Source organism: Myotis nattereri (assembly GCF_964212035.1).
Source record: "Myotis nattereri genome assembly, chromosome: 3".
Classification (NCBI taxonomy): Eukaryota; Metazoa; Chordata; class Mammalia; order Chiroptera; family Vespertilionidae; genus Myotis; species Myotis nattereri.
In genome coordinates, this window is record NC_138077.1 from 158,958,386 (window position 1) to 159,102,564 (window position 144,179).

Sequence of the window (144,179 nt, forward strand, 5' to 3'; positions counted from 1 at the left end):
TAAATAAAACTACAATAAAACTGTGCAAATGTGGCATGAAACGTGAGGAAAGGAATTCTGTGCATTCCATACAGATTGTTCTCTTGAACTTAAATCTATCTTCAAACAGACACAATCTGTGCTGCAGTTGTCTTGGGAATATGATTCTATAACAACTTTTTCCAAAAATAATAAACATTCTAAGCAGAATTGCAATGACTTTATGTATGTTTTCTAACAGGAAATAAAATGTAAAGCATAGGATAAAAATTTGGGTGATATAGTACCCAAGCATACTATAAAGAATACACGTTTAAATGTTTTAAAAACATTCAAGGAAAATATCAAAGACCATATTTTCCTTGCTAAACATAAGGAATTCCCATGGAAGTCAATGGGGTTTTACATAAAAATCAATGGCAAATTATGCTCCTTAATGAAAGAGGAAATTATAATTATAGCACCGCTGGTAGCATCACTATAGTTAAGGCTGAGCAGTCTTTTCCATTATCACTTATCAGGATTTAATAGCTCAGCTGTTTTGAGTCATTCCTTGCTGAAAAGCGATATTCAACTCATCAGCCTGGATTGTAATTAGTTATTATTATTGTTATTACATAAACAACTATTTTAATCAGTAAAGCATTTTTAATTATGAACTTAAAGGGGCTATATTTTCCTAGTGACAGGTGCAGGGGTGGGGAAGGAGAGAGTAGACATGCTTCAAAGAAGGAAAATTGAATGCGGCAGCTCTCACAATTGGAATGGCTCCCTTTTCTTGGATGGTGGGCACCAGGGTGGCCAGCGATGACACAGAAGCTCCCGGGGGGACAGCACTGTAGGACACACAGGGAAGGCCAGTCACTGGCTTCTCACAACCCCGTTTTCCTGTTATGGACGTAAGTGCATATGCAAAGCAAATACGAACACACCACAGGGCTTCTAGAACTTCTCAGAACCTCCTTGACAATGCCAATTGTACTTCTCTGGGTGAAAGTGCGTCATGCTTGCCTTATGTATGTTTTACTGTCACTCACAGTCTGTAGGGTTGTACACCTTAGAGAAGGATGGACCTGAGATCATAGATCCCAAGGGGAGTTTTCAAGATATGTTGCAAATATCCTTTTCTTACCTGTGTAAGTGGCCTCCAGAGACCAAGATATAGGTTTTTATGCTTACTGCTCATGGTTCATAGATGAAGAAACTAAAACAGCAAAGTCTCTCTCTCTCTCTCTCTCTCTCTCTCTCTCTCTCTCTCTCTCTTTTTTTTTTTTTTTTAGCAATTTTTATACTCAGAACACCAGTTTCCTAGCCCTTGGACAGGCCACCTGTAGCTCTTTACATTGAAAATATTCATTAGCAGGAGGAGGGGGTGTATTGTTTAAAAAGAATGTGAAAGGAAACAGTAAATGATACTTGTAAAGTGTCCATGATGTTCCTGATGCACTTTATCTACATTATTTTATTTAATTCTCCTAACAACCCTTATGAGTGGTATTTTATCCTCAATTTACAGAGAAGCAAAATGAGGTTCAAAGAAATTAAGTGATTTTTCCCAGATGGTTCAGTTTGTAAGTGGCAGAGACCAACTTCAGTCTCAGGTCTTAATGAGACAAGTTCAGTGCTCATCCAATTTTCCTTCTTAACCTCCAAATTCATACCCTCATTCTCTTCTCAACACTGTTCATAGGAGTTTCCATCCAAAACTGCTCTTGTCAGGTCCACCACAACCTCCATGGCCAACTCTGTTAGTCATGGCTCCATTTCCACCCTTCACAACTCTCAGCAATTGCCCTGAGATACCTCCCTGGTGTCCTTTGATTCCTCCTCCTCCTCCTCTTCCTCCTCCTCCTCTTCCTCCTCCTCCTCCTCCTCCTCCTCCTCCTCCTCCTCCTCCTCCTTCTCCTCCTCCTCCTCCTCCTCCTCCTCCTCCTCCTCCTCCTCCTCCTCCTCCCCTTTCTCCACTCAGCCTCTAAAAGTCCCAAGGCTCAATCTTGGGCTCTCTTCTTTTCACGCATCTGCTCCCTCCTGCGCTGGGAGCTCCCATTCAGTCCCATGGCTTTTTCTTCCCATCTCTGTGCTGAGGACCAGACACCAACCCACATTCTCTACTGAGATGTGGACCTATACATATAACTACCTAATCAATAATGCCATGGATTTCTAATAAACATCGTATATGCAACATTCCACAAATAAACACTTGCTTCCCTGTCCTCAGAAAAACACTTTATTCTTTCCCTGTTTTCCCATCTTAGTGAATTGTACTATCCCTCTTATAGTCGTTGAAAACCAAAAATGATGTGTTATCCCAGTCTTCCTCTTGCCTTCCATTTACAATTTATCAATAAATCCTGGTGATTCTGAACCTAAATAATGTCTGAAATCTACCCATTCTTTTCAACATCACTGTTCTAGGTTTACAATTGCCTCCTGCCTGGGCTCCCAGTTTTTACTCTACTTGGTAACTAAAGTGATTTTTTTTTAAAACCAAAGGACTTGCATGGATGCATATAAGCATAAGCAATGGACGCAAGACACTGCGGAGCGGGAGGGGTGGTAAGGGCATGTGCAAGGGTTGGGGGGGCAGGTAGGGGAGGCTGGGAATAGGGTCAGTGGGGGGAAAAAAGAAGACATATGTACTACTATTTGTAGTACTTTAAACAATAAAAAAATAAAGTGATGAATTATAAAAAAAATAAAAATAAAAAGACCCCCCCCCGAGGAACCCCCTACATAAATCAGATCGATTTACTTCCATGATTCAAAGTACTCCATGAAAATAAAAAGTTACATACACACACTTTCAAAAATCTTTCCCATAATCTTTAGTATAAAATCAAAATTCCTTTTTATATCCTCACCTTAACCTCTCCTTTCTTAGTCCCCTTCCTTATGTCTCATCCTCACACTAAGCTAGACACATTGGTCCTATTGTCCTGAGCATCTCCCCTTTCCGCCTGCCGCCATAAGCTGGAAGCCTCACCACTTAAGGCTTTGAGCTTACTGTTCACTCTGCCAACAACACCTTGAGCTTTGCATAAGTGGATCTGACCTGTGCTTGATTTCTCAGCCAACCGTCACCTTCTTAGGAAGACTTTCCAGAATAAGCCTGTTAATGCTGGTCCTGAACTATTTATTCTCGAGGCCTTTGCATTAGTCAGCTCAGGCTGCCATAACAAAATATCATGGACTGCATGGCTTAAACAACAGCAATTTATTTTCTCACAGTTCAGGAGGCTGTAAGTCTGACATCAGGGTGCAAGCACAGTTAGGTCTGGTAAGAGCTCTCTCCGGGGCTCGTGTCCTCACATAATAGAGAGCACGGGTGTCTCTTCCTCTTCTAGTGCCACCAGTTCCATGGAATCAGATAATGATCCACATAACCTCATTATCTTTGATCACCTCATTAAATGCCCTGTTTCCCATACAGTCACAAGGGGAGTTAGGTCTTCTACATGAATTTTGAAGAGGCACATTTTAGTCTATAGCAGCCTTTATAGAAAAAAGTTCACCACTCCTGATTTATACCAAAGAATATAGTATTTCTATTCTACCATACTGTCCGTCTATCTGGCACAGATATTTTACTGGTGTTTAATGTTCATTTTTCATAAAAATTATTATGTATATGGAGAGGATTCAGATGAGAGATAACCATGATTTTGGTTATAAAACAGCACCCAGGCCCAGCTGGTGTTGCTCAGTGGTTGAGTTGACCTATGAACCAGGAGGTCATGCCCAGGTTTCAGGATCAATTCCCAATAGGGGGCATGCAGGAGGCAGCTGATCAATTATTCTCTCTCATCATTGATCTTTCGATCTCTCTTCCTCTCTGAAATCAATAAAAATATATTTTTTAAAAAAACAGCACCCAGTTATCTTAATTTTATAATGTTTGTACATTTGTTCTCCCTTCAAAATACATTGTTAGAACAGAGAAAAAAATTTAAGAGTAGGATGATTTTCATGCTTATGCATGGTAAACTGTAAAGATAGGGAACAATGAGAATCAGAAAGCCCTTCCAGAGGTCTGAAGGGAAGACAGCAGCTCTGTAGTGAGGGACTAAGAATACTCTTCCCAATACACACATACCTTGTTTTCTCAGTCTTATTCACTGTTTGTTACATTTTTAGAAGCCATTTTACAAAATTCGTTTGTTTTCTAAAGTCTGACCAGGCCCTAAAAAAGAAAGAAAAAAGTAGAAGATTAGCCCCAAATAATCCGGGTCTAGTTTTGTCCATCAGTAAAGAAATAGCCAAGTAAAATGTAGTAGGTTCATACTATGGAATAATAATAGCAGTTAGGAGTCACAACAACTTGAATATTTCTTAGAAACCTGGTGTTGAGTGAAAAAAATCAGAAACCAGAAATTAATAATATAATACTATATGAAAATTAAAAATATGTCCATGCACAAAACACTACATATTTTACAAATGTACAGACAATATTAAGAAGAGCTATCAAGTACATGTGCATGAATGCCTAAGGGGGAGATTGATTTGGAAGTTCAGGAAAAGAGGAAAAAAAATTTTTTTAATTAAATCTTTATGGTTCAGATTATTACAGTTGTTCCTCTTTTTTCCCCCCATAGTTCCCCTCCACCCGGTTCCCACCCCACCCTCTGCCCTTACTTCCCCACCACACTGTCCTCATCCATAGGTGTACGATTTTTTCCAAGTCTCTTCCCACACCCCCACACTCCTTTACCCCCCAAGAATAGTCAGTCCATTCCCTTTCTATGCCCCTGATTCTATTATATTCACCAGTTTATTCTGTTCATCAGATTATTTATTCACTTGATTCTTAGATTCTCTTGTTGATAGATGCGTATTTGTTGTTCATAATTTGTATCTTTAACTTTTTCTTCTTCTTCCTCTTCTTAAAGAATACCTTTCAGCATTTCATATATTACTGGTTTGGTGGTGATGAACTCCTTTAGCTTTTCCTTATCTGTGAAGCTCTTTATCTGACCTTCAATTCTGAATGATAGCTTTGCTGGGTAATGTAATCTTCATTGTAGGTTCTTGCTATTCATCATTTTGAATATTTCTTGCCGCTCCCTTCTGGCCTGCATAGTTTCTGTTGAGAAATCAGCTTACAGTTGTATGGGTACTCCCTTGTAGGTAACTGACTGTTTTTCTCTTGCTGCTTTTAAGATTCTCTCTTTGTCTTTTGCTCTTGGCATTTTAATTATGATGTGTCTTGGTGTGGTCCTCTTTGGATTCCTTTTGTTTGGGGTTCTCTGCACTTCCTGGACTTGTAAGTCTATTTCTTTCACCAGGTAAGGGAAGTTTTCTGTCATGATTTCTTCAAATAGGTTTTCAATATCTTGCTCTCTCTCTTCTTCTGGCACCCCCATAATTCAGATGTTGGTACATTTGAAGTTGTCCCAGAGGCTCCTTACACTATCTTCATATTTTTGGATTCTTTTTGTTTTTCCATTTTGGTGTTTTTTGCTTCTTCATATTTCAAATTTTTGACTTGATTCTTGCGATCCTCTAGTCTGCTGTTGGAACTCTGTATAATATTCTTTATTTCAGTCAGTGTATGCTTAATTTCTAGTTGGTCCTTGTTCATAACTTTGAGGGTCTCACTAGATTTCTTGAGGGTCTCACTAAATTTATCGGCGGTTTCTAGAAAAGTCTTGAAAAATCTTAAAAGTGTGGTTTGAACTCTATATCCAGTAGTTTGCTTTCCTCCATTTCTGTCATTTGTGATCTGTTTCTTTGTCTCCACATTTTTTATGTTTCCCTGTGTTGATAGAGTAGCTTTCTGTGCTAGGTGTCCTATAGGGCCCAGTGGCTCAGCCTCCCCAATTACCTGAGCTGGACACTCTTGGTGCACCCCTTTGTGGGCTTTGTGCACAGTCTTGTTGTAGTTAAGCCTTGATTGTTGTAGGTATCACTGGGAGGAACTGACCTCCAGGCCAATTGACTATGAGAATCAGCTGTGTCTGCAGTGGGAGAACTTCTGTGCTGGAGACACCCTTCTGGGCCAGACTTGCTTCAGTGGGGCTTTGGTGCTCACTGAATCTGCCCTCTGAGTGTGTCCCTTATGGATCTGAGGAGTTGTAATCTGGATGGTCCCACTCTGACCACTGGGTACACTGGCTCTTGGATCTCTAAGGAGGTGCTAATTTAGCCTATACCTGAGGCTACCCAGCAGGAGCCCAGCTGTGAAGCAATGCAAGCTGCTTTGGGGCCTTGGGCCTTCTTTTGGAAGTTCTGGGTTTCTCTGACCCAGCTGCAGTTTGTTAGGTAATTTTCAGATTGCAAAGGGTCAGGCTTTTCATATGCAAAAGCCTCTGTGCACAGCTTGGGTGGGGCGGGGTCTCAGGGGATCAACAGGGCGGAGCAAGCAGCTATGGCTGCTCCTCAGTCCTACCCTAAGAGTCCCAGTAATCCCTGCAAGTACCTCTGAGAGAAAGCCGCCCTTGAGTTCCGACCAATGCCAGACAGTCCAGTTTCTCCCCGCATGCGTCCAGGTCTCCAGAGACTCATCCAGAACTGGAGTTCAGAGCAGTTGGGAGCTTGAGACTCCCTCCCTATTGAAAAAGACAACCGCGTCCTTTGTTGCCAGCCCTTTCCACATGCGCCTCCGTACCTCTGCATTTTACTTTTGCACCTCCTCTGAGTCTCAGTGTGCTTTTCTCTTTCCTTCTAGTTGTAGAATTTCTACTAAGCCAGCCTTCCTGTGGTTCTGGATGATGTCTGTTTTGTCTTTTAGTTGTATTTTTGAAGTGATTGTGCGAGGCAGCAATTTCCGGTGTTTACCTATGCTGCCATCTTGGTTTTTGTCCGGAAAAAATTTTTTAAATAAGAGAAGGGTTTGCAACCAGTGATGATGATAAGCAGAGTATAAGTGGTACAGATATTGTGCCTGAGTTTTTGTGTATAAACTGAAAGGGAAAGAGGGAGGGAGGGAAAGGAGCATGGAGATGGAAGTAGTAATACAATGATGGTAAATACAACTCTCTTCTAATCTCATCATTTCATTGAGAGTTTGGTCCTAAGTCCCTCAGGATGTGCTCAGAGGATCCTTCTTGAGTGTGGACTAACGTTGCAGTAGTAGCTCAGAGTGCTAGGATCAGAGAGGCAAATAGTACAAGCTCTGACAGAAGGAGCAGACATAAATGTAAGGAGCTGCCAAATTGTCCTTTTTCTTTCCTTGAGCCTCTGAGTCTATGCTGACTTATTTATGCCATCTACTGGCCTTTTCAATTAACTGCCTTTGCAAAACGAGCTTGTTGCTTGACTGGGACAGCATTAGACTTATTTGGGAGCCAGTACTGAGTCTCTTCACTCAAATACTACATTTCTTCCTAAAGAGATCTTCTCTGAAGCAACCTCTTGCCCCCATACTGGCAAGTTCTTTTTTAAGCTTTTTCTTTGTTAGTTAAACTCTGCAGAATTAACTCCTTTGTTTAGAGACACTCTTTCAGGGAAAAACTGGATGCAGTTTCTGACACAAGCAAATTTGCTATATACACCAGCTTTGAAGTTTCCTTTTCCAAAGCTGAAAACTTGCTTTGGAAGGAGGTGTCCTTATATCTATCTAAAATGCATTTATAACACTTTCTCATTTGAATTTTTAAAATTTGCATAAACTGATTATAATCTTGAGGATAAATTTCTAGGGTTTCTTTTTTTTACTTTTAATGTAAATTTCTATACTATAACAATCTTTTGTTTGTTTGTTTGTTTTTTGTTATTGTTGTTAATCCTCACTCCAGAATATTTGTTTTGTGGGGTTTTTTTGACTTTTAATTTCTTTATTGATTAAGGTATTACATATGTGTCCTTATCCCCCCCATTACCCCCAATCCCCCCACTCATGCCCTCACCCCCCTGGTGTCTGTGTCCATTGGTTAGGCTTATATGCATGCATACAAGTCCTTTGGTTGATCCCTCCCCCTTACCCACACCCTCCCCTACCTTCCCTCTGAGGTTTGACGTTCTGATCGCTGCTTCTCTGTCTCTGGATCTGTTTTTGTTCATCAGTTTATGTTGTTCATTATATTACACAAATGAGTGAGATCACATGATACGGATCTTTCTCTGACTGACTTATTTCACTTAGCATAATTCTCTCCAGTTCCATCCATTCTGTTGCAAATGGTAAGAACTCTTTCTTTTTCACTGCAGGGTAGTATTCCATTGTGTAGATGTACCACAGTTTTTTAATCCACTCATCTGTTATGGGCACTTAGGCTGTTTCCAAATATTAGCTATGGTGAATTGTGCTGCTATGAACATAGGGGTGCATATATCCTTTCTGATTGGTGATTCTGGTTTCTTGGGATATATTCCGAGAAGTGGGATCACTGGGTCAAATGGGAGTTCCATTTTTAGTTTTTTGAGGAAACTCCATACTATTCTCCACAGTGGCTGCACCAGTCAGCATTCCCACCAGCACTGCATGAGGGTTCCTTTTTCTCCACATCCTCGCCAGCACTTGTTATTTGATTTGTTGATGACAGCCATTCTGACAGGTGTGAGATGGTACTGCATTGTTGTTTTGATTTGCATCTCTTGGATGATTAGTGACTTTGAGCATGTTTTCAAATGTCTCTTGGCCTTCCTTCTGTCGTCTTTCAAAAAGTATAACAATCTTATTCACAATTGGATGTGTATTATCATATGCCCTTATTATCTTATTGCCATTTCCCCTGTCTTTCTTGTTTAATTTCCTCACTTATCAGACTATATTCTCTGGCTCAACTCATCAAGAGAAGATAAATGTCAATATTTTTAATGCTGTTTCAGCCAGATAGCCAGTCACTTACTTCATTACTGATGTTCCCCTTGGACATGTGCAAAATCTAGTCAAATCTTCTAACTGTTCATAAACAAAAGTCATTCATTAACCAATGTAAAATTTCAACAACAAAAATCCTGTCTCATTCCACATTCCCTTCTTGACAGAACAGTGTGTCATATTGAATCATTTCTTATTCATGTTTAGTGTCTGCTACTCGAAAAGCCTTAAAAAAAATCAAGCAAATTACTTCTGGAGCAAACAGGGAGAATAACCACTAAACTGACAAACCACCTTCTCTTCCTTGATGATGTGGCTACTAAGCATCTGAAGTTGGTTCTCAGGAACAGATTGTCCTCAGAATATTTCCCCCAAATCCAATATGACCACAGTGCTGTTGCTACATGGAAAGAGAATTAAATCAGGGAGAACTTGAGCTCCTAAGACAGGGATCTTACAACTATATGGTACAATTTTAGGACAAATTCACCCGCCACCTGTTTTTGTACAGTCTGTGAACAAAGAATGCTTTTTTATATTTTTAATAATTGATGAGGAAAATAAAATCAAAAGAATGAAATTTTGTAATGCATGAAAATTTAGAAAATTTAAATGTTAGTGGCCATAAAGAAAAATTAATTGGAACATAGCCATTTCCATTTATTTGCATTTTGTCTCTGAGTGCTGTCATATTGCAGCAGCAGAGTAATCACAATAGAGACTATGTGGCCCAAAAAAGTAGGAAATATTTGCTAACTGGCCTCTTCAGAAAACATTTGCTGACGCCTGCCCTAAGGTCAAAACTGGTTAAAGACAGGTGAAGTGCTATGAAGTCATGGATAGAGTCTAGAGCCTGACACATCAATGAATGGGTTTCCAGGGAAAACATGAGAACCAATGCATTCAACCCCTCACCTCTCAAAATTCATTGCTCTTTCCTCTTCATACATATAATCCTTTCATCACCAGATGCTGGTTTCAAGAATCTTGAGGTCCCCTTACTGTGTGAAACTACATCAGACTAAAAAGCATCTGCACCACAAAGAAAACCATCAACAAAATGAAAAGGCAACCAACTAAATGGGAGAAAATACTTGCAAATCATTTATCTGATAAGGGTCTAATATACAAAATGTATATAGAACTCAATAGCCAAAAAAAAAATCTAATTTAAAAAATGGGCAGAAGATCTGAATAGACTTTTTTTCTGAAGAAGACATGCAGATGGCCAACAAGTACATGAAAAGATGCTGTACATCATTAATCATCTGGGAAATGCAAATCAAAACCACTCAAACCTGTTAGAATGACAATTATCAAAAAGACTAGAGATAACAAGTATTAGAAAAAATATAGAGAAAGGGGAAAGCTTATGTATTGTCAGTGGAAATGTAAATTGGTGCAACCACTAGAGAGGTTCCTCAAAAAAAGAAAATAGAACTACAAGCATATTCATTTTATTGGACTTAGCTTTATTGCATTGCGTTTTTTTGTTTTTACAAATTAAAGATTTCTGACAATCCTACATCCAGTAAGTCTATGGATGCCACTTTTCCAACAGGTTAGCTTTTTTTGGGAAAAAGGTATGTTTTAATTTAATTTTTTAGACATTATTGCATACTTAATAATTAAAGTATAGTGTAAACATCACTTTTATATGCACTGGGAAGCCAAAAAAATTGTGTGACTTGCTTTATTGCAACATTTACTATATTGTGGTAGTCTGGAATCAAGCCTGCAATATCTCTAAGTTATGCCTATACTATATGATCTAGTATTTTAACTTCTGGTTATTTATCTGAAGAAAACAGAAACACTAATTCAAAAAGGCAATGCCCCATGTTCATTGCAGCATTATTTAAAATATTTAAGACATGGAAACATTCTAAGTGTCCATTGATAGATGAATGGGTATAGAAATTGTGACTATATATATATATATATATACATATATATATATATATTAGAATATTACTCAGCAATAAAATAGAATGTAATCTTGCCATTTGCGACAGCATGGATGGACCTCGAGACATTTGCTAAGTGAAATAAGTCAGACAGAGAAAGACAAATACCATATGATCTAGCTTATATCTGGACTCTTTAAGTGCAAGTCATTTATATGCTCTGGATGAGGTTTTTGTTTATTTTTCTGAATTCCAGTTCTTTATTGATATAGGTATTCCAAAACAGAAAACAGTTTTTTAATTTTATCTAATCCATTTTTATTTTTTTAAAAATTTTACGTGACTTTTGTGTCCTGTTTAAGAAGTCTTTGTCTGATCCAATATCATAAAAGTTTTCTTTAAGCTTTCTTCTAGATATTTAATAAATTCAGCATTTATATTTAATTTTATGAACCATTTTGGGTTAATTTTTTATATAAAGTAAGGTAAGGGTTCAACTTTCTTTATCCCCACATGTATTTATTTGTTCCAGCTTTGTTTTGAAAGACTGTCTTTTCCCATTGAATGACTCTGGAACTTTGAAAAATCCATTGAACATTTAAGTGCCTTTTCTGATGCATTTTTACGGCTCCAGCAAGAAAGTGCCACATTAGAACAGCAGGTCACCTATTTGAGCTTAGACCAGTGGTTCTCAACCTTCCTAATGCCACGACCCTTTAATATAGTTCCTCATGTTGTGGTGACCCCCAACCATAAAATTATTTTCGTTGCTACTTCATAACTGTAATTTTGCTACTGTTATGAATTATAATGTAAATATCTGATATGCAGGATGTATTTTCATTGTTACAAATTGAACATAATTAACGCATACTGATTAATCAGAAAAGCAATATCCTTTCTAATAATAGACAAACATGGTAATTAACCGTACCTCCGACACGCTTCCCATTGGCTAATCAGAGTGATATGCAAATTAACTGCCAACCAAGATGGCAGCCGGCAGCCAGGCAGCTGAAGCGAACAGCAGGCTTGCTTGCTCCAGTGATGGAGGAAGCCAAGGTTCCCCGCCTGCTGCTGTCGGCCTCTGAGCTGCACTCTAAGAAACAATGTTGCAATTATAGAAGCTAAACAAACCCCAGAAACCTGCTTTCAGCCAGCTGGGTCTCAGAGCTGGAGCTGCAACATTGTTTCAATTACAGAAGACAAACAAACCCAGATACCTGCTTTCAGCAGCCGAGGTCTCAGAGCTGGAGCCGAGACTCAGAGCTAAAGCCGGGTCTCAGTTCCAGTGACAGCCATAGAAGGTAAATAAATCCCAGAATAATAATAATTAAAAAAAGAACAAAAGGAGAGGCTGGGAGCTTCAGTTGCCCGCCAGCATGAAAACGGCCCTCAGCCCCTCACCCAGACTGGCCAGGCACCCCAGTGGGGACCCCCACCCTGAAGGGGGTATGACCACCTGCAAACAGCCATCATCCCATCATCCAGGCTGGCCAGGCACCCAAGCGGGACCCCCACCCGGATCTGGGATTCAGGGCAAACCAGCCGGCCCTCACCCATGCACCAGGCCTCTGTCCTATATAGTAAAAGGGTAATATGAAAACTGACCCTAACAGCAGAATGACTGGGAATGACTGGTCACTATGACACACACTGACCACCAGGGGGCAGACGCTCAATGCAGGAGCTGCCCTCTGGTGGTCAGGGCACTCTCACATGAAAGGAGCTCTGCTCAGCCACAAGCCAGGCTGATGGCTGCCAGTACAGCGGTGGTGGTGGGAGCCTCTCCTGCCTCCTCAGCAGTGCTAAGGATGTCCGACTGCAGTTTAGGCCTGCTCCCCGCTGGCAAGTGGACATCCCCTGAGGGCTGCCCGGCTGCCAGAGGAATTTCTGATTGCCATCTTAGGCCCAATCCCCCAGGGAGCCGGCCTAAGCCAGAAGGTGTTCATCCCCTGAGGGGTCCCAGACTGAGAGAGGACAGAGGCCGGGCTGAGGGACCCTCCCCTCCCCGCCAGTGCACAAATTTTTGTGCACCGGTCCTCTAGTGTAATTATATATGTGTTTTCTGATGGTCTTAGGAGACCCCTGTGAAAGGGTAGTTCGACCCCCAAAGGGGTCACGACCCACAGGTTGAGAACTGCTGGCTTAGACGCAACCTCTCTTAATGACTCATTTTTAGGAAAGTCCCTCAGAGATGGAGGCAGTTTTTTTGGTGACTTGGCAAAGCTGAGAGTATACCTGATTCTCCACCTGTTTGCATATCTAAGTACTTTTTGGTAGGCATCTGGGAAAAATAAAGTAAACAACATATTTTTAAATATATTTTTATTGATTTCAGAGAGGAAGGGAGAGGGAGAGAGAGAGATAGAAACATCAGTGATGAGAGAGAATCATTGATTGGCTGCCTCCTACATGTCCCACACTGGGAATCCAGCCCACAACCCAGGCATATGCCCTGACCTGGAATCCAACTGTGACCTCCTGGTTCATAGATCCATGCTCAATCACTGAGCTATACCTGCTGGGCACAACATAGTTTTTAAAGATATTTTAAACTTAGTTTTACTGTGCATTTATGTCTTTCCTCATCTTTGATCTTGGTGAGGAGATTTGATTACCCAGATGTGTCATATAAATTCATAACTGATTATGTAAAAGAGTGTGTGGTTTACAGTTAGCCCTTGTGAGTCATTGTCTTATAATCCTGTATATTATTCTAAATTTCTGCAACATATTTATAATAACTGGAATTAAGGGAAAACAGCAATAATAGATGTTGTTCAGCATAACTAATGTATTGTGGTTTTATGACTTCATACTAGCTCTTAATGCAAACAATTCATTTTGTGACTAACAGCAGAAAAAGAGGAAACGTGAAATTAGCAGCTGAACAGAGCCACTTAGCCATCATTCTGATCAATGTTGAAGCTCACAGGCCTGCATGGAGATGACTCCCTCTCAGTGCAGTCATTTTCCCAGATCTCCAGTCCCCTCTCCCATGGTCCTTCCTGTGTCTTACCACCTGCTTGGTCTGTCATTCTCCTCCCCCACCCAGGTCTCATTGCCGATTATGATCGTGTCTCTTCTTGGTTGCGCAGACTTAACCTGGTTGAAGTAATGAAATATTCTCACTTCTCTGGACATACAGTCTTGTCATTTGAGCCCACAAATGACAAACTGGAACCAATTGCAGATATTTGGTACACCATTTGGTAATTTCAAATGATATAGGAAAACAGAATTGGGCTGGATGTTATATCCCACTTTGATTCTACTCAACTGCAAATGGTGACAAAAATTGTTTTGAATAGAAAACGAGGGAAAGGTGAGGTAAAAGTCACAGAAAGACAGTTTGTAACTTACAGGTGCCAATGTCTTTATGTCAGTACTTTTCCCACCACTTGCTCATCAAAGATGCTTTTAAAATCAATTGATATCACTTAAAACCTCATGTGTATGAGATACATATCTTATGGAATTTCAACTTCCTGCCCTATATATGCAAATGTGTACATTGAGGGTTTTGTAGATATATTATCATAGAACTTTAGACCTGGGAAGGAGCTCGGAATTAATCTTGTGAACTTCAAGCTCCCAATTTTACTAACATAAATATTTAAATGTTACAGAAGAAATTAACTTCAGATCACAAAGCTATTTAAAAATCCTGCAAAATGCTGACTCTGTGCCTCCAGAGTCCCATTGTAATGCTACCCGTTCAGTTTCTGGAATCGGGCACAATACCCTGCGCAGTGGGGATTCACATGGAGAATGATCATGAAGGATGAAAGGGGTTGAGTCTGTTGAATACAAGCAGAAGTCCATTCTTGTAACTTGCAATTCACATGGTGTTCAGGGTAAACATATTTTCCATGCATACTGAATGCATAGAAAATGTAGCCCAGATGAGTGCAAATGTTTTAAAAATAAAATATGCTTGGGAAGGGAGCAAAATTAAGACAATAAAGGAGTGAATCTCAAAAACTCACCGTCTGAGACTCTTGAAGAATATCCCAACTTGTGGAGGTCCCAGAAAGAATAGTTGCAAGTCTCTAGCTACTGAGACCTGGGAATGACTGAGGCATGTATGTTGAAATGCCTGTCCTTGACATTGTTATGGTGTGGTTAGACTGTTTCACTTTAATCCAAGCTGGGCCCTCAATAACCCCAATCCACATCCCTGAAAGGAACTGCCTCACCAACCAGCAATCACTAGGACCAAACTTTGTGCAAACTTGACCTTCCTAAGGCACTTGAACAGTTCCTGGCACATGAATGCTCAATAAGGAATGTTGTTGAACAGGTGATGTATCTTTTCCAAAGATACTGGCACTCATCTGGGCTACATTTTCTATGCACTCAATCTGCCATTTGATACTCGGGGAAATACGTAGTCTGAAGCTATAGATACTGCAGATAATGACCAACATGACCATTTGTATTCATGAATCATCTTCCATACCAGCTGTAAAGGAAAAGCATACTAGTCATAACTTTCTCACCTCCTGTAGCCTTGTCTTGAAAAGGAGATGGAAACCTTCTCTGAATTTGGAAGAAGAAAAGTATCGTTTTTAAAAAAAATTCAATGCACTTTATTTTTAAATTAAATTACACCCACGCCAGCAGTGGTGGGTTCTCCAACAAGAGTAAAATCCTGACATCCATTAGCAGCTCCAAGCTGCCGGTGCCTCCGGAAGGACGTTCTTTTCATACCATATCTCTGAGTTAATAGAAGTGCCCTCTGGTGTCCAGACAGAGAATGTATGTCTTCTTGGGCTCTGGGCTGCGAGTGGAGGCAGAACACCTCAGGTAATGCCCTATGGAAGCAATTTACAGTCCACACATTTTGGCACTAAAACAAGTGTTGAATCGTTGGGGATTTTTAGTCAAGCAACAGCTGAAAATGCTTTTTATTCTTAGGAGAGGACATATATATACATGATCATACTGTAAAGCAAAAATAATATTTTATATGTCTCATATACTACTATGAGACATAAAATATTATAAAGTGTTGATGGAATTTTTCATTTAACTGACAGTGTGAGGAAAGTTACATAATGGTGCGGTATTCAAATTGCGCTTTGAACAATTTATTGAATTCTAATAGGAAAGAAAAACAACAACATATAGAGATTGTGTCCTGTGCTTCAGGAGTAGTAGAAGCATGAACATTTATCCTGTGTTTAGGAATGGAAAGAAGACCAGACATTGGAATACACATTTGGGGGAAGAAAAAAGGGTTATAGTACGGTCAGCTGAACTTTTGCCTCCAGATCTCTTCTTCAGAGAGGCACGCAATTCCATTCCATATTACAGAGCAGCCCTATCCTCCAGTGGTCGGCAAACTGCGGCTCGGCAAACCACGTCTCACGAGCCACATGCGGCTCTTTGGCCCCTTCAGTGTGGCTCTTCCACAAAATACTGACTTCTGCGCATGGGCCACGAAGTTTCAATCGCACTGTACGTGCGCGCCCGCATGTGGTATTTTGTGGAAGAGCCACACTGAAGGGGTCAAAGAGCCACATGTGGCTCGCAAGCCAAGGTTTGCCGACCGCGGCTGTAGACTGCTTTGCCCAGGCTCGCACCTCAGCTGCTTTAAGTTGTCCAGCAGGAGATGCCAGCCTGGGACTGCAGGGCAGGAGTGCGGCGATCCCGGGGCATCAGCTCCTCTCTCACTCTTGAGCATGACCTCTAGCAGCAACAGGGTCTTCCTCGTGGCTCCCGCTTCCACGGACGCCCCACCTGTGCAGTTTCACTTCTCACTGGGAGGCCCCCACTATGGTTAGAGTTTCATCCAAAGAGCTTTGGCTTCTTGGTACTGATAACACCGTCTCTTCATGTTGTCTCTGTCCTACCGGTGGTAGTGGCCTCCCGTTTTAGTTGAAGGAAATCAGAATATGTCACCCACAATTCTGTATGCCTCTTTGACATAGAAATTATTGTGAGCTAAAGGTAACGAAGAAGCAGGAAAAGCTTTCCCTACCCTCTCCTTTGCTGCCTAAAGGCAGGATATAAATTCTCCCTTTACCGGAGACAGATTCTTAGCCCAGAGACAGCACCAGAGTAATCCACAAACAAACCTACTCCATTAGTTCCCTTCCGCACATTTACCTTCCCACAGTTTGCCATCCTTGGAAGCCTAAAACTGCTCTCCTCTGTGCCAACATTTCTCTACAAATTCATTGCTCTTTGTTGAAGATGCTATTCAGCGGTTCTCAACCTGTGGGTAGTGACACCTTTGGGGCTCGAACGACCCTTTCACAGGGATCGCCTAAGACCATCGAAAAACACATATATAATTACATATTGTTTTTGTGATTAATCACTCTGCTTTAATTATGTTCAATTTGTAACAATGAAATTGGGGGTCACCACAACATGAGGAACTGTATTAAAGGGTCACTGCATTAGGAAGGTTGAGAACCACTGTGCTATATGAACTAGAGTTCTAAGCCACAGCTTCCAGTTACTTTTTGCAGAGGTGTTGCCCCCACATGACCTGTGCTATATATTTAATAAACCATTTTTCTTTTGTTAATCTTTCTTTTGGTTAAAGAGCCACAGGTGAAAGTTTAGGATTGGCAGAGGTAAAGTTTTGCCTCCCCTCCATGGCTAACATTGGGCTTGCTTCTCTATCCTTCATTTGACTTCTCAGTTTTCCCATAACTTGTGTAGCTAAATTTCTACATTAAATTGCTTGCTTAAAAGACCTGGATTTGCTTGTTTCCTGCCTGTACTCTGATGGGTGCAGGTGGCCATTAAAACAGACTAATAAGAGGAGTAATGCTCCTGCTTCACCTTTCTTTGCCTTTTCCTCCTCTATCCTCTACATATAAAAATAGCTGTTTTTGTTGCTCTCAATTGGTTTTTAATGACTCAGGTTGACATCCTATCAGCCTTCATATGTTTTCCAATCACTTCATTTAATTTTCCAAAACATTACTGAACATATATTATGTGCAGAAACTATACCAATTGAACTCCTGCTCACAAAAAGCAGTGTGCCATACAGCTAAATAATTGACATACACTATGATAATGCTTGACAGGTATCTACAGGGAGTCAACAGAATGCAAACACCAGAGAAAGCAATTCTTGATTGGCAGGTAGTAAAGGGATGTAGGGGGAGAAATATTATAGAAGGAAGATCTGGGAAAGATGAATAATGATAATAGGCATTTATTTAGTGCTTACAGTGTTTCCCACAATTTTTAAAAAGTGCATTACAGCCCTAACCAGTTTGGCTCAGTGGATAGAGCATCGGCCTTCGGACTCAAGGGTCCCGGGTTCGATTCCGGTCAAGGGCATGTACCTTTGTTGCAGGCACATCCCCAGTGGGGAGTGTGCAGGAGGCAGCTGATCAATGTTTCTCTCTCATCGATGTTTCTAACTCTCTATCCCTCTCCTTTCCTCTCTGTAAAAAATCAACAAAATATTTAAAAAAAGTGCATTACATGTACTCTCTCATTTAATCCTCGAAACAACTCTCTGAGGCAGGTACTATAATTATCCCCATTATCCAGATGAGAAAACGAGGTAAATAGAAAGTAAGTAACTGCCTCAAAGTATGAGAAAACGTATGAAGACGGGAGGATGCATAAAATAGTCAGGAAGAGTAAGTCACACAGTAGAGTTCTTGTTTTATTGTTTGAGATCAACTATATTCCAGATTAGGAAAACCATCCTAAGAAATTTTGACTTAACACTGTGTAGCTGAAAGGAATCCATTTTAAATCTCTGTGAAGGAAACACCGGGTCATGATTTTATATCAATTTACTATAGTAATTAATTTGCAAACCCTTGGCTCTTAAAGAATAATCCTAAATCAAATATAAATGAAAATAGAACAATCATGACACTGGAAGCAAAATGTATCTCTTATTCCACAGGTTGTCATTTTGGTTATACAAATTAATTTATGTATAAGTACGTTCAAAATTTCATTATTCAGAAGTAAATGTAATTGGGGATCACATTTATAAAAAGCAAAAGGCAAAAGTATTCATTTTATGTGTTCATTGATCACGATACACCTTGGTTATAATACAGTCAAATGCTTATTCTGCAAGTTGGCAAACATGCTACAATGACATTAACACGTGTTATCTTGAAATATAATTCCAGAAATAAGATTTTAAAAAATTAACACAGAATACAGCATTTCCAAATACTATCACATAATTAGCACAAAGAGCAAATTACTTACCATTTAAATATGGCATACCTTTTACAAAATTATGCATTTTTAAAGTTTTTTGTTGTGATTACTCTTTTAAGAATTAGAAGCCTTAGCAGCTTTTACTCCAGCTTCCAAGTTTTAACCTTCAGCATTCTCTCCATATAGTAGAGCATTGGCCACTAGGGGGCAGACGTGACCACGCCATTTAATACACCTCAATTTAAATTTTGAATTTGAGTTACAGTATGATCTTGAAGCCAACGGAGTATTTTCTTTAAAAGTGAATATCACAACAAGCAAATTTAAACTTTGATACTTTAACTTTCAGCTTATTTCGTTTTCTTATGAGCTACCAAGTCCAAGCCTCATCTTTGTTTTCAACTACAATAAAATTAAATTCACAAAGATTTAGTAAGTTTTCAGTTTGCTGTTATATAGGATTAACAATGTTTATCAGCATGTATCTAAGTGTTTACACTGATAATATAGTTATGCATACTATCTAATTTAATTCTTACAACATATCTATGAATTGAGAGCTATCATCCTCATCCATAAAATGAAGAAGTTAGAAATTTCACAAATTATGAGACAGAGTAGAGATTCAGACCCATTTTTTATAGCTCCAAAGTTTTTTGTATGATATGACTCTCATTTTTTTCTGTTTTAATTATGAACTATAAAACACACGCAGAGAAGTCCATAATATACAAATGTACAACTTAAATATAATTGTGTAGCAAATATCCACTTCACCACCACCCTGTTCAAAAAAAGGGGACATTTTTAGCTCCTTCAGAAGCACCAGGTGAGCTGCTCACTCTTCACAATCCCTTCTCCTTGGAAAGTAATTACCATCTTCATCTGTATAGTCATCATTCCTTTCTTTTATTTAGAACTCTGTGAGATTCACATAAATCTATTCAAAGACTGTCTTCTTTTGTCATTATTATATTTGTAATGTTTATCTATAATTTTTATACAGTTATAACTCTTAAATTTGTATTGCTACATGAAATGAAATACTCTATGTATTATACCACAATTTATTATCTATTCTACTATTTATGGGCATGTGGATTGATTTCAATTTTGGATTATTATGAACAAGGCTACTACAAAAATTTTTATACATGTATTTTGATGTAGATATAAAAAGCATCCATGGGGTCTATCTGCATATCTTCAGCTTTTTAAAAAAAATAAATCTTTATTGGTGAAAGGATTACATATGTTTCTTTTTTCCCCCATTGACCTCTCCTCCCCTCCCCCTCAAGCCTTCACCATCCACTGTTTGTGTCCTTGGATTATGCATATATGCATATGAGTTCATTGATTGGTGTCTTCCTCCCCTCCATCCTCCCCTGCCTTCCCTCTGAGGTTTGACAGTCTGAAAGATATTTCTATGTCTCTGGATCTGAAAGATATACGCAAGTGGAAGAATATACCATGTTCATGGATTGGTAGAATCAACATCATTAAAATGTCCATACCACCCAAGGCAATCTATAGATTCAATGCAATCCCTATTAAAATACCAACAGCATATTTCACAGAGCTAGGACAAATTCTGTAAAAAATTGTATGGAATTAAAGGAGATCCTAAATAGCTGCAGCAATCTTGAGAAGGAAAAACAAAGTTGGATGAATCACAATACCAGATTTCAAGTTATACTACAAAGCCACTGTTCTCAAAACAACCTGGTACTGGAACAAGAGCAGGCATATAGACCAATGGAACAGAACAGAGAACCCAGAAATTGACCCAAGTCATTATACTCATTTCATATTTGACAAAGGAGGGAAGAGCATACAATGGAGTCAAACAATCTCTTCAACAAATGGTGTTGGGAAAATTGGACAGATACATGCAAAAAAATGAAACTGGACCACCAACTTACACCATAGACAAAAATAAACTCAAGAAGGATAAAAGACTTAAATGTAAGTCATGAAACCATAAAAATCTTAGAAGAAAACATTGGCAGCAAAATCTCATACATCTCTCGTAGCAATATGTTTATGGATACATATCCTAGGACAATGGAAATTAAGGAGAAAAAAACCAAAAGGAACCACATAAAAATAAAAAGTTTCTGCACAGCAAAAGAAACCATCAATAAAATAACAAGAGTGCCCACTCCATGGGAGGACATATTTGCCAATGATACATCTGATAAGGGTTAACCTCCAAAATCTGCAGGGAACTCATACAACTTAACAAAAGGAAAATAAACAATCCAATTAAAAAATGGGCAAAGGGCCTCATTAGAACTTCTCCAAAATGGAAATACAGAAGGCCAAAGGCATATGAAAACGTGCCCAAAGTCACTGACCATCTGAGAGATGCAAATCAAAACAGCAATGAGGCACCACCTCACACCTGTCAGAATGGCTATCATCAACAAATCAACAAATGACAAGTGCTGGAGAGGATGTGGAGAAAAAGGAACCCTAGTTCACTGCTGGTGGGAATGCAGACTGGTGCAGTCACTGTGGAAAACAGTATGGAGTTCCTCAAAAAATTAAAAATGGAGCTCCCATTTGACCCAATAATCCCACTTCTAGGAATATATCCCAAGAAACCAGAAACACCAATCAGAAAGGACGTATGCACCCCTATGTTCATAGCAGCACAATTTACAATAGCTAAGATTTGGAAACAGCCTAAGTGCCCATAACAGATGAGTGGATTAAAAAACTGTGGTACATCTACACAATGGAATACTAGGCTGCTGTAAAAAAAAAAAAAAAGAAAAGAAAGAAAGAACTCCTACCATGTACAACAGCATGGATGGATATAGACAGCATTATGCTAAGCGAAATAAGCCAGTCAGAGAAAGATCCGTATCACGTGATCTCACTCATATGTGGAATCTAATGAACAACATAAACTGACGAACAACAACAAAAAACATATTTAGCTTTATTGAAAACAATCCAAAAGTCTATTGACAGGTGATTGGGGAAAAACAGTGGTATATCCTCCACACAATGGAGTACTGCTCAGCAATAAAAAGAAGGAACTATTCATATAGGCAACAACATGGATGACTGTCCAAATCTTTATGCTGAGGAAAACAAAACCAACATTAAAAAGAGTACATTCTCTATGATTCAATTTCTATAAATACTAAAAATGCAAACTAACTTAGAGTGACAGAATGCAGACCAATGGTCGTCAGAGCAGGAGGCAAAATAATGATAATGGGTTACAGGGGCACTTTGAAACTTAAGGGAGAGATGAAAATGTTTGTCACCTTGACTGCCAAGATGATTTTACAGATGTGTTCATATGTCAGAACTCATCCAATATTTCCAAAATAACGTATTCATCAACATTATATGGCTTTGATTTTACTACGTGAGCTATAGCTCTTCTTTTGTAAATCTCTCAAAGCCTCTTTTGTTCCAGATCCCTCTCAAATTCAGATTTTTTATTTTTGGCCACTTGGTATATAAAGGTTAATAATATCTTGAGTGTAGCATATGTACCCACCAAAATCCAAATAGTCCTACAAGCTATTGAACCGCTTTCAAATCAGTAAGGCCTGTCGAAAATACTGTATGTATGTACAAATACATTACATATATTCTGTGATATCTCTGGAAATTGTCCTATAATCTCAGCCCAGGTTTTCCCCTCAAAATTGAACTAAATGAGTTATCACAGTTCTCATTTAGTCCTTGGCTTTATTTTTTATAGATAAGTTATCACAATAGCATAATTGTAATAAATCAACTTACTTTTGATAATGATAAAATAAAAATCTTGCCTTATAAAATTATGATAATGTACTAGGATATATAAGCACCTTTGAAGGAGAATGGAAAATATATACTGTTGTTGTTCCCATGTGAAAGTAAACTAAGCCTGACTTTCTTTTGACATAGAATGGAAAACAAATCAGAAGGCAATTGTATAACTTGTTACCATAGATAGATAGATTAGATATAGATATAGATATAGATATAGATATAGATATAGATATAGATATAGATATAGATATAGATATATAGATATAGATGTAATAGACATATACATACATTATTGGTCCCAATTCTTCACTCCTTTCTGCATTCACAAACTAGCCACGACCTCATTGTGGGTGGTGGAATTCTTTAGCTCCTTGATTTTGGTTTGCCCATATGACTTGCTTTGGCCAGTGGCAGGTGGGCAGAAGTGATGATGTGTTAGTCAAAAGCCTAGGCTTTAAGGGCGCTTGCATGGTTTCCCTTGTCTTCTTGCAGTTCTGCCACACAACAAGAAACCCCACCCCCACCCCACCCCCCGCACCAGGTGACTGTTCCTTCAATCTGGGCCTCAGAATGCACACCTGTAGAGTGGAACAGCCACTACCAACTAATTCCAACAGCAGTGGTTCTGCTTCAACCCCTTAGCTAAGCCCATCCTGGGATCACCAACCTGCAGCCAACCCTCAGACACAGATAATGAGAAATAATTCTCGTTTAGGACATAATATTTTGGAGTAGTTGCGTAGGTAGTAAGAGTCAACAAAATATAAGGTCCCTTCTTTTTATTGCTGAAAGATCAAATTTCTTATATCTCTCCTTTAAAATATCTAATTGAGTAATTAATTTGAACTTGTGGATTTAAGTTAAAATCTTATTAAAATCATGTTATAGATTTTGAAATTTAGAATAACTTTAAGTTTATTGGGATTTTGGAGTAAAGATATTAGATCTGTAAAAGTCATTTAGTACTCAAGGTTTAGTAAAGCAATTGAACCACTAAAATAGAAAATTAAATATGTTAATTTCTGGATAGTTTTTAAAATTTGAAAAAGTCTATTTCTTTAAATTTTTAAATGGTACAAAATATGTTTCAAATGCCCTTTAAAACATTCTTAATATTTATTATTTATTATTATTATTGTTTATTTATTAAATTAAATTTATTGGGGTCATATTGGTCAACATGAACATATAGGTTTCAGTTGTGGGTTTCTATGTTATGATATTTGTATATTGTACTATGTGCCCACCACACTCTCAATATATATTAAAGCTAAACATGTACATTCTATATGACACAACCATTTGGTCCTAGATATATACCCAACAGAAATGTTTCTATATGTCTTCCAAAGAAACGTGTATTGGAATGTTTATAGTAGCATTATTTGTAATAGCCCCAAGCTGAAACTATACAAATGCCCATCAATGCTAGTTTAGATGAGAATAAATGATCTTTATCTATGTGCAAAAATATGAATCAAGTAAATACACTATCACATGAAAATCAGACTCCAAAAACTAAATAGTGAATAATTTGTATAAGAGATAAAAACAGTCAAGAGTAATCTATGCAATTAAAAGTCAGAATAGTGAATATCCTAGGCAATAACTAGACTGTGGCATAAAAGGGACTTTCGGGAAGTGACAATGTTCTGCTTCTTATTTGAGTTCTAGTTTTATTGATTTGGCAGAATGGGAGACCATGTTCACTCCAGATTTATCAATCTAGCAAACCAACTTGTCTGTACCTCAGATGATTAAAAACAAACAAGCAAACAAACAAAACAAAACAAAAAAACCACTAAGGTTCCTAATCTTCAGCTTTGGAGCCCCTACACAAAACCTACTTGCCTCTCTCATTACTATAAAAATAAAACAGTCCATTGGCAAATGGACTGTTATAAACTTCAGTGCTCCAGACATCTCTCTTCCCCTAATCAATCTTCCCAATGCTACTAGTTGGCGAACCAACCACATCATCAAAACTCAATTGGCAAAATTTATGGAAACCCTCCAAATGCCTTGGCCATTGGCATTGCCGTTAGTCCTTCTAAATCTTAGATCCACCCCCTCTGGAGTTCATAAATTCTCAAACTTTGAAATAACTATTGGGCTCCCCATGCATCTAATGCCTGCCTCTTTTGATCCACAACTAATAAAAGCAAGCATCCACTGAAAAGAACCAGGCTTTAGTAGAGCAATCTTTTCATAGTGAAAACCTCAAACAACACACTTTGCAACCTGGAGATTTTGTTTATTGTAAAAGATACGTCCCAAAAGACTTCCTTTCATGTTCCAAGGAATCGATTTTTGGGTTCATGTATCACCCAGCAAGGAAGCTCCAACACCTGAATAGACTTGCATACTGACCAATGATCTAAAACTAAAGTTTCCTAACCTTTAAGCAAACATCATCAGAGTTCTCCCAAAATCACTGGATGGAGCCTGCATATCTTTTTTTTCTCCTTTGCTTATCTCATTCCTAATGCTACTGCTAATTTCACCCAATTTCCCCTTGATTGTTACTTCAAAAGTAAGGCTCCTACACACATAGTCCCCCACACCCTGCTTTGATGAATCCATAGCAGTAGTCTTATGGGCACTACCTGGTTTGTCTGTGACAAATGACACTCTCAATGGGCCTATGAATGCCTAGCTAGCTGGCAGATCAGAGGCCAATGCTCACTGGGAACTTGATTATTCATAATGGCATCCATAATAAATCTGAGGTCTCCCATTCATCCTCCCATTGGTCCTCTGCACCAGACCTTCACAGCCACCTCAAGTGGAAACTTTCAAGAGGTATTCAGACTTGTCTCCACAGGGAGAGTACTCTTCCCTCTTGCTGGTGTACATGTCAGTGAATCTATGATCATAAGTCTCTCTCTGAGACTGGGAAAACTTGTCAGTTCCACCACCAAGAAAATAGCTGCTGATTATTTAATCAAACTAGTTTTACACCATAAAATAGCTTTGATTATTTACTTAGGAGGTGTATGTGCAATAGCAAAAACTACCTGTTGCACTTGGATAAATTCCTCTGGGAAAGTAGAAACTTAACTGCATAAAATTAGACAATAAGCCAATTGGTTGCAACAATCTTTACCTGATGAATCCTGGTCTTTCAATCTATTTAGCTGGTTACCTTTAGGTTTGGGCTTTTGGTTTAGGGATTTAGGACCATTTTACAAATGGGATTTATTATTCTGTTCCTCATTGTATGTGTGTATACATACCATATATATATATGAGGGGGGAAAGCATATCAATATATATTATTGATTTGAGAAATGGAGAGAGAGATAAATATAGAAACATCAATGATGAGAGAGAGTCATTGATTGGTTGCCTCCTGCATGCCCCACATCATCAGGGATCAAGTCCGAATGTGCCCCAACCAGGAATCAAACCATGACTTCCTGGTTCATAGGTCGATGATCAACCATTGAGGAATGCCGGCTGGGCTGTGTGTAATCATTTTTAAACTCTGTGCCTGTTTGCTAATCCAATCTCTGTAGAAGCAATACACTGAATAGGATGATGTTAGCCCAACACTTCAAGATGATCTCTGATACTTGCAAGATATAAACATTGAGTGGGAAATGCCTAAGAGTTCCCTTTCTACCTTCCTTGTTATTGAAATGTGGCCTTAAATGGTTTCCAATCACTATGTACTTTTCTTCTGACATGGGACATGACAACCAGGAAAGGTTCTTCCTAGCACCAATGAACAAAACCACTAAATACAGACAAACCTGACTCTTGATCCCAATGCTTTCTAAGAAAGATCTTGATCAGAAGGGAGGAAATGTGAAGATGGAACCCTCATGAAAAATGGATTCAGGAAGCCATGAAGGGAGAGCACTCACGCACTCACCCCTCACCATTATGTAACCAACACCTGCAGCTTATACAAGCATGAGGAAGAAGGAAGATCCCCTTCCTGTTTGCCTCCTTAGTGACCAGCTGCCTAGCCTCCTTCCTGAGCACCAGCAGGCAGCTGACTACCAGCCAGCAATAAGACACCACCACAACCTCTCCCTAATTTTCTCCTTAAACTCAATAAAAGCTGACCTCTTTTTTGTCTCCTCAGACTTGCCTATGGTTTGCCACATGTATATCCTCTGATATCTCGAACTCAATTGCTGCTTGAATAATCTTTGCTGTTTAATTTTGAGAGAGAGAGAGAGAGAGAGAGAGAGGAAAGAGAGAGTAGCTTTTGAATCCCTAGATTCAACCATCTCTGAGGCACGTTCAGTTCAATCCCAGCCTTTTCTATGGTTTGGTTCCTTAATCCAATACTATACTCCTCTTTTTTAATTGTTTTATTCATGTAGTTCGGGTTGAGGTTTGTCACGTAACTAAAATAGTTGTAATTTCAGAGCAATCAAATTATAGTTTCTTTCAGCTGTGGTCTTACGGAATTCATTAATATTAATAGCCACATCCTGCAAGAAAGTCTTGGATATTAAACAAAGCATGGCTTTGGGTTAAAGAATAAAGCATTAATTGAGGACCCAATGAGATACTTTAGAAATAAAATAAGAAGGCAAAAATAGGATGACATGGGTAAAGATCCAAAGATGCTGATAAGTCATCCTATCAAATAAAAGAGAAACATGCAAATTGACTGTACCTCCACTATGCTGACAAGCCATGCCCACCAGCCAATCAGGAGTGAGTATGCAAATTAACCCAACAAAGATGATGGGTTAATTTGCATATGCAGGCACCCAGCGGCCTAGGTCCCGGGAACATCCTAGGGACCCAGGCAGCTCAGAGCCTGCAGGCCCCAGCGTAGGCCCTGAGTGGCCTTGGTCATAGAACAACCTGGCTACTCCTGGCCTACGGGCCTTGGCACCATGGGGGGAAGAGGCAACAGAGGCTTGAGCAGGGCCAGAGAGGAGCGGGGACCCCTGCCCAAGCCATGGCAGATGCTTCATCAGAGCCAGGGGGCCCTGCCCAAGCCCCAGAAGAGTCTTGATCGGAGCTGGGGGACCCTGCCCAAGCCCTGGCAGAGTCTTGATCGGAGCTGTAGGACCCTGCCCAAGACGTGGATAATGCTTCATCGGAGCCGGGGGGCCTTGCCCAAGCCAGGGCAGAGGCTTGATAGGAGCGAGGGGTGTGGGGGGTGGCTTGCCTAAGCAGTGGCAAAGGCTTGAGCAGGGCCTGAGCAGGGGTGAGGGGTGGCCTTGGGCAGAGGCTTGAGCAGAGCTAGGGGGCCATGCCCAAGCCGCACTGGAGAATTGAGCAGGTCCAGAGACAGGGGGTGTGCCAGCCTAGGCTTGCCAGCAATCCTGCCTCTACAGGTGAGCTGCAGGGGAAACACCTTTTGTGACAGCTCACTGGCTAAGCTCCCTGTATGCCACGTAATGTTCTTAGTAACGTGGGTAACAAGAATTCAAAAAGGTGATCTACGGTTTTTCCACCTCACTCCTGAAGGGAAAAATGAAGGTCTGCTGCTGGAGGGGCTAAGAAATGTCATATCCTGCCCTAGCCAGTTTGGCTCAGTGGATAGAGCATCGGCCTACCCACCACAGGGTCTGGGTTGATTCTGATCAAGGGCATGTACCTAGGTTGCAGGCTCCTCCCTGGCCAGGGCCCAGGTCAGGGCTCATGCAGGAGGCAACCAATCAAAGTGTCCCTCTCACATTGATGTTTCTCTGTCTTTTCCTCTCTCTTCCATATTCTCTAAAAATAAATAGAAACATATCCTCAGGTAAGGATAAAAAAGAAAGAAAGAAATGTCATATCCTATGAAAGACACATCTTGAAAATGCCTAAAGAAAGTTGCCATTTTTTCATGGTGAAGGGACTGGAGTCCGTGTTGATGAAAACACCTTGGTGGCTGCGGTAGCTGGCAGTGGCTGGCAGTGGCTGCAGCAGCGGGGTGATGGGGCTGGCGCCTTCCCCTGATCAGCCAGGTCACCTCCCACAGAAGGAGGCCAGACCGCAGCTTAGGCCTGCTTCCAGCGGGCCTAAGCTGTCAGTAGGACATCACCTGAGGGCTCCCAGTCTGTGAGAGGGGGCAGGCTCGGCTGAGGGACCCCCCTCCCAATGCACAAATTTTGTGCACCGGGCCCCTAGTCCTATCTAATAATAGACAAACATGGTAATTGACCGTACCTACAACACGCTTCCCATTGGCTAATCAGGGCGATATGCAAATTAACTGCCAACCAAGATGGCGGCCAGGAGCCAGGCAGCTGAAGCGAACAGGAGGCTTGCTTGCTCCAGTGATGGAGGAAGCCAAGGTTCCCCGCCTGCTGCTGCCGGCCTCTGAGCTGCACTCTAAGAAACAATGTTGCAATTATAGAAGCTAAACAAACCCCAGAAACCTGCTTTCAGCCAGCCAGCCTGGGAGCTGGAGCTGCAACAGTGTTTCAATTATAGAAGCCAAACAAACCCAGATACCTGCTCTCAGAGCTGGAGCCAAGCCTCAGAGCTAAAGCCAGCTCTCAGTTCCAGTGACAGCCATAGAAGGTAAATAAGTCCCAGAATTTAAAAAAAAAGAAAGAAAAGAACAAAAGGAGAGGCTGGGAGCTTCAGTCACCCGCCAGCCTGAAAATGGCCTTCAGCCCCTCACCCAGACTGGCCAGGCACCCCAGTGGGGACCCCCACCCTGAAGGGGGTGTGACCAGCTGCAAACAGCCATCAGCCACTCATCCAGGCTGGCCAGGCACCCAAGCGGGACCCCCACCCTGATCCGGGAGACCCTTCAGGGCAAACCAGCCGGCCCCCACCCGTGCACCAGGCCTCTATCCTATATAGTAAAAGGGTAATATGCAAACTGACCCTAACAGCAGAAGGACTGGGAATGACTGGTCACTATGACACACACTGACGACCAGAGAGCAGATGCTCAATGCAGGAGCTGCCCTCTGGTGGTCAAGGAGCTCTCACATGGGAGGAGCTCTGCTCAGCCACGAGCCAGGCTGATGGCTGCCAATACAGTGGTGGTGGTGGGAGCCTCTCCTGCCTCCTCAGCAGTGCTAAGGATGTCCAACTGCAGCTTAGGCCTGCTCCCTGCTGGCAAGTGGACATCCCCCGAGGGCTGCCGGGCTTCCAGAGGGTTGTCTGATTGCCATCTTAAGCCCAATGCCCCGGGGAGCGGGCCTAAGCCAGCAGGTGGTCATCCCCTGAGGGGTCCCAGACTGCGAGAGGGCACAGGCCGGGCTGAGGGACCCCCCTTCCCCCCCGAGTGCACAAATTTTTGTGAACCGGGCCTCTAGTTTATATATAAAAGACTAATATGCCAAGTGTCCCTCCCTCCATCCAACCGGTCACTATGATGCTCACTGACCACCAAAGGGCAGACATTCAACACGGGAGCTGCCAAGCTGCATTGACTTGGCAGTGGTGGTTCTTGAGTAATGCACCTCGAAACCAGAGAGAAGGGAGCCTGATTTCTCACAGGGCTGCACGATTCTGCCTTTGGCCATGGGTTATGTTGTTGCTGGGGCACTGTTGGCCCTGAACCTGATTCACTGCACACTTGTATTTGTGTTCCACACCCTGTATGACAGAAATTTTGCAGAGTGCCCTCTCACATCCGGGACCCCTCAGGGGATATTGGAGACTCAGTTTCGGCCCAATCCCCATAGGCCAGGCCGAGGGACCCCACCTGCTGGAGGGACCTCACTCAGTCTATCTCGCCCAGTCCCACCCCACTGGCCACCTTCTAATTAATTTCCTTTCAGTGTGCACAAATCCATGCACCAGGTCACTAGTATCAAAATAAACTTTTGCCAAAATCTCACACACACACACACACACACACACACACACACACACACGTTTTATAAGAAGAAACTTTAATTTTTCACAGGTATAGAACATATACCCAACAAGATTATGATTGTTTTTTACAACTTTAAATTCAGCTGTTCCAAGTTATTTATATGTATTATAATTTTTTTGTGCATCTTCATCCAAGCCATAAGTAAAATACACCCCTTCAGCTTCATCTACTTGTCTTTTTCCTGGTTTCTCACTTCTCTATGTTTTCTCTTCTCTGATAAGTTTTAATATGTGACGGATACACAAATTTATTTTTTCTGTTTCACACTTAGTAATTGTTTCTCTGATAGCTGAGAAAAGAAAAACAAAATATTCTTAATACATTATTTAGGAAATGCAACTAGAAGGAAGAGGAACATTGGCCTACTAGGGTCTAAGCTTATCCTGACTTTGGAAGTGCATGCACCATGAGGAAAGAAGAAATGGAGAAACCAAGATGGCACAGTCAGGACAGCGAAGTTAGTAGTTTGAGGGTTTCCCATTAGTCTGTGAATGAGAGAACTAGAAAGGATATGATATTCTAATTTGATTTCCCAGAACTAAAATAATATTTGAGAATAAACTGAAACTCTATCTCAGCTTTGATTGGAACATTGCAGTGTGTATTGTGCACAGATTGGTAACAGAAAATACACATAATGCTCAAATCTGAGGCATGCATATGAAAGGCACCTACCTCTACCTAGCACCAGCCACACTGCATTGAGAGGACTCAAAGGAGGGAGAGTTTTCAAAAGTCAAGTCAAAGAGACAGAAACATAAGGTCTCAAGGAAAAGCCAAATAAGCAAAGATCACATCTGATGAGGAACAATGCTGATCCAATCCAAATCTAGGTCCCAAGCAAAGAAGTACGTTTTGATAGATGAGTGCAAGGATACAGCTTGGGATGTTCAGACAGTGGGCATGATGAGCTGCATCACTTCAAAAATTTCATTTTAAAACAAGACCAGGGGAGGAAAAGTAGTGCAAATCCTCTAGGTTGTACCATGGGTGGGGGTAGAAGGATCAAGAAATATGAGAGGGAAAAACATACCCCACCAATGGGTTAAAGGGAAGGATTACTCACAGGGCAGCAACTCACAGAGACACCGAATTGTCAGGTACCCAATAGATCCAAGCAGGAAGTAGCCACAATAAGGACATCTTCAAGTTTCTTTACCACCAAATGCATTTACCTGTTTCCTCAAGAGGCAGGTCCTCTAAGAAGTCATCTGCTGCCCACAGCATCTGTCTCAGTGCAGAGAGGTTCAGGACGTCCTTTATAGGGTCCAGATTCCACTCTGAGGTATAATTACTGACCACCAAGATGTCAGAAAGAGCAAATCCAAGTTTTTTGTGGACTTCCTCTTGCTGAAATACAGAAATTAAAACCCAGAAATCTCAAAACAGTGAAAAACACTACTTAATGTCAATATAAATTATGAAAGCAATAACAAAGGTAGGCACTTGACAATATTTTTCCTACTGTGAGAAACAGAGATAGAGATCTGGTCCATAAAGTACTTTTTCTAAATAACTTCACAAGTCAAGCTCTAACATCACTGCTAATTTTCACTTAGAATACATAGAACATAGAACATATTCAATATGAATTAAAATCTAAAGATAACATGGTTCTATATAAACTACTTTGAAATTGAAGCATTTTTAATATACTTACATTAAAGTCCATAATTTCCCTGTTTTCTTTTAAAAGTTATTCCTAGGATAAGGTGATTTTATTTGTTTAATGCTGATATTCAATTTATTGTTTGACATTTCATTTTTCAATTAAAACTGACAGTCGATAATTTTATATTAGTTTCAAGTGTATAGTACTGATGTTTAATTAGACTAGTTTATCTATGCAACCAGATTGCATGGGTTCAATATAGGGCTCTGTCACCTCTTAGCACTGTCAATAAGCATTGGCAAATGCTTTTCTCTGTGCACTTGTGTTTTCTCATCTACCAAATATGGTAATGACAAAACCCACCTCATCAGTTTATTTTAAGTAATGAATAAGAAAACCGATCACTTAATCAGTACTTAACAAATACTAGCTATCATTATATTCTCCCAACTGGTGTTCCCACCTTCATGCTCCTTTTGACTCTAATCTATGCTTCACATATGTGTCAGATTAAACTTTGTGAAGCTGACTTTGTTCACATCACTACTCCTTTAAAAAGTTGCTATGCTTCCCCATAATGCACCTAATTAAGTAAAATCACCTCATGCAAATGTTTCTTTCTCACTTTATCTTTCCCTACAGTGATCCAGCCCTCCACTAAACTGAACACTCCAAGCCTCCTGAAAGGCTACTTTTTCCTGCATTGATGAATTCACTTATGCTGTCCCCTTGGCCCGAGTTTTTCCCCCTAAAACACTCCTCCACCTTAAAAGCCATATCCTAGTGCCACCCCAGTAACAAAATCCCCCCGCCCCCGACCTTGAGCTCAATATTTTCCTCATCTAAACTTTCACCGCATTTTATTTTTCATAATTTCAAGGTATTTATTATACTCAATCATATCATGTCATATTCTTTGTCAACTTTTTCTCCTCTAATTCCCCTATCCCCTCACCTCCACCTATAAAGCTGCAAGCTTTTAGCACAGGGAAATTATTTCAATTATCTGTGTATCTGATTAGAGACTATCACACTGGCTCAATCATTGCAGGTAATCAACAAACATTTGTTGAATTGAACCTAATTGAATTAAATTGTAATAAATATAAGTTATCTGTCAGCAGAAAGATAAATACTTAATATTTAAAACTTAGAAAATGAGTCTGAATTATCTAAGCAATTGTTTCAAATATTCTTAAACTTCACAAGTATCTATTTTTATTTTTATACAAAGTAATATCATGTGATTATAGGGATATACCAGAAAATGTGTTTACAAATGACGGCGTTCATTACCTTGAGTTTCACAGGCATACATTTGTATATGTCTATAAGGTCTCCTTTCGTAATCAGATCCATGCTATCCACACAAGTGAGTAAAACCACATGTACCACACCTATGCCAGATAGATAGATATTGTTTTTATTATTATAGGCAGCATCAGTATTTTTTTCAGTTAATCAGCTATCAATTATGCAATAGACTAACTATGGAACAATTTCAGAAATTTGGGGAGGTTCCCTAACCCCCGACACACAAAAACATCCCTCTGAACTACTTACTGGTACCTGGGATTTTCCTGACATAGGAAGTCCCTTCATTGCCTCCCATGGTAAGGAGTCAGGCTTCAAATGAGACCACCCTTTGGAAGAGGTAACTAAAATTTATGCTACAGTATTGATGACTGATTATATGTCTTATCCAACAGTTGTGTTTTTATGAAAACTATAGAAAGGCCAAAGAGCTCTAAGAAACAAGATGACGAAGAGGCCTCAAGGAAACAGAATATGTTGAAATATTGCAAATAAACTCCTATATCACAATGGTAGCAGGCACATCTCTGCACACCACCATTTCAAGGTTTTAAATTTCAGTGAGCAAATAAGTCAATCACTCCCTGCTTCTAACTTCATCAAATCTGTGATAAACTGACTCTTTCCAAAACAGAATGAATAATAAGGCCAAGAAAAACCACCGTGGCCCAGCCGGAATGGCTCAGTGGTTGAGCGTCTATCTATGAACCAGAAGGTCATGGTTTGATTCCCAGTCAAGGCACATGTCCAGGTTGCAGGCTCCATCCCCAGTAGGGTACATGCAAGAGGAACCAATCAGTGATTCTCTCATTATTGATGTTTCTATCTCTTGCTCTCTCTCCCCCTTCCTCTCGAAATCATTAAAAATATATGAAAAGAAAAGAGACAAAGGAAAGAAAAGGAAAGAAGAAAAGAAAAGAAGAGAAGAGAAGAGAAGAGAAGAGAAGAGAAGAGAAGAGAAGAGAAGAGGAAAGAAAAGAAAAGAAAAGAAAAGAAAAGAAAAGAAAAGAAAAGAAAAGAAAAGAAAAGAAAAGAGAAGAGAAGAGAAGAAAAGAAAGACAGTGTGGGGCACTTTAATTCCCTAATCCTGCTTACCTTCTCCGAAGCCTTTATGCTACCTCTCCTTATCAAGCATCTTATTTTCCTCTCTTTTCTTACTAAAATGTGTTTTCCTCTTTCTAATCCTTTAAGGCCCAAGGGGAAGTCTAGGACTGTTGGTAAATAAATGCATGCTAGGATGCAGTGAGGACTGTACTAAACTCTACATATAAATTAATTTGTTTAATCCTTACATTAAAACCTCCATTGTTATACTAATTTTATAGATTAAGACACTGTGGCATAGAAAGTTTAAATCACTGGCACAAAGACATACAGCTAGTGAGTGCTCGGTTTGAATGAACCACACCAATGGGCCAGGGAATATTTAAATACGCATTTTCATAAGTTCTTCATCCTGTTCAAATACATTCCACAATATAGTCTAATCAGTTAGCATTAGAAGTACAGTGAAATAAGACTCACCACACTTTATCACCTCCCTTCGAGCTTTCTTGATCTTTGCTACCATCTCATCAGAGAGTTTCCCAATAGAGTTGGCATCAAACACAAATGCCACACAGTGGATTCTGTCCTCCAACAATAAGGAGTCAATATCGTTACTATGACCTGGTGTAATTGGTTCCATGAAATTAAACTGTATGGTAAACATAAAGGAACATATTAATTCAACAAATATTTATAAGCACATACTACGTATCAGGCACTGTGCAAGTCAATAAAACAGTGAACATAACAAACAAGTCTTTAATAGTATGAAGATAACAATCTGGTAGAGAAGACAGTCATTATGCAAGTCCTCTCATAGAAAAAGCTTCTGAGAAGAAGGGACATGTCGTAGGAAGGCAAAAAACAAAAATAAAAATAACACAAGTGAGTTCATCTGAATAAGAGATTAAGAATATGACAAAAAGTATTCTAGATAGAAGAAGCAATGTGGGCATAGGTGGAATTGATATCATCAGGCAGAATATAAGGGGGGAAGTGGTACAAAATGAGATGCATTTACTCTGAAACTAGAAATCCTCTGCTGGAGATCTGTCCCACAAATATATGTACACGGCTATTAACTTCAGGACTATTTGTAGCAGCAAAATAACGTTACATCAATGACATATAGTGTTCTATCACTTCTCTGGAAAAGAGGAAACCACAATCTGTATTTTCTAATATATTAAAAAATGAAGTAAATCATAACTTCTTATATGGATACTTATAGGAAGCAGGGAGAAATGCTTTGAAGTAACAGAGAAGGAAGGTGGATTCTTCGAATATACCTTATTTTGTAGATTTGACTTTAGAACCATATAAATTATAAACATATATAAATATAAAACAAAATTAAATTTAAAAATCAATCACTAAATTGAATTAAATGTCTGAACTTTTGCATCCAACTGGGGTCATATCTACACAAAAGAAGCTCTGTCTGATTGACTTTAAAACACAGTAATTTGTGTACTCCTACTACATGATATGTGCTAAACACGATATAAAAAATCTGCTAAGAATTTAGAATTGTTTCCAATGTTTATTGGTTATTTTTATTATATTGATATTAAATATAATTATGATTAGATCATTCACGGTAGTGTTAGATAATTCTTTCTGAGATTACAGTGAATATTATGTGATATAAAGCAAATGAGTTGTGACATATTTTGTCATCTCTAGTATCCTTGAGACTAGAGATTTTCTGTTCAGATAAAGCAGATACTGATGCAAGATAAAAGAGATTAAGTAAAAACTACATAGTCCTGTATCTATATTTAGATTTGTCCACTAAAAAAAGCAAGAGCCAACAATCCACTAAATAGCAATGAACAGTTCTAATGACCCAAACTAAACCAAACCAATACGTCTTAGAGAAATAACTGACTCAAAATCTGGACTGTAAATATACAAAAATGGTTAATATTTATAGTCATACAACAATTCAAGGAATATAGCAGATTTTTATGTCAACAGAACTCAGAATCTAAATTGTAGCAGCTCCTAGTGGTCAAAGATGTTACATTTGACATCTTTATGTAGATAAACTATAGTGCATTGAAACACATCAAATATGTTCAATTCATGAGTTCATAATGAAAATAAAATAATCACTGATCAGTGTTGGCAGATGTAAAGAAACCAACTTATTATTTCAAAAGCTTATTAAAAAATCAAGCAGATATTCTGACCATCCTATATTAACAGTATTAACTGTACCACTAAGTAAATAAATAGTGGATGAGGGGAAGTTATCTTTCACACATGTGAAATGAAGAAGCAATGATAGAGATAGAATATCACTATTTTCGTACCCTAATAAATAAAGGTATCTAAGTGTTGAATGTTCATGAAACCTATATTACAAAAGTGAGAAAGTTCAAAATTGGGTGGCTTTCATGGAAGAGCACAACACCATCTTATGAAGCCGACCTGAATCTGCATGTGTGTCTATATTCATCTACCAATTTTCAGGATACATAAAAAATAAAACTACACCAAGTGATGAAAACAGCAAATTTCAGACTATGGGAAAGTATATGTCTATAGAATGACCAAACAGATTTCTTAAAAATCATATTGCAAGTAAAAATGCCAAAAGAGATAGAGGCAAAATTTGCAACTAAAAGAGGCTGAATAAGTTTTTGAATCATTATTTAAATTTTTTTTTTAAAGATGCATAATATGGTACTTATATAACAATTAGAAATTTGTCCAATTTGGGTGATATTTGATAATTATTTAAAGAAAAATTAAGAAATAATCCAGATGTGATAAGGATTTTACAGTTATGTTTAATAATGTGTATGGACTTTAGTAATAAAAATCTGTGCTTTGTATGTCCTGAAAAAAAGATATACATGTCCATATATATATATTTGTATGTGTGTGTATACATATATATATATTCATTTAGCTCTATCCTAAATTATAAAAGAATATAAAATAAAATGAATATATAAATTAATATAAAATCTACTGTGTTTCTGGATAGGAACACTGGATATGTGAAGATGTGAAACAATTTTGAGTATAAAATTTTAATGCAACTTCACTCAGAGCACTAACAAATAAAACACAAACAATCAAATAAAATACAAACAAGCTCACTTGGAAAAGGATATATGTGAAAATGGTCAAGGAAAACAAATGTGAGAAATAAATATTGAGTACTACTTATCCAGTGAGTTATTAAGATATATTGGGTTGCTACAGTAATTAAAACAATTAAACAATATGGTAATGAACATAATAAAGAAATGTATAAATACATTAATAAAACAAACTACAGGATACAAAAACCAATCCTTATTTTTGTTAGGAAAAAGATGCAAAAGTGTTCAATGAAAGATATTGCCACAATTGACTACTCATTTGGAATAAGGTAAATTAATAACTCAAGATCTAAATATTTACAAAAAGAATTGGAAAGTTTTTTTTAAAATACAGACTACCTCTCCTCTTTAATTTCCCCTTTCCTCTTGCCTGGAACACTAGCAGTGCTCAGTGTAAACATCTTGAGAGCAGGAGGATAAAAGTCACATGTCAGTGTCCAGCTGGTGTGGCTCAGTGATTGAGCATTGGCCTGTGAACCAAGAGGTCACCAATTCCCTGGTTGTGGGCTCAGTCTCCAGTAGAGGGCGTGCAGGAGGCAGCTAATTGATGTTTCTATTTCACTATCCCTCTCTCTAAAATCACTAAAAACATATTTTTAAAGAAAAAAAAGTCACATGTTTTAGCCATCTTGGGCTGCTATAAGAAATTATGATATTGTGTGGTTTAAACAACAAATACTCATTTTTCATAGTTCTGGAGATCAAGGTTTTGCTGACAGTTTTGTGTCTAATTAGAGCTCCCTTCCTAGTTGGTAGACAGCCACCTTCTTGCTGTGTCCTCATGTGGCTGAGAGAGAGAGACCATCTCTCTTTTGGGTCTTCTTATAATTTATGACACTAATTCCACTCATGCGGGCTTTACTCTATGATTTTATCATCTTCCAAAGGCCCAACTCCAAATATCATCGCATTGTGGAGTAGGGCTTTAACATATGAATTTTGAAGGAACACATTCAATCCATAACACTCTATGCTGAGGATATCAGAACAGAAAGTCAAAAGGACCTTGAAAATAATAACCTCGAAGAGCTGACACACTGGCCCAAAGCTACCTACCTTCAGACTTCTTGCTACATAACAAAGATTACCTATGTGAGTAAGTTGAATAGCCAAAAACAATTGAGTGTGTAACAGCATTCAGAATTGTTATGACAGCTATGATAGAAGAGACTTTTGGATGTTTTAATTCCTTGTAAAATGAAATATCAAAAGAAACAAAGGATCTTGAACCACTATAGTTTAAGAAAATAAATGCTGATGCACTAACTAGACCAGAGTCTTATGTCCTAATAGTGGACAAAAAGAAACATTTTAAATATCAATTATAACTCAATAATTCGCCAAATTATACCTGGTATCTGTCAGGAACGTGGCCTTTTAAGATGTAGGGTATGTCATCCATGCACAGCCCTTTTCCCTCACTCAGTCCCACTGAGTCACACAGAATAAATGGCAAGGACTTGCCATCCTCCCCATCCTTAATGGAATATGTCCTGTACTGCAAAGGAGGGAGAAAGGAACTTTAGGAGTTCATTTTATTTATAGATAGTTGAAGTGTATTTACATGTAATGAAGTTGATCAGGAAAAAAAACACATTTCAAATCTAACTTGAACAAAGTAGCAAAGGCTGAGTGACCTAGAATGGACTCACCTGCTGAGATATCCCAGTTTTGTCAGAGCCGACCAAAGCCTGGTGGGTTACATGGCCTCGGAAAACAGACTTTATTGAGTTGATAAAGCTAGACTTCCCTGCTCCAATCGGACCCAGGAGCAGAATTCGTATTTGGTGAACCAGGTCCCTAGGTGGTTTGTAATTTCTTATGGCAGACAGTAAGCTATCCCGGAGCCTGTTTAGACAAGACCATTTTAACAGTTGACTGAGGTTAGATCACAAGGCCTTAGCATAAATTTTCCTGGAATTTCTTTTCTTTTCTATCACATTATTATTTATTTTTGATGATCAATTTGCTTTCTTATATAAGAATACATAAAATTATCCTACCTTAAATCCTATTGTAAAAGAAGAAAAAGCAAAAATTACACTTTTAAGGCCGTTCAGATATAAAATCTTTCAGATTTAAGCAAGCAGACCATGTAAACTTAGAATTCAATATCAACTATGTTAAACATGAAAATAAATTATCTATCTATAAAAACATAATATGCAAATCGAGTGGAACAACCAGTTGGCTATGATGCACACTGACCACCAGGGGGAAGATGCTCAATGCAGGAGCTACCTCCAGCCCACAGGCCCCATCGCCTGATAAGGGCCTGCCTGCCAACCTCTCTGTCTCTGCCACCGGCTGGCAGGCTCCAATTGCCCTATGGGAAACCGAAACCGGGAGTGGGTGGAGGTGGGCGTAGGCAGCCTCGGGGCCCCAATCACCCCACCAGTTTTCCCACACACAGAGGGCAACTGGTGGCAGCAGGAGGTGGGGACAGCAAGCGGGTGGGAACAGCCAACCTCTCAGTCCCTTTCCCCAGCCACCAGGGTCTTATCGCCCGATGGGGAACCAGGAATTGGGTGCAGTGGCAGCAGACATGGGAGACACCTGGGCCCCAATCACCCCACTGGTCACCCCACACACAAAGGACAACCAGCAGTGGTGCCAGGAGGCGGGGCCAGCTGCTAGCTGCCGGTAGCAGGAAAGATTGGCCCTGATCTCAGGCCAGGCCTAGGGACCCTGCCCATGCACGAAGTTTGTGTGCTGAGCCTCTAGTATATATATGAAGGCTAATATGCAGTGTCCCCTTGGGAGTTCGACCAGGAGACCAGGAGTTTGATCACTCACTGTGATGTACACTGACCACCAGGGGGCAGCGTGAAACAAAGGGAGGCCCCCATAGGCAGCTGGCAGCTGGGGAAGGGAGGCCCCAATCAGCAGCTGGAAGGCCCCAATTGGCCCTGATCACCAGCCAGGCCTAGGGACCTTACCTGTGCATGAATTTTGTGCACCGGGCCTCTAGTGAATAATAAAACTCAAAACCACAACATAATACGTGACTTTTGAAGTTTATGGAAGGAAACCATTCCTACCATGTTCTTGAAATTCAAATTAGGTTATTTCCCCATCTACCAACCACCCCTTCCATAGAAAGTACCTAAAAAAGTTGAAAATGCAACTGCAAGAATTCTTAGCAAAAAAAAAAAAAATGTATACATACAGCCAAATGATTATTTTCCTTCAAGTATATCAAAAATTAGAAATGTCTTCCCTCTGTGGTGTTCTTTTGGTTTTAACACTAGTATTATCAAATAGCTTTATAATTATATAGTTTATTCTTGTGAATAGTGATCCACAAATTATCTGTTATAATTTGTGCTACCAATTTTATTAACAGAACATATAATATAATAAGTTTAAGATAATGAACAGAATAATAGAACTTTAAAAACACTGACTTACTCAGCAACCCCATTCATATTCCTTGTGTCCAATAAATCTGAGGAAATAATTAAAGAATAATGAAGGTTACAAGTTGTTGACTGGTTGGCTGAGTGAATGAATGTCAATGAAAAAAAATACCAAAACAGCCTTTTTGTGAGAACAGTGCGCTATAGTGAAAAGCACTTGAAGAAAATTATGGCAAATATCCTGAACATCTCCTCATTTGAAGAGGCGAAAGGCAAGGTGAGCACTGCAAGACTATCATGTCTGCAGATGGTTTCTTACCCAATTACTCAGCAATAGTGTGTGGCCCACTCCCACATGGGAGGTGAGGGCGGGGATTCTTTCTGAATCAGAGAAGCAAGGCCTAGAAGCATGGACAGGCAAGGAAAGACTGGGATTGCTCTAATTTCTCCTCCATAGCCCTATGTCTGAAAGGGATAATGTACAGACACGCACATGAAAAAAAACAAAAACAAAGCACAAGCACAAGATTTTTTTCCAAAAGTTACTGTCAATAACGGAGCTTCTGGAATTTATAATTTTATTCCCGACTTAAGAAGAGCATGTGGGACTCATGCCTATTCAAGCAGAGCACAGTGAGAGGTTCAGGGGTGGGCTGAGGACTTCATTTGTACCAATGAGACTCAGGCCCAGATTTCTTTTGATGCTTAAAAGGGAGACTCTTTTATGGTGGATTTAAAATTGAAATAATTAGGTGTCATGATGCAATCCTCTAAAAAATAAGCATACTGTATGGGACATTTATAAATATAGCTATATGTATGGTTACAAAGAAAACCTCTTTATGTTACAAGAAGTGGAAATAGTAAATACTGCATTCAATGACTATAATATAGTAAAACTAAAAAAGAATGGGTTAAACAAACAAAAAAGCAAACTCTTGGAAATTTAAAAAGCATTCTCTCAAATAATTTTAACATCCAAAAGGTAACAATACACACAGACTTGTTAGTGATGAAGGTTAAGGGGAGAGAGAGAAATACTATCTTTTGACCATCAAATTGGCAAATTTCCTGAAGTTTGGCAAAGGATGCAGGAAAATAGGCATTTCTTAACACTCTTGGGGGTAGTATAGACAACTGAAGCTTTTGAAAAGTCTATCAAAATTTAAATGTAAATAACTCTTAAACAACAATTCCAGTTCCAGAAAGTTACCCTAAAGCAGCAGTTCTCAACCTGTGGGTCGCAACCCCTTTGGGGGTCGAACGACCCTTTCACAGGGATCGCCTAAGACCATCGGAAAACACAAATATAATTACATATTGTTTTGTTATTAATCACTATGCTTTAATTATGTTCAATTTGTAACAATGAAATTGGGGGTCACCACAACATGAGGAACTGTATTAAAGGGTCGGGGCATTAGGAGGGTTGAGAACCACTGCCCTAAAGTGATTTTTTTGTCCACAGCTTTATGCATAAAGATATCACAGGAGCATTGTTTACAGCAGCAAATGTTGGAAACAATTTAACTGTTCTTAAGTAGAAAAAAGGTAAATGAATTTTGGTCTTTGGATATAATGGGAACCTGCATCAGAAAGGATCAGGTACCAATCAACAGAAGCTCAGCCTCTGGGTTTTGGTTTTTTTGTGTTTTTTTTTTCCAAGAGAATCTCACAATCTTTATATTTGCTTCTCTCTCTCTCTCTCCTTCTTTCACATTTCCTCCTCCTCCTCACAAACACATTTCAAAAAACTCTGCATATGCTACTTTGGACTATGGTTGTGTCTTAGCCATCAATTTGTGACCAGGTTTCAGTCTGAGTCGCCTAGAAATAAGGACAAGTGAAAGGTCATTTTTCCTTAAAGAAATAGGTCAGCATGCAGAAGATACCTCTAAGATTATGTAGTCAAACTTACCTTCACATCGAAAAACTTCACATTCTTCAAAGTACATTGTCTGAGATAGTTTTAATTTTTTAATTATATCTAAGTGCATAGTCACTTTTTTTTCTGATAGATCGATCAGGAATGCCCCTTTATCACTATAGTGACCAACAAAATCGTTCAAATTGTGTGGTCGTATTTCACATTCTAAAATGTTAGGCCCTTCAAAGGCAAAAAGGAGGCAGGAAACTCTGGTTTCATTTTTGTCATTCTGGGGTATATATGACCCAAAAACATGATTAGAACTGTAAATCACTAGTAGAGTAGGTCCTTGATACTTGCATCTGCAAATCAAACTGCTCTTAGCAAATCCATGGGCACTAGCCTTATAAAGAAGGCTAAGCTTCCCTTTCACAAGGTTTTGCAGTTTCTTTTCTTGTTTCCACGTCAAATGAGTTTCCATATTTCTCAACCTAGTGGAAAATCAAACATATTTTCCATAAATATTTAAAAACAGATAATATGTACTGTCACAAACCTTGAATTTATGCCTCTTATTTACTCTACATTTCATGTGGAATGTGTAAACGAGGGTGGCCAGATAGCAAGAAAAAAACATTCTAAATTATTATTTTTAGAAAGATTTTTTTTAAGGCTATTGTTTACTAGTGGCTAAGAAAAGTGGAAAGCAGCAGGTCTTTTACCTGTTTGTAGAATCCATTCAGGGGCTGAGGCTGAGAGTAGTTGCTCTGTCTGGACAGCAAGGCAGGCATAAAACAATAGGAGAGGCTAGAGGCTTCAGAGATTCAGAGAAAAGGAAACTGAAAGTCAATCGGGCCCAGCCCAGTTGGCAGTGTGCCAACTTCCCTCTGGGAGGTAGCATAAACTAATCCAGCTCATTTTAGATAAGACTTTCATATAAAAACATAACTGGGAGAATCAAAGAATCAATGTCAAATAAAAAAAATCACTACCTTTTTAAGTGACTTTATAAAAACTTTTAAGAAAATTCAATTTTTAATGTGGACATACAAAGAAATGTCTATTCTAACTTCAGAACACATCTCAAATTCATCCACATCTCTCAATCTATGCTATTCATTTATTCTAAACCAACCTATTTCCTTATGTAAATTGTTGTTGTTATAATAGCTTCCTAATTGGTTCCGTTGCTTTTCTGCTTGCCCCCTTCCCATCTATTCTTCTTCAAACAGCCAGAATCAATTTTGTCTGTAAAACATAAACTAAATCATGTCAATCTCTAACTGAAGCTCCTTCCCTAACTTCACAATGTCAGGGTAAAAAACTTATGTTCTGTGGCTAAATACATCCTGTGGATTTGTTTTGCAGGGCCATCATAATGCCTTTTCTTCTTTTCTTAAATTTTAAATTTGAAAGCTTTTACATCAATGAGCATCTACTCTCTAGTTGCCCATTGTCTTCACAAATCCCCTATTCCTGCTTCTGACAAATTTAAATTCCCCACCTAGCCCAGAAAAATATATAAGTTATGAGTTTATTAAAAAGCAACATCAATTTAAAATATTTTAAGCAGCTTTTGGGTATTATATACTTAGGTAAAAATAAAAGCACTAGAAGTTATAACATGCTTATTATTTGCCAAACGCTAAATGTATCTTAATATTAATATTATCACCAGTTTTCAGATAAACAAACAGAATTTTGGAGTTAAATTATTTTCCAAAGATCATCTGCTATTGAACTGCAGAGCCAAGACTGAACTATAATCTCAGTGAAAACAGAGGAGTGATGGATTTTTATTTATATACACTTGTTAAAACTGATAAAATTACACACTTTCAACATGTGCAATTCAGTATTTCAATGATCTCAATTATACCTTACTATAGTTGTTTTTTAAAATATTCCAAACTTTCCAAATGTATTGTAAGGAAGTTTATAATAACATTAAACTGTCTGACCACAGTTTTAGGGAAATAGCATTCATAAATATATTTAAGTAGTGTATTCCATTAATATGAAAATAATAGCTAAGATCACTGAACTTCCACCTGAATAGACGCTCCTTCCCAAAAGTCATTAATTATCTGTTAACTCCAATGTCTCCATTTGGTGTTGTGAGCTATGGTTCTTTCATTCATTTCTTTTTTCAATAAAAAATGAATACCTACTATGTGCCTCCACTGTTTTGGGAGGCCGGCAATATAGCAATAAACAAGACAGATTTAGTTCCTGTCCTCATGATGATATATACTTCTCTGGAAGGCAGGCAGTCAACACAAATCATCTAGAAAGAAGTGCTATGAGGAAAATAAATGAGAATAAGAGTAAAATGAAGTGATAAGGAAAAGTGTCTGCCGCTTTAGATCATAAGATCATGGAAGGTCTCTCAAATGACATGACATTGGAAGGAAGACCTGAATGGAATGAGGGAGAGTGTCATGGAAATAACTAGGGGAAGAGTGTCATAGGCAGAGAGAGAGATAAGTACCAACAACCTTGGGTGGCAGTTCGTTGCAATAGCTGGAGTAGGTTGCGAGGAGAATTAAATCAGTGATCACTCTGGTAAAGAAAAGAGTATAGAACAACTAAAAGGCTATTACAATATCAAGTGGGAGATTAACGTCCTGCAGACTAGAGCGACAGTGGTGGAAGCAGTTCAAAAGTGGTCAGATTCAGGATGTCTTTAAGGATAAAAGAAAGTCAAGAGAAGTTATTTCTGGACTTGGGTTGGGGTTCAAGGATAAAAGAAAAGAGAAAATTTAGTGTGATCTCAATAATTTTTGGCTTGAGCCTTGGTGGAGCTATTTATTGAAATAAGTATACTGAAGGAAGATTTCTTGAAAGGAAACTAAGTATTCTGTCTTCCTTGAAATCTGTAATTTCATATATAATACAGGGAATTGGGTAGATGAGACCAAAAACCAGGAAAAGGGTCAGGCTTGGGGATTAAAGTTGAGAATCATCAACATATAGATATACTTAAAGCTAAGAGTGAATTTAAATTAATAAGAACAGTCCTATGGACCACTCCTAACCCTTCCCCAAAACATTTGGAAGTCATAATTATTAAAATTGTCTATCCAAGATGACTGCTGTAAATAATGCTGCAATGAACATTATTGTGAATTTGGAATACATGTATATTTTTGAATTTGTATTTTAATTTATTTTTAGATTAAATACCCAAAAGTGGAATTCCTGGTTTATATAATAATATAATATAATATAATATAATATAATATAATATAATATAATATAATATAATATAATTAATATAATATAATATAATTAATATAATATAATATAATTAATATAATTAATATAATTAGATTTTTTTTATTTTTGAGGAACCACCATATTGTTATCCATTGTGGATATAGCAATGTGTATTCCCACCAACAGTAGACAAGGGTTCCCTTTTCTCTTAATCCTCGTCAACACTTAGTTTTTGGCTTTTTGATATTAGCCATTCTAACAGGTATGGGATGGTATCTCATCACGGTTTTGATTTGCATTTTCCTTATGATTAATGATGTAAAGCACATTTTCATATATTTGTTGCTCATTTTTATGCCTTCCTTAGAAAAATATCTGTTCAGATCTCCTGATCATTTTTTAACATATATTTTTATTGAATTTAGTGGTGTGACATTGGTTAATAAAATTATGTAAGTTTCAGGTATACAATTCTATAATACATCATCTGTATTTTGTATTGTCCAAAACTCAAGTCTCCTTCCATCCCCATTTATCTCTCCTTTCCCCCCTTCTACCTGCCCCTATCACTTTTCCTTCTGATAATCAGCAGAATACCTATAAATTTTTTTCTTAATCCTTTCACTTACTTTACCCAACCCCCAACCACATCCCCCTCAGCTGTCAATCTGTTCTCTTTTTCTATTAGTCTATTTCTATTTTGTTTGTTTTGTTCATTAGATTCCACATATTAGTGAAATCATGTGATATAGTGTTTCTCTTAAGATCAGGAACAATATAGAAAGTCTGTTTTCACTACTCTTATTCAACACAGTATTAAAAGTTCTAGCCATAGCAATCAGACAAGAAGAAATAAAAGACATCCAAATTGGGAAGGAAGAAATAAAACTGTCATTATTTGCAGATGACGTGCTACCATGTATAGAAAACCCTAAAGAACCCACCAAAAATCTACTGGAACCGATAAATGAATTCAATGAAGTAGCAGGATACAAAATTAGTATTCATAAATCGGTGACATTTTTATACATCAATAATGAGCTGTCCCGCTCATTTTCAAATCAGATTGTTTCTTTTTCTGCTATTGAGATGCATGAGTTCTTTATATATTTTGTATATTAGTCTATCAGATACTAGAGGCCCGGTGCACAAAATTCATGCATGGGGGCAGGGGGAGTCCCTCAGCCCGGCTGCACCCTCTCCAATCCAGGACCCCTCAGGGTATGTCCGACTGCCGGTTTAGGCCCCATCCCGGGGATCAGGCCTAAACTGGCAGTCGGACATCCCTCATGTGATCCAAGACCACTGGCTCTTAACCACTCACCTGCCTGCCTGCCTTATCACCCCTAACCACCTCTGCCTGCCTGCTGGGTCGCCCCTAATGGCCCTCACCTGCCAGCCTGGTCGCCCCCAATGTGAACATGGCTGGGGTCCCTCAGCCTGGCCTGTGCCCTCTTGCAGTCCAGGAGCCCTCAGGGGATTTCCTAAGGGGAGTTAGCCTAAACCAGCAGTCAGACATCCTTAGCTCTGCCTTGGAGGTGGGAGAGGCTCCCGCCACCACTGATGCACTTGCCAGCCGTGAGCCCAGCTCAGGGCTTCTGGCTGAGTGGCACTCCCCCTGTGGGAGCACACTGACCACCAGGGGGCAGCTCCTGTATTGAGTGTCTGCCCCCTGGTGACCAATGTGCATCATAACAACTGGTTGTTCCACTGTTTAGTCGATTTGTATGTTAGCCTTTTATTACATAGGATAGGAGGGACTGACAGAGGTCAGAGGGCAGGGGGATGGACATAGACAAAAGTGTGGTGATGGCCAGAGGTGGGGGGGCTGGGTGGAGGAGGGTAAAGGGAGGGAAATGGGAGACATCTATAATAGTGTCAACAGTAGAATAAAAACAACAATCCTATACCACTACACAACTATTAGGAAAAAAAGGATACATTATGTATTATGTATTTACTACTTGGATAAAATTTAAAAATTTAAAAAGAAATAATTTTGTCCAGAAAGCGGTGTTGTTGAAATGTTATTTTATTTTATTTTTTATTTTTATGGTAAAGTTAAGAAAGCTTCAGAGCCCCTGTGAGGGCTGGATTTGTTTTTGGGGAGAGAGCAAGCAAGTTGCAACCAGCAGCATTTTGGATAACCTGTCTGAATGATTTAAGAGAGAAAGGGACAGATTCCCCAGGCCTACAGTTATTTGTAGTTTATTTTCTTATTCTAAATAAAGTCATTTTGAACCTTATTAAAAAAAATATGCCCCCCACTCCCCCCTAAAATTAGTTCTTTAGGTTCACTAAACTTTAGGCCTCACAAAACCTGTGTTAGTCCCTGCGGGATGGGATCCCCAAAGGAGTTAAGATTCATTCATTATATTTATTTGCTCCTTTTAATTCTTGTTAGAGGGAGAGTGAGGACAGTTTTTTACTCGGTAATTTTTATAATAATAACTGTATTGGAACCTGCTCCTTCTTTGGCTGTTTACGGGTTTATCTTACCGGAAATTCACAGAGACTTTAAGCCCTTTGAAGACAGGGACAGAGCTGTATTGTGCTTCTATAAAACAGGCACAAAGTTAATACAACTTTTATAAATATTTATTGAAGGAACTGATAAATTTCAGTGCCATGAGGCATTACTTTACCTTCTGCTCCATCTCTTTATTGAGACTTTTGTGCAAAGCATAAGGCTGAGGGGATGAGCAGGTAGAGCGGAGTAAAATTGCTTTTTCCAAACCCTAGATCCCATAATTTGATTTTACACCGTAGATGCATTTCTGAATGACATTTTGAATTGGGTATATTAGATTTTGCTAATCAACTCCCTTTACTCATAGAGATTATGTTTAATGATGTTTAAACGTTTTGTACTATGAGGTGCAAGATATTTTGCTTATTTCAATAATCCTTGTGCATCCTTTCTGTAGTAAAGTGAATTATCAACATGGTAAGTCTATTTGGGGGATCTGCTTAAAATGGGGCACACCAGTACTAAATTCGGTTCTAACAATGACTAATTCGCACACCATGTGTGGAGTTAGATGGCTGTTGGATATAACCATTTCTTTTGGTCCCTTTGCTCCCACAGCACCTGCTTCAACCAGAGGCAGGGTCTTGACCCTCCATGACCTCTTTGTCTTGGTGACCGCGAGGCGTCTACTGCCTGAGGCCTTGGCAGGCAGCTGGGCGTTGACCTTCCCAAGTTGGCGGGAACCCTGATGAACACTCATCAGGGCCTGGGTCCCGTTGGCAGAGACAGGGCAGGGAGGAACACTGGGAGAGCTTTCAGGCAGGCCGGTTTAACCAGACAGAGTCGCACCTACAGCTTCCCTCCTCCTCTCCTCTCCTCCCATGCCAGTGGGCTGATGGCTGAGGGGAGTGGCAGCCACTGGCAAGGCCAGGTGCAAGCTCAAGAGGGTGGGGAGCCTGAGCCACTTGTCCAGGCTGGTTGGGCAGGCAATTCTTCCCAGGGTTTGGAAGGGTGTGGAGGGCGGGCAGAGACATGCCCCAGCCTCTGCGCTGTGATGGAGCTGGAAAGGAGGGAGGATTACCCCTCCCCAATGCTGGGTGGGACATTGCAGAGGAGAGGCTGTGGATCCCCAGCCCAGACTCACCCTCCCAGGGGCAGGTCGCAGCCTCAGGTGGGCTCAGGAGCTACGAAGGCCATTGGACCCTTGGGGGTGGGAAGGATCATCTGGGCTCGCCAGCTGAGAGTCCCTGGGTCTGGTGTCTGAGTGTGTGCAGGCAGCAGGTTGATAGAGTAGACAGAGAAACTGGCCTGGGCCAGATAGGTGAGGCACACAAAACTTTTGCCTGGGCAGTGTCAGGGCTGCGGAGTTGTGGCAGATAACAAAGCGCTGGCATCCCAGGCCTCAATGCTGGCATGGGGGTCTGAGAACTTGGCAGGGTGTGGGACACATCTCTCCTGCCTCTGCCTGGCACAGGCTCAGCTGCACCGCCGCCCACAGGGGGAGGGGAGGGGCTGGCCCAGTGCAAGCAGCTCCCTGCCTCCTGGCCTGCAGTAGCTCACCAGTCCCCTATGGGCTGGGGGAAGGCAACGGGTCGGTCCTTTGGTAGTCCTGGTCATAATGGACACTGCCTTCTTATATATATAAATATATGATTTGCAAGTATTTTCTCCCATTCAGTAGGTTTCCCTTTCATTTTGTTGATGGTTTCCTTTGCTGTGCAGAAGCTTTTTAATATGACATAGTCCCACTTATTTATTTTCTCCCTTTTTAAGACCACCCTCCATCCTTCTTTTCCAACCAAAATTCTAAATATACATTTAATTCCACTTGATTTTTAAATGTTCCCAAAGTAGTAAACAGCCATAGGATTAGAAATTGTGATATCACTTTGTCTAACACTGTACATTTTAGTACAAAAGAGGAAACTTTTGGTAGCCTCCATGTTGGTTCACCTGGACAGTCCCTTATTCTTTATCTCTTGATCTTTTGATTACTCCTCTTCCTTTCAGAATCTTCATCTCCTTCATAATCTTACTGTATGTTACCCCTTCAAAGAAGAAATTCCACCTTGAATCAAATTTTGCATCTAGCAAAATCTTCCTCTGCCAAGATTTTTGCTGAATCTACTCTTGAAATGGGTTAGTTATGACCCCATAATTGTTGAGCAGAATGGTGGTTCTTCAATCTTTCCCAAAGAACAATGGTTATGGCTGTTTCCGCCGGACTATATGGAGACAAACATACCTTTTTTATTGGATCTCTTGCTCCTAGATCCATGTTATAACCATCCTAACTGTCACTTTACTTTGGTTCCCAATATCTGCTTCTGGCTCTACTCCTCAATATCTATGATGACTTTATTCCTATATCTGAAGACCCCATTTACCTTTTCCATTGAATCATGGCTCCTGAACATTCATTTGAGCACAGCTTCACCTGCAGTTTTGCTTTAGAAAACAATTTTTTCCCATAACTATCTCTAAGGAATTCTTGCCTTTGTAATACCCAGGATTTCTCAAAAAAGAAAATAATTCTGAGTAAACATAAATTAGAATGCTTTAATATAAATAAATACTGAAGCAAAGCATATTCATTTGAAAAGTCAAAGAAATTCAGAGGAAATAGTGAAGAAGGCTTTAGGAGTAAAAAAATGAAACATATATTTTAAAATTATTTCATTTGCCATATAGCCCTAACTACTACAGCTGCCTGAAGGATGTCAGAATCATTTGGGAGCACTTGTATAAGATAAATCTCTTATTGACTTGCACTAGTAATCTTATTTTAATGCTCTGCTTTGGAGACATGGTTAGAGTGGTTTGCAAATCAATTAATGAAAATCAGGCATGGGTCCTTTAGAGGAAGAAATTTTTTTTTTCACAGAAAGAAATATCTAAGTCCTTAAAAAATATTTGCTCTTTTCAATTAATTTAAATTCATGTTGTCATTCAGAGGTAAGTGAAATATTCTCCCTCCTTTTTTCTATTTCTTCTCTCTGGCTTTTCATTCTTTTATAGTCTTCCCTTTTATAATGACAAAAATTTAGGCATATGCTATCACTCTGGGGAGGTTGAAAGAGATGCATAATGATGGGTATGCTTGCTTCCTGCCAGACACTGTGTTAAGCTCTGCGAATACAAGATAAGTAAAAAACAAACCTGGCTTTTTAAAGAGTTCACTGTTTATTTAAGGAGGCAGATATCTATGTAATCATTGTATAATTACTATTTAATCTGATTACCATGCACATGAAGTTTTAAATGAAGTGTTATAGATGAAGAGGTAGGGGAATAGTTAATTTTGCTGGGGAGGTTTAGGAACATGTCACAAAAAGTAAATTGAAAGTGGTGCAGAAATATGAAGGGTGGTTTGCAGTAGGGATATTGTGATCCACCACTGCTCAGAGTTGGCCTTAGAGCTTGAGGTCTGACTGATCCTAGAATGAACCATCAGTTAGATGCTGTCAGGGACAGAAGGCCAAGTATGATGGCGGCAAAGTCCCAAGGAGGCTGTCCGCAGAGATTGACTCTAAGTGAGGCAGGCCAATCCAGGTCTGGGTCAAGGGTCAGAAACAAGGCAACTTGTTGAGCTGGGACATTCCTGCGACGTCTCTGAAAACAAAACAAAAAAGAGTCCAAAGAAAGCATACATGTTAGTACTAGGGCAGGCAGAAGGATACCAGTCATCTAACTGAGGTATAGCTTAGGGTTTTTCAAAAAGAACCGGGGTTTAATGAGAGGAGCATGAAGGGGCCAGATTACCTGTTACCCCAGGAGGCAAATCCTCTAAGTAGTCATCTGCAGCTCGTAACATCTGCCTCAGCGCAGAGAGGATCAGAACATCCTTTAAAGGGTCCTGCTCCCACTCTGGAGCATAATTTTCAACCATCAGAATATTATAAATAGGAATTTTTAGCATTTTTTGGATTTTAATTATCTGTGGAAAATTATTTAATAAGGATCAGTCTTACATCTAAAAGTTGACTGAATTTAAATATAATTCAAAAAATAAACAAAAACAATGACTTAACAAATTATCTTCAGAATCTAATTATATTTCAGATAATTACAGTTTTAAAATGGGATTTAAACAGGCAATTGATCATTTCTTTATTTACCTATGAACATGTAGTGTGAGTACACTCAAACACACACAGAGTATAATATTATTATAACAATACCTGGTTACAAACAGTGTTCTTTACCTGGCTTTGAGAAGTCATAGAATTATTCATGTTTAAAAAGTCTTTTTGAAGAACTCCATGGTAATCTTTCACTTTAGTCAGCAAGGCTACCTGTGGTACGCCTAGATCAAGTAGATAAATGAGTTATTTTATATCAAAATCAGCAATGTATCAACAAGGTAGTTAAATATGTATAAAATCAGTTCTCTGTAGGATGATTTTAAGATTGGAGAACTAAACAACTAGTTCTGGCGAGGATGTGGAGAAAAAGGAACCCTCGTGCACTGCTGATGGGAATGCAGACTAGCGCAGTCACTATGGAAGACAATATGGAGTTTCCTCAAAAAGTTAAAAACTGGATCTCCCATTTAACCCAGTGATCCCACTTGTAGGACTATATCCCAAGAAACCAGAAACACCAACCAGAAAGGATATATGCACCGCTATGTTCATAGCAGCACAATTTACAATAGCTAAGATTTGCAAACAACCTAAGTGACCATCAGCAGATGAGTAGATTAAAAAACCATGGTACATCTACACAATGAAATACTACACTGCTATAAAAAAGAAGGAACTTTTTCCATTTGCAACAGCATGGGTGGAACTGGAGAGCACTATGCTAAGCAAAATAAGCCAGTCAGAGAAAGATAAATACCACATGATCTCGCTCGTATATGGGATATAATAATCAATATAATGTGATGAACAAAAATAGATCCAGAGACAAATGTCAGGGGAGAGGGATGATTAGAGAGCAGCCAAAGGACTTGTATGCATGCATATTAGCATAACCAATGGACATAGACATTGGAGCAGTGGGGGCTTGCCGGGGTGGGAATGGCTGGTGGAGGGGGGTCAATTGGGGAAAAAGGAGACATATGTATAACTTAAGACAGTAAAAAAAAAAAAAAAAAAAAGATTTGGAGAATGAATTATCCCCTATACATTTCAATATGGGACCTGAATTTCTTCTATTAGGAGAAATAATAGTTTTCTTCCAACATGAGAAATCATTTTTAAATGCAACTAAATTCACACTATGTTGTAATCATCTACTATTCCATTCAAATAGTGTATTTTAAAGTGTTTTGCAGGGAGTGGCTGATGGACCTTGACAACTAAAAGGAACCCAAAAAAGAGATAGTGAGGAGGGTTGTAAATCTACATTTATAAAAGCAAAATACACTATTTTCATATTTCTAAGGACCGCTTGCCCTCTCCCTCATACCACAGAGATGAATAAATCTCATTTGACTTCTAACCTAATCAAAGCTCTCCTGTAGTAACAATTGCTTCCCCAGAAAAAAAATATTATAAAATTGAGATTGCCAGGCTGCTTCTGAGACTTCTTTTGTAGAGCTTTTTAGAATTTCCTCCTTTAATCTCGTATTACAAAATGAAGGCCTTTACTATCTTCTCCTCATTCATGTCCCTGATGAATAACTAGTAAAGTTGGCTAATTAAAACGTGGCCTGTGATAGAGGGCAAGACTCAATTGACAGGTATAAATTTTTTCCAACTTCTGTTACAATGCAATTCTTCTCTTTCCAAATCAATGCAGTATCTTCTTAGAGACTGTAAGTCAGCATAGTTACATGCATTAAGCATTGCCACCCAACATGGTATGCAGGCATAGGCCGTTAAAAACACTAATTTCAAATATGAACACTTCTGTAACTCAGTCTTATCCCAAATCCACTATGCTTTTAGATCTGTTAAATGCTTATATATTTACATTGAATATATTTAATGTTTACTATAATCTTTAAATGCAGAACTTACCACTCACATTTTACAGAAGAGGAGTTTATAAATTCATTGCACTTGAGTTAACTTTCCAAAGATCAAAAAATCTGACTGTTTTTTTAAAAAAAATCTAAGTTTAATTAGCCACTAAGACCATGGTCTGTACATTAAACTGCACAGATTTATTTTCCATAACCTAAATATAAGTGGTCTTTTTATTGATATACTAAACAGTGAGGCTCTGTAGTATAAGTGCTCAAAAGACAAACGATTCTTTCCACGAAGTACAGCTAAAAGCACTGGATTATATATAAGTTGAATGCCAAGATGGAAAGGTGGAGAGAAGAAGACAGACTGGCTACCTTGGGATCCAAGGAACAATGTGGTGGTGAGCTCTCCAGGTTTTCTTTCTACTTCATATATCCCCAATTAACTGCTGGAGAAGCTTGCAACTAGAAAATGCCGATCTGAGCTGGCAAAAGAAAAGAAAAAAAATAGAGGAAAGGGGAGGAGAAGGGAGAGGAGGGGAGGAAAGGGAAGTCTGTTCTTTCTAGCCAAAGCATGAGAAAAGACACAACCTAGCAAGACAGAAAACTTTCAGACAACAGCTACACTATTGCAGCCACACACCACAGAAAATAACCTCAGTTCCATCCATGGAAGCATCTCTCCCCTTGTAAACCCTCCACCCTCTGCTTGGGTAGTATCATAGAAGAAGACCAAGTACTAGGTCCCCTGAATGGTTTCAATAGAGGCTACTTGGGAATCCAGGACTTCCACCTAAACCGCAGTACCAGTGTCAGAGGAAGCCAAGTGAGGATATAATGAACAACATAAATAGATGAACAAAAACAGATCCAGAGACAGAGAAGCATCGATCAGACCGTCAAACCTCAGAGGGAAGGTAGGGGAGGGTGGGAGTAAGGAGGAGAGATCAGCCAAAGGACTTGTGTGCATGCATATAAGCCTAACCAATGGACACAGACACCGGGATGGGGGGGGAGGGGTGAGGGCATGAGAGGGGGGTCGGGGAGGTAATATGAGGATAAGGACACATATTAAATACCTTAATCAATAAAGAAATTTTTTTAAAAAAAGGTAATGGGCAGGTTTGACCCCATCTCCCTATCAGGCAATTTTTGTGTTCTGAAAAAGAAAAATTGAGCTGAGAAGACTGAAAAAAATAAATAAGTAAATAAAAGAAATAAAAGAAACTGAAACTTTAACCACCACTCATTTATCCAGCCTTAATGAGACTCCTATCCCCCTGTGGTGTAAGTGTAAGCCATATGGGATCAATATAAAAATGCTCTTCCTCCTTAAAGGTGTCAAACAAAGCTTAGTAGGAAGCCTGTACTCTCACTCCTACAAGCACAAGGGCAGGAGAGGTGTGCTAAAACTTCAGATTTAAACAAGATCCAGAGTCTCATAGCGCAGTACCCAAAACATCCATGATGTAATCAAGAACTACTTATAACAAAAAGAAGAAATCTAACCTAATTGACATCTGTAGGACATGCCAAAAATCAGCAGCATACACATTATGTTCAAGCACCTAGGGGACATTTACCAAGACACACTATAAACTGAGACATAAATCAAACTCCAAAAAATTTTCAACAATTTAAATCAGAGTATGTCCTTTAACCAAAATGGAATCAATCTCAAAGTCAGTAACAGAATGGTAGCAGGAAAAACTCCAAGCACTTAAAAGCTAAGCAATATACTCTAAATAATTGAAGAGTCAAGAGGATGTCCCAAGGAAAATTTAAAAATGTATTAAATCGGATGATAATGAAAATATAACACCAAAATTTGGGCGACATTACTAAAGCCGTGCTCAATGTTTGGAGTTGAAAATGGGAAAAGTCCATAATCAGTCATCTAAGTTCCCAACAACTACCACAACTTGCCCAATATAAAGTAGGTCATTTTAGCAGCTCTATAACTATTTTGAAATTGAATTTTTAATTTTAAAACTCCTGAAAAAGAAATCTCCAGGCCCAGATAGTTTCATTAGAGAATTCTCCTAAATATTTAAAGGAAATTAACACCAATTCTACACAATCTCTTTCAGAAATACCATAGAAGAGGAAGGAAAACTTTCCAACTCATTCTAAAAGGCCAGTATTACCCTGATACCAAAACCTGACAAAGACCAAAAAAGAAACTACAGACCAATATCCCTTATGAATATAAATGTAAAAATCTTTAATAAAATATTATCAAATAGGATTCATCAATATATACAAAGAACTATATGCCATGAATACATGGGTTTTATTCTAAGGAAACCAGGCTGACTCAAGGTTCAAAATCAATCAATATAATCCAACATATTAACATGCTAAAGAAGAAAAAAAATCCCATGATTATGTCAATCTATGGAGAAAAACTATTTCTACACCCATTCATTATAAAATATCAAAATGCAGAGAATTAGAAATAAAGAACTTCCTCATCTTGATAAAGAACAACTATAAAAAAAACGCATATACTAATGTCCGTAGAAGCTTTATTTACAATAGCCAAACATTAGAAGTAATCAAAATATCCTTTGATAGAGAATGTTTAAACTGTGGTATATCTATACTATGGAATGCTACTAAACAATAAAAAGGAATGAACGATACAACAATTTCTATGGACCTCAAAGAATATGAGACTGAGTGAAAAAATTGTCAAAAATGACATACTGTATAATTCCATCTATCCTATCTAATGAAAGAGAAACATGGTAATTAGCCGTAACTTCGCTGCCCTTCCCATTGGCTAATCAGGGCGATATGCAAAGTAACTGCCTACCAAGATGGCGGCCAGCAGCCAGGCAGCTGACGTGAACAGGAGGCTTGCTTGCTCCAGTGACGGAGGAAGCCAAGGTTCCCCGCCTGCCGCTGCTGGGCTCTGAACTGCTTTCTAAGAATCATTGTTGCAAATATAGAAGCTAAACAAACCCTCAGAAACCTGCTTTCAGTCAGCTGGGATCTCAGAGCTGGAATTGCAACAAAGTTTCAAATACAGGAGGTAAACAAAGCCCAGAAACCTGCTTTCAGCAGCCGAGGTCTCACAGCTAAAGTCGACTCTCAGCTCCAGTGACAGCCATAGAAGGTAAATAAATCCCAGAATAAAAAAAAAGAAAAGAAAAAAAGGAGATGTTGGGAGTTTCAGTCACCCGCCAGCCTGAAAACGGCCCTAAGCCCCTCACCCAGACTGGCCAGGAACCCCAGTGGGGACCCCAACCCTGAAGGGTGTGTGACCAGCTGCAAACACCCATCATCCCCTCACCCAGGCTGGCCAGGCACCCAAGCGGGACACCCACCCTGATCCGGGACACCCTTCAGTGCAAACCAGCCAGCCCCCACCCATGCACCAGGCCTCTATCCTATATAGTAAAAGGATAATATGCCTCCCAGCACCGGGATCAGCGGAGCCGCGAGGCCTCCTGGCACCGGGATCAGAAGAGCCACAAGGCCTCCAGAACCTAGAATCAGCGGAGCAGCCAGGCCTCATGAACCCAGGATCAGTGGAGCCACGAGGCCTTCTTCCACCAGAATCAGTGGAGCAGCGATGCCTCACTTCCCCTGTTGTCAAGCGGAGCCACGAGGTCTCCAAGCACTGGGATCAGCGGAGCCACAAGGCCTCCTGACCCCTGGAGCAGCATGACGGGGGCAACGCCGAAACCCCCTGATCACCCTGAGGCTCTGTGTGTGGAAGGGGGCGGGGCCACAACTTCACTATCCGCCCTGCCCTGTTCATGACAGGGGAAGGCACCCCAACCCCCTGATCGCCCTGCAACTCTGTGTGTGGCAGGGTGCGGCGCCCCAACACCCCTCACGGGCCCTCCTCTGTGTGTGACGGGGTAGAGCCTTAACCCCCCAATCAGCCCTACCCTGAGCGTGACTGAGGGTGGCATAGCAACCTCCCAATCCGCCCTACTCTGTGCATGACAGGGGGCGGCGCCCCAACTCCCCAATCAGCCCTGCTGAGCCCGACCAGGGGCTGCACCTAGGGATTGGGCCTGCCCTCTGCCACCCGGAAGTGGGCCTAAGCCAGCAGTTCGTTATCTCCCGAGGGGTCCCAGACTGCAAGAGGGCACAGGCCGGGCTGAGGGACCCCCCATTCCCCACGAGTGTACAAATTTTTGTGCACCGGGCCTCTAGTCCTATCTAATAAAAGAGAAACATGGTAATTAGCGTACGACCGCTACACTTCCCAATGGCTAATCAGGGCGATATGCAAATTAACTGCCAGCCAAGATGGCGGCTGGAAGCCAGGCAGCTGGAAGCTAACAGGAGGCTTGCTTGCTTCAGTGACGGAGGCTTGCAACATTCCCCGCCTGCCGCTGCTGCCGGCCTCTGAGCTTGCAGTTTCAAACATTGTAACAAATATAGAAGCTAAAAAAAACCCAGAAACCTGCTTTCAGCCAGCCGGGATCTCAGAGCTAGAGTTGATACAGTGTTTCGAGATTATAGAACCCAAACAAACCAGATACCTGCTTTCAGCAGCAGAGGCCTCAAAGCTGGAGCCAGAGCTAAAGCTGGCCCAGAATAAAAAAAAAAAAAAGGAAAAAAAAGAGCGGTTGCGAGCTTCAGTCACCCACCAGCCTGAAAACAGGCCTCAGCCCCTCACCCAGACTGGCCAGGCACCCCAGTGGGGACCCCCACCCTGATCCAGGACACCCTTTCAGGACAAACCAGCCGGCCCCCACCCATGCACCAGGCCTCTATCCTATATAATAAAAGGGTAATATGCTTCCCAGCACCGGGATCAGCGGAGCCACCAGGCTTACAGGCACCGTGATCAGCATGACAGGGGACAGTGCCCAAACCCTGATTGCCCGGCGGCTCTGTGTGTGATGGGGGGGGGAGGGGACACAACCTCCCTATTTGCCCTGCTCCGTTTGTGAAAGGGGAGGGCACCCAAACCCTGTAATCAGCCCTGCTCTGTTCCTGATAGGGGGGAACTCCCCAACCCCCTGATCGCCCTGCGGCTCTGTGTGTGACAGGGTGCGGTGCCCCTACCTGCCCCCACCCCCACGGGCCCTGCTCTGTGTGTGAGAGGGTAGAGCCATAACCTCCCCATCGGCCCTGCCCTGAGTGTGACAGTGGCGGCGCCCAAACCCCCTGATCCGCCCTGCTCTGTGTTTCAGGGGGCTGTGCCCCTACTCCCCTATAGGCCCTACTCTGTGAGTGACGGGGGGGAGCATCCCAACACCCTGATCAGCCCTGCTCTGTGCGTGACGGGGGGAGCTCCCCAACCCCCTGATCAGCCCTGCTCTGTGCGTGACAGGGGGCAGCGCCCCAACCCCCTGATTGGCCCTGCTCTGTGCGTGACAGGGGGTGGCGCCACAACCTCCCTAATGACCCTGCCTTGAGTGTGACAGGGGGTGGTGCCCCAACCCCCCAATCGGCCCTACCCTGAGCGTGACTGAGGGTGACATCGCAACCTCCCAATCTGCCCTGCTCTGTGCATGACAGGGGGTGGCACCACAACCTCCCAATGACCCTGCTCTGAGCCCGACCAGGGGCTGTACCTAGGGATTGGGCCTGCCCTCTGCCACCCGGGAGCAGGCCTAAGCCAGCAGGTCGTTATCTCCCGAGGGGTCCCAGACTGCGAGAGTGCACAGGCCGGGCTGAGGGCCCCCTCTCCCTCCCGAGTGCACAAATTTTTGTGCACCGGGCCTCTAGTCCTATCTAATAAAAGAGAAACATGGTAATTAGCGTACGACTGCTACCCTTCCCATTGGCTAATCAGGGCGATATGCAAATTAACTGCCAGCCAAGATGGCGGCCGGCAGCCAGGCAGCTTAAACCTAACATGAGGCTTGCTTGCTTCAGTGACGGAGGACTCCAACGTTCCCTGCCTGCCTTTCCGGCCTCTGAGCTTGCCGTTTGAAACATTTTGTTACAAATATAGAAGTTAAACAAAACCCCAGAAACCTGCTTTCAGCCAGCCAGTATCTCAGAGCTGGAGTTGATACAGAGTTTCAATTATAGAACCCAAACAAACCAGATACCTGCTTTCAGCAGCGGAGGCCTCAGAGCTGGAGCCTGATCTAAAGCTGGCCCAGAATTAAAAAAAAAAAAGAAAGAAAAAAAGGAACGGTTGGGAGCTTCCGTCACCCGCCAGCCTGAAAACAGCCCTCAGCCCCTCACCCAGGCTGGCCAGGCACCCCAGTGGGGACCCCCACCCTGATCCAGGACACCCTTCAGGGCAAACCAGCTGCCCCCAACCCGTGCACCAGGCCTCTATTCTATATAGTAAAGGGGTAATATGCCTCCCAGCACCGGGATCAGCGGAGCCGAGAGGCCTCCCGGCACTGGGATCAGCGTGACGGGGGCAGCGACCAAACCCCCTGGTTGCCCTGCTGCTCTGTGTGTGACAGGGGGCTGGGCCACAACCTCCCCATCCCCCCTGCCCTGAGTGTGACAGTGGTGGTGCCCCAACCCCCTGATTGGCCCTGCTCTGTGGGTGACAGGGGGGAGCTCTCCAAGCCCCTGATTGACCCCGCTCTGTGTGTGACAGGGTAAGGAGCCCCAACCCCCCTGATGGGCCCTGCTCTGTGCATGACAGGGGGCAGCGTCCCAACCCCGTCATTGCCCCTGCTCTGTGCATGACAGGGGGTGGCGCCACAACCTCCCCATTGACCCTGCCTTGAATGTGACAGGGAGCGGTGCCCCAACCCCCCAATCGGCCCTACACTGAGCGTGACTGAGGGTGGCATCGCAACCTCCCCATCCGCCCTGCTCTCTGCCTGACAGGGGGCAGCGCCCCAACTCCCCAATCTGCCCTGCTCTGAGCCCAACCAGGGGCTGCACCTAGGGATTGGGCCTGCCCTCTGCCACCCAGGTCAGGCCTAAGCCAGCAGGTCGTTATCTCCTGAGGGGTCCCAGACTGCGATAAGGCACAGGCCGTGCTGAGGGCCCGTCCTTCCCCCCCCCCCCCCCCCACCCTAGTGCACAAATTTTTGTGCACCGGGCCTCTAGTCCTACCTAATAAAAGAGAAACATGGTAATTGGCGTACAACCGCTACCCTTCCCATTGGCTAATCAGCGAGATATGCAAATTAACTGCCGGCCAAGATGGCGGCTGGCAGCCAGGTAGCTTGAAACTAACATGAGGCTTGCTTGCTTCAGTGACGTAGGAAACCAATTTTCCCCGCCTGTCTTGCTGGCCCTGAGCCTGCAGTTTAAGAAACATTGTAACAAATGTAGAAGCTAAACAAAACCCCAGAAACCTGCTTTCAGCGAGCCTGGTTTCTCAGAGCTGGAGTTGATACAGAGTTTCGATTATAGAACCCAAACAAACCAGATACCTTCTTTCAGTAGCAGAGGCCTAAGACCTGGAGCCTCAGAGCTAAAGCTGGCCCAGAATAAAAAAAGAAAAAAAGGAGCAGTTGGAGCTTCAGTCGGCCTGAAAACAGCCCTCAGCCCCTCACCCAGACTGGCCAGGCACCCCAGTGGGGACCCCCACCCTGGTCCAAGACACCCTTCAGAGCAAACCAGCCTGCCCCACCCATGCACCAGGCCTCTATCCTATATAGTAAAAGGGTAATATGCCTCCCAGCACCAGGATCAGCGGAGCCGAGAGGCCTCCCGGCACCAGGATCAGCGTGACAGGGGCCAGCGCCCAAACCCCCGATCGCCCTGTGGCTCTGTGTATGACAGGAGGCGGGGCCACAACCTCCCTATCTGCCCTGCTCTGTTCGTGACAGGGGAAGGTGCCCCAACCCCCTGATCAGCCCAGCTCTGTGCCTGATAGGGGGGAGCTCCCCAACCCCCTAATCGCCCTGCGGCTCTGTGTGTGACAGTGGTGGCGCCCCAAACCCCTGATCGGCCCTGCTCTGTGGGTGATAGAGGGTGGCGCCCCAACCCCCTCATCCGCCCTGCCCTGAGTGTGACAGATGGCGGTGCCCCAACTCCCCTATCGGCCCTACTCTGTGAGGTACAGGGGGGAGCTCCTCAATCCTCTGATCGGCCCTGCTCTGTGCATGACAGGGGTGAGCTCCCCAACCCCCTGATTGACCCAGCTCTGTGTGTGACAGGGTATGGAGCCCCAACCCCCCTGATGGGCCCTGCTCTGTGCATGACAGGGGTGGCGCCGCAACCTCCCCATTGACCCTACCTTCAGTGTGACAGGGGGCGGTGCCCCAACCCCCCAATCATCCCTACCCTGAGCGTGTCTGAGGGTGGCATCACAACCTCCCAATCTGCCCTGCTCTGTGCGTGACCGGGGAAGGCACCCCAACTCCCCAATCGACCCTGCTCTGAGCCCGACCAGGACTGCACCTAGGGTTTGGGCCTGCCTTCTGCCACCCAGGAGCAGGCCTAAGCCAGCATGTCGTTATCTCCCAAGGGGTCCCAGACTGCGAGAGGGCGCAGGCCAAGCTGTGGTACCCCCTTTTTCCCCCGAGTGCACAAATTTTTGTGCACTGGGCCTCTAGTATATATATAAAAGCCCAGCAACCGTTAAGGTGGATCTACCAGAACTGGAACTACTGGTGGCTATGACGCACATTGCAGCAGCTAACCTGTCTGATCCAGCCTGGAGTGGCACCCCCCCTAACCTTCCGAGGCGCCCCCTAACCTTCTGTGGCCCCTCCCGCCCACTGGCCTCACCCTCCATCGGTCTCCCCACCACCACCACCTGCTGGTTTTAGGCACAGGGAGCATGCGACTGAGCTATTGGCACCCCTTCTGAGGGGAGACACCAGCCAGGTATACAGAAGGTATACGGAGGAGGCCTGATCCTGGTTCTGGGAGGCATATCATCATACCTTGGTGATTGTCATTGAGGAGTCCGCATGGTTTGTGTTCACACCTTCATGCTGTCCCCCCCCCCCCCACACACACACACACACACCACCACCACCAGCACAATGCTGAGGTAGCCTGATTCAGGACCCGTGCTGACCTCCCACATGGAGAAACAGCGTGTGATAAACATCATGTCCCGTAGATGCCTGAATCCGCCTCAAGAATAAGACACTACAGACCCAGAGCGGGCAGATAAGAACTAAGACAGAAGGTCTGGGAAAAGCAGGGCTGCGGATGGCCTTGTTCTGCTTTTGCTGCCGGACTCTGCTCACCGGCCCCCTCTGTGAGCAAAGTGCCTGCATCCTATGGAGGCCTGTGAGTGAGTGAAGAACTGTGGCTGTGCCTTTGGCTGCGCTCAGCCCCTAGCCCTCATGGATAAGCAGGAAACATATTTACGTGCCAGAATCTAAACACCCCTTTATCGGTAATAGTGCAATTAATGCAAGACCCACACTGGTTTCTAAACAGGACTCTGTCCGGCTGTGTGTGAACCCAGATCGAGGGTGTGCTCTCCGCCAAGGAGGCTGCAAAGGCTGCTCCTCTCTTGAACGCACACAACCCAGAGAGGTTTAAAGGGAAAAGGAGATAAAGAATAAAACAAAATAGCAGCAAGCTCTGAAGCCACTGCTGCGGCTGTCAAATCCTCTGCATGGTGGTGATGTCAGAGCCCCTCTCCCTGCGCCCTGGGCTCAGATGGGCGAGCCACTGACACCTGCTAGGTCGCCTGGCACCACGTGGCCACTTTCAACCTCCCGCCAGCTCCTGGAGGTGGGTGGGCTTGCAGATGGAGGCTTCAGTGTTAAAGTAAACCTGTTAGTGTAGCACAGATACGCGTAGGCTTTTTTGATGAGAGAGAACCCATAACATCCCTTTACAAATGTGTTTTTAACTGTTCTGAGATCACGCTCTCAGCCTTGGCGATTCTAAAACAGGCCTCAGCGATTCCACTCGCCCAATGCAAAGACTGACCCAGGTTTCATGGAGACCAAACCCTCGCCCCTGGAGAAGCCGTGTCCTTTCAAAAGGAAGGTCACCCTGGTTGCGGGTCCTTGCTCTTGGGCACTTCAAATATTTCTTGCCACACCCTTCTCTACCCAGCAAAGCTGATTTAGAATTGAAGGCCACATAAAGAGCTTCACAAACAAGAAAAAGCTAAAGGAGTTCATCACTCCCATTGGGGGCGGGGCAGCTGGCCAACTTCCTGTGTCCCCTCCCCTGGCCCACCCTGCCTGATTTCCTGATGGGGCCACCTGGACTCCACCCATGCACCAATTCGTGCACTGGGCCTCTAATTTATATAATATTCTTAAATAACAAAATTATGGAATGAGAGAAGAGATTGGTGATTGTCAAGAATTAGAAATAGTGGGGGATTAGGAGGTATCGTAAGGGGGATTTTATTATGATTGAATACTTCTGTATCTTGATTATAGTACTAGGTCACATGAATCTACTAGTACACGTGATAAAACAGCATAGAGCTATACACACAAATTAAAACAATGTTAATTTCCTGGTTTTGATCACCCTGGTCTAGTCACATGATGTGGGGAGATGATTCCCTTATCAAGTCGCATGAAAACCACAGAAGACAAAAAGCTATGGCCATTTTAGTCTTTCAGGATTGAAGAGTAGGACTTAAGGTGTGCACCAATCAACCCAGGGCTTAGGAAGTGGATAAGGCGTACATGGCACCTCTCTGTATTACCTTTGCAACTGCCTATGAATCTATAATTATTTCAAAATAAAAAATCTTAATTAATGAAATGAGACTCACCATACTTTAACACTATTTTTTGAACTTGTTTGAACTTTGCCTCCATTTTAGAAGAGAGACTGTCGATACAGTTGATATCTAAAACATAAGCCACACAGTGAATCCTGTCCTTCAGTGATGGAGAGGTGTTGAAGGTAGAATTTCTGGATATAATTGGTTGCTCGGGTCTAAACTGTTAGAGGAACATAAGGTAACATTTAGAGAGTCTCTGCTGAATTCTTTAAAACAAAATTCATGTTTCAAATGTGACCACCATTAACCTCCAACCCGTAATTTTCCCTCCCTACAGCACTTCTTCCCCCAGATGTATTAATATTGCCCCTTCCGTATTTTCTTTCCACTGAGAGCATAATGCATTATGTCTTTGTTATTAAAAAAAAAACAAAACACTGTTATTTTGGTAAATAATTATCCATAATTCACATTGTTATGGGTTGACTCAGCGAGATAGACCACCGACTCAGAATTTAAATTTAAGAGCCTTTATTAAGCTAGCCAGCTGACTACAGTTACAGCACCCTGCAGAAGCAAAGGCCGAACTGCAGCGCTGACTGCAAGAGTTACATTTTATTATTAAATTCTGTGGAGGCCCAGAGAAAAATGTGTCTTTCGAATTCTGGGTCCCCCAATATGGAGGAAACTCTATTTATACTTTTCCCAGTCTTTGTCTCCCAAATTGGGAATGAGACTTCTGGGCCCTCTGAGAAAGAAGGCCTGCATGCTGGGAAGGGGCCATGAGACCATATCTCAAGGCCTGGCCTGATGTCAGTACCTTCCTATCTATGTGTTTTAGGAACAGACAGCACAGCACGCCCTGTCTGGCCAAAGCGCCAGATATGCAGCCCAGCACAACATTATCCAGAAAAACTACCATTATCAATGTTACACACCATTTAAGACTACTCTCTAAGCATTTTACATACTTACTAATGAATAGAGAGAAAAGGAGAGAGAAAATACAGTGAAAATCCCATTGAAAGTAAAATACTGTAATTTCTTTTTATTTTTCAGAAGAAAAAAAAACTATAGTAAAACAGAAGAAATACCAAATTTCAAATTCATGTTAATATTACCTTACCACAAGACAATATTTCTAGGATTAGGAAAATAGCTGACAAAACATAGTAAAAGATTGATTCATTATGTTTTAAATTGATCTTTATTGCTGGAAGTATTACAGATGTCTCCTTTTTTCCCTCCATTGGCCCCTACTACCCCTCTACACATAGTTTTAACTATATGTTTCATTGTTGGACTGAATTGGTTCATATTTTTCCCCTGTAAAAAATGAAGGTATTAGTATGCTCATGATTTTTCTTTCTGCTCTGTTCTTCCTCCCGGTATCTTTATGTCTTCTTAAATTGTGAGCTCCATGAAGATAAGAATTATGTTCTTATTCAAGTGTATGTTTCTAGTAACTAGCATAGTGTCTGACACAACTTAGGTTTTAAATAAATAGTTTTTAAAATAGTGTGTCCCAAATATATACATACATGCATTAACAGCTGATACCTCAATTTGGAAAATGAAATGTATTTTAATAAACACTGCCTTTATAATTATTCAAAGTGTTTGCATAGATTTTTTTTGCGATACCCTGTATGAGTACTTGGCTACCGTTTCCAATCAAACACAACTGAGAGGCAAAAGAAATCACTGTTTAGAAATTGAGGCGAACTGTATTACACCCAGTACCTAAAAGAAAGATGATAATGATGGTTAACTTTTTGAGAATTTAGAGTACATCATCTCATGTACCTTTTCAGCCACCCTATGAGATGGAAATTATTATTACCTATAATACATTTCACACCTAGGTATTTAAATAGTATTTAAGTAATGAATACTAAGTATTTACAGTATAACATCATGCTTCAACCAAAAACAAAAAAAGTTAGTTGTTCCAATGTTTTGTTTAAGTGGTCAAAAAAATGTGAGATTAAACTACTGCTTTACTATAACTATACATCATAATAAAGAGTGATATACTAGTAAACACAATCTCCTCCTGACCTTTTACTGGAAGTAGAACCCTGCCTTTTGGCTATATTTCTGAATACTATAGAAAAGAAGAGCAGTAACTCTACTTATGTGAATACTTACTCATATAAAGTACAGTAGTGTTGTTTAATGCTGAAATCACCTTATGATAGTTAAAAATTCCCTATGGAGCAAAAATTCAACAAAAAGCATAATAAAATTATTCAAAATGTTTTAGAGGACTAAAGAGTTCTTACGTGATATCTGTCCGGCACGCAGCCTTCTAAGATGTGGGGTATGTCATCCATACACAGTCCTACTCCCTCCTTCTTATCCAGCCCCATGGTGTCACACAAAATAAATGGCAGAGCTTTTCCATCTTTTCCATCTTGAATAGAATACATCCTATACTGCAAAAAAAGGGGGAGGTGTAAAATTGCATTCTTCAACCAGCATTCATGACAGTAGAAAGACCAGTGACTGGTTAATATTTGAACACTGCTATCCTCAAACATTTTGGTCTCAGAATCACCGTAGACTCTTAAAAATTATTGAGAATTCCACAGATATTTTATATGAGTTACATTTATTAATACTTGACATAAATTAAAACTGAAAGAATTTTAAATATTTCTTAAATTATTTAAAAATGTAGTTATGAACCTATTACATGTTAACCTAACCAAGATTTCTATGAAAAAATAAAATTATGTTCCAAAAATATTATTAAAAAGAGTGGGATTGATTTACTTTTTTGCAAATCTTTTTAGTGTTTTGATTAATAAATATAGTTGGATTCTCATATCTACCTCTGCATTCAATCTATTGTAATATATAATTTTGGTTGAAGTATATAAAGAAAATAGGGCCTCATACACATGTAGTTGGAAAGGGAGGAAGTATTTAATTTAACATCTTTCAGAGAATTTTGTATATTCCTCATTAATACACACGAAAATTCAATAAGTGATAAATTCTCAAAGATTAGCTGCAATATGGAATTTTGACATTTTCATACTCTGTTACATTAAATTCACTGATCTGTCTTACACTTTGAAATAGATTTTATCCACAGATAATTTTGTAACCTTATGCATTGGTCATTTAAAATATCAGTTCACTGGCTGGTTTACCTAGATTTTCCAAATATTAAACACATTTCATCCTATATAACAGTGATGGTGAACCTATGACACACATATCAGAGGTGACACGCGAACTCATTTTTTTGGTTGATTTTTCTTTGTTAAATGGCATTTAAATATATAAAATAAATATCAAAAATATAAGTCTTTGTTTTACTATGGTTGCAAATATCAAAAAATTTCTATATGTGACACGGCACCAGAGTTAAGTTAGGGTTTTTCAAAATGCTGGCACGCCAAGCTCAAAAGGTTCGCCATCACTGCTATATAATAAAGAGGTAATATAATAAAGAGTAATATGCAAATTGACCATCCCTCCACACACAAGATGGCCACCCCCATGTGGACACAAGATGGCCAGAAGGGGAGGGCAGTCATGGGTGACCAGGCCTTCAGGGGAGGGCAGCTGTGGGTGACCAGGCCTGGAGGAAAGGACAGCTGGGGGAAACCAGGCCTGAAAGGGAGGGAAGTTGAGGGCAACTAGGCCTGCAGGGGAGAGCAGTTGTGGGCAATTGGGCCAGCAGGGGAGCAGTGAGACGTCAATCAGGCTGGTAGGGGAGTGGTTAGGGGGTGATCAGTCTGGCAGGCAGACACATTTAGGGGTGATCAGGCTGGCAGGCAGGTGAGCGGTTGGGAGCCAGCTGTCCTGGATTGTGAGAGGGATGTCCAACTTCCGGTTTAGGCCTAATCCCAGTGGGCAGTCAGACATCCCTTGAATGGTCCAAGATTGGAGAGGGTGCAGGCTAGTCTGAGGGACACACACACCCCCCTATGCATGAATTTCATTCACGAGGCCTCTAGTTGTATAATATTAAAACATCATATCTCTTAAAACCACTATTAATCTGATCAGGTAACTGTTAGAAATTTATCAAGCTCAGAGTGGTGGATATATGTTTCTTAAAGTTCTAATATTTTTGTTTACACCTAAAATGTTATTATTGGAAACAAGCACTGTTGGTTTTCCTTGGAGTGATAGGCTTACTTTGTGCATTTCCCAAAAAATAACTACCAAGTAAACAGTATGAATAAGCAAGTCTTTCAGTTTCTTTTTGATTAAAAATTTGTTACATGAGAAAATTTCAGCTCACAACTCAATCACACCTGTGCCTTTGCCCAACAACCACCATACTTTAATATGCATTGGAAGTGCTTTATATATACTTCTCATTTCATTACACAAATTATTAAGATGATGTATACTTAAAACTTAAGTTTAAATGAAATAAAAAATTGTTGCTGATTTATTAAGGGTAATCTTATTCTTATGTGAAACACATTCTGTTTGTTTTTATGTGAGCTCAGTACTAAGGAAGCATCCACTGCCTACTAGCAGTTTTGGGCGCCATTACTTGATAAGTGCTAAGGTGCCAATTGATAAAACTAAGATTGTATGGTCAGTTCAATTATCAATACACTAGAAAAAGGCAAAAGGTATCTTTTGTTATCAAAATAGTTTTAAACTCACAGATCCTCTAAAAGGGTCTCAGGAACCCTCAAGAGTCCACAAACCTCATTTTGAAGAGCACTATTTTCCTAGATAAATGCATTCAAAAACAATTTTTCAATAGCGCTCTAAAAAAATTTACTTACTGGTCAAATGCACTTCTAATATAGACACAACTATGGCAGCTTAGGGAATAATAACTCCCAATGAAAAGAGAAAAATGGGGGTGGGGGAGTTTCTGAGACAACAGATGACACTTTAATTACAATTCTCCCATTTCAAACCAGGAAGTTTAGAACCCTTCTATGACCTATTGCAACGTGTGACAAAATCAAGAACTCCAACTGGTCAATAAAATGTCTAGGAGTGGTCCCACTGGAGATTTTTATCTAAGTGAATGGTACTTACTGGTACCTCAACATGAAAGGAATTACACAAAGCATTAGAGTTACGTATTTAAGTACATCTGTATTTTAGGATCAATATGCACATTCATGGTTTCATTGACCATTAATTTGTTTCCTTGATTTTTACTGGGAACTTCAATTCTTCAAAGAGAAGGGTCTCTTAGCAATAAAATATTATTTGCCTTACAAACATTCTATCCTGTATCCCTTCAGTTTATATAGTATTTGCATTTCATTTGGAGTTCAGGATCTATGCTTTAACTTAAAGCAATGCCTTTGGAGTTTTCAACATAAAAGGGAGAGAAATTCTGTCCTAATGAGTACCTCTTTTAGAGCATTTTTATATTGAATGATACTTACTTTTTATTACCTATATCTAAGGTCCTTTAGCAAAGGGACTAAGTATTATTTATACTTAGGTTTCTGTTGTCAACATAATACATATTTAGCAAACAGAAACATTTCTATCAAATATTTAATTTATTCAGTTGCTTTTGCAGTATCATTCCTTAGCTTCTGTTACTAGGCTGATTCTACTTATATAAAAACCCTGGGTGTAACATCATGTCCTGAAGCTCAACCAACCAGATGGAAATCAGTCCTGCAGGGGTTGTCTTGGAAACAGCTGTGCCCTCCCCCAGCTGTTTCCCAGAGGGTGAGGTTTCTGGCAGGAACCCACCCTCAGGGCGAGGTTTCAGTCAGGAATCCACCCTCAGGGTGAGGTTTCAGATAGGAACCCGCCCTCAGAGTTAAGCTTGGAAGTATTGAGTCCTGATTTGCCTTGCCAAGGGCTGCGCCCTCCCAGAGCTGTTTCCTGCAAGGCCTGAGGGAAGAACCCACCCTCAGAGTGCCAGGAGCGCCCAGCAGCAGTCAGTCCTGGGTTGCTGAGGTGGAGGCCACAGCGTGGTAGAACTCTGGGTCTGGCCCAACAGGGGACATGGCCAGCCTTCAAACCAGAACCTGACAGCAGGGAGGAGGCAGCTCCATTCCTCACAGAATCTGCTGTTGGATAGCTTGCTGTCAGTGGCCTGCCAGCCAGGAACCCCATTCACCTGTACCCTGGACTCTGACAGGAGGGAGGAAGGAGCCTCATTCCTCTTGGGGCTGTCAGGGGCCTTCCAGCTAGGAATCCTATTCACCTGCATATCTGTATAAAGTTTTAACACATTATTATTAGAGGTTGTGGTGGTACTGTTTTACTCACAGCGTCTACATGAATTGCAAATTTACTTCTAGGTGGAAGCACCTTTCATTCCCAATATAAATTACCGATTCCATTAAATGAAACTTTAATTTCTAGACTCGATATAAACAGTGAAGTTGCTAAAACTATTAAAAAGCCCAACTTCTCATTATTGATGAATGCACCATGGCATCAGGTCATGCTATAAACGTCATAGACAGATTACTAAGAGAAATTATGAATCTGAATGTTGTATTTGGTGGGAAAGTTCTTCTTCTTGGAGGGGATTTTTGACAATGTCTCAGTATTGTACCGCATGCTGTGTGATCGGCCATAGTACAAACGAGTTTAAAGTAGTGCAATGTTTGAGGATGTTTCAGAAGGTTGTCTCTTACAACAAATATGAGAGCAGAGGATTCTGCTTATAGTGGATGGTTACTAAAACTTAAAGATGGCAAACTTGATAGCAGTTTTCATTTAGGAATGGATATTATTGAAATCCTCTGTGAAATGATTTGTAATGGATCTATTATTGAAACTACCTTTGGAAATACTATATCTATAAATAATATTAAAAATATATCTAAACATGCAATTCTTTGTCCAAAAAATGAACATGTTCAAAAGTTAAATGAAGTAATTTTGGATATACTCGATGGAGATTTTCACACATATTTGAGTGATGATTCCATTGATTCCACAGATGATGCTGAAAAGGAAAATGTTCTCATCGAATTTCTTAATAGTATTACTCCTTCGGGAATGCTATGTCATAAATTAAAATTGAAAGTGGGTGCAATCATCATGCTATTGAGAAATCTCAATAGTAAATGGGGTCTTTGTAATAGTACCAGATTTATTATCAAAAGATTATGACCTAACATTATCGAAGTTGAAGTATTAACGGGATCTGCAGAGGGAGAGGTTGTTCTGATTCCAAGAATTAATTTGTCCCCATCTGACACAGACCTTCCATTTAAATTGATTCGATGACGGTTTCCCATGATGCCAGTATTTGTGATGACTATTAACAAATCACAAGGACAAACTCTAGACAGGTTAGGCATATTCCTACCTGAACCCGTTTTTGCACATGGTCAGTTATATGTTGCTTTCTTTCAAGTTTGAAGTGCATGTGGCGTTACAGTTAAAGTTCTAAATACTTCATCACAAGAGAAATTAGTCAAGCACTCTGAAAGTGTTTTCACTCCTAATGTGATGTACAGGGAGATATTAGAATAAGTTTAATTACTTTATCAATCATTGTTTGCATCACTGTTGTTTTCATATCATGTTTTTGTTATTTTCATATCATGTTTTTGTCGTTTTTATATCATGCCTCTGTTGTTGTTATATCCTTTTGTTACTGTTTATTTATTAATAAATTTATATATTATTTTCATATACATTTTACTAATTCCCTTTCATCTCTCACACTTCTATTATAGAAAAAGGGAAAATAGCAATATTAAAATATCTCTGCTAATTAATTCCCTTTTAATGTGCACAAATTTCATGCACTGAGCTACTAGTCTATAATAATAAAAGTGTAATATACAAATCTATCAGAGGGCTGAACAGCGGAATGACCATCCCAATGACCACATTAGGACACCCACTGGCACCATGCCAGCCAAGGTAGGGGCGATGTGATTGGTTGGGGGCCCAGCCATTGCCTCATGATATGATCACCCTGCAGAGGGTGGCCCAGGCCACTGGCCGATGGGGTGATCAATCTGGGGGCTTCACGATCGCCCCAAAGAGGGAGGCCTAGGCCACAGACCCACAAGCTGCAGTGGGTGGGCAGGGCCTCCCTCTCAGGGTGCAATCAAGATCATGGGGCTCCCAGACTATGAGAGGGCGCAGGCCGGGCTGAGTGCACAAGTGCACAAATTTTATGCACCAGGCCTCTAGTATAAAATAAAGCTGCTCACATGGATAGAATCTAGACAACTTCAAAAACCAAAATGTGATTCTTGAAAATTCTAGAAAATGCTTTCAGTTATTGAATATGGCACTAAAATGGGCCATTATTGTTTTATGATAAATTTTTCACTGGCAGTGCATAGCATATAACCTATAACCTATCAGAAGATAACAATATTAGGTTGTAGTGATTATAGATAAACACAGCTTGGTTATGAAATTTCTTACTTATTCTTTTTTATTATTCTTTCTTTGATTGTATGATGACATTTTGACAAACATAAAATGGGAGTTTCAATGTAAATATTGCATCATAATGTGCAGATCTTTAGAGTTTTTAAACGGTATTTAGTATTTATTTCCTTAAACATACTTGTTTATAAATAAGATGGTGTTTGTAGGAAAATTATAGATTTTTACCTTTTGAAGGTTGACCCACCAAAGGAAATTGCTATTTTGTCGCTCATTATTATTTCTTATAAAATGATCTTATGTGATGGGAACTTCTGTATTACATAATTCTCATTTCTTTTTTTTGTAAAAAGATAAAATCATTTCAATACAGATAAAGCCATGTGGGACATGAGCAAAAATATACATTAAATATAATGATTGCAGATTTACCCAAAGTTTTTACAGTTTTGTTGCTGTTTTGTACAAGTCCCCAAAATCATTCTTCATATAACTACTTCTTGCATCCATAAAAATGGAAAGCCTTGCTGTATAATATAATTTCATGGAGGTAGTTCTCATTCAACTTTTACTCTTGTTTTACAGTTGATTTAGCATTTAATTGTTTATAGATTAAAAGGAGGTTATTGGTCTGAGAGAAAATGGCAAAAAAAATCAACAAACCTAATAATTGTAATTTATAAAATTCTCAGGAAATTCAGCGATAACTCACCTGTGCAGTAATGCTAGTGACATCAGACCCCACTGCAGCTTGGCGAGTCACATGGCCTTGGAAAACAGACTTCACTGAATTGAAAAAACTGGACTTTCCAGACCCAACTTGACCCAGCAAGAGAATCTTAATTTCTGAAACCAAATCTTTGCAGGGTGTGTAGGCTCTGAGCTCTGATAGGAGCTTATTTCTGTACCTGTTAAAATATGGTGGTTAAATGCAACAGCCAAACTTCCATGAAGAACAGCCCAATTCTTCCAGAGCTTCTTGACTCCAATTTTTAAAAATGTCTTAATTACTTAGTTATTACCTTTTTAAAAATATATTTTATTGATTTTTTACAGAGAAGAAGGGAGAAGGATAGAGAGAAACATCGATGAGAGAGAAACATCAATCAGCTGCCTCCTGGGGGTGTGCCTGCAACCAAGGTACATGCCCTTGACCGGAATCGAACCTGGGACCTTTCAGTCCACAGGCCAACACTCTATCCACTGAGCCAAACCAGTTAGGGCACTTAGTTATTATCTTTATGGTAACATCTTCTATCATATGATTTGAATAGTCTAGGTTATGTACTTTGTGCTTGAAGAAAATGCATTTCTCTATATCTGACTAAAGTTAAACATTGACCAGCAACCAAATCATTGTCAAACTATTAGCTTTAGGCCACATATATCTATAAGAAATACCAACAACAGTGAAAATGCATTATTATTTTCAGTAATAATATTATATTGAAAAGAAATAAAAATAAAATATATGCAATGCAGATAAATTTACCTATAATTGGGGAAAGATGGCTGGGTTTTGAAAATTTACTGACATTCTCCAAAAACTTTATTCATATAGAAAAACTTCAGAGACATTGTCTAAAATAGTCATCTAGACTTTGTCTAGAAAACTTTGAATATTATAGGTCGAAAGTAAAACCTGAAGTTAAATTGTCATCAAGTGGATTTTTAAAGTGGCCTACAATTGGTCATGTTTTGTTTTTTTTGTTATTGTTCTAAACCGCTTTGAACATATTATGTCAATAACATCATAATTCATTTTTATCACTCCAAGTGATTTTTATTTTGATATTTCTTTAATAGTGCCATATGTACAATTATTCTAAACTAGAGTTCCGGTGCATGAAAATTCATGCACTGGAGGGGGGGGGGGGTCCCTCAGCCCGGCTGCCCCCTCTCACAATCCAGGAGCCCTCAGGGACAGGAGGTGAAGTGGTGATCAGCAGAAGGCGATGCCCCATCACACCTCTGCTGCTGCCATTGCCAGCAGCACAAGCCTCAGCTGGCCATGGTTACCTGAGCCTCAGGCTGGCCCTGGTTACCTGAGCCTTGGGCTGGCCCTAGGCGGCTGGGCAGCCGACATCCGAGGCTTGCCTGTGCCTTGGGCCAGCCCTAGGCAGCTGGGGGGCTGAAGGGACAGGGGGACTCCGGAGGCAGGGGCGGCAATGCTGAGCCCATGGGCCTTGCCGCATGTCTGCCGCCCCAGTGGGGCTGAGGGGACTAGGCGCTGGTATCTTGTGGCTGTGGGTGCCGCCACCTTTGAGGGCGTGGCTGTCAATTAACATATTCCCTTCTTATTGGCTGTGGGTGCTGCTATCTTTGAAGGTGGGACAGTCAATTAGCATATTCCCTCCTTATTGGCTATAGGCGCTACCATCTTTGCGATGGTGTGAGGGTCAATTAGCATATTTCCTCTTTATTAGATAGGATGAAATGAGTAATTAGTCCAACTTACTGTGCAACTCCTGTTATCCTCCTTATGTAGCCGTTAGCATCCTTAATTCCTATAGGAAATAAAACAGCATCATAATTTTTTAAACTTCTTTAGTTCTCTTTTTAAAGTCTTATTAAATGTGGTCTACCTTATAAATAAGGCATTAAGTGTGCTTGCCTAACCCAGGGTTGAGCTGTTCAATGAGGAATTAGTGTTGGCAACATAATAAGAAAAGGAAAGAGTACCTTCTCAATGTGGCAGGATAGTAAGAAGCTGGAAAAATTCCTGGGCAAGTGGAATGGGAAAACTGAGACAAGATAATTAAACAGGGCCAACCAATTTGAACAACTTACAGCCAGTTACTGAATCAGGAAGATTTTATCTTCCCTAACCAAGGACACTTGAGAGCAAATGGTTTATAACTCTTCTCCCTAACCAGAGGATACATAGTTTAAATCACCCTGGTCAGGGAAACAGAGAACAGAAACCAAGTTAATGCCATTTGTGCCAGCTAAACCCAAGGACAGATGAAGTCAGGGGAATGAATAACAAAAACCCGATTAAAGCCGCATATACCCAAGATCAAATTAGAACAGTAAAGCAGGCCAAAGAAAAATCTCAAATACCCCTCTACGCTCATTTTGATCTATCAGCATATTTAAAACATACCTGAAAGCTAATGAATATTCAGATAAAACCCTCCCCTAAGATTCTCACCTAGAGAAGAGAGATATAAACCCTCAAGATAAAGACCTGGTGGGGGGCATGGACTTTTTACTTCCTCCTAAACTCCAAGGGTTCCTATGAGGTTTGCAACCAGGGAAGCAGCAGGTAGTGATAGCTCTTCCCAGATTTACTCCCCACTCCTTTCCCCAATCCTGTCTCCAAGGCCCCCTTTTTCTCTGACTTTCCAGTGAACTGAAAGCATCTCTACCTTGGCTCACTTCTATCACTGTGACCTTCACTTTCCAGTGAGCTAGCAGCAGTCCCACCTTGGCTCACTTCTTCCCTATAATCTTTCTAGGGAGCCAAAGTAGAGCACCACTTAAGCTCTCCCTATTGCTTCTTCCACCTTAAGTCCTTCATTTCATTGTCCCCAGCTTTAGTAAAAACATACTCTCAAAATAACATGGACTCATGCTGTGAAATCTTTTCTACACAAAGTCAAGAACCCACACACTACAGGCCAGCCAGGGGCAGACCCACTCCATGCCAGTCCCATCTGGTGGCATCAACACATTAACTCACTCTGGAAACATACACATAAACATGCCTAGAAATTTTCAGACTAACCAAAAACCAAAATAGACCTGCTATGATAGTGAGGTCTGTCTCTTTCTCTTTCTCTCTCTCTCTCTCTCTATCTTTCTCTCCCCCCCGACCCCCATCTCCATTTCTGTCTCTTCACTTACCAATTTATTTTGCTCAAAACTGCCTATACTTTCCAGTCTCCTAGGTTTCATTTGGAGTTTATGAAAGAGAAAATTGATGGCATGAAATCTGTTTGTTCCTCTCACATTTCCTTTTGCTTATAGATCAACTAGAGGCCTGGTGCATGAAATTCTTGCACAGGTAGGGTCCCTAGGCCTAGCCAGTGATCAGGGCTGATAGGCTATTGGCCAGGGCCTTCCTTCATTCTGCACCACCCCCTGGTGGTCAACACACATCATAGCAAGCGATCGTTCGAACTCCTGTGGGGACAATTTGCATATTAAGCTTTTATATAGAGAGATTATAACCTACCAAACACAAAGACTGGAGTGAAAATGTAGGAGTATCTAACATACCTTCAACTCGAAAAACTTCACATTCCAAATAATTTGTGGTTTTGAGACGTTCTATTCCTAATGGAATCTTTAATGACCGATGAATAAAAACTTGGGACTCATGTAGACTTAAGGAGAAAATGATATTATTAGAGGAATAAAATTCCAGTTTTTCAGAAACAATTTTTGGTTCTACATTTAAAAATTTAGCTGTTTCAGTTTTATTAGTTTTAAGTGAAAAATAGAAAGAATTTTGATTTCTAAACTTTTCACTCATTTGAGGATAACTCCTATATAAAAATGCCCCAACAATATAGTTGGGAAAGTAAATCACTGTTATAGTGGGTCCTTGATGATTGCACGTATTAAGCATCTCTTCAATGGAACATTCATGGACACTAGACTTATAAAGAAGACTCAAGGAAACATTTCCAAGCAGCTTTTGCAGAATCTTTTCCTCATTCCATGTCAATCTGGTTGTTACTGCCATTGTTCTATATCTAATGGAAAAAAAAACGGAAAAAAAAAACAATAATAGGTTAAGAGGAAAGTATAGTGTAGTGGTTCAAAGTAGAGATTTCTGCTTCTAGTTCCAGTAGTTATTTTTTCTCTGACCTAATCGAAACATGTTATTCGAAATATAAGGCAATAGAAATGGAACAATAGGTAGATATTAAAAATAGGTAATTGGGATATAAAAATATAAAGTTTTTTAAAGCAGTAGGCAAAATAAAATACATAGTGAGCAAAGAATTTAAAAATTAGAAATCAGAAAACCTTTTCTTAATGATAATTAGTAAATATTTTGGGCTTTGTGGCCATATGGCCTCTGCCACAGTTACACAACTTTGTCAGTGCAAAAGCAGCCAGAAACAATATGTAAGCAAATAAGCATGACTGTATTCCAATAAAATTTTCTTTACAAAAACAAGTGGCTGATACACAGGCCACAGTTTCTCAGCCCATGAATTAGAAGATACAAATGAGGAATTCATACAGAAAAGACCTCACAAAGAAAGAAATTGAAATATGAAAAGTGTTAACAGTAATGGAGTTCCTAGAGTAGCAAAATGCAACAATAGCTATTGTGCCAATTCTTGCAATGAGAAAAATTAGAAATGCAAGACAAACTGTAAAATACATAGATCTGAGAGCATTGGAGAGCTAACAAAGCACTGGAGATTTTTCTTTTTTCTTTTTGCAAGGATTGTAAAAAGAAGTGAATATAGAGAAGTAAGCTTGGCATTTAGGAGCACATTTTCCTGAGGTGTATTTATCTACCATAGAAGAGGTACGTAAGTTGCTGAGAAATTAGCCCAATTGTTCACTAGACTCATAAAGCTAAGGTAATATGGCACAGCAAGGAAATGCTTGGCAACTCTCCCTCCAGGCTATGGGTTAGGATTCTGAAGAACAGGGAATAAGTGAGGGTGGGTGGACTGGAAGCAGACAGATTTAATCCCATCTGCTAGTAATCTCAACCTGTGACAGGGTTAAGATAAAGGAGAGTGCTAGTGCCTCTAGATAGATGCATGATGCATCCAAAATAAATCTGTCTAAATAAAGAGAACATTGTTTCAGCTTCAAATTATCTCTGCAATCTTTTTTTTTTTTTAATACCAAATGCCGCATACTGATCATAAACAGAGGGACAAAACAAAACAACATGCTAGAAAGCCAAGAAAACAACAACAACAACAAAAAAACAAACTGATATTGGAGTTACCCACATAGATTTTTAAATAAATATGCTTGGCTTATTCAAATAATTAAAACATAAGATTTAATGCTTGAGAGCACAATGGAAAAAATTAAGAAGAAAATAAGAAATTCTGGATTTAGAAATCTATAAATCTGAAATTAAAAACTTGAAGAATACATTTAACATCAAGTTATACACATTATAAGGAAGAATTAGTCAGAATAAAATACATCAAATGGAAGCAATGAGACAAAATACAAATCTGATACAACTATATGGACATTTTACTAGAGTTAATTTTCTCTCTACAGTACCCAGTGCTTAAAATTTTCATTAAAAAGCAAAACATATGAACAACAAAAGTATGATCATTAGCACCAATTTCATTCAGAAACTCTTTAAGAAAAAAAAAAACAGGCCATTTTCTTCACACAAGGAGAAAACATTAAATGGCAGGAAGTCACTGACCTGTTTTTAGAAGCTGGATCAGGCCTAAATGGAGTATGAACTGCTCCGTCTGGCTTGTGCAGCAGCCACACTCTGGAGACAGAAAGTTCTGCTGAGATCCTTGACTTCCTGGTCTGAAAGAGAGGAAACTGAAACTCAAAGCGGCATTCAGCTGGCAGCATGCCAGATGACATTAGGTTTCTTTTTCCCAGCCAGAAAAAGACAGAAAAACAAAGCAAAACAGAAGAGAATAAGATTGCCACTGAGCACATGAAAATGATCTTTGATTCCCTATGTCCCCATATATAGGCTTTCATGAAATGGCAAATATTAATTTTAAAAATTCCAATAAAGCTAATAACTAACAATAGATTACATGAAGCAAAGGACTAAATCTGCTATTTGGAAGATATGGTAGTAGAAAACACCCAATCAGAAACATAAAGAGAAAAAAAATCTATAAAAATGAGGATAATTTAAAGGGCCTCTGGGATAACAACAAGTGTAGCAACATTTGTATCATAAGGTACCAGAAGCAGAAGACAGAGCAAGGAATTAAAGTCCTAACTGAAGAAATAATGACAAAAATACTTCCTTAATCTGGTCAAGGAATTAGACATATAAGCACAGGAAGTACAGCATCTCAAACAAGATGAAGTCAACGATGCCTATATCAAGCAAGATACATCATAATTAAAGGGTCAAAGGTTACAAAGGGAGAATCTTAAAAACAGCAAGAAAAAAAGCAGTTAGTTACCTACTCAGGAGCTCCCATAAGACTGTCAGCTGATTTCTCAACAGAAACTTTGCAGGCTAGAAGGAACTGGCACAAAATATTCAAAGTGATGAAAAGTAAAGGCCTGCTAACAATGTTACTCAGCAAAGCTCTCATTTAGAATTAAAGGACAGATAAAGAGCTTCACAGAGCAGAAACAGATAAAGGTGTTTTACAAACCAGTATTACCTGAAATGGCAAAGGGTCTTTTTTAAGAAGAGAAAAAAAAGATAACAAATAGGAATAATAAAACGGCAATAAATACATAGTTATCAACAATAACTTTAAATGCAAATGGATTAAACACTCCAAAAGACATAAGATGGCTGAATGCATAACAAAATAAGACCCATATATGCTGCCTACAAAAGAATTGGAATGCAAACTGGTAACGCCTTTTTGAAGGGGAATTAAACAATACATAAGAAAAGTATGCATGCCCTTCTCTTTTGGCCAATAATCCCACTTCTAAGAATCTATCTTGGAAATACAATGCAAAAAATACATATACACAAGGTTATTCATTGGATCATTGTTTATCATTGAAACATATTGGAAGCAACCTAAATGCCCGCACATAAGAGATCAGTTGAAGAAATGATGGTACATTACACAGTGGAGAACTATGCAGAATATACTGTTAAGTGAAAAAAGTAAGTGCAAAAACAAGAATATTTATAGTGATCCAACTTTCATGTAAGGAAAAAGAAAATATACACGTGTGTACTCATTTGTGCAAAAGAAATACAGGAATAGTACACCAGAAACTAAAGAGATTGGTTAGTTACTAGCAAGTGGGAAAGGGATAAAATAAAGGGGGAGTAAGAAAGAGGTAGTAGGTATAGGGAAAGAGTGTCACTTCTCAAAGTATACCCTTTTGTATGGCCGTTACTCTTAGAACTATATTAATGCTTCACACACTAAAATAAACAAACAAATAAATAAACAAATCATTAAAATCAATGAAGATGTAGGGGGAAATCAAAATACAATAGAGTAGTTCCACTCTTTATCTGCAGTTTTTCTTTCCACTGCTTCAGTTACCTGGAGTCAACCATAGTCTAAAAATATTAAATAGAAGATTCTAGAAAGGAAAATACTTCCAATTTTCATTGCATGCCTTTTTGAGTACCTCACCTCATCTCATTATGTATCCATTGTATCATCTCACATCATAACAAGAAGGGTGAGTATTTGATGATAAGATATTTTGAAGGAGATAGAGGAGGGGGGTGGAGAGAGAGAAAGGCCACATTCATAAAACTTTTATTTTAGTATAGTGTTATGATGATTCTATTTTATTAATAGTTATTGTTGTTAGTCGCTTACTGTGCCTAATTAATAAATTAAACTTTGTTAGACATATGAATATATGCATAGGAAAAATATATGGTATATACGTGGTTTGGTATTATCCTCGGTTTCAAGCATACATTGGGAGTCTTGGAATGGATCCCTTCTGTGTAAGGGCAACTACTCATAGACAATAATGAATGAACCTAATTGTGTGCCTATAATTAACATAACACTGAAGGAGAGGAATGGGGAGGAAAAGAATTAATCTAAATAACTTCAGAAAACAGTATTTTGACTATATACTCTAAAGCTAAAGATATAAAGAACTGTAAAACATCATACTTTGGTTAATAAATGTGTTCACCATAAGGATTCAGGTTAGGAACTTTGAAACAAATTGTTCATACTAAAATTGAACAAAAATCATAATAAATACATTGTAAATAATAAGTTCTAGGTTTCCCTTTGTCAAAAATGTTACAAATAAGAAAAAGAAGGCTAGCAGGAATCCTGTGATGATGTATTAGAATTGCAGGAATTGGTATAACACACATACAAAAAGACAGATAAAGAAACAAATATAGATGTTTGTTTGTGTGTGGATTAGGATAGAAACATATATTTCTAGAACTGTCCACTGAGAAAGCAATGGCACTGTAGAAGTGAGCATGTTTAGTTTAAGATCTCGGTTTCCAAATACAGTCATGCATGCCGGGGTTCTTGTTCCAGCATCTAGAAGGGTTAAGCAATCTGAGAAGGGGCTGTTTGTAACTTAAGAGTCCAGAGAGGAAGCATAATTTTGAAAGTCATTTTGGGGTTAGAGGAGCTTAGCTAAAAGGAACTAAGATCTCCTCATCTCAGGACCCCATGCTTTTTATTAACATAAATTGTCCTAAGGTGAGGTAGATATACACTTCAAAGTGTCGGGGTTTTGTACACAGAGGAATTGTCAGAATGGGGGAATTTGCTTACGGGGCTGTTCAGGTGTTTGGCCAGCAGGAGGGAATAACATGAAGATTAAGATGCCCTGAGCTGTCCGGCAGCAAGCAATGATTTTAATGCATCCTTTTCAGGTTTGGGGAAATGACCTTCAGACACTCCAGATGATTCAGCCCTTGCTGACATGCTGGAATTGGCTTCCAGCAATGCACTGCTTAACAATAGAGCTACATTTAATAATTGGTGCAAATATCATAGAGTGTACTTCCAAAACCCAGATGGAATAGCCTACTGCACACCTAGGCCACATTGTAGAGCCTATTGCTGCTGGGCTACAAACTGGTATAGCATGTTACTATACTAAGTACTGTAGGCAACTGTAACACAATGGTAAGCCCTTGTGTATCTAAACATATCTAAACATAGGAAGGGGCAGTAAAATATGTATAAAAGATAAAAAAAAAAATGGCACACCTGTGTCGAGCACTTACCATGAATGGAGCTTGCAGGACTGGAAGTTGCTCTGGGTGTCAGTGAGTGAGTAGTGAGTGAATGTAAAGACCTAAGACATCACTGGGCACTGCTGTGGGCTTTATAAACACTGTGCACTTAGATTATACTGAATTTATAAAACAATATGAAACTAAATCAGGCACAAGAGAAAATGATGCAATCAAGAGTCACAGTAAACACAAGATATATGAAGATGTTGCCAGTGTAACACAATATACTGACTTACAGCAAACTTCACTTTTATGAGTAGAAAGATACACGCTAAAATAATAATAAAATAGTAAATACATAAATCAGTTACAGGTGTTGGCTATCATTATCAGTTATCATATACTGCACATAATTGCATGTGCTGCACTTTTATATCACCTACAGCACTGTAGGTTTCTTTACACCAGCATCGTCACAAACATGTGAGTAATGTGCTGTGCACATCGTGGCTACATCTATGACATCATTAGGTGATAGGGATTTTCAGCTCCATTTTAACTTTATGGGACCACTGCTGTATGTACAGTCTATTGTTGACCAAAGCATCGTTATGGTGTGCATGACTCTATCATTCTCCAATAAAAAGAACCAGAGCTCTTTGGACAAATGTTTTATTCCAGTCCAGGACAGGAAAAATACAAAACAAACCTGGAGCTTGCTGTGGTGCAAGAAAGTAAAGAGGTGCTCAAAAATATAGGGAAAAGACACAGTTTGACCAAAAGGGGAATAACTTGAGAAACAAAATAAATAATGACAGTATTGGATTAAAACCCATGGAACAAAAATAAATAGCCATGAGGCCTGTCAACCAATGGTCATTGGCACCAGTTCAACAAGAATCCCCATTTTGGGGTGCAATGAAGAAGAAAACTTTATTCAGTGCAAAACACCTCAATTGTGATACAGTATGGCTGTGAAAACAGCACGGCTTGACCCTGCTCTGGCTCAGATGGCAGAACCACAGTGCAGGTAGGCAGTTCAGGGCAGAGGCAGAAAGTTCAGAGCAGGCTTCTCCACGAAGTGCAGTTTGTGTGAGAGGCCTCTGTGCAGACGTGGTTACTAGAGTGATGTTGTTGTTTATTAATTTTAGCCCAGTTAGCCACCAGGACCCCGTCTTAGTATGTATACCAGCCTCAGGGTTCACAGTCCATTGTGATATCCTATCTAATAAAAGAGAAACATGGTAATTAGCCATACCTCTGCTATCCTTCCCATTGGCTAATCAGGGTGATATGCAAATTAACTGCCAGCCAAGATGGCGGCCGGCAGCCAGGCAGCTTAAACCTAACATGAGGCTTGCTTGCTTCAGTGACGGAGGACTCCAACGTTCCCCGCCTGCCGCTGCCAGTCTCTGAGCTTGCAGTTTGAAACATTGTTACAAATATAGAAGCTAAACAAAACCCCAGAAACCTGCTTTCAGCCAGCCGGGATCTCAGAGCTGGAATTGAAACAGTGTTTCGATTATAGAACCCAAACAAACCAAATACCTGCTTTCAGCAGCCGAGGCCTAAGAGCTGGAGCCAAGCCTCAGAGCTAAACCTGGCCCAGAATAAAAAAAGAAAAAAGAAAAAAAGGAGCGGTGGGGAGGTTCAGTCACCCGCCAGCCTGAAAACAGCCCTCAGCCCCTCACCCAGACTGGCCAGACACCCCAGTGGGGACCCCTCCCTGAAAGATGTGTGACCAGCTGCAAACAGCCATCATCCCCTCACCCAGACTGGCCAGGCACCCCAGTGGGGACCCCCACCCTGAAGGGTGTGTGACCAGCTGCAAACAGCCATCATCCCCTCATCCAGGCTGGCCAGGCACCCCAGTGGGGACCCCCACCCTGATCCAGGACACCCTTCAGGGCAAACCAGCTGGCCCCCACCCGTGCACCAGGCCTCTATCCTATACAGTAAAAGGGTAATATGCCTCCCAGCACCAGGATCAGCAGAGCAGTGAGGCTTCCCGGCACTGGGATCAGCGTGACAGGGGGCAGCACCCAAACCCCCTGATCGCCCTGCGGCTCTGTGTTTGACAGGGGGCGAGGCCACAACCTCCCTATCCGCCCTGCTCTGTTCGTGACAGGGGAAGGCACCCCAAACCCCTGATCAGCCCTGCTCTGTGCCTGATAGGGGGGAACTCCCCAACCCCCTGATCGCCCTGCGGCTCTGTGTGTGACAGGGTGCGGTGCCCCAACCCCCTGACCGGCCCTTGCTCTGTGTGTGACAGGGTAGAGCCATAACCTCCCCATTGGGCCTGCCCTGAGTGTGACAGTGGCGGCACCCCAACCCCCTGATCGGCCCTGCTCTGTGAGTGACGGGGTAGAGCCATAACCTCCCCATCGGCCCTGCCCTGAGTGTGACGGGGTGCGGCTCCCCAACCCCCTGATCTGCCCTGCTCTGTGTGTGACAGGGGGCGGTGCCCCACTCCCCTATCGGCCGTACTCTGTGAGTGACAGGGGGGAGCTCCTCAACCACCTGATCGGCCCTGCTCTGTGCCTGACAGGGGGGAGCTCCCCAACTCCCTGATGGGCCCTGCTCTGTGCGGAGCCCCAACCCCCCTGATGGGCCCTGCTCTGTGAGTGACAGTGGGTGGAGCTGCAACCTCCCCATTGACCCTGCCTTGAGTGTGACAGGGGGCGGTACCCCAACCCCCCAATCGGCCCTACCCTGAGGGTGACTGAGGGTGGCATAGCAACCTCCCGATCCGACCTGCTCTGTGAATGACAGGGAGTGGCGCCCCAACTCTCCAATCAGCCCTGCTCTGAGCCCAACCAGGGGCTGCACATAAGGCTTGGGCCTGCCCTCTGCCACCCGGGAGCAGGCCTAAGCCAGCAGGTCATTATCTCCCGAGTGGTCCCAGACTGCGAGAGGGTACAGGCCGGTCTGAGGGACCCTCCTCCCCCCCCACCCCTGAGTGCACAAACTTTTGTACACTGAGCCTCTAGTCTATTCTAATAATAGCCTAGGGTCCTCAGACCAGAAGGGAGACCAAACACTGAAAGTCAGTGCTGGGTTGCCACAGGGGCAACAGATTAGGCCTGGAGAGAGGCCTGCAGAGAGAGGCAGGGTCTGATCTGCAGCCTCAGTGGCAGCTGTTGATCAGCCATTGCCTCTCTCTTTCTCTCTGGGCTTCACCAGCAGCCAGGCCTCCCCAGGCTGCTGATCAGCCCCACCTCTTTGATCAGGCCCAGAGATAGGCCCAGGGACGCTGACTGGCATAGAAACCAACCAATCAGAACCAAATCAGGGTGAACTACAAAGGGAGAACCTAAGGTGGGGGCTGAGGAGGGGTTTTAAGGGCAACATCTGTTTGGTGTAAGGTGTAAGAAAGCAGTTCAATTTTTTAATGACCAGTTTGGCAGTATAGTGCATATGGCTGGCTATCAGTCCAGATATAGGGATTATGTGTTTTTCTCTGCCATGAGCATCTTCTCCTGTTGAAAAAGCCCCCCCCCCCCTTTAAGCAATCCTATCCTATATAATCTACCTATACTAATAAAAGAGTAATATGCTAATTAGACTGGGAGACCTTCTGGACATCCTTCTGAACAAAGCCATGGTGGTGGGCCTGAGGCAGAGGTGGTTAGGGGTGATCAGGCTGGCAGGGGAAGGGGGCAGGGGGGCAACCATGCCAGCAAGGAGGGAAGTTGGGGGCAAGCAGGCCGGCAGGAGGGGCAGTCGGGAGTGAACAGGCTGGCCGGGGTGGGCAGTTGGGGGCGATCAGGCTGGTGGGGGGCAGTTGGGGGTGAGCTGGCTGGCAGGTAGGGGGCATTTGGGGGCAATCAGGCCAGCAAGGGGGAGCTGTTGGTGGCAAGAAAGCTGGCAGGGGGGTGGGGGAAGTTGAGGGCGAGCAGGCAGACAGGCAGGCAGGCAGGTGAGCGGTTAGAAGCCAGCGGTCCCGGATTGCAAGAGGGATGTCCAACTGCCGGTTTAGGCCCATTCCCTGTGGGATTGGGCCTAAACTGGCAGTCGCATATCCCCCGAGGGGTCCCAGATTGGAGAGGGTGCAAGCCGGGCTGAGGGACACCCCCCACACATGAATTTTGTGCACTAGTAAATAAATAATTTAATAAATTAAAAAATGAGTAATAAAGCATAGTTCTAGTTCCAATTAATAAATATAGAAAAACTGAGGGAAATAAAAAAAAAAATCAACATGAGGTATACTCTGATCATTTTTGTAGGAAAATCCACCAACGTACGCTAAAATTAGTGAGTGTAAGTCCGAGGAGAAATAGGACATTTACAGAGTCTCAAAGTTATTAGTGGACATTGAATGCTGTTCAAAACAAACACAGAACTATTTGGTTCACACAAAAAGGTCCTTGATGTTTGGTACTGTCCAAAATGTCCACACTTCACTTAGAAAATGTCCCTGGGTTCAAAGAGCCCATAATGTTTATTTCTACTTTTGCTTTACAGGATTCATGCATAAAAAATACTATCATGTTTTATTAGTCCAAAAAGTGTGTTCTGGGTATACTGCTAATAATAATCCTTCTTACTTGTGTAGTTTCGCTGGTAATAGCAGGTGGGGTTAGATGGTTGCGTCAGCATGGACCAAATGTCCTACAAGGTTCAAAGTTTCTCCCCTATGATATTTATTAATTTTGAAAGAAAAAAATAGTAATTTAAAGTAGAGAAATATTGTAGACACCACCTTAACTAAGTGATTGAGGTTAACATCACAAGAATAGACATATTAATATCATGTTCTCCTAGTTACCATGCACTGAGAAAGGCACATCACTTCTGTCTTGCCAAAAATGCATCACCTTTATCCAATCATGATAAGACATTAGAAAAACTCAGATTGAAGGATATTTTACAAAGTGACCGGAATTCTTCAAAAATGTCAAAGTCATGCAAGACAAGGAAAGAATAAGGAAGTGTCACAGACTGAAGGGGACCAGAAAGACAACTAAATGCAACCTACAGTCCTCAATGGATCCTGGAACAAAGAAATTAGCAGGAAAATTGATGATATGTGATGATATACAATATAACACCAATGTTAATTTCTAGTTTTAATAATTATAATATAATGGAGATGTTAGTATTAAAGGAAGGTGGGGCAAAAATATTTGAAAATCTCTGTAGTATGTTTGTAACTTTTCTGTAAGTCTAAAATTATTGCAAAATAAAAATGTAAAGGAAAACTTTTAACAAAGAAAATCCCAAATATGGTGGCTTTGCTAATGAATTCTTTGTAAATATTAGAGAAATAAGTAATTACAACTTTACACTAAGAACACTTCTAAGCTCTTGAGATCAGGTTAGCCTGTATACAAAACTTGACAGGACATTATAAGATAAGAAAGAAAAAGAATAAATCAATATCAATATAGACAAAAATCTTAAACACAATACTAGCAAATTGAATCTACCAATAAATAAAAAGGATAGTAAAAAACAATAACAGGTTCATCACAGTGATGCAGAATGTTTTCACATTAGAAATACAATATAATTTGACATTAATAAACAAAAAGGATTAAAAATAATGTGATAATACAAATACAAGAAGAAAATACTTAATAAAATTTGCCACCTGATCATTATTTAAAAAAATAAATAAAACCCTTAATAAACTAGGAATAGAAGGAACTTCCTTCATCTGATAAAAAGTATCTAGTAACTAATAAGTTAGTAAACAAATAAATGCCTAAAGCATGAACTACACTTAATGATATAATATTGAAAAATTTTCCCAAGAGTAAGAGCTATTACCAGCTCTATTCAATATTGTACTGAAGTTCTTCAATCTAGACGTGCAATAAGTCAAGATATAGATATAAAAGGCATAAGAATTAGAAAGTAAAAATAAACTTAGATTTTGCATAAGAAAATATAGACTAAACAGGCAAACTGTTAATATGCATTAATATGCAAGTTTAGCGCATTCAGTGGATAAAAGCTAAATTGCAGCCCTACCCTGTTTAGCTCAGTGGATAGAGCGTCGGCCTCTGGACAAAGGGCCAGGGTTCAAGTCTGATCAAGGGCACATACCTCAGTTGCAGGCTCATCCCCAGCCCAGGCCCTATTCAGGGAGCATGCAAGAGGCAACCAATCAATGTGTTTCTCTCACACTGATTTTTCTCTCTCTCTGTCTCTCCCCTTCCCACTCTCTCTAAAAACCAATGGGAAAATTATCCTGGGGTAAGGATTCAAAAAAAAAAAAAAAAGGTAAATTGCAAAAATCAATTAGATTCCTATAGAGGAACAGCATCAAAATTAATAATAAAATAGTTAAAATGCCATTTACAATAACATCAATACACATGGGAAACTTAGGACTAAATCTATCATATGATGTACAAGAATAGAACTAACTAAATGGCAAAAACATACCATGTTCAGAAATGGGAGGACTTTATCATAAAGATATTATATCTGCCTGGATACAATCAGGAGAAAGAAACCACATGGTAATCTGGTCTGGAAAAGTTTAATATAAATAACTATTTGCAGCAGCAGAGTATTGTAACAATGAGGAATTATCTAAAAGTAAAAACTAAGAACTACAGTAGTTAGCAGATTAAGGAAGAGTTTTACCCTTAGGGTGAATGGAACACATAGGAAGAGGTCCCAGCAAAGATAAGATCCAGACCCTGGTTATGGCCATGGCTCACTAAATAGCAAAGAAGGGTCTGTGCTGCTGCACTGGTGGAAATTGCTAGAAATGTACCCTCTAGAGTGCTGGGAAAACTGAGCAGAGAGGTGTCCCACTGGAGTCATGCTGCTATAAAACCACCCATTGGGGAAGTGGGGGTATGGGGAGGGGGCAGCAGGGGGCGGGGAACTAGGCAAAGCTGCAGGCTGCTGAATGCTAGCCACCATGCCACACACACCCTGGAGAAGCCACACAGGCTTCAGTACTTGCAGAACCAGGAAGTAACCCCTTCTCTTGCAGTGTCTCTCCAGTGCCCTCTACAGACAAAACTTACTCCTTGCCATCTAGCAAAAAAAAAAAAAAAAAAAAAAAAAATTAAAGGAAGCATTTTCATTTTCAAAGACTAGGCAACAAAGGATAAATTTGGAGGTAAGAGGCAATAAGTTGGTAACTGGAACAGAAGAACACCAAAACTGAAGGACTCGCTATTATAAAACTATTATAAAGCCATCATAAATATGACAATGTGTTACTGATGAAAGAAAGACAAACTGACCTATTGAACAGAAGTATAAACATAGGCAGCAAAATCTCAGACATCTCTCATAGCAACTTGTTTGCCAATTCCCATACATCTACGGCAAGGGAAACGAAGGAGAAAACAATCAAATGGGACTCCATCAAAATAAAAAGCCTTTGCGCAGCAAAAGAAACCAACAAAATGAAAAGGGAGCCCAGCATATGGGAGAACATATTTGCCAATGATACATCTGATAAGGGACTAATATCTAAAACATATAAGGAACTCATACAACTTAACAAAAGGAAGATAATTCAATTTTTAAAATGGGCAAAGGACCTAAATAGACACTTCTCCAAAGTGAACACACATATGACCAAGAGATATATGAAAAAATGCTCAAAGTCATTAATCATCAGAGAGATGCAAATTAAAATGACAATGATGTATCACCTCACACTGGTCAGAATGGCTATCATCAACAAAACAAAACTGGGAGGATGTGGAGAAAAGGGAACCCTGGTACACTGCTGGTAGAAATGCAGACTGGTGCAGCCACTGTGGAAAACAGTATGGAGTTTCCTCAAAAAATTAAATATGGAACTGACATCTGACCCAGTGATCCCACTTATAGGAATATATCCTAAGAAACCTGAAACACTGATCAGAAAGAATGTGTGCACCCCTACATTCATAGCAGCACAATTTATAATAGCTAAGATCTGGAAACAGCCCAAGTGTCCATCAGTAGATGAGTGGATAAAAAAGCTGTGGTACATTTATACCATGGAATACTATGCCGTTTTAAAAAAGAAGGATCTCTTACCCTTGAGACAGCATGGAGGGACCTGGAGAGTATTATGCTAAGGGAACTAAACCAGTCAGAGAAAGACAAGTATCACTTGTTTACTCATATGTGGAATTTAAAGAACAAAATAAACTGATGAACAAAATAGATTCAGAGACACAGAAACATAGAACAAACAGATGAATCTCAGAGAGAAGGTGGAGGTAGGTGGTTGGGAAGAGATTAACCAAATAACTTATATGCACACTAGAGGCCCGATACACGAAATTTGTGCAAGAGTAGGCCTTCCTTTCCCTGGCTGCTGGCCCCAGTTTCCCTCTGGCACCCAGGACCCGGGCTTCCTGCACAGCCCTAGCCTCTTCCAAAAGGTCATCCAGAAGGACGATCCTATCTAATTAGCATATTATGCTTTTATTATTATAGATAAACATAATCCTTGGACACAGACAATAGGTGAAGGCCTAGGGCAGGGAGAGGGGTTGGGCTAGAAGAGGTCAATGGGGGGAAAGGGTACATCTGCATTAATTTCAACAATAAAGATAAATTTTTTAAAAAATGTTTTTAAATGAAAAAGAGCAACCAAGTGTTGGCTAGAGCGTGGCACACTGCAATTGTGGAAAATATAAATTGCTACTCTGAAAACTACTGGGCAATTTCAAAGCTGAGCATATGTGTACCTCATGACACAGCAATTCCACTACTTGTGCATTTGCATATTCATATTCATATTCATATTCATTATAGGCCATGCACAAGAATTTTCATAGCAGTACTACTTGTAATAGTCCTAGGCTGAAAACCACTCAAATGCTCATTCACAATAGAACACATAAATATTCACCAATAGAATGCTGTACAGCAGTAAGAACGAAAGAACTGTATGTACAAAAAAAAAAGAACTGTATGTACAATGCAATATATATAGATGAATCACATAAAGTAAAAGAAACCATATGCAAAAAGAATATATACTTTATGTATACTGTATGATTTACCAAAGTTCAAGCATAGTCAAAACCTACGTATGGTATTAAAATTCAGAAGAGCAGTTGCCCTTGCATGGGTAGTGGCTAGAAGTGGGGATAAGGGAAAAGCTCTGGGGACAAGTAATATTCTTATTTCTTGTCTGGGTGCTGGCTACATAGATTGTTCATAGATATGTTGCAATTCATTGAGCTATATATTTCAATAAATTGTTTTTTAAAAATAAAAGCAAACAAAAACACAAATGTGATAGCATCAAATCAGTGAATATGGTCTAATTAACTTACAATTCACATGTACTGGTTCTATGATAAGAAGACTCTAACTAGTTCTAGTTACAGTCCTCCTTTGGAATAAATGTTCTCCTGCCACAAGGTGGTTCTCTTGCCTCATGCCTTCATTTGCAGCACTGCATAGATCCTCCTGGTGTTCTGATCCATTTCACCTATTTATTTCTCAGGTTCAACAAGGCAGGCACTCTCTGCTGAAATCTGTAACTCTGTAGAATATAATATAAAGCATGAAGTCTCTCCATAATTACTCTGAAAATGCTCATCCAAAAAAAGTACTGGAACATGCTCTCCAAAAACTGCTCGAAAGTACATCCTAATTTAATGTTTACATTTACCACTGGTCATTTCTATACTTTATTCTTGTTCTGCCTCCGGGGACCAAATGTCTCTGTTTTTGAACAGGGTATAAACTTCTATTAAGGAACTGAGGTATTTTTTATCAACTACATCTTATCTCTAACTATTCCTAAATTGACAGTTGGGGAACACCCACAGATGGTTTTATTCTGGGTGTTGTCACGTTTAAACCATGTTGCAGGACTCCATTAATCCTTATGTTAATCCTTATTACCTTTCCATTAAATTTACACAATCGGGCCCTGACCAGGTTTCTTAGTTGTTTAGAGTGCAGTCCTGATACATCAAGGTTGTGGGTTCAATCTCTGGTGGTCAGGGCACATACAAGAAGCAACCAATAAATGCGTAAATAAGTGGAACAATAGATGGATGTTTCTCTCTCCCTCTCTCTCTCCCCCACTTCTTTTCTCTCTCTAAAATTAATAAATAAAATAAAAAAAATTTAAAAAAATTTATAGAATCATTTCAATTACCATATTTTTAACCTAATCCTCTTATCAAACTAAATTCTACAAGTCTTCTATTATCATAAATGTACTGAATACCTCATACCTCATAACATACCTAGTATATTGTAATAAATCAATAATATTCATTTAATTTATTTGGTGAAATAATATATTCAAGAACAGAGCAATTGACTCCAAATAATTGTAGAGTTAATTTAAAATTCTCTATGTTGTATTGTAGAATATTTTTATAATATTTTTATTTTCCTTTTTCTCATTTTTTCCACCTGAAATCCATATATCCTATGACTACAGAATTAACTGAGTCTTTATGACTAGTAAACCTACTTCACAAAAAGAATTAGATTAATCTGGAAGGACCTGATTTTGACTGATTTATTATGGTACCTAATGATCATTACCTTGCTTTATAAGTTTGTTCACTCATTTAATCACTGATTCATTCACCAAACATTTATGGAGTGCCTGCAAGGCACGAGCCACTTTCTAGAAGCAGGGAATGGGGACCTTAAATGTGAAAAAGTTCCTGCTTTCAAGGAACTTTGTTTTCAGTGGAAGAAAATGGAAAATAAGTAAACAAATAAGTTAGCAAGCTAATGTCACATAGCAGTAAGTCCTGATAAGCTAATAAAAGCAAGCAGTAGAGAGTTACTGGGAGAAAAGATGCATTAGATAGGGTGGTCAGGGGTGAACTCTTTGAGGAAAGATTGTAAAAGTTGAGATCTTAATTATGAGGAATTAGACATGAAAATGAACAAAAGAAGACTTTTAAGAACAAACAAATAGAAACCAAAAGAAGATCTAATGCAACATGATGAGGAAAAGGAGAAAGGTCAAAGTAATGTAAAGAAAGAAAGAGCAGAAGTGTGAGATGATGTAGGTAAGTTTCCAAAGACCAGAGCATATGTGGATTTATCAGCCATGTCCTGGATTTTGTGTTTACTTCCAAGTGTCATAGGGAGCCAATTAAAGTTTTCAATGGATGATTTGATTGATAGATTAAAATCATCACTGTGCATGCTAGGAAAAAGATGGACTGATTTCTAGGTAAGGTGGCAAAAATGGGTGATTATCCAAGTGATTTTTTATAGACTAGAGTCCTGGTGCACAAAATTCGTGCAAAAGGGGGAGGGGTGTCCCTCAGCCTTGCCTGCACACTCTCCAATCAAACTGCCCTCCCCTGCCGGCCTGATCTTGCCCCCAACTGGCCTCCCCTGCCATCCTGATCTTGCCACCTACTGCCCTCCCCTGATGGCCTGGTCATGCCCAACTGCCCTCCCCTGCCAGTCTGATTGCCCCTAACCCCCTGCCAGCCTGATCTCACTCCTAAACCCCTGCCAGCCTGATCTCGCCCCTAACTGCCTCTGCCTCAGCCCCAGCCACCATGGCTTTTTCCGGAAGGAAGTTGGACATCCAGAAGGTGGCCAGTTGACCAGTCTAATTAACAAATTACCCTTTTATTAGTATAGATTGGTCTAGGGTGGTGATGGTCAGGATAAAAATAAAGAGGTAAGAAAAATATTTTGGAGGTAAAGCCAGGAGAACCTGCTAATGGATTGTATATTGGACTGGCAAGAAGAGAGAAACAAAGAGCAATTCCTGACATTTTTCTTAAGCGATTGACTATATGGAAGCATCATTTTCTGAACCAAAAGGAAACTGAGGAACAATCAGATTTGGTAGAAAAATCCAAAAGTCCCTTTTCAGATGTACAAAATTAGATGTTAAACAACCATGTGGCATTTTTTCATTTGTTTGCTAGACATAGGAGAGTGGTAGAGCTCCTCAAGGTACCTGTCACTTCATGATTTGTTTATCCCTTCTTCCCCTTCCCTCTCTCGATCTGCAAGTTGATTTTTGGAAACTCCAGCAGAATGCATATCCCAGGTTGTTTTCAGATAGTGTTCAATAATTCATTCCTCTACCCTCACAGCCTAACATGCCCCCAGGCAGCCATTACTTAAAATGAAGAATGCAAAACTTCTGCCTTATGTGTTGTATATGTATTTATCTCATTCCCTCCCCCAAAGAGTAGAAAGATTTTGGGAATCAAGAACTGTTTCTTGTATATTTTATATTACCTGAACCAATGCTAATAATTATGTGAAACAGATTACAGTGGGGCCTTGACTTACGAGTGTCCCAACTAATGAGTTTTTCGAGATACCAGCCATCTCTCGGCCGATTTTTTGCTTTGAATTGCGAGCTAAAATTCGGGTTACTAGCCAGCTTCAGATACCCCACCGCTAGTTGGCACAGCGAATGTCACAGTGAACGCCACAACATCAGCCCAGCATCATGTGTCTCACTAGTTCACTTTAATGATTTGACATACGAGTAATTTGAGTTACGAGCTCCGTCACGGAACGAATTAAACTCGTAAGTCAAGGCCCCACTGTACTTAAATAGAGATTATATTAACAAAATGTTATAATTCAGAAAACATCTTTTAAGCCAGGTCAAACACCAAATCTTTGGGAATTTTTTGATGAGGCAGATACTCATTGTTTGCCTCACTTAAATTATTTTCTCCACTAACCTGAAAAATTAAGTCAATTCTAGCAACCAAACCAGTTTGGCAAAACAGATATTTACCTAAACTGAAATTTGACACCACTTAACTATCAATCTTACCAAATGACTTTGTTTTCTCATTTAAAGAAAACTACTTCTAAAATCCCATGTTTTGATTTCAGTTAGAATGTAAAATAATGAGAAGTTTAGGAGAGATAAGGACAGAGAGAGAGAGGGAGACAGTCGGAGAGAGAGAAAAAAAGAAACAGTTTACAGAGAAATACATTGGTTTGTTTACAAACATATAGATATGCTGTGAATTAAAGTTTTTATAACTTAGGGCAGCTATAAAAAATAGTTATTTTGCTTTTACAGTTTAAAATATAAAAATAATACTCAGTCAATAATAAAAGTATATTTTAATAATGACAGTACCACAGGCAACAAATATATTTTCTTAGCAGGGAAATCATCTACAAAACAAATGTTTAAAGAACTATAAATAAAATTCTCTTTTCTTTCTATTTAATGGTTATGAACTCGTTTAGTGTTTGAAATTAAAGAGAAACATTTCAGATTCCACTGGATCAGCAAACCATTGTTCCCTACAAATTTTATAAAATGGAGATAAAAATATATATATATGGTCTCTCTTATTATTATAATCTGATTTTCAATTCAGTGATAAGTAGTGTGTTGTAGAAAACAACACAGTGTATTGAAAATAATTCCTTGCAGCTAGTAGGACTTGCATTGGAATCTTTAGTTCCACTGAGTTCTGTTTAGTTTAATCAAATATTAATCCTATCTCATGTCTACTGCAGCAAATAATCAAAGTTCTAGTTTATTAAATCTTCTGAAAAAGTTCCAAGAAACTTGAATAAAATATTCAGAGAATTGTATTGATCAAGCTTTACCTTTTACTGTTCTAGGAAGCCAAATTTTAAAATACTTCATTTGTATTATTCATATAGTCTCTATTATCTTGCATTAGATTCCAGTAAATCTAAACTATACCATTAAGGGTCAAGAAATAGAGAATAACAGCTGGTACAGAAAAGCAGGGTTGGAGAATTGGGCAGAGAAATTTAAAGCTATTTCCCATTATTATTAATTAACCAAATCTTTATTGACCATCTCTTACGTGCCTTGTTACTGAGCCATGCACTGGGGAGAGTGGTGTACAGAATAGATGAGGGCCCTGTCCTCACAGAGCTTTCCACCTAGTGCAGGACACAGATCTAGAAAATACATTTACACAAATGTATATATATGTTATAGATAATACTGATAACTATTCAAGTCTTTAATATTTTTCCCATCACCCAACAGAACTATTTATTTAATGTTTGCATCAAGATAGTCCCAAAAGTATAAGGTTGAATCCAGTTGGATGGAAAATTTGCAAGTTTGAATATAATGGTATCAGACCATACATAACAATGAATAGAGAGAGAGGAGGAGGAATATTGTCATAATCATTGAATTGTAGTGACTTCAGGCCACATACTAGCCAGTGGCTTTGAGGCATAAATAAAAAGTCTGTTTTCTGATATCCCCTTAGATCTTGGCACTCTAAAGATATGTGCAATGAGAATACTGCATCTGAGTATCTTTTGCTATCAATCTCTTAAATTTCTCAAATCCTGGTCACTAAGACTTTTTCTGACTCAGCATGCAATCCTATGTCTATATTCTGACACAGCATATTCAGAAAAATTTAGTTTTGTGTATAGGCCACTTATTCAATACTGTGTAAGCATTACATTTATTCTTTTTTCAATATAATAGATAATTTTTAGATGCATAAGATCCTTTATAATTCTATTTCATAGGCATATATACTCTCCAGCTTCTTAATATCTTTGCTAATATAATATAAAATGTGTTTGATTATATTGGACACAACTTCATTTAAAATTGTAAAGTATCTAGAAGTTAACTGTTGTATACTCAATAGTTATTACTACTATTTTATGAAATATTAACCTTGTCTTTTCCCCCTTCTATATAAAGTAATTAACTGTGTTGAGAGTCATTCACCAAATTTTATAATGGATTTTATTTCTTTTCTTAAATTTGGAGACATTGCTCTCATGACTTTATAAATGTTTTATTGAGATTTGTTGGCTATTTCTCTAAAAATCACTGGTTAGAATCTAGGAATAATATTCAGTTCAATTTGTGAATAAATTGTGTGTGTGTGTGTGTGTGTGTGTGTGTGTTAGGCTCTTTTTGCAAAATACAGAATCTTACTCAAGTTCCTTTAATTAATGAGGGCTTATGGGTAGGATGCACAGGGAAAGTATATATATACTGGAAGCCCATTGCATGAAGATTCGCGCAATAGGCCTTCCTTTCCCTGGCTGCCGTCACCGGTTTTTTTCTGGCACCTGGGACCCAGGCCTTTGGTCCGGCCGCAGCGGAGAAGCCAAGCCTCTTCAGCCTTCAGTCTTCAGTCGTCAGTCTTCAGTCGTCTTCAGTCTTTGCTTGGGCCTGAGCCCTTCAGTCTTCGCTCTGCACCTGCATATGCAAATTAACCTGCCATCTTTGTTGGGCTAATTTGCATATGCATCCTGATTGGCTGGTGGGTGTAATGGAGTGATGACCAATTTACATATTTCTCTTTTATTAGTATAGATAACCTCCCAACTGAAGTCCAGGCTTGCATTTAGCTGACAACTGGAAAACTGAACTTCATCTGTGATGATATAAAGGATTTAAAATTTATTATTTCCTTCCTAAATTTGTTCCTCCTCTGTTCTGTAATTTGGAGAATAACATAGGTTTCCACCAAATTTATCTAGGTCAATGTCATTGGTATCCAACTTTATTCCTCCTTCTTCCTTGCCTTCTCAATACCATTGTTACCAAGTCCTGGTAATATGCCTCCTAATTATACTCTGTCATTCACTATCTTCATTGCCACTGTCCCTTTTGAAATCATCAATGGGCTTGTCAAGGGCTTGGTCAAGGGTACATCACTACCCACAACTAAACAAGAGTTACAGTTCCTCCAATACATTTTGCTTACTGCTGTGAGAGGGAGCTTTCTAAAAATGCAAATCAAATTTTATTTTTCCTTGTAAAATAGTTTGGTGACTCTTTGTGGCTTTCAGGCTTCATTAAAGGCCCAGGCTCTACCAGACCCTCCAGACTCACGCTAAGCTCCAGTGAGATAGTATTCCTATCACACTATGCTTTTACACATCTGTGTATCTTTGAGTGTACTCTTCCCTGTCCCTGGACTAAGCTTTCCCTGTTGTTCATTCTCATCTTCTCTCAGACTAACTATCAAGTAACTGCAAAATCTGTTTAGATGTCACAAAAGGAAATGGAAATATTAATGTTAATATATCATTATTATGTATTAAAATGCTAGAGACTCGATGCATGAAATTCTGCCATGGCACAGCGGCCAGGGGGCCTCTGCCTGGGCCCCTGCCACCCCAGCTTCATCTGGTCTAACTAGCATATTATGCTTTTATTATTATAGATTAAGCAATTTTAGGAGACAAGTAAGATTACTCTCACTTTAATTGTGAGGGGGAAAAAATGTTCCAAAGAGTTAAATGATGTGTCCAAGCCTGGATAAATAAAATAAAAAAAGATTTATTCATCTTTTGTTAATCAATGAGCTTCAGCTTTTCCAAGAAGCCAAGGACAAATTCATTTACACTTAAAACTGTCAAGTGTTACTAAATTAATAATACCCAATTTAGTGTTTAAATTACCAACATGTTTTTTTTTTAATCTTATGCATGTGACATTGACCACTCAGTTGCCATGAGCTTAATGATTAATATGTAGTTTTAATATATGCCTTTTAAAATTAGGACATATTGAAAGGAGTTTAACAAATATTTGTTAAAAGGGAAGGAAGGATCAGTATTTCTCATGAAGACGATATTATGCTACAATTTACACAGTTATTAACACAGGAAAATTAAGCACCTGTTTTGAAGAGCACAGAGTGCAGAGATCAAGATTCAACAGATGTTGTTTCTATTAATGTACAAAGAGTCTGCTCATTTCCCAATGCCCTGTTCCACTGCCCTGCCTTTATTCCTGATGACTGCATTGGAAATTCTAAGAAGTTACAATTGACTTTTCATTATTTATGGCCTTAAGAAAGCTGAGATCAAATGAAGCATGGGCTTCTATGTGAAGTCCTTTATTTTAACCCAGGTATCCAGCTAAGACCACGGGGAAATAATGCATTTTGAGGGAGCTGTAAGACCAAAAAATTCATGCTGATGCTTTGGTACCTTACCAGAATAAGTGTATATTTTGGTGTTTACAATGAGATTCCAATTTACCTTCACTTTAGGAACTAGTAAACTGGTTCCAGCAACCTTAACCAAACTTTGTAAATATTGGAGGGTTTATGTTTAACAGTCTTTGGGGGAAAAAAAAGATTAAAGACAGATGATAGGCAGATACATTATTAGATAGGTAGAAAGAGAGATATGGTATGTAATATTATTATTAGAGAAAGGTATCAGAGATCAAACAATTAAATGACAGATCAAACAATGTTTTGAAAAAAGTAAAACAGTAATACATTCTAGATGCTGAAGTCTAATTCAGCTTGTGCCATTATAAAATACTGGTTAAACACTGTTTATTTTTTTTTTAGCTTTATTGAAGTACTAGAGGCCCACTGCATGAAATGTGTGCACTAGAGGGGGTGTCCCTCAGCCCGGCCTGCACCCTCTCGCAATCTGGGACCACTGGCTCCTAACCGCTCACCTGCCTGCCTGCCTGATCGCCCCCAACCACCTCTGCCTGCCTGCCTGATTTCCTCTAACCATCTCTGCCTGCCTGATAGCCCGTAACTACCTCTGCCTGCCTGCCTGATGCTCCTAACTGCTTCCCTGCTGGCCTGATCACCCCAAACCGCTCTCCCTTTCTGGTCTGATTGCCCCTAACTGCTCTCCCCAGCCAGCCTGATCACCCCTAACCATTCTCCCCTGTCAGCCTGATTGCCCCTAACTGCTTCTGCCTCAGCCCCACCACCGTGGTTTTGTCGGGAAGGATGTCCAGAAGATGTCCAGTCTATCTGGTCTAATAGCATATTACCCTTTTATTAGTATAGATAATTTAACACAAAATATTGCACATATTTAATATATGCAAACTCTTGATGAGCTTGACCATATGCAAAGTTTCTGTTATATAAGATGAATAAGTTCTAGGCATCTACTACACATAGCTAAGCTATAGTTAACAATATAGTATTGTGCCCTGTAAAATACTGTACATTTTTTTACAATTTATGTTGAGATAAGAGAAACTGAGATGGATAGAATTAGTCAGATTTACCCAGTTTTTTAAAAAATTGTTGGCATGGGATTGTATGTAGTGTTTTCTTAATTGTAAAAAATAATTTAGAGGTGTTACTATATCCAATTTCTCGTTATCAATTTTCTTAGTTTCCGCTTTTTATCTCAATTATGTTTGCTAGACTTTTCAGGAATGTTGGATGGTTTAATCTCCCTCATACAAGTAACCAGTTTTGAGATTTATTAATTGTCTTGTTTTATCTATGTTCTGAGTTACCATTTCTAATTTGCTCTAAACTCTTAAGTACATTATTTCTGGTGTTATGCACCTCTGAACTTTTGAAGTGAGACTACCTTTACCTTTCCTGCAGAATTTTTCTTTTCCCCCAGAGTGCTTTCAGTAATATTCTTTGTTGTTCATTTTCAAGTTTCATTGGTTGATTGTGTAATTCAATTATTTTTAAATGTCATCTGTTTGAACATTTAAGTATTTGAGGTTTTCAATTTGTTCTTGACTAGCTCTTGGAGTGCACTTCATGTTTTGATATGAAATAGTTTCACTTTTATTTTCTCTAAATAATGTGAAGTTGCATTTGGATTTTATTTTATGTCCAACAGTAACTTAGGTGATTATATTAAATAATTTATTTTTTAAATGTATACAAACTTTTAAATGGTTGACTTTGTTATTAATGAAATATCTGGCCTTTGGTATAATTTGTTTCATTAGTTATGTTTTTTTACATTTCACAATTATTGCTTCTATCAAGTTATCTGTATATTTTAACGCCTTTTCCCATGAAACAGTCAAGCTTATATATTCTGCTAGAATGACTTATGACTGTTATTGTCATTGTGAACCACACTTATTGATATAAAATTATTCTGTTTAATGTTTTGTCTTGGATTACCCTTTCTTTGCAATTTAATATTGCTTCCTTTATACTTTTCATTTCTAATTGACCTATAATTTTTTATCATCCCTTCATTTTTAATGCCTATGTTACTACTTTAGAAATACCTTTTATAAACAACATATTCTTGAAATATGTTTTTTAAATCAATATGAGAATGTTGCTGTGTAATGGGGGAGATTAACTTATTTGTGTTCATTTTCATAATTAATATAACTGTTCTCTAAATTCATACTTTCTCTTTTTAAAACAAGAGCCCTGGTCAGGTGGCTCAGTAGGTTGGAGCATCATCCCATACACCAAAAGGTTCAGGATTCAATTCCCTGTCATGGCACATACCTAGGTTGTGAGTCCGATTCCCAGTCAGGAGCCAGACTCCGTGTTCCTCTTCATGCGAAAAGTTTCCACGTGGCCCCCCAATGCATTAAAAATTCATACTTCTTGTATAGTGTACTCATTGTGTCATTGGCCCTCCTTCAAGTCATCCTGAACCCTCTGCGCAGGTTGTGGCAACTCTCCCTTTCTCTCTGTCTAAAATCAATAAACATATCCTCCAGTGAGGATTTAAATATATATATATATATATAGTTTTTCTTAATTTTTTGCATTTTATTATCTAACCTAAATTTTATTTTTTACCTACTCCAGTCACTTAACAGCTATATATCCTGCTTTAAAATATGCTGCTAATCACATTAATATTAAGAAGTAAAAACACTATAATTTTCTGATTATCAAAACTAGTAATGAATTTGCCTTACTCCATTCCATGTAAAATGGGAATTTACTTAGTTTTTCTTCTTCCTATACTACATTTTCAAATATAATGTCAGGAGTTCACTATATATTAGTCATATAAATTTATTATTTTCAATATTACATGTGCTTTTATTAAAAATTACTTTCGACTTTTACAATGTTTTAAAGCAATCCTATCTAATAAAAGAGAAACATGGTAATTAGCGCACGACCGCTACCCTTCCTATTGGCTAATCAGGGCGATATGCAAATTAACTGCCAGCCAAGATGGCGGCTGGCAGCCAGGCAGCTGGAAGCGAACATGAGGCTTGCTTGCTTCAGTGACAGAGGACTCCAACGTTCACCGCCAGCCTTGCTGGCCTCTGAGCTGCAACTCTAAGCAACTATGTTACAAATGTAGAAGCTAAACAAAACCCCCGAAACCTGCTTTAGTTGCCGGGCTTCAGCCAGCAGGATCGCAACATTGTTTCAAATACAGAAGGTAAACAAAGGCCAGAAACCTGCTTTCAGCAGCCGAGGCCTAAGAGCTGGAGCCAAGCCTCCGAGCTAAAGCTGGCCCAGAATAAAGAAAAAAAGGAGCAGTAGGGAGCTTCAGTCACCTGCCAGCCTGAAAACAGCCCTCAGCCCCTCACCCAGACTGGCCAGGAACCCCAGTGGGGACCCCCACCCTGAAGGGTGTGTGACCAGCTGCAAACACCCATCATCCCCTCACCCAGGCTGACCAGGCACCACAGTGGGGACCCCCACCCTGATCCAGGACACCCTTCAGGGCAAACTAGCCGGCCCCCACCCGTGCACCAGGCCTCTATCCTATATAGTAAAAGGGTAATATGCCTTCCGGCACCAGGATCAGCGTGACAGGGGCAGCTCCCCAATCCCCTGATCGCCCTGCGGCTCTGTGTGTGACAGGGTGCGGCGCCCCAACCCCCTGATTGGCCCTGATCTGTGTGTGACAGGGGGCGGTGCCCCAACTCCCCTATCAGCCCTACTCTGTGAGTGACAGGGGGGAACTCCCCAATCCCCTGATGGGCCCTGCTCTGTGCATGACAGGGGGGAGCTCCCCAACTGCCTGATCGACCCTGCTCTGTGCGTGACAGGGGGTGGCACCACAACCTGCCCATCGACCCTGCCTTGAGTGTGACAGGGGGCAGTGCCCCAACCCCCCAATCAGCCCTACCCTGAGTGTGACTGAGGGTGGCATCACAACCTCCCGATCCACCCTGCTCTGTGCATGACAGGGGCGGCGCCCCAACTCCCAATCGGCCCTGCTCTGCGCCTGACCAGGGGCTGCACCTAGGGATTGGGCCTGCCCTCTGCCACCCGGGAGCAGACCTAAGCCAGCAGGTTGTTATCTCCTGAGGGGTCCCAGACTGCGAGAGGGCACAGGCCAGGCTGAGGGACCCCCCCTTGCCCCTGAGTGCACAAATTTTTGTGCACCGGGCCTCTAGTATTTTTAATAATTGTCTATAATTTATTTTGTATTGAAATATTTTCTATGCTCATCCCATTCTTTCAATACCACATTCTTGGATTATAAACCTTTATTTCTCTGTTTACTTTTGTATTCCTTAAAATATTTCTCAAGAAGCATATTTTTAGGATATAGCCTGAGTACTATTGTGTATCTGAATATATATTTACATTAGCATTACATATGAACAACTTGATTGAATATAATTTTCTGTCATCAAAACTTTTCACTTCAAAATTTTGTAAATATTGGCCCCAACTGGTGTTGATGAATATCTGGGTTGTTTCCACTTTTTGGCAATACATTTAAGTACAAGTTTTTGTTTGAATACCTGTTTCAATTCTTCTGGGTATATTCCTAGAAGTGGAATTGCTGGGTTATATGCTAATTCTATGTTTAATTTGTTGAGAAAACTCCAAAGTGTTTTCCACTACAGATTCACTATTTTACTTTCTCACTGGCTATGTACAAAGACTCCGATTTCATTATATCCTTACCAACATTTGTTACTGGTTTTTTTTTAAGATAGCCATCTTACAACTATAAAATGATATCTCATTATGATTCCACAAGGTTTTAATTACTATAATTTAGTAATAAATTTAATATCTGCTTTAGCAAGTATCTTTTCTTATTTTTCTTTGGAAACAATATGGTTGTTTTTGCTTAATTTTCCAAATAGACTTTATATAAATGAACTTCAGATAATCATTTACTTTTCCAAATAGACTTCATATAAATTTTCAGGTTCCAAGAAAATACTTACTGATATAATTTTCATTAGTATTGGGCTAATTTTAACAGCTAACTTAGGTACAATTAACATCTTAACAATTTTCAAAGATTCTTTTTTTGTCCCTCAGTACAATTTTGTGTTTGGTTTTTTTTCCCATTTTTGTTAAATTTATCCCTACACACTTGACACTAACTGGTTTGGCTACCATACAGGAAAGACAGCCACATTGTAATTTTATTTTGTAATGGTAATCTAAAGGCTGAATGTAGACTAAACGCAAGATATTTTATTCTGAACATTTTTATTTCAAAAACTTTAACATTTCATACTTCTTTTAAAAATTAAGAGATCTGCCCTATTCCCACAAATTGCCATTTGGCTGGACTTAACTTGCTCTTTCTCCTTTGCATAGGAAATACTCTCTCCAATTTAATTTCATCTTCACTGCTCCTTGCTTTATTACAAAATTCAGCCTGAGTAAGAAGAAATAAACATCAGCATTTACTTAGTTTGATTATTTAGTTTTTCTAATAACAGAGCTAGAAAAGTAGACCATGTCTTACCGGTAGTATTTATAACGTGTCTTGGTCTAGATTTTTCAGAAAGCACAGCCTGAAACAAGGACTTGGAGTTCATTTGGGACAGGATCTCAAAAATCCAGAATAGAGGAGTAGGAAAATTGATAAAGGAAAGGAAGATAAAAAGAGAGAATATCCTTTACTGAACTGTTTACTGCAGTGAAAAATGGAGGCACAACCCCCCCCCCTCCCCCAGGGGGATTCTTTGAGAACTGTGTAGTCATCAACTCAGAACTATTCCTTCAAATACTGGAAGGCTGGTGAATTTATTTATTGCTCCGTCCACTCCACATTAGTATTCTGAGTGCCTCTCAATGGAGTTATAGAGAGGACGACAGGTAGATTGAGGAGGCTGTTCATGGATGGACACCTAGGGACATCTCTATCCTACCCACAACTCTGGGCAAAATCAATTCCCATGACTTTGGGGAAAGCCCTGAGGCAGAAAAATTCAAATACAGCTGGTGCTTAAAGTGTGCACCACAGCCACCCCAATCAAAGGTAGGTGGAGAGATTGTGGCTGGGGACACTAACAGTATCTACAAAGCCATTTCTCTGCCCAAAGGAGGGAAAGAAAAGATCAAACCAAGTAGAGTCCATGTCTGAATAAATAAAATTATCTGTGTCAAAAAAATGTGCAACTTAAGAGTCCTTATGAAATAAACCATAGTGACAAGTACAACTGTGGCATAAAAATATTCATGTTATAAAAGTTAATGTATCAGAAAAAGGACTGAAATTTCTACAGGTTTTTTTATGCAAATAAAACACGTGATATTGTTATAAAATGCAGTGCTGAATTAAGTGAAAAGTTGCCTAGGTGTTAGAATCTTTTTAAAGACAGTAAACTTATAAAAGAGTGATCATGAAGTGAACAAAAATGGGTGTCCTGAATAAAAACAAGCATTCATAAATTCAGTCCTACTAAAAACAATGCCAATCAGACTGTTGAAGGCGTGATGAATAAATCACACCAAAAACAAATCTTTCATTTCACCTTTAAAAATAGATCATTTGTGTCTTCTAATACAGCTAATGAGTACTCAGTTATAAATCAAAACACCTGGTGATTATAGCTATTCGTTCTGTCAATATTTTGATGTGATTAAAGGCATTTTAAGGCACACTGCTCAAGATAGACACAATATATAAAATAGTCTTATAATTGTGTGTTTTGAGAAAATTCTCAACTCAATATAGTCTACTCAAAACAATGCACACGATTACAAATGATGGTCCTATAATGGTTGGGATTAACAATGGGCTTGCTAGAAAATAAAATCCATAACAATTATCTATACTAATAAAAGCCTAGGTGGCCCTCACACCCTCACATCATCACAAGATAGCTGCCCCCACACCGTCACAAGATGGCCGCCACAAGATGGCCATCAGAAGATGGCCGACTGAAGAGAGCAGTTGCAGGCAACCAGGCCAGCAGGGGAAGGCAGTTGGGGGTGACCAGGCTAACAGGGGAGGGCAGTTGGGGGCGAGATCAGGCCAGCAGGGGAGGGCAGTTGGGGGACAGATCAGGCTGGCAGGGGAGGGCAGTTAGGAGCAATCAGGAAGGCAGACAGGTGAGCGGTTAGGAGCCAGTGGTCCCAGATTGTGAGTGGGATGTCTGACTGCGGGTTTAGGCCCAATCCCTGTGGATAAAGGTCCCCGATTGGACAGAGTGCAGGCTGGGCTGAGGAAACCACCCCATGCACAAATTTTGTGCACCGTACCACTATTCTATATGTATAAAAGCTTAAGTGACTGTTGGACAGGTGGACTGGTCCCTATGACATGCACTGACCACCATGGGAAGGGGCTGTAGGTGGTTGGCCAGCTGGGGGGAGTGGCCATGAGAGATTAGCCAGCTCAGGGGAGGGGCCACTGGAGGTTGGCCAGTGGGTGGGGGTGGTGGAGGGACTATGGGAAGTTGACTGTGGGAGCGCACTGACCACCAGGAGCATCTCCTGAGTTGAGCATCTGCACCTAGTGGTCAGTTTGTGTCATAGTGACTGGTCGACGGTGGTTCCAGTCATTCTGGTCATTCCATCAGAATGATCACTTAGGCTTATATATATTCTAGAGGCCCGGTGCACAAAAGTTTGTGCACTCGGTGGGGGGGGGGGGGGGCTCCCTCAGCCCAGCCTGTGCCCTCTCGCAGTCTGGGACCCCTCAGGGGATGACCACCTGCTGGCTTAGGCCCGCTCCCCAGAGGATTGGGCCTAAGCTGGCAGTCAGTCTTCCCTCTGGCAGCCGGGAGCCCTCGGGGGATGTCCACTTGCCAGTGGGGAGCAGACCTAAGCTGCAGTCGGACATCCTTAGTGCTGCTGAGGAGGAGAGAGAGGCTCCCACCACCACTGCTGTACTGGCAGTTGTCAGCCTGGCTTGTGGCTGAGCCAAGCTCCCCCTGTGGGAGCGTACTGACCACCAGGGGGCAGCTCCTGCATTAGCGTCTACCCCCTGGTGGTCAGTGTGTGTCATAGTGACCAGTCATTCCCAGTCCTTCTGCTGTTAGGGTCAATTTGCATATTACCCTTTTATTATATAGGATAGAGGCCTGGTGCATGGGTGGGGCCTGGTTTGCCTTGAAGGGTGTCCAGGATCAGGGTGGGGATCCCGCTGGGGTGCCTGGCCAGCCTGGGTGAGGGGCTGAGGTCCATTTTCAGACTAGCTACACCTCCTTCAGGGAGGGGGGGCCACGCTGGTGTGCCTGACCATCCTTGGTGAGTGGCTCATGGCTGTTTCCAGGCTGGCCACAGCTCCTTCAGGGTGGGGGTCCCCGCTAGGGTGCCTGGCCAGCCTGGGTGAGGGGCTTGTGGCTGTTTGCAGGCTCGCCAAGCCCCCCAGCAGGAACCCTCACCCCCTGGGGTGCCTGGCCAGGCTGGGTGAGGGGCTGTTGGCTGTTTGCAGGCTGGCCACAGCCCCTTCAGGATGGGGGTCCCCACTGGGGTGCCTGGCTCGCCTGGTGAAGGGCTCATGGCTGTTTGCAGGCTGGCCATGACCCCCAGACACCCAAGCTCCCAGTGGAGGCTGGCTGGAAGCAGGTATCTGGGATTTATTTATCTTCTATAATTAAAACTTTGTTGCCTTGAGTGGAGGCCACAGCCAGCCAGGGCAGGCTGGAAGCTTGGCTTCCTCCATTGCCGGGGCAACCAAGCCTCCTGTTTGCTCTAGCTCCGTGGCTGGGTTAATTTGCATATAGTTGCTCTGACTGGCTGGTGGGCTTGGCTTGGGCATAGTGGAGGTGCAGTCAATTTGCATGTTTCTCTTTTATTAGATTAGATAGACTGGTGGCCCACTGCACGAAATTCCTGCACAGGGGGAGGTTGTCCCTCAGCCCGGCCTGTACCCTCTCCAATCTTGGACCTCTTGGGGGATGACCAACTACCAGTTTAGGCCTGATCACACAGTCAAACATCCCTCTCGCAGTCTGGGACCACTGCCTCCTAACCACTCACCTGCCTGCCTGACTGGTCATCCCTAACCACTCTGCCTGCTGGCCTGCTTGCCCCCAACTGCTTCCCCTTGCTGGCCTGATTGCCCGCAACTGCCCCCCTTCCAGCCTTCTCACCTCCAACTGTTCCCCCTTCCGGCCTAATCACCCCCAACTGCCCTCCCCTCCTGACCTGATCCCCCCTAACCGCCTCTGCCTCAGCCCCACCACCATGGCTTTGTCTGGAAGGACATCCAGAAGGTCTCCTGGAAGGTCTTCCGGCCTAATTAGTATATTACCCTTTTATTAGTATAGATCTTTGGCAGGCAATTAGGCAGACTTGAACAGAACAAGGACAATGGGCCAGGTACAAAAGGTCACCAGGATGGAAATTCCCAGGTGTCTAGGAAAGGACAATTGTAGGTTGGGACCTCACCCCTAGGGGTGACCTCTTCTCCCCTAGCATATAAGTGGTCAGTTTGGACCCCCTTACCTTTTCCCCCTAGAGGTAACATCTCAGTTGCATTTCACCTCCAGGCTCATAAAAGCAGCAAAATCAGACAAGTGACCTCATGGCTGACCTCAGGACCAGCTGCATTGGATAATGACCCCCTGCTCTGGTGCCAACCAGCCAATCAGGGTGGAGACCTAGACCCTGAAAGTACACACCTGGAAAACTGCTGAATATTTTATTGAGATCTTCTCCTCGGACCTCTCCCCCCAAATCTCTACCCTTAAAATGCTTAAGATGGATGACTCAGCTGGCTCTCACTCCCAGGTGCACACCCTCACCTTCCCCAGAGGCAGGTTACCAATAGCTTCTTCACTCCCAAGCTTTTAGGGCCATTCCTTTACTTCTATAATTTGTTTCCTAAGCCAATTTTTTTCTATTTATTACTTCTTCTATCTCTGTAATTGTTCAAATAAATGTTCTTTCATAGTTTGAGTCTTGGCTCTGAATTCTTTCCTAGCCAGAACTCAAATATGGAGGTTGCTAAACCCAGATCTGGCCTGATCCTTCCAGTCTAACACCCGGTACCATTCCTATGGCCTGCAGTACATTCATTTAATTTGTATATATTCAATGTATACAACCCTATGGAGTAGTTAGCATTATTACTTTAGTTATAGACAAAAAAAAAAAAATGAGGAGCAGGGACATTTAGTAGCTTTCCCAAGATTCCACAGTGTATCAGTTAGGGTTCTCCAGAGGAACACAACCAATAGGACTTATTTTAATGAACTGGATCAAGTCATTATGGAGCTGGCAAATCTGAAATCCACAGGTCAGGCCAGTAGGCTGGAACATCAGGTAAGAATTGATGTGGCAATCTTGAGTTTGAAATCTCTAGAGCTGGTCATCAGACTGGAAACTCTAGCAGGATTTCTATATTACAGTCTGAAGGCAGAATTCCTTCTTCCCCAAAGCTACCTCAGTTTTTTGCTCTTAAGGTCATCACATGATTAGATGCCCACCCATATTATCAACATCTGGATGGCAGATGTTAATAATATTTACAAAATATGTTCACTGCTACTGTAACGCTAAAAGCCTTTTATCACCAGAGATAGTCAACAATGAGAATCAGAAGAGTGGAAAAGGAACTACCTTTAGTTTTTACATCCAGGGACAACTTCCTCCATCTACCTGTAATCCTATCTATAATTCAATTGAGAGGCACTTGAAATAGTAATGAGGACAAAGTAAACAGAACATCTAAAGGAACATCCTTATCATGGTGTCTATCCCATTCAGCTTTTAGTGAGAGACATGCCTGCACTTGAGACCTTTAAGAGTACTCACTGTCAAAAGCCACTCACTGTTTCAAGGCATTTAAAATAAACACATGATCTCACTCATTTGTGGAATATAATGAACAACATAAACTGATGAACAAAAACAGATCCAGAGACAGAGAAGCATCGATCAGACCATCCAACCTCAGAGGGAAGGTAGGGGAGGGTGGGGGTAAGAGGGAGAGATCAACCAAAGGATTTGTATACATGCATGTAAGCCTAACGAATGGACACAGACACCAGGGCGGGGGTGAGGGCAAGAGTGGGAGGGGGGCAATGGTGGGATAAGGACACATATGTAATACCTCAATCAATAAAGAAAAAGATAAAATAAACCTACTTACTAAGATCTACGATTAGCTTGTTCATCCTACCTTCGGTTGTTGAAGCTCAGTGTTAAACAGAATTAAAAACCTGTCATTCTAGAGCAGCAGTTCTCAACCTGTGGGTCGCGACCCCTTTGGCGGTCAAATGACCCTTTCACAGGGGTTGCCTAAGATTGCATATCAGATATTTACATTACGATTCTTAACAGTAGCAACATTACAGTTGTGAAATAGCAACGAAAATAATTTTATGGTTGGGTCACAACATAAGGAACTATATTTAAAGGGCCAGAAGGTTGAGAACCACTGTTCTAGAGGTTATAGGTACAAGAGAGTAATGAGCTAACAGATTCATTAAAAGAATGAATTGCCTTCTCAGTCATTTCAAAATCAATGGGGCAGTACTTACTAAAATTAATTTAGAGCAATTATTTTAATAATAAATTTTGAATTTCATTTAATAGGCACACAACGGGCACTTTGTGGGTGTTACTCTGAGTACTGTTCTTGGAAGAAGGCTAATTTGTCATGTAATTCCTGGAGGACCATTTCCATATATCTTCATGACCACATGACAGCAGTGAGTACTGTATGTATACATTTGAATATATGTTGACCCCATGAGTAGACTTTGAAATTAAATGGAGCTGTCAATCATATTAGGAATTGGTAGTATTCTCCTTATGGAATCTTCCCAACTACGGAGCATGCCTTATCCTTCACTCAGTTACTTCCAAGCCCTCCAACGTTCCTTGATCAGTACCAGAAACCAGCAAATGCTCCTCCTAAACCAATTACCTTTCCTCTTCAGCAATAGATTTTTTTAGCTGAGCATGTTGTTATCTGAAATAAGAGTGTACTTCCCAAAGTCCTTGCAACTACTGGAGGTCCTATGACAAAATTCTGGTCAGTGGATATCGGTAGAAGTGTTTTTGTAGAACTTGAAAAAAGTGATTGATAGGAGTTGCTAGTTGCCATAGCTAGTTGGAGCCCATTATTTTCCATTGTACCTTTCCTCCTTCTGCAACTGAGACATGAGTGAAGCTCCTCCAGCCATTCTGGATCCTGGTGACCTGAGGAAGGAAACCACACCCCTGACTGGTAAAACATAGGGATTAGAGTTGGGCTTCCTACAGAAACTATGGTGCTGCCATACTAACCTTGGGTTACCAATGTCCAGTTTTCTTTGATGTGAAAGTATAATAATTTTATCTTTAAATAATCCAGTATCATTTGGGTTTACTTATAACTTAATTTAAATTAATGCATCAGTTTTGCAAACACTTATTAATAGTCCTGACAGTTAATTTATTCTCAGTCAGAAATAGTGTTGGAGACCCCAATGGCATATTTCATAAAATTAAAACATTCCAAAAATTTATATAGAACCATAAAAGACCCTGAATAGCTTCAGCAATCTTGACAAAGAACAAAGTTGGAGGAATCACACCACCTGATATCAAACTATGTTACAAGGCAATAGTAATAAAAACAACATGGTACTGGCATAAAAGCAGACATATAGATTGATGGAACAGGATAGAAAGCCCAGAAATAAAACCATGAGTATATGGTCAATTAATATTTGACAAAAGATGCAGAATTTAAAATGGGGTAAAGACAGTATATTAAATACATGCTATTGGGAAAATTGAACAAATACATGCAAAAAGAATGAAACTAGACCATCTTACACCATACACAAGAATGAACTCAAAATGGATTAATGACTTAGACTCAACACTATTAAAATCATGGAAGAAAACAGAGGCAGTAAAATCTTGGAAATTTTTCATAGCAATATTTTTTCTGATATATCTCCTTGGGCAAGGAAAACAAAAGAAAATTAAACAAATGAGACTACATCAAACTAAAAAGCTTCTGTACAGCAAAAGAAACAATCAACAAAATAAAAAAAATAACCCAGAACATATTTTCCAATGATACATCTGATAAAGGGTTAATGTCCAAAATTTATAAATAATTCATGCAAATTAATGCCAAAAAAATGAACAATCCAATTTAAAAGTGGGCAAAGGACCTGAATATTCACTTTCTAAAGAAACATAGAGATTGCCAATAAACATATGAAAAGATGCTCACTGTCTTCAATCATCAGAGAAGTGCAATGAGATATCACCTCACACTCACCAGAATGGCTATCATTAATAAATTAACAAACAATAAGTGTTGGTGAGGATGTGGAGTACAGGGAACCCTTCTGCATTGTTGGTGGGAATGCAGATTGGTGTAGCCACTGCATAAAGCAGTCTGAAGTTACCTCAAAAATTAAAAATGCATCTGCCTTGTGACCCAGCGATTCCACTTCTGGGAATTTATCCAAAGAAGCCCAAAACACTAATTCAAAATAATATATGCACCCTCGTGTTTATTGCAGTGATATTTACAATAACCAAGATTTGGAAGAAGCTCAATAGCCCATCAGTAGATAAGTGTATTAACAACAACAAAAAAGCTATGGTATATTTACACAATGGAATACTACTCATCATGAAAAAAAGGAAATCTTACCTTTTGTGACAGCATGGACAGAACTGGAGAGTATAATACTAAGTGAAATAAACCAGTCAGAGAAAGACAAATACCATGTATTTATTTCACTTATTAGAGGCCCGGTGCATGAATTCATGCGTGGGTGGGGTCCCTCAAGGTGGCCTGTAGGGATCGGGCCGAAACCCACAGTCCAACTCCACCCGCAGCCCCTATCTGCCATTCCTGCTCATCCTGACCCCACTGCACCTGTCATGGGCTTGCACCCAATCAGTCCTGATTAGGAGAGGCTCCCACCATGGCAGTAGTGCTCGCCAGCTGTGAACCCTGCATCTGGTGCCCCCCCAGGGGGAGTGGTCTGCAGGATCGGGCCAAAATTGGCTCTCTGACATCCCCGGAGGGTTTTCAGATTGTGAGAGGGCGCAAGCCAGGCCAAGGGACCCCATGGTGCATGATTGGGGCCGGAAAGGAACGGGGGGAGGGCTACAGGGCATGTCCAGCCCATCTCACTCAGTACTAATCAGCCGGACTTCAGCAGCAAGCTAACCTAGTAGTTGAAGCATCTGCCCCCTAGTGGTCAGTGCACATCATAGCGAGCAGTTGAACAGCCTTAGCACATTATTAGTATACTAGAGGCCTGGTGCACAAAAACTTGTGCACTAGCGGGGGGGGCGCATGTCCCTCAGCCCCACTTGTGCCCTCTCACAGTCTGGGACCCCTCAGGAGATAACGACCTGCTGGCTTAGGTCTGCTCCCAGGTGGCAGAGGGCAGGCCCAATCTCTAGGTGCAGCCCCTGGTTGGGCTCAGAGCAGGGCCGATTGGGGAGTTGGGGAGCTACCCCCTGTCATGCACAGAGCAGGGCAGATCAGGAGGTTGCAGTGCCACCCACAGTCATGCTCAGGTTAGGGCCTATTGGGGGGTTGGGGCACCGCACCCTGTCACACTCAAGGCAGGGCCGATGGGGAGGTTACAGCTCTACCCCGTCCACAGAGCAGGGCCTATCAGGGGGTTGGGGCGCCTTCCCCTGTCACGCTGCTCCAGGAGCCAGGAGGCTTTGCAGCTCCGCTGATCCTAGTGCTGGGAGACCTCGCAGCTCCGCTTGACACCGGGGCAGTAAGGCCTCGCTGCTCAGCTGATCCCAGTGCTAGGAGGCCTCACTGCTCCACTGATCCTGCTGCTGGGAGGCCTCACTGCTCCACTGATCCCGGTGCTGGGAGGCCTCACGGCTCCACTGATCCTGGTGCTGGGAGGCCTCGCGGATCCGCTGATCTCGGGGCGTGAGACCTCGTGGCTCCGCTGATCCCGGGGTGTGAGGCCTTGTGGCTCTGCTGATCCCAGGTTCAGGAGGCCTCACAGCTCCGCTGATCCCGGTGCTGGGAGGCATATTACCCTTTTACTATATAGGATAGAGGCCTGGTGCATGGGTGGGGGCCAGCTGGTTTGCCCTGAAAGGTGTCCCAGATCAGGGTGGGGGTCCCGCTTGGCTGCCTGGCCAGCCTGGATGAGGGGATGATGGCTGTTTGCAGCTGGTCACACCCCTTTCATGGTGGGGGTCCATGCTGGGGTGCCTGGCCAGTCTGGGTGAGGGGCTGAGGGCCGTTTTCAGGCTGGCGGGTGACTGAAGCTCCCAACCTCTCCTTTTTTCATTATTTTTTTATTCTGGGATTTATTTACCTTCTATGGCTGTCACTGGAACTGAGAGCCGGCTTTAGCTCTGAGGCTCGGCTCCAGCTCTGAGACCTCGGCTGCTGATCTGGGTTTGTTAGGGTTCTATAATTGAAACACTGTTTCAGCTCCACCTCCAAGGTCGGCCGGCTGAAAACAGGTTTCTGGGGATTGTTTAGCTTCTATAATTGCAACATAGTTGCTTAGCGTTCAAGCTCAGAGGCCAGCAGCGGCAGGCGGGGAACATTGGCTTCCTCCGTCACTGGAGCAAGCAGCCTTCTGTTCGCTTCAGCTGCCTGGCTGCCGGCCACCATCTTGGTTGGCAGTTAATTTGCATACCGCCCTGATTAGCCAATGGGAAGGGTAGCGAACTTACTGTTAATTACCATGTTTCTCTATTATTAGATAGGATTACACTTTAATTGGTTGAACAGTTGACAGGTCACTGGATGACCAAACACTTAGCATATTAGGCTTTTATTTTATAGGATATGTGAAATCTAATGAACAAAATAAATAAACAAAATAAAAAGCTGTCAGAGGGGAGGGAGTTCAGAGTCTGGGAGAAAAAAGTGAAGGGATTAAGAAAAAAAAAAAACATAGACACAGACAACAGTGTAAGGATTTCCAGAGATGTGGAGTGGGGTTGAAGAGGGTGAAAGGGGTTAAATGGTGAAGGAAGGAGACTTAACTTTGGGTGGTGAACACACTATACAATATACAAATGATCCTATCTAATAATAGACAAAGATTGAAATTAACTGTACCTCCACTACGCTACCCATTGGCTAATCAGAGTGATATGCAAATTAACCACCAACAAAGATGGTGGCTGGCAACCACGCAGCTGAATCGCACAGGAGGCTTGCTTGCTCCAGTGATGGAGGAAGCCAAGCTTCCTCCCTGCTGCAGCTGGGCTCTGAGCTCCACTCTAAGCAACAAAGTTGCAATTATAGAAGCTAAACAAACCCCAGATGCCTGCTTTCAGCAGGCCGTAGCCTTGGAGTTGGAGCAGCAACAAAGATTCAATTATAGAAGTAACTAAATCCCAGAATAAAAGAAAAAAAGGAGAGGCTGGGAGCTTCAGTCACCCGTGGGCTTGGCCAGCCTGAAAACCCTCAGCCCCTCATCCAGACTGGCCAGGCACCCCAGTGGGGACCCCCACCCTGAAGGGGGTGCAGGCAGCCTGAAAACAGCCACCAGTCCCTCATCCAGGCTGGCCAGGCATCCCAGTGCAGACCCCCACCCTGATGGGGGTGTGATCAGCTGCAAACAGCCATCAGCCACTCACCCAGACTGGCCCGGCAACCCAGCAGGACTCCCACCCTGATCCGGGACACCCTTCAGGGCAAACCAGCTGGCCTCCACCCATGCACCAGGCCTCTATCCTATATAGTAAAAGGGTAATATAAAAACTGACCCTAACAGCAGAAAGACTGAGAATGACTGGTCACTAGGACACACACTGACCACCAGGGGGCAAACGTTCAATGCAGGAGCTGCCCTCTGGTGGTCAGTGCGCTCCTGCATGGGGGAGCTCTGCTCAGCCACAAGCCAGGCTGATGGCTGCCAGTACAGCGGTGGTGGTGGGAGCCTCTCCTGCCTCCTCAGCAGCACTAAGGATGTCCCACTGCAGTTTAGGCCTGCTGCCCGCTGGCAAGTGGACATCCCCTGAGGGCTGCCGGGATGCCAGAGGGATGTCTGATTGCCATCTTAGGCCTAATCTCCCGGGGAGCAGGCCTAAGCCAGCAGGTGGTCATCCCCCGAGGGGTCCCAGACTGCGAGAAGGCACAGGCCAGGCTGAGGGACTCCCCCCAACCCCGAGTGCACAAATTTTTGTACACTGGGCCTCTAGTATATTATAAAACTGTACACTTTAAACCTTTACAGGGTGGGGCAAATGTAGGTTTAAAGTTGTACAAATTGAAAACTATACAATAATTAATAAATAATAATACAAGAATAAACTGTGTTTTGCATACTCACAACTGTAAACCTACTTTTGTCCTGCCCTTTATAATTTTAACCAATGTCACCCCAATATTCAATAAAAATAAAATAAAGAAATCTTATTGTTAGGTACTAAATTAAAGATTTTCAACCAAAAAGTAGTAATAATTAAGAGGAGGAGGGCTTGGTGCTTTACCTGAAAGACTTCAAGTGACCAACCTTGCCTACCTGAAAACATTCTCTTTACTTGAAATCAAATTACTATGGATTAAGCCCTTCCCCTTGAGATCAGGGTGAAGGGAAATAGTCTTTGGTTCTGGAAAAAACCTTCAGATGGTGATTTTAATTGCAAGGAGCTTAAACTAGACCAAGCTTTTTAACTAGACTTTGTCCTTCCATCTCTTTCCCCAACCCTTTCTATGGCCTTAGTCAGCATGACCAACAGGAGATGAAGCCCAGCAAGGAGTTCTGGGCCAAGTTTTTACCTAGCTTGGCTGGAAGTTTAGTTACATACTATGGGACTGAGTAAATAGATATGGATAGTGGGAGCCAAGTTTCTCAATGTCAGAGAATGAGTTTATAAATATGGAAAGGGAAGAGGGTAGGATAAACCCTATGGGAATGTATTGGAATTGGAGGTATCCATGTAAATCATAGTTTTTAGATAGTTGATTGAGGATACATAGATGATAGATGATGATAGATAGATTATAGATGATAGGTAGATGGATAGATAGATAGATAGATAGATAGATAGATAGATAGATAGATAGATAATAGATAGATAGATAGATAGATAATAGATAGATAGATAGATAGATAGATAGATAGATAGATAGATAGATACAAATGTAGGGATGTGTGTGTGCACATGTTTTCTAGCTTTTTCTCTTGGAAAAGCCCCTGCATTTTTAAGGCTTATAATAACCTGCTATACCACATTCATACAAATATTGGGATCATAAATAGATATTTTGGTCATTCCTCGTCATCTAATGCAGTGGTTCTCAACCTGAGGGTCGCGGCCTCTTTGGCGGTCGAACGACCCTTTCACAGGGGTCGCCTAAGACCATCCTGCATATCAGATATTTACATTACGATTCATAACAGTAGCAACATTACAGTTGTGAAGTAGCAATGAAAATAATGTTATGGTTGGGTCACAACATGAGGAACTGTATTTAAAGGGCCAGAAGGTTGAAAACCACTGATCTAATGGAAATAGTAACACTTCATCCATAATATTGTCCTAATGTCCATGTGCATGATTTATCCAACATCAAGGTCTCTCAGATATTGTTCCCCATTTCTTTAATGGCCTTTCTCATCATTCCACCTCACTGTCCAATACCACAGTCACTTTTCAGATAAATAATGAGGAAACAGTGTCACCTCTGAAATTTAGGAATCCTGATCATAACCTTCCTAGTCATAATCTTTTATCACTTGTTCAAGTTCTCTCAGTTCCTTACCCTGTCTCTTATCACATCTGATTGGCTAAAGTCCAAACTGAATAAGCCAAATTGTATACTGCCTTTAAGCAGCAGAATATTGCTGGGTAAGCATGACAGGTGCATAGCCTACTGTCCCCACAAACTCATCCCCATGCTCAAAGAAGCTCTCCCACTGTCAGCTCACTGTTTCTCTAAGTCCTAATCCATTCTTCACAATAGCTATCTCACCACTTTTTCTCTTTCGCCTAAATGATTTTTCTCATTCTCCTATTTTCCCCAAATACTCATATTTAAATTTGGTTAAAGATTTTTAAATAAAAGGAACATAATAAATAACAGGTATTTAAAATATATAAAAATTAAAGTTAGCACATACTGAACTGTCAGGAACTGATTCAGTCATGTTATTTGTATTCATTTATTTGTTATTTCAAACAGCCCTATGAGGAATATGCTATTTTCCTCATTTTACTGGTGAATAGACATGAAAATTAAAAAAATTTGCTCAAGATTTCCTAAATTATAGAATCAGTATCCACGCTAGTCATTTTTTTTCTCTGAACCTCATGACCCTAATTACCAAAATATTTGTCTTCATGCATTCTACAGGTATTTATTGAACTCCTACCATGTGCCCAGAACATAGTATTAGACTATATTAAACAATGAGGTTTACAGTGATGCACACATGTTGTTCATGTTGTTTAAAATCTAATAGAAGCAATAGTTATTCAACATGCAATAATAATTATTGCTTCTATGTTGACCACAGGTTTACAGTTTATGAGAGCCTATCGTGAGATCTGACTAAAGCAAACTTTAGGCTCCCTCTATAGTATATAATAGTATATAGAGTCTATACACTTAAACTTATTATATGATGCCAATTGCTTATAAATTTTCTTTACTATTCTTTCAATAATATGGAGATTAATTTGTTTTGATATAATCACTCTCACTTTGTCTCAGAGACAATTTTTTATTTACCTTCTCTCTTTTATGGGATTCGCCTTCTACCTTCCATCCCTTCTTTTTGTCAGTCTATCTAATCTATCCACCACTGTCCGTCTTGATTGCATGCTAACCTAGAGTTTTCTCATTCTTTGTCATCCTGAGTTAATTAACCCTAATATTATCATGGAAAGGAAAGAAGTATAAATTCAAGTTCTGACCTTACCATTTATTATCTATGTGGTTTGGCAGCCTCCTTAACTTCTCTGAGTTCAGTATCTTCGTATTTATAGCATAGTTCTTACCCCTGGAGATGACCAATCCTTTTCCATCTTTCTCTGCCATAATCTGTGCCTAGTAGGCTGGCATCAATAGACTGCATCCATAGACTTCCTTGCTAGTGCAGCCTACTACAAGGACATAATAGAAGATAGGTAAGTGTGGTATTTCTTCCCTGTTTTCCCCCTCTCCCTGCTTCTGTACTATGAAGTTCAGGCAGTGGCTGAATCTCTCAGGGCTGTAGTTCCTGCACCCTCCACCATGGTTCCAACTGTCCTTGGACTCTGGTAAGACTCCCCTTGACCCTTCTAACCTCCTCGTCATAATCATTTGCCACTGTTTCTGGGATGCAGGTGCCTCGGCATCATTTGTTGGTTCCTGTAACACTTTCCCTACCATTGTTAAAGTACTAAAGTACCTTAACACATAGCACATAGCTACCACTAATAGATATTATAACTGAGAGCTATTATATCACCTCTCCAAAGTTTGCAAGAGAGCCAAATATTTATCTAGAGGAACGCTTTGAAATTCATTCCCTTCCCACATATTTGAAATATACTTGATATCTCAAAAGTATTTAGACACCAACACTAATATTTCATGTTTCATGGTAGTCAGCAGTTTTTAATACACACTTTTAAAATGACATCTAGGCCAACTTAATGGAATTATTTGTATACATCACTTTAGCACTGAGATAAATATTACTTATAAAAGCTTTTAGGATAAGTGTAACGATGAGATATCATTTATTTTACTGGAATATAAAAAAAATGAAAGTTGTTTTTTGGAATATTAGTTACAAAGTTTGAAAAGTTAAATAAACACATTTACTGTGGTTTCCCAATGGTCCAGAGCCTTAAATCACACGGAGTTACAAATTTTAAGAATGTCAGTAGGTGTAACAAGCTGCTGCATGATCTCTAGTAAATATTCATCCAGAGTGTCAATATACAAAACTGAAAGTCAGTTTCCATGTATTTTAACTTATCAAGGCCTTATTTATTTCTTTCTCTCAGTCTCCCCCTTACCATGGTCCTCGCTCACTCCTAGCACCTACATTGGCATTAGCACACATGCACAAACTACACAGCTACTATTTAGGGGAGGCTACCCACCATTCAGTAGTGAAAATAAATGAGAATCAGGAAGGCCATTGAGTGCAACAAAATAGAGTTTTTACAAGCTATGTATATTAACTTTAGAATTGTACCAAACACTATCTTTTGAATAAGTGAATATTTACAATATACCTACTATGTTTTTGCATGTTCACTGCCACAGATGTTGTTTTGTTTTAGGTTCACAAAAATCCCATGTGAAAGAATTAACCTATCCATCTTGCAGATAAAGAGGTTGGCTCAGAGAGGGAGGGCAATGCAATAAATGTTTGCTGTCCATTAACCCTTCAGCTTCTCCATTGTGTATGTACAGATGTTTAGGACTGCACAGAAGAGTATGTGATAATACTGTACTTGACAAAGATTGAGGCCACATAGTTAAGTCTAAATATCTCCCCTTGATGTCATATCTCTGTGTGATACAAAAGTGCTGTCTACTGTTCAATAACCACTTCTTGACAGAATCAATTCAAGGTCATGACTTATTAATCACAGGTTATTTCTACTACTGATTTCTTCACCACAGATACCTCTACTGCTAACTCCTTCCAGCTGAATACATTGTTTCATATGTGTGTTTGTATTCCTCTAACTAAATATATTAGTCCCAGAGGCCCGATGCACAAAATTCGCGCAAGAGGCTCAGCCCCTGTGGCCCCGGCTGCCTCGCGGCCCCACCCACTGGTCATTATGGAAGGTCGTTCTGCCATCCGGTCTAATTAGCATATTAGCTCTTTATTATATAGCATGTGTGGGTTTACACATAAATAAACTATGCTTTAGGTTAAATTCTGGCCAAAATATTAAAATACTTTCAGCTATCTTAATCAGATGATGGCAATCTGACACTCTTTTCTGTCTAAATACTAAGTCTATAATTAAATCTCTTTGAAATTATGCAAACTGTAGTTTTTCAGTGGCACTCAGACCTGTTTTTATCAAATGTAGCATGCACTCATTCATTAGGCAAATAGTAACTCCTTCTAAGGCCAATTCTGGATGCCAGGGCTACAAGAGAACAGATAAGGTTTCTATTCTAATGAGACCTAACTTTTAGAGTGGGGCACCAATGAGCAAGAGTCAAACAAACTAACAAACAAGATGGCCAGGGTAATAGATGTCAAGGAAATAAAAAACAAACAAACAAACAAAAACAAACAGGATATCTGATTGCAGTGGAGGCATAAGAGTGGGGAGAGAACAGTGTTTTAGTCACAGTGATCAAGGAAGGCCTCTTTGAGAAGAGAGAATTAATCAGAGACCTGATTAAGAGAATGATGCAACCATCACTTACAGCGCTGGGAAAGGCTACTCCCGGGAGAGAATAGAACCCTTGAAGGTAACAAGCCTGTCTTGTCAGAGGAACACGAAGAAGGCCAGTGCCACTCAATATCATGGCCTGAAGTCAGAGGACACAGGGTCCAACGTGGGGAACCTTATTAGTGAGTGCTATTATCCTTTCAAAAAGAATTACAATTTAATAACACCTCTTTCATAAATCCTTATCTGTTAGTAATGAGTAATGACTTTGGACCCACACAGTGTAACTAGGGTTCAAATACACATAAATTACTTCTTAGCTTATCAGGAATTAAAATGAGATTATGGAAGGAAAGCCTGCTTTAATTATTTAGTTTGAGCTCCATGAATATGTTCTGGAAGGTTTGGGTTATGGGAAGTCTATTGACAAAGAGAAAGTTACTAATCTAGTTACTTGTACTATACTATACATGATATGCACACACTATTATCTACATAGACATACATATGTATTTAGACAGAAAGATATATAGATGAATGGTTGGATGGAAGAATGAATGAGTGGATGGATCAACAGATAGATCCTGGCTCATGATTTAAAATAAATGAAGACAAATGTAAAATAAGTTAGGCAATGCCACTCAAGAACCATCAATTTTGCACATGGAAACTATTCAGCAAATACTAATTTCTCCCCTGCTTTTAAAATATTAATTGGGTTTTAGATGCCACAAAATTCCTGGAATTTCTAGATGTCCTACTTGTTTAAGAATTTTTTTTCCCAAAATAAATTAAAAACAGCTCAATTCCCTTTTACAAATCAGTGGGTAGTTCAGTAATAGCTTACTTAATGTTTCCATCTAGAAAAAAAGTACAAACTTATTCCATTTTTCCTTCTTGGATAAAAGATTTGCCTCTGATACAGTCCAGATCTTTGATACCAAAATATCTATTTATAGATTTGGGGGGATGAAAGAACACATCCTGGGGAGATTTCATTTTCACCCACACATAAAAGTTGATTCACCCATCCCTTCTACTGCTTCAGCTTTCTGAAGAGGTCTTGAGCACTTCCAAGGGAGGCACAAGCATTTGATACTTTTTCTCCGCCAGGGAGAAGTAACTTTTGTGCCTCAGAAGTGATTTATCCTCCCAAAGGCAACAAGATGGTTACCAGGCGTGTTACTGGTTGGAGCCAAAATGGCGTGCACTAGAGTAATGTTCTCTAACCCCTCATTACATGCATATACCACATGCTTGGCATTCTTGCAGAAAATATAAAAAGCCAATATGCTCAAGCTTCTGCCAGTGGCATATAATGGATTGTTCACTGGGGAAAACGTTCTCATTTTCCTTCGTGAAAGCTAGAAGCTTTGCTTTATCAGCAGTATGTCCCCCAAGTACCTAAAATAGTACCTACAGCAGACTGGGCAAAATAAATATTTAATGAATAAATGAAAGTTGGCTGGGGTACTCTGCTATGATGGGTTATTTATATTCAAATTAGATTAGATTAGTTATTTGTATCCAAATTAGTTAGACAGAAATTCTCATTCAAGATTTTAACATGAACTTAAAAAAAAAATGTTTATGATTGACATATTTCTGGGCCAGGCCTATGCACTGCATTTGAAATGCTAAGTTTTGCTCATCAGTCTTGGCATGACAATTCTAAAATGCTTTTGTTTTGAATTTGCACTAAGGATAAAGAGTCATGCTGAGCAAGCTGCACTAAAGCAATTTGCAGGAAAAGAAAACACAGTTTCTCCAGATGAATCTACAGGAAAGTTGCTGTGTGTTGAAACTCAAACTTTTTACCACAGTTCTTCATGCATAATGAATCATTGAAAAGCAATTTGAAGCAAGGATGGTTCACACAAAATGATTTATCACAGGATTTGAGTTATTGTCATTTGCTCTTCCTGCGTGTTTTAACAGCCGCAGGCGTGCAGTTGTTGATGTGTCAATAGCTCTACGATGTCCCCGACTGCTGAACAGTACAACGTGGGGTTATAGGCATGACCTTTGCATACACACTACCTCCTTACCAGTGCTATAAACGTGCACGAGACTCTCCTCGCCGCAGTTTTCATCTCTAAAACGTAAATGTTAATAGTACACACTGCACTTACCTCTTGGGCATCTACACTGCAATGTCATTTTCTTATATCAGAACCCAATTTACAGGAATGTTAGTGTTTTTAATTTTTGGATTAAAACTATTCGTAAAATCACCTAAATTTCTAATATACTTGAAGTGTTTTTGTTGTTAATGAATTGGAATTATTTCATTCACTGGCAATTTATTCATAAAAAGCTTCAGTTAATCTGAATAATAATTGTGGTAAATAACTGCTATAAAAAACCTTCCCCCAAGTCTCAATGGTTAAACCAAAAGAGGTTTACTAGTATTCTTTGCTGATGAAAGAGTCCGATACTGGAGGGGGGAGTCCTTCTGTCCCACAGTCAGTCAGGGGCCCAGGCTGACAAAGGCTCCACCATCTTCAACACATGACTTCTAAAGTTGCCCTAGTCAATGACACACCCCCAAGACTTGAGGGAAAAAGATACATAGGATCATGCAAGAGGTTTTAGGAGCCAGTCCTGGAAGGGTATATACATTGCTTCAGTCTACATTCCATTGGCCAGAACTTTTCCACTCCTAATGGCAAGTGCCTGAAAAATCTAGTCTTCCTCCATGGCCAGGACGAAATGAAATGAATTTAATGAACATATAGCACTGTTTTTATCAGCATCTCTTTCTAGGGCCTCCTGTCCTGCTATGATGTCTTTATCTATATCTTGATATGATAGCAAAGAAGCCTGGATGGGGAAAATTGCTATCATCACTTTCTAAGTGACACCTCAAAATATGAAAAGCTCATGTTATTCTTGCAACAGGAAGAAATAAATATTGTTTAAAATATGGTAGAGGTGGAAAACAATTATAGCAAGAATGTGGAAGTGAAAACTAAAGTTTGCAAACTGCTAAAAGTCTCATGATCTGGGACTGTAGCATTTGCCTTGTAGGATTTCCCAAAATGAAAAAATGCTTATAGCCTAAGTATGAGTTTAAAATGGACCCTAGGTATATATACAGCCTTTTCATTCCTTTGTTTCTCCTCCTGCTTTAACTGTAATATGTACAAAAGCTCTGAAAATAGAATTTTTAATTATGTGGGGAGTTTTTCTAGAACACCAATAAAAAGCAGTTTAGTAATTTAAATTAGATTTTATATTATTTGTCCAGTAAGCCTCCATGTTAAAAAAAATATTAAGAATTTCAAAACTGTGACAACAGAGCATAAACCAAACACAGGATGCTTTTGAGGATAGAGTCCTGTTCTCACAGACCACCCACCCATGAAGGCAGCTCTGTCCGCATGCCTTTCTTCTCACCCATACCACACTGTAGCTTAGTTGCTGTAGCTTCGCAGTAATTATATTACCAAATCTTGAAATTAAATCATATGAGTTCTTTACCCTTAATCTTGCTCTTCAGAATCCTTTTGGTTATTCTAATTCTTTTGCCTTTCAATGTACTTCTAGAATCTGTTTATAAATATCTATAAAATAGTTGGCTGAGATTTTGATTAGGTTTACATTGAATTTATAAATAAAATTGGGAAGAACTGACATCTTAACAATATCAAGTCTTCCAATCCATCAACACAGTATATCTTTGCATTAATTTACATGTTTTTTAAAATTTCCCTTTTTAATGTTTGTAGTTTTTAGCATATACATCCTGCTCATATTTTTTAGCTTTCTACATCAAGTTTTTATTTTTGTTGGTACTATTATAAATGGTATGTATATTTTTTTCAAATTCCAGTTGTTCATTGCTGCTGTATAGAAATATGACTGACTTTTTGTTTATAAACCTTATACCCTGTGACCTTGCAAAAATTACTTATTGTTTCTAAGAATTTTTTAGTAGAGTCTTTGGGATTTTGTGTGTAGACATTCATGTCATCTGAAAGTAAGGATACCATTATTTCCTCCTTTCCACTTTTCTATATATAGGTATATCCCCAACTATACTCCATAGGCCTCTAACTCTGCAGTATTTTTCCAGCATCATGGAAATAGAGATTGTGCCCAATGTACTGTCATTTGGGAATTTCATCCATATACTTTTGTTCTTCTTAAGGAAATAAGCAATGATATAAAAGCAGATTAAATCCAGTAAACATATCTGCATCTTTGCCATCCAGTTCTTACCTCTAATTCAATATAGCACCATTCATCTTGATTTTGTCTATATTTGTACATTAAACAGCAATTTTCAATCTTTGTTCCTTCCCTCATACCAAAATTTTAATTTAATTTAATTTTTAAAATCATTGGACAGTTCACCGCCCAATTGGAGATTTAAGTTGTCCTCATAAATCTTTATTTTGTTTGATTAAACCAGATAGCTTCCTAATAATCCACCATAATTTGCTATAAGAATTCCCAGTTGTATCTTATAACTGAATGGTCTGGGATTTTTCTGCCTCTTTTTTTGTTAATGTAAGTTGACATAAACCTAGTTATTCATATCTCCTGTTGAATTATAATTTTAATGGGTAAATGATGAGAGATGATTAACTTCTTCCAGGTTGACAATAAGTCCTCATTCTAGGTAGTTGGTTATCAGTACCTCCTAGACCTGGCCTCCCTTAACTTAGCCAAGAATTAAAGCACTCTACTTATGCTATAGGAATTAATCAAGTTATGCTATGGGAATAAATTATAGAGAATTTGAAAGGAAACTACCTAAATGATGTTCCTTCTTCCTCAGCAACTCACTTTCAGTTTAATTGGTCATATAATTGGTGATAGAAGGAGACTTGACATGGAGTGATGAACACACAATATAATATGTAGATGATGTATTATAGAATTCTATACCTAAAACCTATATAATTTTATTAACCAATGTCACCTCAATAAATTCAGTAATTTTTTTTAATCTGGGTTCATAATAGGCATTCATTAAAGGTTAAATTATATTGTTAATTGTTATTAGTCTTGGGAACATTTATATTTTCTTAGGTATCAAAACTTTTAGAAAAATAAATAAAACTTCTTATTAAGAATAACAGCAGGCAATTGATAAGGATTTGCTTGTGTGTGTGGAGAGGGTGCTCAATAAATGAAAAAAAAAAAATTCTTTCACATTAGTCTCCAAAAGATCTTCTTCTACAATGATGTGAAATTATATTAAGGTTTAAGTAAATAGTTTAAAATGTATTTTTATTTCTTGCTTAATATTTTCTCTTAAGAGCTTAAAGTTTTAGACAAAACAAACACTTTAAAAAACTATTTTTACAATGTGTTAAATTCTCTTTTAAGTATGATTTAATAAAATAGAACGCATTTGTTTCTACATGTTCTTTTTGGTTTCAAGCTCTAACGGACTAGCAAACTATATTTTTTGTTTTGTTTTGTTTTGAGAATTTTCTTCATTCTCAAGTGGCCAACAAAGGGAATATACAAATGTCTCCAACAAATGAAATGTAGGATTCTTCCTCTTCTTCATAATGTGCGTGATATATGTTGCATATCTATTACCCTTGGCATAACAACAACCATGTTAAGATTCTTTAACATTTCACTAACAGAATAATTTGTTTTAATTAACTAATATAAACGACAAGGCTGAGGATAAAAATGTAATGTTAAAACCTGCCAACCCTTCCTCTTCCCCAGATATGGAATGCTCAATTAAGATTCTTCAAGAAAAAAAAAATACGTTATTAAAACCTGATGTACAGCAGGCCTTTCCTGGGCCTACAAAGCAGTATGTCATCTATTATTATTTGGAAGCTGCTGGATGTTATCTAAAATCACAACAGAGGGAGCGAAGACAGTAATTGGTCATGTCATCAACCAATAAAGTGAATTAGACTTTTTGTTGGCTTGTTCCCTCCTTAGGAGCTTCCCTGGATTTTGAAGTCAAAGGACATGAAATTTCTCTAACAGCCAAATAAACAGCATGATGGAGAAAACGAATACTAATGTCGGCAAAATACTAAATGAAAGACCTTCCTGATACAGAGATGTTGCCACTCTGTTTTCAGACAGGGCTTCATCAGCAGCATTCCTGATCAAAAGGTAAAGATTTTTTAAAGATCTTTACAAAATTAATTTCATCTCTGCTCTTAGGAAGATATTTTCTTTTAAAATACCAGTCCAACAACATTGTTTCCTCCAGCTACTGAGTTATCTTTTGTGTTCTCTGTCTTCTGGTTCTAAAATTGCTGCTTTAGTTTAAACCGTGGGGTGGGGGTCGGGGTGGGGGGGGGGGGGGACAAAACAGAGTACAAGAGTATGTAAGAGGTGAAGTATAAAATTGAAATGTACTCCAAGTCCTGAAAATCTAACGAATGGAAAATGTGTTTATTTAGACAAACTCAATTGATGATAAAGTACAGATATAGTAAACACTCAAACAATATTTGTGAAATAAATAAATGTTAGAAAATCTTCACAAGAACACCATAATATTGATTTTCCCTATCAGCATTATTCTTCGTGTGAAAAGGTATCTCTCTAGCACCAAACTGGGATAGGAACCTCAAAGTGCTATCTGATTTACTTCACCTTATAGTCAAGAGAGTACACAAAGTCTGAAATAACAGATATTTTTCATACTTTAAGTGCCGGGAGCCGGTCCATCCTTGCTGTTTCAAAGGACCTGGCATATATGGCATACTGTTCTTAATATGTTTGCTCACCTTGGCACTATGTGTTTTAACCAAGGTCTCCTCTCTGAGAAAGGTTGTTTCCCCAGGTAGGGATTTTCCCCTGAAGTTAGGGAGGGAATAAAACCCCTCAACTAAGTGCCAGGCGGGTAATTAATCACTTTAACTATGAACAATCATGCTTAAGCTACATAATCTTTACTCCCTGGAATGGAGATAAGAAACACCCTAACCTTTGGAATAGAGATTGATAGGATTGAATCAACTGGTATAAATACAGATGTAACAAGACAGCAAGACACAGAACTTAGAACACAGAACTAAGGAGACAGAACCTAGGCACAGAACCTACACAGAACGTTCTCTAGAGACAGAAGAACTTTGCTGGAGAGAACATGGTAAAAGATCCTGGACAGAAACTGGCCTCAGAACCTAGAGACAGAACCTAGCGAGAGAACATGGCAAAAGATCCTGGACTGAACCTGACTACAGAAATTGGCAAGAGAACCTGACTAGAACCTGGTGACTGAACCTGGCTGGAGAACCTGGACAGAACCTGGCTGGAGAACCTGGAGAACCTGGCTGGAGAACCTAGCAAGAGACCATGGACACAGAACCTGGCTGGAGATCCTAAACAGAACTTCGCTGGAGATCCAGACCAGAACTTGGCTGGAGATCCTGGCTAGGCTGCTGATCAACTGAACGCTGTCTCCGTGTCATTCCTTCTTCGCCGACTCCGTCCACACCTTTGGGGACCCCTGGACCCGCTGGGGTTGGACCCCAGCATTTAAGCTTTTGGAAAAGGTGTATTAAGACAACATGAGCATACTGATTGGTATTGCTCTTCCCATTGAATTCTTCTTTCCATTTTTAACTATATATTTTTATTGATTTCAGAGAGGAAGGGAGAGGAAGAGAGAGATAGAAACTTCAGTGATGAGAGAGAATTATTGATCTGCTGCCTCCTGCATGCCCCAGACTGGGGATCGAGCCCCCAACCTGGCCATGTTCTCTAAATGGGAACTGAACATTAACCGCCTGGTTCACAGGTCAAGGCTCAACCACTGAGCCATGCCAGTTGGACTTCTTTTCATTTTTAATTGTGTATTTATTCAAAATCACAGTGCAGTAGGCAACAAGGGTGTTGATTATGAGATAACTAGAGCACTGGAGCTGAGAAAGTGCTGCATCCTTTTATTTACATTTTCAGCATAAAATGCACAAGGGATAATAATGTATAAAAAAACAGTATTTGAGTTCCAATTCTGACCCTTACTAATAACTTGGTGTCATTTGATCCCCTTGGGCCTCCATTGCAGAAGTGCAATAATAATACTTACCACAGAACTATTATGATAATACAGTGTAACCACATATAAAAAAAATTAGTGGTAGTTATTAACATTAATTAGGTTTGTAATATGTGCCAGGCATTATGCTGAACTCTTCTCATGAATAATCCAACTTTAAATTTTTAAAGAACTTTACAAGTAGAAGTTATCATTTTCCTCTGTCCTGTGTCAATACTACATTTCTTGCATTACAGAAGCTTTACAGTAAGTCTCATAGTAATTTTGAAATAAGGTGGTGTAAATCCTTCAACTTTGCATTTCTTTGTCAAGATTATACTGGCAATTCTAGATCTTTTACATTTTCATATACATTTTAGAATATGTTCATCATTTTCTTTAAAAAGAAATCTTGCTCCTGGTAGCTTCTTTTCTTTTTTTTTTTTTAATATATTTTATTGATTTTTTACAGAGAGGAAGGGAGAGAGATAGAGAGTTAGAAACATCGATGAGAGAGGAACATCGATCAGCTGCCTCCTGCACATTTCCCACTGGGGATGTGCCCGCAACCCAGGTACATGCCCTTGACTGGAATCGAACCTGGGACCTTTCAGTCTGCAGGCTGACGCTCTATCCACTGAGCCAAACCGGTTTCAGCCTTGTAGCTTCTTTTAACAAAACACATGACAATCTATTATCGCTAGAGGCCCGGTGCACAAAAATTCATGCACCGGAAGGGGTGTCCCTCAGCCTGGCCTGCACTCTCTCCAATATGAGACCCGTTGGGGATATCTGACTGCCGGTTTAGGCCTGACTCCTGTGGGCCTAAACCAGCAATTGGACATCCCTCTCACAATCCAGGACCGCTGGCTCCTAACTGCTCACCTGCATGCCTGCCTGCTTGCCCCTAACTGGGCCCCCTGCCAGCCTGATCACCCCTAACTGCCTCTGCCTGCCAACCTGATTGCTCCTAACTGCCCCCCCTGCCAGCCTGGTCACCCCCAACTGCCCTCCCCTGTAGGCCTGGTCCCTCCCCCCACAACTGCCTTCCCCTGCAGGCCTGGTCACCCTCAACTACCCTCCCCTGCCAGCCATCTTGTGACGATGTCACGGTGGCCATCTTGTGATGATATCACGTGACTCCACCTAGGCTTTTATTATATAGAATTATTATTTTTTTAAGTGCCTCTTTCTCTTCTACTATAAGATCCCACACAGAAATTCATGTACTTTATTTATCATATTCTTAGAACCCAGCCTCTTGTTTTAGGGAGTACATTTTTTATGCTTTTAATTGTTTGCTGGCTGACAGAAACAATTAAGTCAGCCTTGGGTTGCTTATTGTAATTTCTTTGAAACAGAGAAGATATTTCTCATAAGTTTTCCCCTGGAAAGCAGAGGGTCCAAAGGGAAGTGTACTTTGTATTTTAGCCATTTTAGACAATTGAACCTGTCCCTCACTCGATACCTAATAATTAAAGAATTTATTTCCCTAAACAGATCCATTTGCTTTCAATATCCAAATTGCTGATTAACTTAAGGGTTAGAATATGTTTATTTCCAAAAAAGACAAAGTACTTTCTTAGGTAACCCAATTTGAGAAAAATAGCTGAGATACAAAACACTGTTGAGAGAAATTAGAGAAGACCTATATTATAGTTGTTATCATAGATAAGACTAAGATGTCCATTTTCCCAAAAGGATCTTATAGTCAATATAATCATTACTAAATTTCAGCAGGATTTTTGGATAAATTGATGAACTGATTTAACATTTATATAGAAATGTAAAGCATCTAGAATTGCACACAATCTTGAAAAAAGAAAAAAAGTTGAAGGACTTCTGCCTGCTTTCAAATTCACTTTGCGATTTACCATAAAGCTACTGTAATACAAAAATGCAGTGTCGACATAAGGCTAAACCAATAGAAAAAAAATAATAGAGCTTAGGGATAGACCCACACATACACATTCAATTGGTTTTCAACTAAAGTGTCAAGACGATTTAATGGGATCAGGAAAGTGTTTTTAACAAATGATATTGGAACAACTGGATATTCATATAGGAATAAACAAACTTTGACCCTTACATATCCCATATACAAAAAAATCATTTGATAAAATGTATAAACCTAACATAAAACCCCTAGCCAAAAGCTCTTAGAATAAAATATAAAAATACATATTTTCTTTTAAGTAGGCAAAGATTTCCTGGATAGGACACAAGAAGAAAAAAAAATCTTGGACTTCAACAAAATGTAAAAGTTTTATTCATCCAAAGACACCACTGAAAAAATAAATAGGCAAGTCACAGATTGAAAAAAAAATTGCCATACATATAGCTGACAATATTTATATATAGATTACATGAAGAACTCTTACAAAAACAATAAAACAGCAAAAAAAAACCCCAACAACACCACAATTAGAAAATGGGCAAAAGATTTGATTAGACACTTCGCAAAAGAAGATAGATAAATGGTCAATAGCACATAAAAAGATACTTAACATTCCATGCAACTCCATTCCTATTTAGCTAAGAAAAATGAAAGCTTGGATATCAACAAAAGACTTATCGTTGTTTTTTTTTTTTTAATATATATTTTATTGATTTTTTACAGAGAGGAAGGGAGAGGGATAGAGAGTTAGAAACATCGATCAGCCGCCTCCTGCACACCTCCCACTGGGGATGTGCCCGCAACCAAGGTACATGCCCTTGACCAGAATCGAACCTGGGACCTTTCAGTCCGCAGGCCGGCGCTCTATCCACTGAGCCAAACCGGTTACGGCAACAAAAGACTTATCTTTATTCATAGCCAAAACATGGCTTATTATCTATATATATAAAAGCCTAATATGCAAATTCAACTGGGAGACTGGGAGTTTGATTGCTTGCTATGACATGCGCTGACCACCAGGGACAGCGCGAAATGAAGGAAGGCCCCGATCGGCCCTGATCGCCAGTCAGACCTAGGGACCCTAACCACGCATGAATTTTATGCACCAGGCCTCTAGTTATTATAATAAGCCAAAACAGGCTAAATGTCCATCAACCAGAAAACATAAATAAATGCTCAAAGGGAACAAATTGTTATACATGAATTAATCTCAAAAATATTTGCTGAGTGAAAGAAACCATAAATTCTACCTATGTTACTTTCAAGAATAGGCAAAATTAACCTGTGGTGATATAAATCAGAAAGGGAATTGACTAGAATAAAGCACAAACAGAAGCTTTTTCTGGGGTGAGGAAATACGGTATGTTGTGTTTTGCATTATAATTACACACATATATACAATTATAAAAAATTTTCATATAGCCCTTCAGACACAGCATATATTTTGTATTCAAATTATATTTTAATTTAATAACTATAAACACTTTTTCAGAGTAAAGAAAATAAAGAAACATGGCAACTGAATGTAACATATGATCTGGGATTTCCTTTTGTTATAATACACTATTTCAACAATCTGTAAATCTGAAAAGGGTCTCTGGGTTGGATATTACTTTCATAGTATTTTTAGAGCACTGTTAGGTTTACACCAAAATTGAGAAGAAGGTACAGAGATTTCCCATATGCTCCCTGTTCCTACACATGCATAGCCTCCTCTATTATTAATATCACTCACAGAAATTGCATGAGAGAACATATTTTCCAATGATACATCTGATAAGGGGTTAATTTCCAAAATATATAAGGAACTCATACAATTTAACAAAAGGAAGACAAAAAATCTAATTTAAAAATGGTCAAAGGATCTAAATAGACACTTCTCCAAAGTGGACATATACATGACTAAGAGACATATGAGAAAATGCTCAAAGTTACTGGTCATCAGAGAGATGCAAATTAAAATGACAATGAAGTATTACCTCATACCTGTCAGAATGGCTATCATCAACATATCAACAAATGACAAGTGCTGGTGAGGATGTGGAGAAAAGGGAACCCTCACACACTGCTGGTGGGAATGCAGACTGGTGCAGCCATTATAGAACAATATGGAGTTTCCTCAAAAAAATAAGTATAAAACTGCCATATGACCCCGTGATTCCACTTCTAGGAATGTATCCTAAGAAACGCAGAACACCGATAAGAAAGAATATATGCACCCCTATGTTCATAGCAGTGCAATTAATAACAGCTAAGATCTGAAAACACCCCAAGTGCCCATCAGTAGATGAGTAAATAAAAAAAGCTGTGGTACACTTATACCATGGAATACTATACAGCAGTAAAAAAGAAGGATATCTTACCCTTTGAGACAGCATGGAGGGACCTTGAGTGTATTATGCCAAGCAAAGTAAGCCAGTCAGAGGAAGACAAGTATCACATGACCTCACTCATATGTGGAATCTAAAGAACAAAATAAACTGATGAACAAAATAGATTCAGAGACATAGAAGCATGGAATAGACTGACAAATCTCAAAGGGAGGTGGGGGTAGGTGGAAAGAAATTAACCAAAGAATTTATATGCATACTAGTGGCTTGGTGCATGAAATTTGTACACATTAAAAGGGAATTAATTAGAGGCAAAACTTTAATAATGCTATTTGTCCTTTCTCTATAATAGAAGTTTCAGAGATGAAAGAAAATTAGTAAAATGTATATGAAAATCTTCCTCCTGTCAGAGTCTGGGGCACACCATGGGACCTAGAGTCAAGACCCCGCCCATCCATGGGGGGCGTAGCCTCAGATAACCAGTGCACCCTCAGGTCCTCTGGCCTGGTGCCGGGCAGGGGCACAGCCTGAGGTCCCCCATCAAGCCCTGCTGGGCAGGGGGCACAGCCTCAGGTCCCCCGCCCTGGCCCAGCACCATGCAGCCTCAGGTCCCTGCTGATAGCTCATTACGGCTTGTTACGGGAACTCCACCTCCACTGTGGGCACAGCCATCTTGTGATGGCGTGAGGAGTGAGGGTCAATTTTCATATTACCTCTTTATTATCTAAGATATGCATAATCCATGGGTACAGACAATAGTGTGGTGAAGGCAGATGTGGGCTAGAAGGGATCAATGGGGGAAAAAGGAATATCTGTAATACTTTCAACATAAAGATAATTTTTTAAAAAGAAGCCAATCATTTTATTTTTTAATTCTTTATTGTTTAAAGTATTACATATAGTATTACATATGTCTCCTTTTCCCCCCATTGACCTCATCCCACCCCACCCCCCAGCACATGCCCTCACCCCGCTAGCATCTGTGTCTATTGGTTATACTTATATGCATGCATACAAATCTTTTGGTTGACCTCTTACCACTCTCCTCCCCTGTCTTCCCTCTGCAGTTTGACTGTTCAATGCTTATCTGTCTCTGGATCTATTTTTGTTCATCAGTTTATGTTGTTCATTATATTCCACAAATTAGTGAGATCATGTGATATTTATCTTTCTCCAACTGAAAGCCAATAATTTTAAATGAGTTACCATTTTATTAAACACACATCTAAATTTGGAAATAAAACTTTTTATAGAGAAACATATCTATTTAACCTACAGATATGGTATGAAGGCATGTTTATGAAATGTTTTACACAAATGAACTGCCTTCCCAGCAATCAGAGAGCAGCCCACATGTTGCAAACTACAAGACTTGACCACTCCATACTTGTTCTATGCTTTTTCAACAGCTCTTAGGTAAATGGCTCTTCTCTAAAGTGAAAGGAGGTACTCACAAGATAACATTAGACTTGAATAATTATTTTTGCACATTGCTTTTATGATGACATACTATAACCACAGAATAAATTAATCCAAAATCTTCAAGATTAAAGATTTCTTCACACAACAAAGATAATGGATATGCATATTTACCCTTAAAAAAATTCATTACCTAAACAAATTAATACTTTTTGCTAAATTTAAAATGCTGAAATTGACCCTATGTGTTTTCATCTCAGTAAGAAAGTTATTGAAAAGTAAAATATAAAAATATTTGGGGAGAAATATAAGTGTAGTTAAAAAAATAAGGGTTATCTTCTGCAATATCCTTAACCATATTATAGTAGGAGAGCACTAAAAATTTGGCATAGTTGATGATTTTCTGGAGCTGATGTGACTCATGAAAGTGGGTCAGTGGAGGAAGCATGCTGGACAAGTGGTCAGAAGACCTGACATCTCATAATCACTAACTTCATGACTCACTCGCCAAGGGACCTTGAACAAGCACTTACCTTGTCTGGGTCCCCAAATGGTTCTAGTAAAAACTATTCTTTGCCCTACTGGGTTTGGAATTACTCTGACTATTGCTTTTATTTTTATTCCTCAATCACCCTTTATTCCAGGGGTCCTCAAACTTTTTAAACAGGGGGCCAGTTCACCGTCCCTCAGACCGTTGGAGGGCCGGACTATAGTTTAAAAAAACAACAACTATGAACAAATGCCTATGCACACTGCACATATCTTATTTTGAAGTAAAAAACCAAAATGGGAACAAATACAATATTTGTATTTGCATGTGGCCCACAGGCCGTAGTTTGAGGACCCCTGCTTTATTCAGTAAATATATACTGAGCTCTGGAAGGTAGGCCCTATGGAGAATGCAAAGACAAATGAAGCAAGAAGTTTTATCTCCAGGAGATTTTAAAATGAATATGAATAAACAGAGTGAAAAATACAATACATAAGCCATAAAATGATAAGATAAAGTACCATAAGCATTCAAAGAATGAAGAAATTATGCTTTAATTGGTCATTGTGGGAACTTCAAAGCAATGGTTGTGCCAGTTGAGACAAGTAGAATTTCAATAGATGGAAATGTAAAGAGGGATTTTAGTTAAAAGGAAGTGCTTGAGCAAAATTGTAATGACAATTATTTTAAAGGGCAAATTTAAAAAATAGCAAACTAAACAAATTTACCCAGATACGTAATGAAGAGAGAAAAATGATCTAAACTGGCTGGAAACCATATTATACAGATTAACCAGAGTACTGGAGTTAATTAGTCCCCATTAAATGTTAGGTATTTATATCTTTAATATCTATTTATAGCCAATAATTGGGCTTCTGCAAAGAGTGGGTTCTAAGGGATATCATCCTCGATGGAACCAGTGGCTTTCTCATTATTCTTTTTTTTATTGAAGTGTAATTTACATACAACATTATTTTAGTTTCAGGTACACACCATAATGATTAGATATTTGTTTATATTATGAAATGGTAACTACAATAAGTCTAGTAAACATTTATCAACATACTTAGTTATGCATTTTTTTCTTATGAGAACTTTTAAGATATAATCTCTTAGCAACTTCAACTATGCAATGCAGTATTATCTATAATAATAAAAGCATAATATGCTAATTAGACTGGACAGTTGAACAACCTTCTGGATGTCATTCCAGATGTCCGTCCTGATGAAGCCATGGTGGGGGCTGAGGCAGTGGCAGTTAGGGGCGATCAGGCAGGCAGGCGAGTGATTAAGGGTGATCAGTCAGGCAGAAGGGTTAAGGGTGATCAGGCAGGCAGGCAAGTGGTTAGGGGCAATGAGACAGGCAGGCAGAGTGGTTGGAGCAATCAGACAGGCAGGTGAGCGGTTAGGAGCCAGCAGTCCCGGATTGCAAGAGGGTGCAGGCCAGGCTGAGGGCCCCTCCTCCACCTGTGCATGAATTTCATGCATCAAGCCTCTAGTTAACTATAGTCTCCATGCTGTATGTAGCATCCTCATGACTTATTTATTTTATATATGAAATTTGTACCTTTTCAATCCCTTTATCCTTTCCCCTTCTTCTCCCCATCTTCTACTCTGACAACTATGAATCTGTTCTTTTTATCTATGAGCTCCATTTTCACTCGTTTTGTTTTGTTTTGTTTTAGATTTTACTAGTACATACATTGAGATTCTCATTATTCTTCTTTGAGGTCTCACAGCATCAATTTTTCCCTCCAACAGATTTTCAGACGAAATCGGGCGCGTTCAGGGTGGTATGGCCGTACACCCCTCAAACAGATTTTCAGTTAGCAATTCAGAATGTAAGAACTAAAGCAGTTTGAATCCAATTATAAAACTTTATTGATTAAGCTGAATATGCATTTCAGGAAGAAATATAACAGTACTATATGTGTGTGCATATAGCGTACATGTACTTTCATGTTACATGAACAGGCATTTTAACTTAATATGTAGGGTTCAGAGTCAGACTCAACTGTGCACCAATCCTAGTGGCATGATTATAAACTTCTCTCAGTGTCAGATTTATAATCTGAACAGATTTATAAAACTGATCAAGAATCCCTATCTCACAGTGATATTGTATGGATTAAATGAAATAATATATACAGTTCTGGTAAAGGTGAGGCCACTTGTTAAATGAAATCTTTACTAAAATAATTATTTCTTTTTTAGAGGAGTCACATCATTGTGTAATTAACTTAAAATTGAACTGCATGCTTGGCAAAAGAAGAAAAAAGAAAAGGAAGTGGAAAAATATGTAAATAGTAATAAAGATTGTTTTACATAATAATCTTTAATATAGAGAGCATATTTCTATGTTCATTAGATATACCTATTTCTCCATATTATTGTATACACAGAAGCTCAAATACTGTGCTTCGTAGATGTTATCTCAGATTGTCAAGCACAGTTCTCACTCATTGACTTAAGGGCTGGCTTCAGAAATTAACCAGCCTTTGACAAGTCACTCTTTGACTGTTATCAAAATATCAGACTGTCATTGTTTCCCAGGTCTCTTTGTGCATTCTGCTCTACTCTATATAATAAAAGCCTAAGCGACCTTACAGCAGAATGACCAGAACAACTGGTCACTATGATGCGCACTGACCATCAGGGGGCAGATACTCAACACAGGAGCTGCCCCCTGGTGGCCAGTGTGCTCCCACATCCAGAGTGCCGCTCTACCAGAAGTTGGGCTCACGGCTGGCGAGCACAGCGACAGTGGCAGGAGTCTCTCCTGCCTCCGCAGCAGTGCTAAGGAGTAGCAAGCTGAGCAGTAAGAGGCAGTGAGCAGGTGGGCAGTAAGGAGCAAGGGGTCCCAGTCTGTGAGTGGGATGTCCACCTACTAACTTAGGCCCACTCCTTGGGGAGAGCGGGCCTGAGCCAGCAGGCGGACATCCCCCGAGGGGTCCCGGACTGCAAGAGGGTGCAGGTAAGGCTGAGGGATCCCCCCTCCAGTGCACAAATTTTGTGTACCGGACCTCTAGTTTAGTATAATAAGCACCTCAATAAATGGGAAACAACCCTAGACTTTCCTTATTTGGTTTATACTTTTCTTATTTCTACCTTTTACTACAGTCTTAAACATCAAAAACTTGGCAAAAACCCTTGGGTTAACATAAGGAATCCAAGTGGAAGAAGTGCTCTCCTTCCATGCTGTGCTTCTATTTCTCCTACCCACCTTAATCTGTGCTGATGGGAGTGTCCTGATCACTCTCGCCTAGGGCCCAGACTGTCCTGGAGAATGGATACATTGAAGTGCTTAATCTGTTGCATTTGTAGAATACTCCATGTACTTGGCTTGATAAATTTCCATCTTGATTTTATTCACATCAGAATGGGTTTCAGTTCTAGTTTTGGAGACACAGGATTCTAAACCATAATTTAAGATTAATAAACATTTATGCTCATCAAAGCAGCTTGAGTTTATCCCAAATGGAATCACATATCTTCCCTAATCTGTTAAATAATCATTATTATTTATTTTATCAAGGCACAAGACTCATGATTTGTAAATAAAAAGCACATTGCAAATGGATTTTCTCCTGATCTACTTTTCCCTGCCTTCATTTCCACTTTCAAAATTTTCCACATTGATTTCTAAAACATTCAGTAGAATATTCTCCACCTAGTGCATTCCATAATACACTGTGATGATCAATGAATATTGAAGAGGTACACATCAAAAAGATTGGGTTCGTTTTATTAGTGATTAATGTACTTGACTATTCTGGAAAGGGTAGGCCTCATGGGACCCTGGTATTTTTAAAACTTCTTTAAAACATCAAAAGTATAGGCAATATCTCTAAAATATCAACCACATTGATTCCAGAAATACATTACAGAAGCATTCAAGAGATGTGTGATTAATGATTTAAAATCTTTAGCAAAAGATCTTCCATAATGGGTTTTATTTAACCAGTTCCAGGTCACAGCATTAAAAAAAAAAAAAATCCTGTTTGTTAAAAGCATTTAATAAAATCAATTGCTTTACAAACTAATAATGAAAATTAATAACAAAGTAGATCTTCTTGGAATATTTTTTTTTAAACATATTTTATTGATTTTTTACAGAGAGGAAGGGAGAGAGAGAGATAGAGAGTTAGAAACATCGATGAGAGAGAAACATCGATCAGCTGCCTCCTGTACATCCCCCACTGGGGATGTGCCCGCAACCCAGGTACATGCCCTTGACCGGAATCGAACCCGGGACCCTTCAGTCCGAAGGCCGACGCTCTATCCACTGAGCCAAACCGGTTTTGGCTGGAATATTATTTTCAGGAGGAATAAGCTGTAATGTAGAAGAAATAACATAGTTAGGCACACAACTCACTTTTTCTTTTTCTTCTAGCAACAGGCATTACATGAAAATTGAACCAAGATCAAAGACAGGCATTTTAGGAAAAATAAAAAATGAATCAAAGAAGGAAAGACACACCAAAAGAACAATGAAGCATTTCTGTTTTTCTTCTATACTAGGAGGAAGTGAGGAAAGCTGAGGGTGGACATCTGCAATGAGCAGGCCAAGGTCATTGTGGCAGTCCCCTTCCCTGACTGTTCATGCAGTTCAGGTTGATAGGTCAGACCAACAGCTGTAGTTGGTTTCAGGGCAGAACAGCTTCAATTCAGGAATCTCCAAAACCTGGAATTTTCCTCCATTTTTTGTTTTCACTTCACTTGCTATTCCATCAGCACCCTTACTTCACTGGTTTTTGCAGTGTTTTTGACAAGAATCTGATTTTTTCCCTAAAATTATGAATATCTTTTAAGTGATACATTTGATTACCGTGAATTCATTTTTTTGTAAATAAGTTTGTCCATGCTACTTCTTTCTAGAAAAAGAAAAGGGCTACTAGTTTATTGATATTATTTAATCTTCTTTTCCATCTATGTAAATATCTATTTTAGATACTTTGTGCCCTACTATCTCTACAGGTAATTAACTTTATTTATACTTAATGGAATGCATGGTAAGAGTAAAATTATAGGCACAATGTGGTGCACAATTGTATTTCCAGAAGTATCCTAAAAATCTTAACTCAGAAACTTTATTCCATGGAGGACTATCTTGAATTTTAGCCAAGGCTCTTTGCCCCTGTAGGTTCTCTCTTACAAATTTATACGATCACTAGCACCACTGCAAAATTCCTGCTATAAAAAACGACTGCACTCCACTAACTAGACATGAATCTAGTTTAAATCTTTGTTTAAAACCTGGGTTAAGGTTGTGTTATTAAGTTTTCTGTGGTGAGACAATAGATTCCTGTTTCCTCAGCACTTCTCTGTGACTTTTGTACGGAGCAACAACAGAGTGAGGTAAGCTGTGAAGTTGTTGGTGGAGGCACCACAGCTGCAGCAAGAAATGCCATTGGAGTTAAGTCACAAGGCAGCCTACTCTATTAGCTAACTGCGATTTCCTACGGGTAGAGTAAACTTTTCTTCATCTTCAGCAGTCACTGGAAAAGTGACCCACTTCTGATTAGAACAGCGGTTCTCAACCTGTGGGTCGCGATCCCTTTGGGGGTCGAATGACCCTTTCACAGGGGTCGCCTAAATACATCCTGCATATCAGATATTTACATTATGATTCATACAGTAGCAAAATTACAGTTATGAAGTAGCAACGAAAATAATTTTATGGTTGGGGGTCACCACAACCTGAGGAACTGTTGTCGCGGCATTAGGAAGGTTGAGAACCACTGTATTAGAAGCTCTCAGTCCTATAGGTTCACCCATCGATGTGACAATGGCATTGTATTCATTCCTTCTTTCTCTTTCTGCTTCAGCTTCGTGGAGAGGTGGGGAAAGGATAGAAAGAGCAGCACCCATTTCTGAAAAAAGTGTAGAACTTTGTTGCTTCCAAAATCTCAGGTTGTCTAAATAGGCTAAAATCAGCCATTCTCTTCTCCAAGTAATTGACAATAAGAACAAGGCGCCATAACTATGTTATTACAATCAAGAGGGAGATTTTATTTCAGCGGTCCACGTGTCTGACATTCTGGAAAATTTCATCTGCAAAATTTCCAGGGATTTATATATAAAATAATCTTTTAATCAAACAGGCATACAAGAGAAACCAACCAGTTAGTCTGAAACATATTATACCCAAATTACTTTCTCCATTTTCTTTGTTCTATCTTCTATTTTACTGGTAAAGAACACATTTAATATACTGTGTCTTTCCACTGGGTTATCCTGGGTTATGACTAATCCTAGAAACCTGATTTCATGGATTAATCCTACATATTTTTACTATGAATCAATGCTTAAGTTTACTTATTTTGCTGTAGGAAGAGAAAATAGTGAGAATTAGAGATGAATAACAGATGATCACAGAGAGCGCAAATTTGGTCTAAGATAAAAGTTCTCTGGGGCCAGAAGGAATTTCTTAAATGCATGTCAGAATGAGGCAGTGCTGCCAGCATCCCGGTGGAGAAGCTGAGGTCATCATCAGATTTGAAATAAAGAGGATAGAAAACTGTTTCGGCAATGCAGACAAGGAAGTGGCATTGTGTGGGTGATGGCGCTGTTGGTAAAACATATCTCCTGACCCTACATAACAAACAAATTTCCATCTGAGTGTGTACCCACTGTTTTTGACAACTATGCAGTCACAGTTATGGTTGGTGGAGAGCCATATACGCTTGGACTTTTTGATACTGCAGGGTAAGAGGAGTATGGCAAATTATGACCGCAGAGTTATCCACAAACAGTTGTCTTTCTAGTCTGTTTTTCAGTGGTCTCTCCTTCCTCATGTGAAAATGTGAAAGAAAAATGGGTGTCTGGGATAACTTACCACTCTCTAAAAACCTTTTTCTTGCTTGTTGGGTCCCAAATTGCTCTCATAGATGAACCCTCTGCTATTGAGAAATTTGCAAGAACAAACAGAAACCTACCACTCCAGAGTATGCTGGAAAGCCAGCCGGCGACTTGAAGGCTGTCAGGTATGTGGAGTGTTCTGCACTCACACGGAGAGGCCTAGAGAATGTGTATCACGAAGCAATACTGATTTCCCTGGAGCCTCCAGAACCAAAGAAGAGCCACAGGTGTGTGCTGCTATAAACATCTCTCCGGAGCCCTTTCTGCAAGGCTGGTATCAGCATATACTAAAAGCAGTGTTTAAATCAAACTAAGGATTAAAAATTAAATTTTGTCTTTGCAATAATGAAAAAAAAATCCATGTCAGAGAATGATGAAGTTTTCCTTCTCAGCTAGTTTCCACTTAACATCTTCTCACCTAGTCTCAGAAATTCAAGGATGAAACCACATCAAGCACTTCCTAGGAATGTGGGCACAAGAAATATATTTCACTTGAGGAACAAGCAAGTTAACACTGGAAAATAAAGCAACAATTTAAGCCTTACTGAATCTAGTCTCTAAGTGACTTACTCAATCCTTCCTGATTAACCTTCTTTTTGATGAAAATGAATGTTCAGGAGTCAGTATGCCATCTTGATTTACTCTCGCAAAGATCAAGGATACGTAGTGGTATTGGTTACTCTTGGGATGTTTATTTTATGGCTCTTGGCTCTAGTCTTTTTCTTATATAATTAGTATCTAAGAGAATAGTACACAGAAAAAGTCACAAACATAAAAAAACAACAACTATGCTCTGCTTATCAAGAACTGTACTTCCCTAAATAATGTTAAGAAATTCTAGTAAGTATACCTTGCAAAAAGGTTTTGCTCCAACTCAACCATTTTTCAAATTATTAAACAAGCTAAACAGTTTTTTATCCTCTTATAGATTTTGACCAAGGAAAACTTTGTTTCAGCAATATAAATGGATAGTCTCTCATACTGTACAGTTTTGAAGTAGTATATGGACATAGAAATCCTGAAGGCACAAAATACCTAAGCCAGAGTATCGCTCTGACTTATGAAACATGAACATGGCACGAGAGCCCTTCCTA

At 40.1% G+C, this 144,179-nt stretch overlaps 2 protein-coding genes and 1 pseudogene across 4 annotated transcripts; 1 reads left to right on the top strand and 2 right to left on the bottom strand.

Moving 5' to 3' along the window:
* Positions 1–20,137: 20,137 nt before the first annotated feature.
* On the bottom strand, positions 20,138–43,196 carry LOC308516808 (interferon-induced protein 44-like; the record flags this gene model as incomplete). Of its 2 annotated transcripts, none has more annotated exons than XM_081087933.1 (8): positions 20,138–20,254; positions 31,573–31,747; positions 33,306–33,406; positions 34,848–35,019; positions 38,841–38,987; positions 39,142–39,337; positions 40,901–40,937; positions 42,767–43,196. In XM_081087933.1, 8 exons carry the CDS (start codon positions 43,194–43,196, stop codon positions 20,241–20,243), a joined length of 1,272 nt encoding a protein of 423 aa, XP_080944059.1. In that variant the 3' UTR covers positions 20,138–20,240. The 2 variants fall into 2 exon arrangements, with proteins under 2 accessions (XP_080944059.1, XP_080944058.1); XM_081087932.1 differs by lacking the exon at positions 20,138–20,254 and adding an exon at positions 30,391–30,686.
* A 7,748-nt stretch (positions 43,197–50,944) lies between these two features.
* IFI44L (interferon induced protein 44 like) lies at positions 50,945–79,824 on the bottom strand. Its single transcript, XM_081087931.1, has 9 exons — positions 79,584–79,824; positions 77,435–77,913; positions 75,669–75,717; positions 73,923–74,118; positions 67,168–67,320; positions 64,931–65,102; positions 52,610–52,710; positions 52,167–52,341; positions 50,945–52,016 (listed from the first exon to the last, which is right to left on the bottom strand). Exons 1-9 carry the CDS (start codon positions 79,754–79,756, stop codon positions 51,964–51,966), a joined length of 1,551 nt encoding a protein of 516 aa, XP_080944057.1. The 5' UTR covers positions 79,757–79,824; the 3' UTR covers positions 50,945–51,963.
* Positions 79,825–142,755: 62,931 nt separating this feature from the next.
* Positions 142,756–143,328, top strand: LOC308517129 (cell division control protein 42 homolog; annotated as a pseudogene). Its single transcript has one exon. The product of its transcript is annotated as a cell division control protein 42 homolog (transcript).
* The last annotated feature ends 851 nt before the right edge of the window (positions 143,329–144,179 follow it).

Coding starts and splice junctions, on each gene's coding strand:
- IFI44L (XM_081087931.1), bottom strand. CDS start 79,756: ATGTCATCTGGCATGCTGCCAGCTGAATGCCGCTTTGAGTTTCAGTTT. Junction 65,103..67,167: donor GCGTGCCGGACAGATATCAC/GTAAGAACTCTT, acceptor TTCCTCTAACAG/TTTAGACCCGAGCAACCAAT. Junction 52,711..64,930: donor AAAAATAGTGTTAAAGTATG/GTGAGTCTCATT, acceptor TACTTGATCTAG/GCGTACCACAGGTAGCCTTG.